The following is a 133,487-nucleotide window of genomic DNA, read 5'->3' on the forward strand; positions in this document are numbered from 1 at the left end:
AGTTGAGGAGCAGCAATTATGAAGGAGAGAGTTTAGTTGCATTTTGCCAGCCTGCCATAACTGTGAATGTGAAAGGCTAACATAAACCATCAGCAAAACAATCTTTCCTTCTCATGTTTTGAAATGGAAGAGGTCTATGAGCCTGAACAGTCTTTTAGGATATTAGTGGCAGTGTATGCAAATGAGTTAAACTCCAAACTTCAGAAAAAAAGAAACATGTTTTTGCTCAAATACTGTCATCAACACACCCTAATTTAGTAAACCTTCAAAATGCATGGACAACAATTACAAAACATATGATAAATAGTTGTCCCTGTCACCACCGACAGGAAATTACACTTCAGTAAAATGATTGAAATTGGTACCTTGACAACAGCTGCATTATAATCCCTTAATACCATAGGAATAAATCAAACCCAGTGTCAAATTAACTAGTCTCCTTTTTTATTTTACATAAGAAGGCAATCTTGTGACCATCAGTATATTTTAGAGGGAATATGTAGCCCAACCCCAGATGATTTTTTTGTTGCTATTGTTGTTGTAAATTATACCACAGTAAGCTTGGACATCTATAGTTTCCAAACTGGTCAGTATGGGTTCTCAACTGCCATGATTTATGTTTCATGGCAATGTACACACACACACACACACACACACACACACACACACACACACACACACACACACACACACACACACACACACACACACACACACACACACACACACACACACACACACACACACACACACACACACACACACACACACACACACACACACACACACACACACACACACACACACACACACACACACACACACACACACACACACACACACACACACACACACACACACACACACACACACACACACACACACACACACACACACACACACACACACACACAGGGACACACAGACAGTAACATGCAAATAAGCTAACGCTCCAACATGTACGGACACATATATCCATTCAGACACATCTACTCTAAAGGTGTGTTTGTGTGTATGTGTTTCTTTCGTAGGCCTTTCGGTAGTGTTCAACACATAAATCAGTATTTTAGGAAAGCATACATTTAGAGGCCTGTAGTTAGGATCCATCCAGTAGATCAATATCAAACTACTAAGCCTTAAGGCCACCATCTTTTTTTTCTTTTAGAATAACAGAAAAAAACAAAAAAAAGATTTTTTTTTTGGGAAACTTAATGTGCCAGTGTCTATACTCATTACTCTTCATACCTCAAAATAAGAAAAGGAAAATCTAGTGCCATTTTATTTGTCATTCTTTTTTAAAGAAGTTTATCTATTAGTACTTATCCATCGGAGACATGCATTCGCATGTGGTCATTGAAGTGCTCCATTTGGTCGAACTTGGCAGGGCAGACGGAGCACACGTAGGTGGTCCCTTCTTGGCAGCTGGCTTCTGCCGCTACACCCACTCCTGTTCCAACCCCAGACCCAACTCCAGCACCTGCGCTCACCGGCATGGCGAGGGCCATCACTCCTGCCCCCAGCTCAGGGACCACCAGAGGCATGGGGATGGAGACGGGCCCCGGGGTGCTTACGGCCCCTGACATGATGGCGCTGCCTGTGCTGTGCAGGGCCATGTGGCGCTCCAGCAGGGTCTTGTGTGAGAACTTCTTCTTGCAGATGTAGCACTCATAGGACTTCTCTCCACGGTGCAGCCGCATGTGGACGTTGAGAGAGCTCTTCTGGGTGAAGCGCTTGCTGCAGATGCTGCACTGGTAGGCCCGCACCCCTGTGTGTGTCACCATGTGTTTGATTAAGTAATCCTTCAGGGAGAACGAGCGCCAGCAGATGCTGCACTGATGAGGCTTCTCACCTGGATGTACATGCAAGACAAGGCATTTAGGGGAAAAAGAAGAGACATATTTTGAGGATTAGGTTTACAAAATATGGAACACTTGATGCCTGAAGCCTCCACTGTTACTTTTCCAGTACAGGAACATACCTCAGGCTAGAATTATTTAAACTAGCATTAACATTGTTATGTTGGTGCTTCCACTATGTGTTGTATGCTACAGCTTTGTGAGGAAAGGGTTCCTATAATGAAGCTCTGATGCAGTTATTTGCAACATGTACGCATTTATATTTAGGGAAAGTAAAAAATGATGCAATGACTTTACAGAAACAGCAAGATAAAGTTAAGAGGAGGAATTTGAAAGCACAGAATAATGTTCATTCCAATTTGAGAGAAAATTATTTCTCCATCTATTTGGTATTTTTGTCAATTTGTTCAGGCGTAGGCTCATATTTGTAAAATATTAACATTTGAATAATTAGGTAAACCTAACAGGTAGAGGAAGAGACTGATAAAACTGTGAATAGGCAATTTGTATCATGCAAGTTAATGAAGTCCTGTGAATCTACTGTTTGCTGCGGCACTGAGTGAATTAATGTACCTACTTGTTTCAATTTAATGAAGCCAATGATTGATACTCTTACTTTTCTACTTTTTAACTGAAATAAAATCAATTGATGTTGTATTAAATACTAAATAGTTTATTCTAGAGACAGCCATACAATATTATGGTTAATCATACAGACGTTGTGTTCCTTTTTGAAAAATATTTGTTATAAGATAGAGTAAAGGTAATTATCTTTTGATTACCATGAGACATTCAGATTATTCTCTGCTCTGCACAACTGTGTGAGTCAAACTGGGACATTTTGTTTGAAATAGCCGTCAAAGGCTCTGGACAAGCAATGGTTTCTAATGAATAATAATGGCTTTTTGAGCAGGCAATTTTTCTGAGATATTCTAATTATATGACATCTAATTATTGCTATGTGGGATGATGATTTCTATGGTTTATGATGGATAAGGCTGTCAGTGCAGGAGTGCACAGTGTAATGATGTGCTGAATGAGCAATCTACTGGCACTGGAAATGAGATCAAAATGTTAACAAAGTCAACAGTTTTGGTACTTTTCCAGTATGGAATCACAGCTAACATACCTACTATACAATGTGTTTTAATAGTATACACTAGGTATTCATTTAGTGTGATCGAGTACAAGCCTCGGTACACACATCATATTTACTGTGTTAAAATGACAGCCCTATTGCAAAAAACAAATCGAAATCAAATCCTTTTTCTCTAAAATAGTTTTGTATTATGATTAGGAAACATTATATCTTTCACAATCAGAGTATTTGAATCAGTTTTTACCTCTGATATGTCTATTTTTCAAGTATTTCTGCAACTACATTAATAATGGATAACACAAACATTAAATTAGCCTATTAACATTGAAAAAAGCATTGCTACAAATAAGACTGTTGGACTCACCAGTATGGACAAACATGTGTTTGACGAAGTTCTGTTTGGCAGTAAAGGTTTTACTGCAGAGACTGCATTCATAGGGCCTCTTTTCCCCCGGACCTCCTGCGACCTGTTGCTGCTGACTTGGCGAATGCTGTACCGACATGGGGTGTGGGAATGATGGCATTGTAGGAGGCGGCACGGCCACAAACTGGGATTGCTGCTGGCCGGGAAGGTAAAGGAAAGGCTTGTTGTCTCTCGGCGGCTGTGTAGGAAAGAGTGTGGGCAGGAAGGAGTTTCCAGCGGGGCCCATCACTTGGGAATTGCTGGTCACGGTGAGCGGCATCCTCATGTTGCTGGTGTGTGATTCTGCCGTGCGCATGTATTGCGGAGCACCTGTCAGGGGCATGACTGAGTTTGGCAGGGGCTGCATCATGCTACTGTCACTAGTGCTGTGGGATGTGTCTCCGTCCTCCGGGTCTTGCACCTGCTCCGGGGACGAGTCGTTGACCTCTATATGCATCGGACCCCCCTCACCTTGGTGGCCGTCCCCAACCCCTTCTCGGGTGAAGCCCAGGTATGGCTGCTGCTCCATAGCATCTGGCTCAGTGCTGATGGAGGAGCTCACCCCTGAGTCAAAACTTTCAACCTTGGATTCACTCTCCACACCCTCAGTATGATCAGTGTCGTCGTGGCAGTCCGCCAAAGTGTCGTAGCAGCTGTACTCGTCGTCGGCCTCCTGCTTTATGTGCACCCCTCCTGTTTGAATGCGTACCGGTCGGGGCTGCTTGCGGCAGTGGGTGGACTCGGCTGTGGAGATGAAGCGTCCCACCTGCTGAGATCTCTCCTGGATGCGGTTCATCCAGGGCGGGTCTTGAGATTGCTGGTTCTTCTGAGTGCTGAGGGTCGGATCGTAGTTTGTCGACATGGGGTTAATGTACAGGGAGCGCTCGCGTTTGCCGTTCTGCTGAGTGAGGACGGGGTAGGAGTACAGTGATGTGTATGCACGGTCCATGCTTTGTGATGTTGCTTGCATATAACCTGACTCTGCATCGCTGCTGGGCCCAGAGGTGCCAGACTCTGGCGTGCCACGGGGTGTTTCCTGACCAGAGTCTCCCGGTATGATGGGGAACCCCCCCGGCCCAGCCAGGCCCACATTCTGGGACACGATGCGAGTGCACTCATCGATGACGGTCTTGATCTGTAGGATGCTGGCCGCAGTGAGGATCTGCAGGGCCTCTGACTGAGACACCCGCAGGATCCCACTGTACATAAAGTCAATCAGCTTCTGGATCGACTGCACTGAGACCACCGAAGGGATCTCAATGTCGCTGTAGCCCAAGAGCAGCTTGTCCTGAAAGAAGGGGCTTCCAGCAGCCAGCACGCACCGGTGAGCTCGCAGCATACTTCCATGGATCCGAACAGTCACGTCACAGAAGTGCCCACGGTTGCGCTGCTCATTGAGGGTCTCAAGTACAGAATTGCTGAAGTTGTGGAGATTGATGTTATGAATGCGCTCGGTCATCCCCTTGCAACTGATGTCACCTGCAGGTGGGAAGCAACACACCGGACTTAAAAACTCTGACACACACTTAAATCATTATTCACTGCATTACACACACTGGTATTCCTATCATGAGGTTTTTACAAAAATATTCTTTTGCTTCATGTATTATAACAATATATTTACATATTTGGGTTCAAGTAAGACAAATATATGAGAAATAGAATTGTGTAGTAAAGTTAAATTCACACTATGTGAGAGAACAGAATGTTCATAAGTACAAATAAAAAAGGGTTGTATTTTAGAAAACAACCATGGGTACTATAGTACTATTAACTCATTAATTACCAAACATTATGTGTTGATTAAATATATGATATGTTTTATTGATGTGTATTTTTACAGAGATAAAAGTAAAAACATGATACAAGTATTATACTTATTTTATTTGAATATGTGTTTCACTCCATTTAATAATTTAGGGATGAGAGTCAAATCATTTCAACATGTGAGCTAAATGTGTCTCTTGAATCGTGATTTGAACATTAGCCACTGAAAGGGCGAAAGACAATTAAGATGGTTCCCGTGTAATTATTTCCAGTTTCTCTGTCTGTGTATTCCTGAATTTCCTCCAACCGCCACTAGGTGGTGCACGGGGCTTAGCTGAGGACAGGCCTCTTTTGTTAGCCATGTGTTCACTGTGATGGCGCTTCCTAACTATCCTAGGAATACAGTAGATGTGACCCGGCTGATCAGTGTGTAAGATAACGCAAGATTTTCCCTCCAGTTAGATGTGAAAAGAAATGAAAATCTAAATCTAAATTACAGAGGTAGTAAGTGTAGGAATTATGTGAATTGTGGGTTCTATAATTAATGTAAAATTAATTTATTCTGCATTTAAACATGCTTGACTTTAATTTAATTAAAGCGGTTGACCTTATTTGAATGATTATTAAACACAGCCCTTTTCTTGAATGTCCTCATAATGATCTTGGAAACTGTACTTATACATGTTAATAAGACGTTATGGATGCTTTTTACACTATTTCAGTAAGTAACACATATATTTATGAAAATATATTGATGATGAAATGTCAGGATCTACACATAACTATTGTATAAATGGAATACAAACTTGGACATGAAAGATGCCTAATCATTTTGAAACTGTTTTATAATGTGTAGAAATCAATTGAATGATGGTATTAACAATAAAACCCTGCTTTAGAGTAACAGATGTGTCCATCCAAATGAAAAGGAGTTTACCTCAAATGAACTGCATAAGCAGTGTTATAGCTTTAGCACAGAGTATTAATGCTTGTTCCCAGCTTAGTTATTTATAACATACATGTAAAGGGAAAAACAAAAGCTGTAGCCTTCCAGTACTCACAGTTAGATGACGTTTGGTTCCAAAGATGCTTGTGGCTGGTGATGAAGTGCGGGTCGAGCTTCAGTTTGCTGGTGGAGATGGCTGATCAGAGGCCGGGCGCTAGGCAAGGCTGTCAGTCCTCTCTGTCCAAATCCTGCCACAGTGTTTGGAGGGGGGGAGAGAAAAAAGACAAAGACAAATCTTAATGCCACATACTGCCTCGTCGATATTGCCACTCCCTTAATGAACCGGGAGCCGAAGTAACACAAATATCTTCCACAGACACGCTGCAACAGATGTGTGAAGACTTTTCAAAGCAAGGCGAATGGACGTTCCTGTGAGCACATGGCCGCCAATTTCAAATTGAGGTTGCAAATCATTTTGGTATTACAGCCAGTCGGTTTCTCAGCAGTTATCTGAGCCGCCGGGCAACAGAACCACACCCTTCCAAAGAAAAAACTAAATCTAAATTCCAACATGTTGCCAGATTAAATATTTCAGAAAAGGTCTCAGCCACACTCAGAGTGTTTGTGAGTGTGTGTGTGTGTGTGTGTGTGTGTGTGTGTGTGTGCGTGTGTGTGTGTGTGTGTGTGTGTGTGTGTGTGTGTGTGTGAGAGTGTGTGTTCTTTGTCAATTTCAGATCCACATATTACTAAACAAGACAATGTCTAATACAGACGTAGAGCAGACGTTAGAAGCTGTAATAATAGTAGAATATGTCAGATATTAAACACACAAAGGCCCTCATTCACAAACACAAGACAGGCATTCAACAACGTTTCTCATGTGATGAGTGTATCATAAAATATTATGCCAAGGTTTGACCTCAAAAGCAGAAACAAAAATGTTGTAAAACCGACCAAATTAAAGCCACAAACACTGATATAATTTAGGTTCAGGAAAGCTATACGAATTAAATACATTGAACCCATGAAAAATGCCCCTACAATTCTCATTAGTCTCACGCTCGTTAAAGTGCCTTCCAATATTTCAACCCCATAGCTTTTAAAGTATGTTGAAATTACTCAGTGTATCAGGAGGTGGGAATGTATCACTCATTGGCGTTTGTATCGTAATCACAATTGCGATCTGAACTCTCTTTTTTTTGGGTGAAAAATGTTACATAGATGTCACGCTGGCTACAACAGGGACATCAAGTGCTCTCTGTGAAATGCCAAAAACAACAGTGTGTTGCTGAATGAACAGAACAGGGCTAAGGATTGACCAGACCTCCATCATGTTGACACATTATTCTTTTACAAGAGTGCTTTCAAACACACCTCCCGCTTTGAGACACTGAGGTGAAATCTACAAATGCAAAGCTTGTGATTTTAAGCAAGTGACCTCTGGGTTTTTCCCACAGAGGTATGAAGGTATCAAAAAGGTGAAATAATACGAGGATTTGTATCCTTAGTTATGGACGGAAGAGCAGAATATTTGAAAGAAAAAAACAAATCTGAGGGGTTAGAGTTTCAAATCGGAAACGGCTGTCCACAGGCCCCACTTTGAGAAGTGCTGCGGCCAGAGAGATGTGTTCGTGTTTTCTTGAAATACCCTCGTTAAATCTGATGATTAGATATAGACAAGTAGTAGCTTGTTTCACAGGGAGATCACTCGATACTGAGTTGGACTATTCTCTGGCACTAACACACACACACACACTGGTTAGTTTTTCCGTCTCTGTAAGGACAGAAAATATATTTTACAGTGAAACCCTTAACCGCTAAATCTAAATGTTAACTTTGTTCTAACCTTAGCTCTAAATGGTAACTGTAACCTCTAGCCCTTTTACACAAACTAACCGTTCTAATACCTAACTTAAAAACTCGATCAGCCAAAAGCATAAACCCTTCTGTAGGAGTAACCCTTTCCTTCACCCAACCGACATATTTAAAAATGTACTTAGACAACCGTAAAACCCACAACAAATATCAGGTAAGTCTTGCTCTTTAGAGAAGAGCACACATACACACGAGCCAAAAGGCTTGAATCCATAACGTGAGCAAATGTGACCTTTAGTATTTTTAGCAGTGGTTAGCTTGAGATGTAACTGTATTTCTGATGCCACAGGCCTTTTTTTATGTGTGTTCTCTTGCAATGCAAACATGTATGTGGCTTCCCTGGGCCATCCGGACATGTAAATCCACCTGCTTGAGAGGTAAAGTGAGGTGAATGCTGGTAACAAAGGAGTAGGCCCAGGGAAGCAGGCTTCAGTTGCCCAGACTGCCACTCACAACAGTGATTCCATTTTAGCCGTGACACAGTGGGTGAGCAGCAGCCAGCGCCTACCTGCAGTGAATTCTAATCAGCCCAGGGGTCTGTCTGTCTCCCCTCCCTCCCCCCCCTTCCTACCGCCCTCCCTCCTGTACCCTGCCTTGGACTAAAGGGGCTGATGATCCTTCAAAATTAATTAGATCCTTGTAGGAGGCAGCCATTTTCTTTCACTTCCTAACGCTCCAGCACAAGACTCATTTTCACGTTCAACTAAATGTGGGGTGTGTGTTTTCCCTCCTGGTATCGATCTCTTTCTCTGTGTGCCTCTACCTGTTTCCTGTTTCATCACGTTGAAACTCTCTCGCCCCGTCTTTTCTTCCATCTGTCTGTCTCTCTGTCTGTGCCCCCTCCTCTCGCTCCCGTATGAACCTTCCCCAAACACCCTCCGCCCCTCTCTGGCTGCCTCTCCATGCTCCCAGCTCTGTGTCTGCCTCTGCGGAGTTTGCTGTCAATAAATCCCCAGAGGTCAGTTTGTCTGCTGGAAATCAGACACAATGCTTCAGACCGCCAGTGCAATGCATGCTCTGCTGCTGCCGCCACAACAAAGACTGAAAAGGGGTGGAGGCTGGGGAAGAGGGGGGCAACAACAAAAAAAAGAAAAGAGGAGGAGGAGGAGAGAAAGAAAAAAAAAGAAGAAGACGGGGAGATGAGGGTTGCAACTTCCCCAGCCAGACTCCAGGTTAATCAGCTGCCTGTATTAGGTGACAAGCGCATGAAATACGCTGCATCGAATTGGACATTAGTTAATCAAGGGGGGGTGTGGGGGGGGATACAATTGTGAGGATGGGGGATGGGTTGAGAACAGACATAAGAGGCGTGCTTATGAAAGGAACAGTATCCTCCATGTGAATAATATACATCCTTAATATGCAAATGCTGCTTACAATACACAATACAGGCATATATTCAAGGCCCTTGATACATTTAAATCTGGAGACAAAAGGGCCACAGGGCATTGTGCAAAAGCTCGTGTCCATGCATGTGCATATACAGTACCGACTTGAATGTGATGCAGAGCTGCACTTATCAACAGTGTTTTGTGCCCCACCTAATTAATAGTAATTTATGAGTTTGTTTGAAACCTCTGCTTAACGCTGTCCAACATTGTAATTATTAATTTCAATCATCCATTGAGTCCATATGCATTAGCATATAAACTACCAGAAATTATGCTTTAATAGTATGGTCTGGATATGTGATTTCATGTCATTTAGTCGATCCTTTTCAAATGTAGCGAGCACACTGGGAGATTTTAATTGTTCAAGTGTCGTTCTAACAAGTGATAATTCAAGGTGTGTTCAACAGACACCGGATGTTCATTTCACTCTTCTGACAGAACAATTTACAACTCAATGTATTCTGTCAGCATCTCAAACTTTTCGGAAAAAATACATTTAATTAAATATCAGCTAATGCTGTTGTGTGTGTTGGCTCATTTTGATCGGCACGATTAAAAAATAATCTTTTAGGTAACTGAATATTCATCTCCGCCCAACAATGTGTTGGATGATTAAATCAGAGTCATTTAGAGTGCCGTCGTGTCTCTTATTACAGTCGAGTTTACGTCTATAATGTTAGGAAGCAATTAACAGGTAGGTAACTAATCACACACACACTTCGGCAGAAAACACCTCACAGGCTCAACATGTAATTGATTTGCCTTTATAGCAGTAACAACAAATCTCAATAAGCACGTAGGCCGTTGACAAGTTCAGCCAAGATTCTTTACATCTTTTTCTTCCTTTGACTGAAATTGTATGGTGGAACAAAACATCCCCAATGAAATATTTTTTTAATGTGTCTAAATCTCCGACGATAATTATAACACGTCTGAATTACATTAGAACAGGGTGTTGTCCTAACAAATTTCAACATGAAATATCTTCCTGTACTTTGAACCGGCTCTTCACCTACAACGCAGAACAGGCCAATGTTTCTCCCCTCATGACCAAATATCCAATATAACCAGCGAGAACAGTTTAAACTATGCAAACGCTTGAAAAAATATCCCAATCATTGATTTTCTTTTGTTTCAAATGCTCTCGTACACGGTGAAAGCATTTTGAAGTACAGTTATTACAGAGTTCCAGGGTAATGTTATGGTCTTGACTATGGAAATTGAATAACTTTATAATAACTTATTATTTTGCACTCTGCATTAACTCGAACTGTTGCTTAATGCTTTATAGTCCCCATAAATGTAATCTAATGTTTCACATTTAGTTCCACTGCCACTGAAATGTCTCAAATAGCACAGCAGATCAATGTGATAACACATGCAGTCCAAATGAATCTCTGTGTGACAGGATGTACGGCTTTCAAATTAATTCCTCCAGCAAACAAAAAACAACACACACTACAACGACATTACACAAGTAAAGACAGTTTAAACAGTTTTTGACAGGACAGCTTGTTCAACTTCGTCATTTACTGTAAAAAAAACACCCACCGCCACCCGTTATCCATAGCAGAACCTTTGTTTATTTACAGATGGGAGGATAATCTACTTCTAATATACTTTATTCAGGCGCACAAACATTCAGGAATTAGTGCTATCAGTGAATGTTCCACACTGTGTTTCATGAAGTTTCCAAAAAAGAGCAAAGAGGACAAAAAAACAAACAGCCACTGTTGGCTTTAGGCCATAGAAATGATAAAGACTGTATTTCACTTTGGTGAGCTTTCAAGAAAAATCTCAGAGCTGGCAAATGGCTGTGCTTTTGTTAATGAGCATTTGACCAAAAAGAACCATCTGACTACTCATATGATAGTTTCCAAAACACCTCCAACCCCCGAAGCAGATAATGCTAAATTCAAGAGTTATCAATTAGGCACAAGTGTCCACAGCAACTGCCTCTCTACACCTACTAGACACGTCGAGAACATTTTGCCTCTCCAAAAAAGGACCTCCCGGGCCATCGAGAGGTCTTCATGAGGCAAAGATTCATCATGCTCTATTACTAGTATTTCATGATAAAGGGAAGTTAATTCAATATGTCTGGAAGAAGAAAACTCTTATCAGGTCCATATGGCTATGCCTGCACGGTGCACATGCAAGCAAAGTAAGTATACACGTCAATGTGTAGTATTGAGAGGAGGTATACTTTTGTATCTCTTACAAGAACAAAGTGTCTTGTGATTTTATGTCCTTGGGAGATAAAAAAAAAGGACAAAGATACTTTGTGTTGAATTATGAGACGATAGTGTGGGATCGGTCCTTCAAGCAATACAGTTCACACAGAGTATAGCACAGCTTTCAGATATGTTGAGTTTAAGTGTGTCACTATGACGTGTATACTGTAGCATATTTAACCTGAATATCTTTGGACAAAACCAGACGATTAGAGAAATCACAATGGACTCTGATCGTCTGTGATGGACTTATTTAACTATTTTCCAACAATTTATAGACAAAAGATGAATCAAGAAAATAATAGACGGATTAATCAATCATTAAAATAATAGTTAGTTGCTATGAGGAGCTACAGATACGAAACAGAGTACACAATCTCACAGGTACAGTATTTAGAAGTTGTTCAGGAAACCAAAGAAAATGGTGTTTGCACACAAGCTATATGTCAGACTGAGTTTCATAAACAACACTTAGAGGGCTATCATAAAGGTGTTCTCACACAGTGTGTATACATATATATGGGTGTGCCTGAGAGTGTGTGTGTTAGGGTTAGGTAAAATGTGGCAAGGTGGTTAGGTGACATTCACTCTTATGAAATGTTCTATATGGGTGATGGTAATAATAATAAAAAAAGATTTACACACATTTGACAATATGGTTTGTACTGCTGCCTTACAAAATTGGACATGAGTCAGATTCGCATTTAAAAAATCGGATTAATACTTTCCCATTTGTGAATGTGATTGTGAAGAAAACTATACTTTAACAAAATGCACAACGGTGCTTTAAGCAGTTCAGCGCAGCCCAGCACTATTAGTTAGCCAATCTGTGCTTCAAAGGTCAGCAAGCCAACCTCTCTCCAAAAATCTCACCTTTTAAACAGGTTCATCAGCCACATGTTAATGTGACGACATGTTAACAGGAAGACCCGCTGCCAAATTGTTACCAGGCGGCTTGTTAACGATGCATAAGCAAAGAAAACTGTGAAAATGGACTTTGAAAAAAGGTTTTATGATGAATTCTTCCGCCTGTAGCTACGGCAACAACAATACACATGCCATCAGGCTGACATAAAAGTGAGTCAATATTCAGATAACGATATTTCTAACATACTGTGTCTTCAACTACACATTTTGCTCATTATGCAAACAAGATATACAATCCAGATGACTTTTTACCAAACATGCCCTGCTTATTTTCAGCCTTATGGGTTACAAGCACTTGTTAGGGTATTTATAGTTTGGCAAGCTGTTGTGTTAGAAATACAGATTATATATGTCTTGTCAGGTCATTTGACATATGAGCCATCTAAAAGTGTAATGCTGACAGAGTGAAACACAATCAAACCACATGAGTGGCCTATACACTCTGTCACTAAGCACCGCTGGTCCAGTGGCAGTGCAAGTTAGTTATAATGACTTAAACATACAGCACTGCAGTTGGAAATTAACACATGTTGGCACAAAGCTAAGGTATTCTGTTAATCCTATGGGGAGTGGGTGCAATATAACTACATTAGGAAACGTTATACAACAATACTGTGTTGCAAGACAAACCTGTGTTGCAAGCCAACCTAAGAATTTCCCAAGAAATGAGGGAAAGGCCAAGAACTCAAGATTTCACCCTGCTTAGTAACGTGCCATCAGCCTTGACAACATCAAAAAAAGGAAGAATAGAGATGACCTCTAGAAATCTTATCTGATTGAAATGTTTTCAATGTACAGTACAAGGCACTGAACACCCCATGAAGAAAAACATGTTGCAACAAGAACAATAAGGACAGTAAAGTATCAGCTAACATAGGCATTCATAACAGGTTAGCTCTATAAACAATACTGGAGCTGTTACTCACTACAGGTAAAGCATTAATGTACTATTTTACCAACAAGCAGCCATAAATGTAAAAGTTAGATTATAAAGTTGCAATGAATAATCCATGATTATGAGCTTCATCTGAGCCATATTTATGAATATTGAGTTGTTCATTAACAGTATTTATTGCGTGCTGTAACACTGAACAAAAAAAAAGCGAAATGGTTCGTTGACATTTTAGCAATATTTCAAAATGACACCGTCTGATTTTTAATATTATTTAAGAGTATGCTTGGTTGTGTAAAATCCTGTGATTAATATGTTTTGCAGGCAGGTTGTGTCATGGGCACACCTCTTTATACTAGCCACTGATCCCCGGAATGACTGTGGGGGGAAACTATGTTGCTGTGTGGTTACACTACTTCTATAGCAAGTTGGAACCACACATTTTCATTGATCTGTTGTCCTTTTCTCTGTTGCAAAGTCATACACTGTGCTATTAAAGTGACGCATGCAGTATATTTATCATGGAAGCTACTACTTGCTCTTTTTTTCAGAAGTTTTCACACTTCCTGATATGATTAGATGTTGGTGTGGTAAAGGGTGTCCTCTCTGATGTGTGTACGGAAAGCAGAGTCACTATAGAGTCAACTACCAGGCAGCACAAAGCAGATAGATAACACCGCCGTTTATGATAATCATCTGGCCTTTTGGCCTTGATAATGCACATGACTTGCTGGTCAGGGTGGGCTCTTTGAATGCAGCAGAATTACTATCTGTGATGGTAACAATCTATAGCCCATAAGCCCTAGAGTGAAACCTAAGCTCATCAGCTGTTTCTGGTAACATTGCTATAAAAATCATGCCACATGGCTGCTGTGCTACTTCTCTGTCATTAATAGTGTCATTGTTAGTCCAAGAGCTGAAGGACGGTTTTTTGCAACAGGGGTTTTAACGTTGAGTAAAGGTTTTGAATTACTACCTCCTGTTACCTCTTTGAGTGTGTGTGTGTGTGTGTGTGTGTGTGTGTGTGTGTGTGTGTGTGTGTGTGTGTGTGTGTGTGTGTGTGTGTGTGTGTGTGTGTGTGTGTGTGTGTGTGTGTGTGTGTGTGTGTCCTGCCCACAGTATGCCCTGCCTTCCCCTAAATGCATGTTGGGATACATTCAAATAACCCTAAGAATTGAATAATATTCAGCTAATTAATCATCGTTGAAATACTAGCCAGGTGCCGCCTGCAGTGAAAGACCACAAAAGACATGTTATCTAAAAAAGCATTCATGTCAGTTTATCTATTCAAATACATTATAAAAGAAAATAGGCTCAAGTTTACATAGCAACTGCCACAAGGTATTTTTCTCTCGGTTTTATTCTGAATGCCATCGATGCCCACTACTTCAACATTGATGTACTAACCATTCAAACATGACACATGGAGTTCGTTTGTAGTGAAAACGTTTTGCATGTGTTCCGAGCCAGATGATTTCACCAGAACAAACTGAATCCATTTTAAACTTGTTGTGAAACCGGAAATTTGTTTTGCCAATTGTTTGTTGTTGAACAGGTTGAACGCTGTGCACTGTGTCACGTACAGTAACTGTTGTAAATCAACCATAACCCAAAACACTCATTTATTCCTAATAAGCGGTTAGTACAAATGAATTAAGATTTCCAGTATGATGGAGCTTTCAGGGTAATAAACAAGGTGGACAGTATCAGAGGAGAATTGTTTTTATCTTTTTTATAATACAAATGTACATTTAAACAGAAAATAAATAAGAAAACAAACGTTTGTTAAAACTATTTCTTTCAAAATACTAAATTCCAGTTATGTTTTGCTGCCAGGTTAAATAAACAACAATGAATAATTTAAATAAACAAATAACTAACCTGACACTAATACAAATATTATTGAGTAAATAAGTTTCCCCATTGCACACTGCATGCCGATGTACCATGAGAGCAACTTGTTGGCTGCTGTTGGTGCTGTTTACTGGCAAGAGGCTGATAAAGTCTTCAGGAAGCCAAGATTAAGGCAGAGAATACATGGCACTCATTCTGTGTAAAATAGGTTAAAACAGCTACGAAAGACCCTGTGACTTTTCTTATATTCTTAAACACTCTTAAGATCCTCCCCCCCCTTCATCTAGGCAGTGATCTCACCGTGACTTGTAGGAAACCATATGGGTAGCAGGGTGAGCTGAGGACACACATGCAGCTTGGCAAACATACAACTTGGCTATTAAAATCCAGGATACATTTTTCGCATCAGTTGAATGCCTGGGCCTGCGTGTGTGTTTAAAGAGAGGGAATACAAATTAAGTTTTAAACGCTTCTGTCATGGTTAAAAAAAAGAAGAAGGTGTAAATAGGATTAAAAAATACATTGTGAAAACATGTTGCATACATCTAAAAAATAAAAAAACACTTTTGTACGTGTTGTCTTGAAGTTTTCAATTATATGTGGTTTCATGCCTTTTAATGACATTTTTAAAACCAGCTGGGTAAATACAAAAGAGTCTGTTGCAATTTTAGCAAAGGGTATGGTAACACATGCTTGCACCCACAACTGGATTGTGTTTGTACTGTATGTACAACATTTTATTATATTTTTTTGAGTCCATTAAGTCTGGTGCTGCACCAAATGTATGCGTAAACATAAAAGTAAAACACAAAAGGCTTATCCTGGGGCAAGTATGTATTGAACTCCTCCGTGTGGGATGTTCATTTTGTATTAATATATACAATATGTTGAAAATATCAAACACTCAATCCTAAACTAAGTTGCATTTGCCATGAATCCTTAAGCAAAGGTTATTAAATGTGTTTGGCAAGTCTTTCTAAGGTTTTAAAGCCGAACAAAAGCTTCCTGACAACAGCATTGCACATTCGCACATACTAATTCAGTATCAATGTGTGCTTTCACCAAGCATTCCTGTGATACTTGCAGGGAGGGGAGATTTCAAACAAAAGTCCTTGAAAACGGAAAGACATGCCTTAAAGTTTTACGGTATTCTGCACACTGCATGCTCTGAAAGGGATTAGGTACCGAGTGTTGTTTTATAAAAGTAATTTTCCATGGCCAGTCTTTCAGAATCTTTCTGCCAATTTGTAAAAAAAACAGGGTGTCTGTAAATAAATCATGATCAATGCTTACAATTTAAGCAATTGTGTACAAAAGTGTCCTATAGCTGTCATTAAAGTATTTTTTTTATTTAATGTATGCATTAAATATAAATGACCTAGTTTATTCAAAAATCTTTTTATCTGAAAATTGATCATGAATAAACAAGATATATTTTCCGTCCCCTAAAACAAGGCACATGATTTTCCAGCCTTGCCTTATAGCTGGAAGGAATCACCATAACTCCTGGTAACAGCATTTCTGTGTTGCATAACGCAGCTGAAGGGGAAATTATCTCCTTAATTACAAAGGCAAAGGATTCTCAATAGGTTTTGCAATTGTGTTATTAGTATTTTCAGGAATAAGAAAATTATAATAATGTGAAGGGAAGCGTGTTATGTGTGAAAAAGGTGCTTTGTGGGTAGACGGATGTAAGCCAGTTAGCCAGGAGGCAGCTAGCCTGCCAAATCATTTCTAGTTCGCAAAATATCCACCAAGGTGGAGTTAATTATTTTCTATTTCACTGTTATCAAAAAGATTCAGGAACATGAATACACTATCATTATAATAAGATATAAGTTTTCCGGAGCTTCGTGTTTTTTAGGGTTGTCATGGTAACCAGGGACTCAAATGGAGTTGTAAAGCTCCAGTTGCTGTAAAACAGAAGTCTTTACAATCAACATGAGGTGAGAAACTGTATACGTTCTTCATAAATAAAAGGTGAATCTTTACCATTAAAGTCTGTAAAGGGCTACTCTGAAGGCAATTATAAGACTTCACATGAACACATTGCACCTGAAAACAGTCTCAGTTGGCAATCACATCAAAGATTAGTTTGGCTCCATGGGGGAACCAGAATTATACAGGAAGTAAAAAGGGAGGGAAAAGGATAAACACCGCCTGAGACAAAAAGGCCAAGCAGTTAACAAGCACTGTGACATTCTGGATGCAATCCACAAAGTGGCTCGTTATATCGATGGATCTCTACTGCATTCCCAAAATGGCTGCCAAATATGTTCAACTGGGCTAGACAAAGTGCCAGGATGGACTCAAGTGCATATTTCTTTTTTACTCTCTTGGTATACCGTGGTGAAATAACCTACTTAGAATTATGAATTGCAATATTATTTCTGTAAAGGCACAATAAGTTATATTATTACATATTTAGCCAGTTAATGCACTTTTTTTTCAAATGTACATTTAAATTACACTTAATTTGAATAATATATAAAAAAATGTAGATGCAACAAACAAAAGAAACATAGAATTAAAAATAATTATTTTATTGACCACTTTGAATAGCTCAGTCTTGTCCTTTCCACTACATACTGTGTAATGGACAACCAACGGCCCAACATCTTTTCAAGAGAGTTGCATCAAAAAGAACATAATGAACACATATTTGTACATTTCAATATGTAGGTTATGGGCTGCCAGGATTGCCAGGTAAAAGCCTGGTGAAGCAATAACCAGAAATGTGGCGGTGCAGAGAGCTTCAGAGAGATGTCTCATCTTGCCTATTTGGGCAACAGTTCCTTTGCTGAGCTTAAAAAAATATTTGGAATACTGACCCGCCATCTGTGTGCGTTTACAGTACAAGATAATTGTTATATATCTCTTCCAAATGAGAACTCGTTACATTAGTACAGAATAATGGTTTCTTTACAAATGTTCACTTGAGAAAACCCAAATGATCAGGTGGGAGAAATGTGTGAAAGATTGACTGAATCAGCTGGAAACACAGGGCAACATTGAATGCTGCAGACACATTTGGTGAGTGTGTTGGTCAATAAGAAATGGCTGAATGTGAAGGGAGGGTGACAAGCTACAGAGGACAAGTGAAGGAGGGTGAAGCCAAAAGAAAATTGGGATTGATTGCTGAGTGTGGATTAACTGAACACCCCCTCCCCTGCCTCCATCTGAGGAGGTCTACAGCGTATCTGCTGGGTCTCCTTCATATAATAATGAGTTTCCTTGGTCTGCAGACATGCTCTTAAATATTCATTAGTCATGGGTGGGTTTTAGCCGTGACACAGAAAGCTGGCAAATGGCGATGGCTCAAACACTGTGAATATTAATGTACATGTGGAATATATACATATAAATACTCATTAGTGACTTAACTGAGATGAAACTGAGCACCTGATACTCTGCACTACAAACACTCCCAACGCACATAATGGCTGTCTCTCCTTCAGCAGCTACTGCACACCTCTGTGCACGTAAAACGAGAGTTTTTTACATCAAGCCTTGGTGAGAGCTCACTTGCACATAGGACAAGTACCCTCCAATTTATCAAACCATAACATGTCCAAAAAAAAGAGGCATTAAGTGTATGTGATGATGAAGGATATTCCATCCAGTTTGTGACAATATCATTTCACCCACATGCACACTGTCAATCAATATGCTCCAGTTCATTGGACAGGTTTATAATCACACCCAGCTGAAAGCTTACATTAAAGTGACATGTTGGGTTTCTGCTACACCGGGCTGCACGCACAGCTCCTCTACAAATGTGTCCATTCAGAAAACAAACGATCCAGTGCAGACATCAATTACATAACCGAGCCTATAGGAGTGCAGCCCGTTTACGTTGTGGACACATATTGTGAATGAAGGCGGAGAGAGGAAGTGATCACAACAAAAGTGAGAAGGGATGAACGTACAATAATGTGGTTAAAAAACAGACACCTACACACACAGGTGCACATCCACACACTCTACTCCCGCGGGCAGCCTCCCCTGTGCTACGCTGACCGGCCTTCCTGTGTGTGTGTCTCACGTGCACACCTGCAGTGACCACACCAGCCTTTGACATGATCACTGTGTGGACGCAGAGCTGCGCACAACTCCTGCTGTACATCAACCTGAGCCTATATTCATCGTTTAGCGTACGGGTTGTATTGTACGAGCATCAGTGGTGCTTATAATAGACGCAGGAACACGCTGTATTACTCTCTTTATCTGACAAAGCCAAGCGCTTTGGGACAACATCTGTTTGCCACACACACGCACGCACATACACACGCTCTCTGCCCCCTTTTCAGTCACACACATGCACACACTACCGCAGACGCGCACGGATATGGAGCTCAAAAGAACAAGACTGACATGTTGCTCCGGATCAACTCCCCGTGGCCCGTTCAGCGAATTTTAGGCAGCCAGTGCTCCATTTTAAATTGTATTGTTCCACAAACGCTGAACCTATACACACATTTTAACTTTATCCAAAGCGTGCACTGCTTCTACACTGCCATAATAAGCAAGAGCAAAGGAATCACGAGTTGCCCATGCATATTTTGCAACAAAATGTCCCAAAAGGCATACGGAAAGCGTCTCTTGCAACTTTAATTACACCAGAGCATGGTCCCATATCTAGGCCACCCTTTACCAAAACATCGCAAACATTTTCTCAAACTGTAAGCCAATAATAAAAGCGGATTGGGACAATAAAAGAGATCGGTCGTTTTGGGGGAAACATGGCACCAAAAATCCAGACCACAGTCCCTCTGGAATTGGGATCTTTGTGATTTATCCAAGAAACTGAACCTGCAGTATTGTTTTACCTGCAGACACAATGTTAGCCAGCCTTCCCTCGGCCGGCCAAGCATATCTTAATGTAACTCCATCTCATGAATGCCACGCCGTATTGATATTAATTTATTAAAAAAAAAATGTAGGCTAGACATCTGTCTGAGTTTAAGAACCGCCGCTATAATAATGTATTCCACACATCGAAAGCATCTTTCCGACAAGTTTAACAAAGTGGAAATGTATTTAAGAAATAGATTTCTAGTGAGAGTGTGTTGTTCATCGCAATAAGGAAACGCGTTTCCTCTGATTCAAATAACTGACCTAAAAGCCAAATGCGCACGTCGGCTGCCACAGTTGTTCCGGGCTCTCAGAGAGTAAAATGTGAACGAGCAGCCTGCGAACATCGCTGGGGCTTCGCTGACTGATAGAAACAGACCTGGGAACACACTTTGCCCACAGTATTGTTCTCAAGTGTCCCCAGCTCGGCTCAGGGGCAAATCCGAAAGTAAAGGGCTAAAGGTAAAGGGGCATGTTGAGAATAATGACAGATGGGGAAACTTGCGTCATGCCAGGGCAGCGCGTTTTCCTACTCGAACATAAACGAACAACAAAACAGCCAAAACTGAGCCGCGAACATGAGAGACTCGTTGCACTTCATTTGCTACGCTGGCGTCACATTTATTGAATGTCTGAGATCCTCTAAAGAATGAAGTTTCCGATTATGTGGAGCTTAATATTTCGTTGAAGCTAGCCACAACTACATGGAAGTCAGTGGTATTTCATGCACATCACCCTAAAGTAATCGAGCATGTTTTAATCTCTCACACAGGACCTTTCTCTAATTTATCCACTGTAATAAAAGCGATATACATATTGTAGAAGACCCATCCCTTTTCCTACTTTTCCCAATTTCTTACCTGCACTTCGAAGCTCGTTTAAAAAGTGGCGACAGCGTTTCCACAGCTCCCCCTGTTTCCCCCGACGAAGCGCGTATAGTTTGTTTTTAATATGTTCCTTTACTTTGTTTCATTTCTCACTTCCATCTTCTTTTCATCTCATCAATAAACACACGCTGCAGCCTACCTTCATAGAGCAGCTCGGTTCAAGTGTGCCCTCCCATTTTTTAACTATACATCGAGCACTTTGAGGGGTGGCTGTGGAGGAGGAGGAGGAGGGGGGGGGCAGGCAGGCACGCCTTTTCACTTAAAGCTGCTATTGGAAGAACAGTGCACTGTCTTGGGTTGGATCAGAAATCCGTCAACATTAGTGTGCCCCAATCACAGGGATCACCGTGGGACGGTGGACCCGGCTACATTATGGCTCTCTGGAAAGTAGTGGGAGTTATAGTAATAGTAGTTGTAGTAATAGTAGTTTTCCTCCCCTATTTCGAGGTGAGGTTTGCTGCTGCCTGAGCTACAACGAGGCAGTTTCATAAATGAAAGTCATGATACATAATGAAACCTGTGATGGATGCGGTTTACAGGGCTGTTGCACCACAGACAGATTGTACCTATAAACCTCACCATTTTATGCTATATCTGTCTTTTAAGTTACTGTGCTGGCTCCAACGCTTGCTGCTCTCGGATATCATCGTTCACAATTGTGAATGAATTCAAATCTCTCCCCTGTGTGGTTCAGAGGACAGGGGAATTGTCAGTTATGTGTCCATCATGCTTCTGAACTTTGCATTGGTCGCTGCCTCTGCCAGTACAGTGAGCCAGCTGCGCCGCGGCTTCCTATTGGACAGTGGCGCCGTCAATCATTTCCGCCACCAACAAGCTAGATTGTCTGCTGTGTCTTCTACTTTCTACGCATTTCTATTTTCTCATTTATTTATTTTTTAACGTCCCGAGCTGACCTCGAGTTTGCAAGCAGGGAAAACAATTCGTGTCGGTTCAGCCGGCCAATCAGATTTAGTGGAGCGATTGCTTTTTTCTCTTGTTGTTGTTGTTGTTTTTGTCGTTATCCAGCGCCTTGAGATATATTCTGGTTGGCATAGAATAAAGCAGTAATGGGTCATGTGGGATCCCCCCGCACCACCGCCTTAATGCCCCCTCCCTGTCTAGACAGTGACAGGTGTGCGTGTGTGCGCACACGCTTGTCTGTAGTTCAGATCAGAATAATGAACCACGCTGAGGGTAATGTCTAATAGATACTTTCAATATATTATTCATGTGTGTGATTCTTGTATAGGCTACAGGGCGGAGGAGGTTCAGTGTGCGCAGCTGTACGTCTTGAAAATCAGGCTTTACTGACAAAGAGGTCAAATAAGGTTAGGCTCGAGCAGCCTACAGTTAAACCCTCCTGCTTCCTGTACGCTGCGCGGGAAGCCTGTGAAAAACTCGCTTTTAGGAGAAACTCCACTCTTGAACTTTGCTTTCACAGCCCCTCCAGCTGCACGGAGGAGACAGAGGTGTTGCTTCAGACAATCGCCATCTCTCAAGCTGGGTATGCTCCACACGGATATTGTTGTGTGAGCACCGTGGTGAGCACCCAGGGCACTCAGTTGACTGTGCGCGCCATCTGCAGGACTGCGATGTGGATTAATACCGCGGGTTCAGCGGAGGACACCCTTCCGTCACTGCTTTGACCTACATTAACCAGAAACAGCGTAAGAACACCACCGCAGGCCTTAATGCGCTGCTTTGAGAGCTGACAACGAGGCACGTTTTTGGAACATGCTTTTAATAATCATTAAAAGTCAGAATCATGTTTTTAGAGGACGATAAACGGACGGTCCCGGAACGGCAGACCGTGGTGCCCGCCCTCCCGGAACAGCATACACCTCTCCTTTAACAGAGAACATTGTGTTACAGTGGCCACTAATGCCTGCAGATTCACTGGACTGGCCTCCATGGTAGCGTGTCGTTCCCACCATGACGACCAATCTAATCCAAAATATGTTTAGGTTTTTTGTTTTTATAGGATTAATACAAAATAGACAGGATTACACTAGAAGAATATGGTAATTGTCACTGTTTTTATTTAAAACATGTAGGGCTAAACAAAAACGCCTCAAATAGTAATGTTATTTATATTATACACCCATGTTATCTATTTGTACCATATTAAAACAAATGAAATAATAATATGGAGACATTTAAAAATAGGCTACAAAAATAAAATATGCATAATATGATTTATATTAAATAATCATATATTTATCCTTTTAGCTTCTCAGGTAGTTCCCACATCTCAAAGCCTTTATGTACAAATACATAAGAAAATACTAAGACTGGTTTGCAAGGCCTTCCCTTAGGAAAGCCTGAGACAACATTTCTTATTTCAAGATAATAATAGATAAAAGATAATAAATATATATTCTGTTTTTATATATATAAATACATTAAAGACTAAATGTAGCAACACTGTTAATGCTGAGCCTATGAATCAGACCTGAAAATGACTTTAAACACCTTGCTCACCTATAAACCTAGATAGTTTGTATTTGAAATCCACATTTGTTCTGTATCAACAGATCAGTAGAAAAAACAAATAAAATGACGCTTTAGATGTTTTGAGATCTGCAATATCGTTTTTTTTTTGGAATATGATTGCAGCTTTTACTTTGTGTCTTAAAAATAAATATGGTATTTTTACAGTACTGACACATTCTCATTAATCTCCCCATTGATAGATACAAAATAAAAACTAGATGCGATGAAAAGATGCATTGTTAAGAGAGAAAATATATTTGCAACCCAAAGACAGAATTGTTTACATGATATCTAAATTCTTCCTGCCACAGCTAACATGTTCTTTGTGGTAAAGAGGAACAGACTCATTTCATTTTGGCAGGTCAAGTCATGTCTCGCTCAGATTTGAATGTAACCAACAGAGGGCAGCAACATGACTTCTCTTTGTTAACTTTAAAAAAAAAAAAATCCTTTCATTCATTAATTCTGCTTTTCTGCCCTCATCCTATTCGAATTTAGTGCATGCCTTAGATTTAAAAATGATCTGGGCTGTACCAGAGGTGTCTTATATTTCACTTATTTGTAGCTGGATGATGAAGACGGCGCTCACATTAGTTCCTTAGCAGAAATATATTAACACACAGACACACAAAAAAGGTTTTACCCTAATGGACGTTTGCAAGCCACCATTTATGGCTGAAAATTAGACAATTTATTACACTCAACTTAGAAATAAATCATTCTGTAATATCTAAAATATTATAAAACATGTCCCCTCATAGGGCTTGTCCTTGCTCTGTTTTAATATATTCCACAGAGTGAATGGCCCACAGGTTATTCATTTGACAGACAGTCTAGACAACTCATTACTGCTTGGATGGCAAGTGACGTGCAAACTGGATTAGGACGAGTGGAATTAGTTTTCATTGAATTTGCAGGGCAATTAAAAATGTGTTGTACCCTCCTAACCCGGCCTTGTTTTAAACTCACATAGTGCAAAGCTGTTATCGTGTGCGAAGGAACTGGCTTTTTCTCAGAATGTCTCAATGTATTCCTCCACATTGTTCTCAAGGTGCTGCACAGCCAACAGCTTGTATGCTTTTAAGACTTGAACTTGAAAAATACTTTTGGTCAAGGTTTTATTTTTTGGTTAAATTTTCGGTGTAAACACTCGGGGTGTGGATCTTTCTGTATCTCGTGATTGAAAATAATTCCTGATAAATTCTCAATTCGGCACATTGTGTAATTTCAGGATCTCTTCCATTCTGCTTTGTGTTATTTTAGGTAATAGGCATAATTATGGAATGAAGGCAAAGTAAATTGTGTATCAAATTATACCGTTTTTTTTTTTTAAATCATCAGTCAATCAGTTTTCAGTGACTTCAAGACATATAAATTAAATTATAAAATAAATAAAAATGCTGACCATCACATAAATAAAATGTATTGTTGGATGTATTTTTATTTAAAAAGAGTTTTTGCCAAAGATAAAAATATAGCGCTGCAGTATTTTGTGTATTTTTTCTTTAACTAATCTCTAAATATTGCCCAACACAAGACAAACTTGTGTGTAGGATACTGTCTGTGACCGTGTCCATTAGTAGAGGTATTTATAAAAAAAAAAGAAAAAGATTTTTGAAAGTTGTGGATTAATTCCACATTTTTTATAAATGTTTTCTCCTGCACAGAGGTGTTGCAATATCACAAACATGACCTTAAGTATGTGCAGTCCACTAGTTCAGTGAGGTGAATCAATCTGGTGTTAAGCTCTGAGATAAATGTGTGGCAGTGTGGTATAGAAACTAATCCGCTTTAGTGTCAAGCATACTTTACTGTAACAGGTCTCCATGCTTGTTAAACCAGTCAGCTAGATAATGCCAAACTCCACCACCATTTTCCCACAAAGAGCCCCAGCCCGTCGGTGGATTCCTGTCTACTCATAAATCAATCGTGCCACACCTTCATTGATACTCTGTTGATGATGACTCACTCATATTGTTAGTTACATGTTTAATATTACCGTCAGAATGATTTTTAAATCACACCTATGTAATAACCAATTATAAGTTCATTTTTAAGTACGTTGAAGTGGACTGGGAGCAGCCAACAGCTACAAACATCTTTCTACTTCCTCATACTCCACTTACAAAGAACCAACAGCAAACACAACATCTAGGTCTTGTTCCTTGTCAGGTTTTATGTTTGTGAAAGATAAAATGAATGGCCATTACAATTAAAATTGCTAACATTTTTGCAACATTTTGTAATGCACAGCCAGTTTGCCATGCAGAGAGCTCCTCGCCTCTCATCTTCAAAACTGGCTGCATGCAGAGAGTTGACAAGTACAGACAATAACACTGCTTTGTAAGTTGTTCGTCTCTTTCTCGGTTGTTTGGTCTTTGGTCTTAATTTGACAATTATTGGGCCAAAAATAACTTTATTTTTGTGTCTGTGCAGTATGTCAGTGACAACATTAGTATTACATGTTTCACTGAAACTCTCAAGAAATGATCACAGACGAGGCAGATGTGACAGAAAATAGGCCTCTTCATATTCTGACATGTGTTTTTGTTTCTTTTGGGTTGGGACTCCTCTGTTTCTACCAAGGTGGTAATAGACTCTGGAGAAACTGCAAAGCTCCACTTATTTTATCAAGGTTTTGTTACCTATGTGAAGAAAAATACCGTTGCCTTTTGCAATTTACAGAATTGCACCAACTGCTCCATGAATCATGAACCACCTGGGAGGTATACAAATAACAAAACAAACATGAATGTGTAAATTAGCTGCTTGTTGTCAGGTTTAATTTGTCACTAGTTTGATTTACTTTGACACCGGAATGCTGCTTATACTTTAACCTTCTTCAGAGCAAGAGCGCCAAAGTAAGTAAGGCGAGGAATAATTTGCATACTGGCAGCACACATGCACGCACATGCACGAAGCTGGCATGCTGTACAACACAATGCTGCGTGAGAAGATGTTTTGATAGAAATTAAGCTATAACTGAAAACACACAGGGCCTAACTGACCCAGATCATCATAGTTTTCCAAAACAATCATTCTTTGGAAACTTAAAGATAGGGTATTGTTAAACTCAACGCCAACATAACTAACATATTTTACATTCTGTGTCTGATTTACATTTATCTTTTGTTAAATGGATTGCAGTGACATCTTAAGACTCAACCTGCTATAGTCTCAAACAAGAAAAATGAGGAGCAGACTAACCAAACACTGTCTTGTTCTTGTCCCTTTTAGGAAGACAACTGAGGTAACATGAATGAGTTATCGCAATGCTGTCTTTTTGGGAACACGGACCATGTGGTATAAATGATTAATACGCTTCTTTGCTTGTCTTTCAGCTCACAAGGACACCTCTCTGTATCACCCATTGCATATGAGATACAAGAACACACAACAATTCCTCCTCAAATTCAGAGTTCTAAAAAATGACTTCTCTCCCCTGATTAGAATTAAACTTGAAAGTTTTAGTTAAATCTTTTTTTTTCATGTCGTCTATTATTGGAGGCACTTATCATTTAACTCGTATTTACCTAAAACATAATGACTTGATGTTTGGTGCTTTGAAAGAGGCTAATTATGTTTAATTTAACTACATTCAAAGATGTTAACCTGAAGTCAAGTAAGTTGTTGGCAACTCGTTTCTAGGACTTGATGAAGTTATAGTACATGCAGAGGATTTTTCGACAGGAGACAGCGGTTAAATAATAGTCTTCAGCCTCTCCTTCAAAATGTAAATGATTTCATAAAGTGGAACGCCATAAGTCCTCTTGACCGCCCCCTCCCCCCCCCCCCTCTTTCGAGCTTTCATGGATGACCTCATGATAAGTGACACGTTGCAGCAGGAAGCACATCAGCTGGACATGGCTGTTCTTCAAGTGTTCCAAGTGTTGGCAGGAATAAATGTCTGAGCAATTTTGCCTCTCCCTAGATGGCACTGACATTCATCCTTGAATGACACCTCTATTAGAAGCTTGGCCAAGACCTTGAATGACCGCACAGGTGAGGGTTGGCAGTCAGAGCCGTGGCAGGTGGCAGGTGGCACGAGAGGATGTCAAAAACCCAGGCTTTGAATTGCTCTGTCATTAATGGCTTTGAGAGTAGGGCTGCTTTCTATTTCTGCACATGGCCAGATCTCCAACAAAACCTGATCCCAATTGTCTTATATGGGTATAGTTGTGGATTCATGTCCACATTATCATCTTGAAACGACTCAATGGCTTAATTGAATTAGGACAATGGAGATGCTTTCTGGAAGAGGGAGTGTAACGTTTGGAAAGATACCAGCATATCTTTCACCACTGTGGTTTTAACTTCATATTCTTACATTAACATACCTCAGTGTCACGAGTGTGTTGGAGGTGTTCTCTACATTTGAGTGCTTTGTTGAGCCGCCCTATTCCACCTCTTGTACGAGTTGACGGCCTGAAGCTTGTCACTCATCTTCAGCTTTAAATGGCACCTTGCCTGTAGCCTGCGGCAGTGTCATGCTGGCGTCTGTGACACCACGGCAGGTGTTGAACATGCAGAGCTAACAGACGCTCAACAGTTAAACACAACAAAACTGAGTGCCTTAAAACAGGCCGTCTCTGCAGTGCACATGTTCCCTTTCATTGTTCTTTCTTTCTCACTGAGTATCTTTCAGTAGATTTGTTATAAGTTCCAGACACTGTAGCCACAAGCCTTTCTTTTATAGGCCCCGTCCTGATCACTGCTGGCAGCGCCCATCTGACACGCATCAAGACACGATATACACAGCAGAACACATCCAAAACATGGCTGGTTTTTAGTTTGACTTGTTTATAGATCCACAATGTCCCTTTTGTGCAAATAGGCAATTTTCACAGCACTCATTTTTGACCCGTCATGGTAGGGAAAGCACAGGCGCCACTTGTGTTAGCAATGGATCTTTTCTATTCAAGTGTCCCTGTAAAACCTGACAGCATGCATATTACCAGGATCCTGAAGCAGGGATGTGGAACTCAGCCATCACTCGTTTAATTATTTACACTTGTGCGTTTCCTGTTGTGACACATCGAAATATATTTTCCGTGATACTCACATTGAGAGCAAAGTGATGCCACCATCAAACGTACAGTAAATGTTCCTCCTGAAATGTAGCGTTGTGTTGCCAACATGTGTTTAGATTTGGAATAAAAGACAATACGAAAATAAGTCATACATTTTGCTTTGTGCACATTTCTTGCAGGACAGTATTTAACCTGGAGATGGCGCTCAACACAATAAAATAAGTCACCATTTTCTTTTTTTATATCAACCATAGCACCATGATACTAGGTAACATCTTAAAGTGTCTTTTTATCACTGTCAATTTGAGTATCAAGTTTAAGAAGATAAACAATGAATACCATTTTGATAAACTAGTATCATTATATCACGTTGTGGATAAAACCTTAATGAGATTCTACTTGAACTAAGTACAAAGCAGAAAGATTTCAAAACTAAATCATTATCTTTATTTGATACAGAAGAAAAAGATTGAACAGTAGGCCTAAATATAAATCATTTGGATTTTAAATCTATTTGAACATTGAAAGACTTAGATGGTTAACATTCCTAAATTATTCCTTAAAAAAAATTAAAGATCTGGTTGAACTAATCATGGTCTTATTGAGCTTTTGATTACACTGAAATTTAAAGAAATTAAAACGAAATATAGCCTACATGAATGCAATTAAGTGAAACAATAAGATTAGTATTCATTTTTTACAATATAGCTTTTCCTTTTTTAAGATATAAACTAAAAGCAATTAGGATTAACAGCTCTTTGACAAAATGGTGAGAGTAACATTTTCTCTTTGGCTGAGGAGAGGAGAAGGCAAACTGCCACATGGTGTGTGGTTGGCTAGGTGAGGATTGTTAGCACACTGCTGGCAGCCTTGGAGGAGGAGGCGCTGCCTTACAGTCAACACTCAGGGTGTACAAGGCACATGTCCTAAGAAAACATAATCTGAATTGCTTACAGTATGTGTAGAAGTATAACCCAATATCTGACACATTTTCGAAATTTTTCAGAAACGGTCTGTCCGTCTGTATTTTAGCATTAAACATGAGGTATTTTCAAGATGGAAATGTTTCATTGGAACTAACATTATGGGAAATATATGGAAATAAACTATGAATTTGCCTAATAAATCCTGTCATCTAGACATCTGTAGAATGCATACAATGTGAAATGTGAGGAGTTAGATTGTTAGAAGTTAACTAATGGGGGAAAGTGGGCTGGAGTTTAGAGTGAACAACTAACTTTAAATGGAAATAGTTTAAATTAAAGTCTGTGTTTAGCATGCTCAATTAAGCTGCATCCCACATGGTAAACTATAGCAAAAACCTAGCTGAGGGTGTTAACAAGTTACAAAATGTGTACTTTGTCTTAGACTACCATCTGCTGGCTCACTAAAATATCATAAAATATTTAAAATGCAGTCACTCCAGTAAAATCAAACATTACATGAGAGCATGTATTTTCAGACGCAATGCGAGCAGTCATTTCATTGAATTCCCTGAATGTCCTCTTAGGGGAATACTTAACCAAAACATGCAAAAAGACCTTGTATTGCTCTTTTATTCTTATCCTTTCAAACAAATTCACTACTAAAAGGTACGTTTTAGGTAAGTAAGTATGCATGTAAGTTCAAATAATGCAAAAAATGAACTTTAAAGCTTTCCAGTGCAACATCTTCCACACCAATTTAAATTATAAACCCACACAATATTAGATAATCCCATTTATATTTATATATAATTACTATAATTCAAATGTTAAGGGCTATAGAATCAGGAAAACATCTCCACTGCTACCACCAGCTCACATTTATATGCCTTGAGGATGACTGTGAGCTGTATCATTACATGCTGCAGTGGACAAGCGAATGTATTAGCAGACTTGGAATCCCCCAGCTGCCTGTTAATTAGCAAGCTGTGGGTTGGTGGGAATAATCAGCAGGGACAGGTCACTGCAATGTAGCGAGCTAGGCTAGTGTTAGTCAGGGAAGTACCTTGTTCACCGCCTCTTTATCAGTGTGCCAAATGCCATTTCACCAAGCTGTCGGCATGCACTGACGAGTGGAAGTGAGGAGGGTAATCATACAGTGTGAGGTAGCTAAAATGTGCAGTCTGTTTGCTGAGCTGTCCATCTAACTGCAAATGTTGAATAACTGTATAATTGTTTTGGTCCTTTTTCAGTTTGTATTTGATGGATTTGACACCTACTGTAGACGTAATGAGCAAGGGACTTAAAACCCAAATGATCCTTTGAGTGATTTTAAGCATGTATTAGTCATGGTTCTGGCATTTGTATAACACCCACAACACTTTTGCAGTGTTCTTTGTAGCAGCTTGGTTTGCTTCCACCATCCGCTGACGTTTCAAGGTCTACAGGGAGGGTTTGAGTTTCTTTCTCTCTCCGCCTGCTGATATCAGAGCCACAGTCTGATTCCAGAGCAGCATCTCCAACGGCCAGACATCTTCACAGTGTGTCAGAGGAAGACATTATGGGATATTTACATTGTACAACATGTTGCCAGAGTCAAAGCAGTGGATCAACAGCTGAGGAAATAGAAACAAAGAGGAGATAGGGCTCAAACCGCCACTTGTGCCCACTTGGCAGCAGAGGCATTGCCAGGCTAGCCATGGTGATGAAGACTTACTCTTTAGTCCAGTGGTCCTCAAACTTTTTCTGTCAGGCCCCCCCCCTTTGGAGAAAAAAAAAAGGTCGGGGCCCCCCCCCCAACACAAATAATCACGAAATGGGCTAAGTTAAAGATGGGGTAGGTAAGTTTGAGAAACCGGCTCGAGATACAATTTGTGTTATATTCCATGGAATGCTCTTAACATCCCGATAGCAATGAATATCTTAAGTGCTTTGACAAAAAAATCCATAAAAAAAAGTCATCTGTGGAAGCCGTAGTACTGTAAAAAGCAGTTATTTTAGCCGGGCCGGCTAAAATGATTGGTCGTGCTTTTTGGATGCCCTTTTGGATGGCCTACCTGCCTGTCAGCCTTCCATCTGTGCACAAACTTATCTCGTGCCCTCATTGGTCATGTGCGCGTTCGTGTGTGTTGGAGGAGGGGCTCTGTAAGGAAGTGGCAGATTTTCTCCGGTTGTGTATTTTCAAATTCTAGCGCACTCGAGCTGGTTTCTCCGAAAAAAGTGTGTCTTAGCATTAGTGGCTGCAATGAGCCAGTTTTGCACGGCACATTTCTTCAAAACGGGGTTGCAGGCTCAGTGGCGGCGCCAGAGATTTTCTTTTGGGGGTGCTGTGGGGTAGCTTGACGTTTCATAGAGGGTGCTCAAATATGTAGGGTTTCCCATTAATGTACCGGTCGCTACAGTTGAATTTTCTACTGCAACAATCCCCACACGCACACAGTACACCCGCAACAGTTACAATGAAGGCTCGATAATCAGCTCACGGCATAAAGGTGTAAGCAGGGGTAAAGTGCTATTTTTATAAGTGGGGAGTGGACCTAACATAGGGGGGTCCGGGCGCATGGTCCCCCGGGAAGATTTCTTTTAAATATTGAAGATCTATGGACACATCTCTCAACACCCATATGAAACAGAACTGTAAGCAGATGTTCTTTGTCTTTATGGATATTTTACAAATCACTCCCCTTTTAAACTTTATTCTTTTTTTACTGTCATATCAGTGTTTCCGCCAGACCAGGGCTGAGAGGGCGTCCACGGTCCACCCGAGAGCGCGGGGAGGTGCTTGAATTTTGACTTGAGCCGTCCCTTATACAGTAGGTAGCCTACTGTCTTTTTACGTTAGTGAGCTGGATGATTTGGCTCGGCTCTCTTAAAGCGCCGTCTGTTTCGGCTCCCAAACGGCTCTTCATGTTACCACAGTTTACCACGGAGCCTCAGTTTCGCCGCTGCAAGGCTCTGGTGCTCGCAGCTCACGCGCGTGCTCAACTAGCACCGCTCATCGTGTCCAAATCACGTTCCGTGTTGTCCTGTAGCAGGCACCGCCAATGTCGGGGAAACGATCGTCAATACTAGAATTAAATCCCACCAGACTCCTTTGCGCCTCCAACAGAGGGATGTCCTTGTCCTTTTTCCTTTTTGTTATTTCAAGCGATAAAAGCTCTCGGTCTTCTCTCGAATTATTAATATTTTTGGACGCCCTCAGCTCGAGTTCAGGGCGTCCCGAGCTGAATAAGGGCGTCAAATGAAGGCAAGGCGCCCCCCTGGCGGAAACGCTGCGTCATATAGTATTTCATATCTGTTTTTCATTTATTCTCTTCTTTTATAACTATAATGATCATATAAACGTGTGCCTCGGAAATAATCGTTTACATTAATCGTGACCAAAACCACTAGCTCGCTAAAACCAGAAGCTAACAACAACAATCTCCGGTACGCGCGCGCACGCGCACGCACACGCGCGCACACACACACACACACACACACACACACACACACACACACACACACACACACACACACACACACACACACACACACACACACACACACACACACACACACACACACACACACACACACACACACACACACACACACACACACACACACACACACACACACACACACACACACACACACACACACACACACACACACACACACACACACACACACACACACACACACACACACACACACACACACACACACACACACACACACACACACACACACACACACACACACACACACGAATGAAACACAGAGACACTTTTTAAACCATTTTTCCTCCTGGTCTCTCCCTGTCATGCCTCTGCGCCCCCCACTTTGAGAAACACTGCTTTAGTCAGAGTCTAACTTATTTTACAGGATGACAATGAAGTGGCTTTTCACAATCGTAGCTCAGCACGTGATTGGATGATTGTGTTCCCACACATATCAGCAGCCCTTGAGATATTTCCTGATTAATGGTGAGCAAAGTTAAAAGCTCTCCTTATCTTCTTATCACCAAAAGACTTTTCCAAAATAATTGGATTATTCACATCTGACTCATCAGTGATGTGCTAAACATGCTGATACATGTAGGCAGTGTGCAGTTACCCTCTATAGACTGCAAAGACTAGTGGCACAGTTGATACACCATCCACATAACTAGAATATTGCCAGGCTGTAACAAGTCAAATCTGATCAGCACATCCCAAGTCGTGATGAACGAAATTCTATTTGGTGTAAACTCTTAATACTGTTTATGCCAAGTAAAATAAGTCAGTAATGAGTGTCTCTTTTATGTTTGAGAGAAATAACAAGTACGTTTGGAACCATTATGAGGCTTCAACAAAAGTCTCAAAGCTGGGTGATTCATCCTTCACAATTAAATTGCCTTTTTCAAAATGTCAAAAGCATCATACAAAGAAATAAGGGTATATTATGTTTTTAAAGAACCACAAGTATAGTTAGCATAATCAGACAAAAATGCCCAGCTGTATGGTTCCTGTGAGTGCCTGATTATATACTTAGGCTATCTTTCTCACCTCCTATTGAAGATAAGCAGGTGTACAGCTCCCCTACTAGACTCTAATGGCGCTTTTCCACTGCAGGGCTGAGTACGGTATGGCTATAGGCCTCGTTAGGCCTTGTTAGGACAGGCTCACTTTATGCTGCGTTTCCATTACAGTTTAGGAACTGGGGTAATAACTATAGTAACGCAGTGTAGGCGGAGCCGTGACGTCATCTTCAATGGGAAAAAGAAAACCAACATCAGCCGTTAGCTGTTAGCACTCAGAGCTCCTCATATCTGTTCAGAAACTAGACAAAAGTTAAACAAGTACAAACCACAGAGTGTCTGTGTCATGGTGAATACAGTCGCTGGTTTATTTATGTCTGTAGGCCGTTGTTCTGAGTGTGGACGGTCGGAGCATATACTGCGTTAGCTTAGCCGATCTCCATTCAGAAAACACGCATTTTAAAAGGTTTTCCGCCTGCCGTCTTGACTGCAGACTTGTCAAAGCATTAATTCATGGTTTTTACTAACCGGTATCAGTATGTTGTTACTTCGGCATCATTTTGAAACGTGTATTACAATTAAATCACGGTAAAATATGTTCATTTTGTTGTAGTTGCCAGCGATTCTCTCACTAGTTTAGCATACTCAGCCCGGTTGTTGGCTCGGAAAGAACCTCGATTTTGGAGAGCCAAGAAAAAGTACCCGCTAGCCGGAACTACGCCTAGTGGAAACGCAACCAAAAATGGGCCGGGCACGGCACGCTTAAACCGCGCTGTAGTGGAAATGCGCCATAACACACCCCAAAGCCTGCTTCAACACACAGCACGGTGAGATATTTCATTAATGTCGCTCAGAAACAAAGGAGAGATATATCAGTGAAATCAGAGAACATCTGCCTTGGGACACACAACAATCCAAGAATGCAAGCTAATCGTGATCATATCACACATGGCATTGATCACCTGCACTAGGTATAGTCTACTTGTGGAAAGCTGCAGTGACGTCCATGCCGGAAAACTGGAAATAAGATTCAGGTCTGCCAAAAACTTCCTCAGTTAGTCAATGATTCCCCCCAAAAAGTGACACTTCGTCGGGTAAATGTGCAGACACCTATGAGTGTCTCTCTGCTTTGACAACTCCGATACAGTTCCTCGCTTTTTATGCCAGCGGAATATTTTTTGACTCGGGAAAGGATATTTTTACTAGACGCTATCAAGACGAGAAATTGTTTTATATCGGCAACCTAAAGCAATGCATTGTGGATGCCTGCAAGATAGTGTTATTGATTAAAATGTTTCACTTCTTTCAGTATGTATCATTTCATGACCATTTGAAATGTTATAGGCCATACATAATATGGTGATTTGATTGAGGCAGTTCTAATGAATGTTCCCTGCTGAAGATATCTTGCTTTTTAGTCAGCAGCCCCATGATCTGGATATTCTGCTTGAGTTTAGCCTGTTTAGATGACCAACATTTGTCCTTGGCCTACTTTAGCTCAGAGGCATACCAAAGGGGGACAATACTTTAGTGTTAAAGCACAGCAGCATGGAGGAAACATATTTATGGGTGAGTGCTCTTCAAATCTTAGAAGGAATTATCATAATAGAGGTTTGTGAATGTACATCAACGAAAATGCTCTCAGCGTTCGAGCTTGTCCACGGGGAGAGGATGTTCTCTTTGCTACTTCTAGCATGATGTATTTTTAACAGAATGTGTAAGTGTGTGTCTGTGTGTGGGTGTTGTAAGGGCGATGCAAGGTTTGTGTGTTTTAGATACTTTTGACATCAACATTATGCATTTTTCTCATTTCTTTTGACAGTGTTTAAAGCTCATAGTGCGCAGCAGAGGTATCATAACTTTGAGAATGTGAGAAGACTCTTTAAGCTTTGGCAAAGGAAATGTGAGCGCAGAGCTCGTTGCTCACTTGAGAGCGGAATTATATAATCTTGTATACAGGTCAGCCATATTAGGATTCTCTTCTGAGAGAAGCTAGTCTACGGCCCATAAATCAAACAATCTTTTTCATACGCATAAAAACTCATATTTACCACTTCTACTCTGAAATGTCCATACACAGCTGCCATAGTAACAGCATAACCTTACACATATTCCTGACATACTTACATTAATTACTTATGCATTCCCATAAATATGATTTGCTCCCAGTTTTCCACTCAATTATTTATTTACACAGGCATAAAATGTTTTTTCTAAAACGAGAAAATGGTTCACCTTCATATACAGTCAGGACGCTCTTGCTCACAGCTCTGTTAACATTTTGCTTTGTTTGTTTTATGTGAGAAATTGTAGTTTTAAGAGGAAGCTGTAAACGCTTTCAAAAATAAGTGAATGCTGAGGGCACATCGAGTGCTGCAGTACAAAGGAACAATGAAATAAAAAAAAGCCTCACGTCATCACAGATGTTATAAGTGGACATACTTCATTATTTGTGACATTTTTTATCCCATTTATGCTGGCACACCATTTAAGTAGTGTTTATTTATTTTATAGAAACCTATAATGACCTACTACTATACTGTTATAAAGGATGTATTGACATTACATCCAGTCTGATTTGTTAGGGTTAAGGTTTATAGAAATTACAGCTTATTTATACAAAGGTTTGCTTCTTGTTATCATTCCTACTGCCATGTATGGATTCATTCTTTCATAGTTAATGATGGAGGACAAAAATACACTCCATATGACCACGTGAAACTCAGTTAGCGGCCCATATGGATTGTGCGGAGGACCGGGGTTCGAATCCAGCCTGGGACCTTTTGCCACGAGTGTCATCTCCTCTGTCTCCCCCTTTCAACACAGTCACTACACTCTAAAGTCTACAGGAAGTTCATTCTAGGCTTTAGCAGTTTGAGTTACATATCTCTTATTTTAAGTATACAATTCCCTTTTAATATTACTATTATTCCACAGCAGCCCAGCACAAAACACTCTCTGCAGAAAGCAACGAGAGATTTTTGTACAAAAAAATAGTACATATACTATAAATATATACTGTATATACACAACTACTAGGTTCGGAAAAAATGTCATTTGATGATCTCAGACTGCTAAAGCCACTATTTGGGGAACAAGTGAAAAAAAACTGCTTTGTTTTCTTTCTGTTCATAAGTGAAGAACAGAAACTAAGATCAATCGAATCAGAAATAATTGAGGTAAAGTCAGTTTCTTCTTGAAAATGCATAATGAATGCCGTTGTCAGAAGGTCTAAAAGGGCTGGTTGGAGTTATTACATGTTGAATGGAGACCGTGAAATATTGCTTTAACAAACTCCACAGGAATTCCCGCAGGATATCTCAGTAAAGTATAAGCTGTCTAACTTCTATTCCAAGTGAAGTTAGTGGTTAACCAGCTCGGAGTCAGTAACAGCCAGAGAAAAGGTAATCTGCGTGTAGATGTAATTGAGTGGAAGAGGAGTAATTAAGGTTTCTGGAGCCTGACACTTGTGAAAGCACGACTGCGAGTGTATATATAACCGCGGCCATCTGAAGGATGTGGCCATCTGTGGATGTGACTCCCTGTTTGCTGTATTGCTGTACATTTCGATCGCGCCTGTACTCCTCTCCCCGGGGAATAACTGTGTGTTCATCACTTAGAATTGCTTTATTGCTGCACCATCGCTCCGGCATTGTGGGGAGCTGGAAAGTGGGGATGAGGCGGGGTGAGGGGTTGGTTTGTGCAATTATAAAACTGATGATGCAAAGGCACTGAAGCAGTCATTCCCCCCGTACACAACCCTGATGGTACGGCCCACAGTCTTAAAGGTAGAGTTTACAACTGAGTGCAGCAGGCACTTTTACACCATTTTATTTAAGCTAAATGTAATAGTTAACATGATGAGAAAGCATGCTAAAAATCATTCTAATTAATAGAAATGTATTTCTGGGGAGTGTTTAAGTTTTATTATGGCTTGAATCATGTTGATATGCAGTGCTAAAACTATTTCAGGTGATTACTTTATTTTTTTTAAATATGACCATTCTTCATGGTTCCCTACTCAATATAAGAAGATTAGTGGACACACACGTAAACACCAGTCTATGGTAAACACACATACTGTACACACACGCAGAGGTTTTGATGCACTACAACAGTGACCATATGACAACAAGCCTCCCTATTGCCATGGCAACAACTGCACCATTGCTAAGGCAACAGCTGCAGAGTGCTACAACAAGCAGAAAAACCTTTGTGCATTCCCAATCTCATTGTGACTTCCACTGAATGCTATTCGTTGGTGTTATTTGGCATCTTTAAGTCGCTCTTGCTTCATGTTTTCTTTTTCTGCGATGCATTTGTAATTCACACTCTCCTCCTCACCACATTTTCTTTCCGTCTAATTCCTTCTGTCTTCACACACACACACACGCACTCACCCACTCTCCCTTTCCTTTTCTCTCTCCTTCACTGTCCCCTCCCTCAGTTCTTCCTCCATCCTCTGCTGTTTTGCTGTCTTATTCTCTGTTTCTCTTTTTCCCTTTCTTTCCACAGTGTGAACCTCCCCCCCCTCTTTTTTTCTTTAATCCCCACCACCTCTGCTTTCCATCTCCATCTCCCCTTCTTCCATCTCTTTCATATTCACCCCATCTTTTCTCTTTCTTTTCCGCCTCTTCTCTCTGACCACGGAAAAAGAAAAAAACATTGGATACATTCTCACCTTCCCTTTTCTCCTGTCTTTCTCTCTCTCATACTCAATTCTCGAGACCAACCTCTCTCCTCTCCTCTCTCTTTCTTCGCTCACTCTCTCTATTTCCCTGTGGCCCTCCCCCTCCCTTTTCATGTTTCCCCCTCCCTCCATCCTCTCTTTCCCTCGCTGGTTCAGTTAGTCAAAGAACAGATTCACGGAAGGAGAGAAAAGGGGGGAAAGGCAGGACGAGAGTGAGAGAGCAGGAGTGGGGCAGGCTGGGGAGAGGGGTGTGGGGTCTCAGCCCTCTGTCGTGGGGGGTTGGGGGGGTTGAGATACACCCCAATATTTTCTTCTAAGTACCATGGACTGCCTCTGCATTGTGACTACAAAGGTAAGCCTATCTGTTCCTCACTTCAGCTGTGTGTGTGTGTGTGTGTGTGTGTGTGTGTGTGTGTGTGTGTGTGTGTGTGTGTGTGTGTGTGTGTGTGTGTGTGTGTGTGTGTGTGTGTGTGTGTGTGTGTGTGTGTGTGTGAGAGAGATGCCACAACTGCACGTGAAGAAGAAGAAGGAAGCACTCATCTTTGTGTCATCTCTCAATTAGAAAAGTATTCAGTAGGACACAAAATGTTTCTGTGATATTGTTTTGTAAATGACAGAAAATGCCAGGTTTAGCTGGGATACCTGAGTGCAGCAAAGAAGGAATACTATTTGATATGTCCCTCTCTGGATGACCCCCTCTCCCCCTCTCTGCATCCCCTACTCAGTGTCATGCTTAGTGAGTGTATAAACCCGGCTGGCTGACCTGTGTGGATGTAGTAAAAGAGGGAGAGAACCAGGAGCTGTGCGGGGCTTTGTGTCATGATGCCGGAGCTGCAGAAAATGTCAGGGAGAGACCATGGGAGGGCATCCTGCATGCTAATCTGCTAATTTCTACTGCTGCTTTCCTTTAACCTCCACTGTACAGTTAGCCGCCATGCATCTGCACATGAGCGACGTGTTGTTTCACACACATGTGCACAGTGACAGTGCTCAGCATGCAGCTCAATGGAGGCACTTCTGCTCAGGACATTGGCTCATAAAATGACAAATGAAAGCTCTTTAATGTAGTCTGACACTCTGAGGTCAGATCCCGTTTGTTCAGATGGTTTCCAATCTGCTTTAGACCTCTGGTGGACTCGCAGATTCAAAAACAGGTGACCAATAAACGGTAGCAGCTGCACCTGAATGCAGTTTCTGGCAGGAAGTGATGACAAAAAGTGGGAAATGGACAAACACACACACACAGCAACTCCTACAGCTGTGTGAAGGTGGGGATGCAGTCTAACTTGAGTGTGTACAGACAAGCTTTCAGATGTATTATGTAAATGTGTGTTTAAGTGTGGCACATTACATTCATTTTCTTATCAATCTCTCAGTTTCCCTGGCAACAGAGATTATTGGTCAGTTAAACATAGATATGTAGGAGCAGTAAGGTGAGCCATCATTCAAAACTGTGGAGGTTTACATTAAATAACATGAAATAAACATCTGTTGGTGTATAGCCTTTGTAAGAGATACAATCAAAAACTATTTCACATCTTCCTCTAACGAGCTAACTTCCAAGCGCTTGTTGAAGCCTATTTTTGTTACCCAACACTATGCAGTGTGACAAATGCTTCGTGAGATGAAATGACATGTCGAGGTGTCTCTTTAAGATGCACGAGGGACTGATGTTCCAGTCTTTATTTGCCTCGAGTATGACTCACTGTAAGTGAAAGACTACAGTTGGTGTAACAGTGGATATTTCAGTAAACCCGATCCAAAATCCTGCGTCGCTTTCAAAGTGCGAAAAGACTTACCGTAAAGCTGGCAAAGAAATCCCAACTTCTGCCAAGCGATTGTGAGACAGATGGTCAGTCTATAAAAGAGAAAGTTAGTGCACACGATTACGTAAAGGAATAAGAAGTAGATGTTTGATCAACCAATGCAATGCTTGGTTTTAGTCATTGCAGTGGCTGCATTGCATACTAAATTTCACTTCTGGTATCCCACATTACTACGTCAATATAAACTGGATATTCCCAAGAGAATTGGAGAGTCACTTTTCTTACCAGCATGCACATTTGATCATGGATGGGATTTGCCAACAAAACACCCTTTAAAGTGGTATTCAACTTGAATGGGGGCTGGCTGCATTGCAGGTGAGCAGTGTGGCTTCATAGCAGATGATGGGTGAGCGGCTGCCTAACACCCACATACTGTAGAGCAGGTTATCTGAACAGTGCTGCTTCCTGGCCTGTGCAACCAAGTTATCTGTGTGGGTGGAGCCACAGCAGGCCAGTGAGTGACACCGATCTGATACCAGCACACCAAGTTAAAGCCCCGCTGTGCCCAACGCTGCGTTAAGTATGAAGACTAGCAGCGCTACGGTAGCAACAAACACTCAATTGAAATGGCATCTCTGGTGTGCCACTGTGTTTCTGTTGGGGGAATTCACCTAAACCTTGAATTTCCATTACGGTAGTAATAAATGGAAACCTTTTCATTGGCAGAATAAGCACAATTCTGTGAGGAAAAAGAACACTCAAAGGAGGACAATTTGTGCTAGAGAACAATTATTTGATGGAGTTTGTTTGTGAGGCAATAACATAGACAAGTATTTATTTTTCCTTTTACAGTGCTGGTATCATCTTAAAAAGTGTTTACCTCTGACAAGTTAGGCTTGGATACAGTTCCAAGATGTCCTTCCATCTCCCAAAGCCTCAGAGACATGTTATGTGGGACATAATAAAGTGTCTGTATGTTATAATTACATCAATCCTAAATGCTAAAAGAGAAATGAATTCAAACACTCCAACACATATTGATGAGGTAGTCTGATCTTACATTTCATTGAATGTATATAAGAGGCACAAACACTCAATTCCTTTCCGGTGACATATCTACAGTGGGGCAAAAAAGTATTTAGTCAGCCACCAATTGTGCAAGTTCTCCCACTTAAAAAGATGAGAGGCCTGTAATTTTCATCCTAGGTACACTTCAACTATGAGAGACAGAATGGGGGGAAAGAATCCAGGAAATCACATTGTAGGATTTTTAATGAATTAATTGGTAAATTCCTCGGTAAAATAAGTATTTGGTCACCTACAAACTCCACTATGGCCAAGACCAAAGAGCTGTCAAAGGACACCAGACACAAAATGGTAGACCTGCACCAGGCTGGGAAGACTAAATCTGCAATAGGTAAGCAGCTTGGTGTGAATAAATCAACTGTGGGAACAATTATTAGAAAATGGAAGACATACAAGACCACTGATAATCTCCCTCGATCTGGGGCTCCACGCAAGATCTCACCCCATGGGGTCAAAATGACAAGAACGGTGAGCAAAAATCCCAGAACCACACGGGGGGACCTAGTCAATGACCTGCAGAGAGCTGGGACCAAAGTAACAAAGGCTACCATCAGTAACACACTACGCCGCCAGGGACTCAAATCCTGCAGTGCCAGACGTGTCCCCCTGCTTAAGCCAGTACATGTCCAGGCCCGTCTGAAGTTTGCTAGAGAGCATTTAGATGATCCAGAAGAGGATTGGGAGAATGTCATATGGTCAGATGAAACCAAAATAGAACTTTTTGGTAAAAACTCAACTGGACGTGTTTGGAGGAGAAAGAATGCTGAGTTGCATCCAAAGAACACCATACCTACTGTGAAACATGGGGGTGGAAACATCATGCTTTGGGGCTGTTTTTCTGCAAAGGGACCAAGACGACTGATCCGTGTAAAGGAAAGAATGAATGGGGCCATGTATCGTGAGATTTTGAGTGACAACCTCCTTCCATCAGCAAGGGCATTGAAGATTAAACGTGGCTGGGTCTTTCAGCATGACAATGATCCCAAACACACCGCCCGGGCAACGAAGGAGTGGCTTCGTAAGAAGCATTTCAAGGTCCTGGAGTGGCCTAGCCAGTCTCCAGATCTCAACCCCAACCCCCAATCTTTGGAGGGAGTTGAAAGTCCGTGTTGCCCAGCGACAGCCCCAAAACATCACTGCTCTAGAGGAGATCTGCATGGAGGAATGGGCCAAAATACCAGCAACAGTGTGTGAAAACCTTGTGAAGACTTACAGAAAACGTTTGACCTCTGTCATTGCCAACAAAGGGTATATAACAAAGTATTGAGATGAACTTTTGTTATTGACCAAATACTTATTTTCCACCATAATTTGCAAATAAATTCTTTAAAAATCAGACAATGTGATTTTCTGGATCTTTTTTTCTCATTTTGTCTCTCATAGTTGAGGTATACCTAGGATGAAAATTACAGGCCTCTCTCATCTTTTTAAGTGGGAGAACTTGCACAATTGGTGGCTGACTAAATACTTTTTTGCCCCACTGTATATGTGTGTCTCACGGGTGTAGAATTAGAATGATGTAATCCTCTGCTGGTTCCTACACTGAAATCTCAAAGAGAAAAATAAATAAATAGTGTCATGGGATATGATGGCACTGCATCATGCACTTTCCATTACATAACATTAAAAACCAGGATATTAGAGCATGAGAGCCCAAGGAGACGTCACAGGATTTATATTTGGTTTGGAGCATGACAATACCTTTGACTCTCCCTCCCTGCGTGGCACTGAGTCACAGAAGGACGGTTTGATGTTTGAGAGGTGAGAACAAAGATGGCGTACACAGTGAAAAAGATTTAAGCTTTAAAAGCAACTTCTCTGAAAGCTATCTCAATGTCTGATAGAAAAATGATTGTAATAAAGAATCAATGATGTGTGGAAAGAAGGACACACAGAGAGTAACTGTGTGTCCTCCTGCTTTGCATGCAGTGCTTTGGTTATCACTCGCTCCATGTTGTCAGTCACCTTCGTTCCACTTCTCTGCTCTCACATTTGCAATTCCACCATTTCTTGTCCCCTCTGCCTCCTTCACCTCTGTAATCCCTCACTCAGTCCTCTCCTGCAGCTTCCTCTTCCCTTTATCTCCTTCTACCTCCTTCCCCCTTCTGCCTGCTCTCCACTCTAGCTTACCCCCTGCCCTCCTCTCAGTGCTTTCAAGGCTTCCCTAGTTAGTGCTCCTTCAAATAAATAATACATTGGACAAGATGCAGTCAAAGTCAGCAGCTCTGTGTGCATATTATTGGCACCAAGACATGGAAAGGTTCCTTCTTGAATGTGTTTTAGCACTCACATTTGTATTTATAATGTGCTGCAAGTTTCAACATATATGAATATGTATATCCTGTGAATGTATGTGTGCATATGAAGAGGAGACGCTTATGGCGGCTGCATCTTGAGTCTCTAAAATGGAGCTTCTGCTCACAGTGCCTCTTCAACGTTCATTCAGCCCGTCTGCATTTCTGCTCATCTAAACAAGTGTCCATTCACTGTTCCCTGGGATGCGTGTGTGTGTGTGTGTGTGTGTGTGTGTGTGTGTGTGTGTGTGTGTGTGTGTGTGTGTGTGTGTGTGTGTGTGTGTGTGTGTGTGTGTGTGTGTGTGTGTGTGTGTGTGTGTGTGTGTGTGTGTGTGTGTGTGTGTGTGTGTGTGTGTGTGACATGCAGTACAGTGGGCTGTTGGTTAGGATTAGTGATCCAGTGGAGGGCTCATATGATCTCTGCTCAAGGGCACAAGCTTCCACGAGGCCTTTTGTATGCAGCCACAGAGACACAGATCCTGCCAACTTGCTCCCAGGGCACAGAGAGCGACGCAGGGCTTGCCCCGGAGAAAGTCTGACGCCACCAGAGCACACAAAGAGGGTCCTCAACTGGTCGATAAAAAAACAGCAGAATGGAAGTCATCGCAGAGATGTAATCATATACAATTAGATGTTTTTTTATGTCTCTGTCATCATCTCTGCTCAAAAGATAGCATGAGTTGGTGGTGGGGGAGAAATAGTGCAGATATCTTTGCTCATTCAAGGATTTTCATTATCTTTTAAAGGGGCAGTGCGTATATTTGAGTGGCATCCGGCGTATGCAGATTGTAAAAAACGTAATACCTCTCTGCTCACACCTCCATTTATTGTCAGAGAACTTACGGCGGCCTATCTAGAGTTTGGTTTGTCTCTTCTGGGCTACTGTAAAACATGGCGGAGTGGCAGACCATGTTTAGATATTTAGCTGCTCATTCTTATCCAACAAAAAACGCATTACCAGTTTCAGGAGATTATACAAAAATAAAAAAAATGTACATTACAGTATATTCCATTTGTCTTTTAAGTACATATTGCACCACTCACCCACACATTCAAGCACATTCCCAAAAGAAAGCCACACACCTACATGATCACAGACATCTCACACTCACAGCAGAGCTTCCCTTCAGCTCCAGCGTCTCCTGCACTGTGAATGGTTCACTGCAGCCTTGATCGAGCTGAGAAACTGGTGCAAGTGCACGTCTTAGAAAACTTGTCAGGTTCAATTAAACGGGCGGTAGACGCCTGCTGTATGATGCTAATTCTCACTGCAGGTGCTACATTCAAGTCACTGCAACAGTGAATGGTGTAGTTGCAGAAATTAAACATCGGATCATTTGCAACAAAGTGGTCTCGACTCAGAACATCTCATCGCTTCACATTTTTCTCCAACATATATGCTCATCAACCTCCTTGTTTCACCTTCTTTAGCTTGCAGCGTTGACTTCATATTCAAGCTCATCCGTCTCTTTCTGTGATAATATGTTGCCAATGCAATGCTAAACTCTAGTCTCTCAACTACTTCATAAAGCCCACCACCCCCACCCAAGGCCTCAGCCAGAAAGAAAGCTGTTAAGAGCTTCTCTTAGTCAAATGCACACAACACAATCTGTGCAGTCTTTTGCTTTGCCCGGCCCTCCAGTCTCATCCAGTGAGAGGGTGAGTAATGCTTCATCATTTCTTTTGAATCTCACCTTGAATGTTTGGATAGTATTATTGGATATTTCAGTATACCACACTGTGATAAAGCCACAGGCTCAGTCTGCCTCTTCATTCCTCTTTAGTGTTTTATGGATCTTTCTATCTGAGAAATGAAAAAGGCCCAATTATTTTTCATTGTGCCCGGCTGTAACACCAGTATCTTTTGTGCAACTGATTGCATAATAATTATGTTGATTTGACATCAAATGGATGTAACATGACAGATGTGAATGGTAAAGATCAGAGAGCCTATAGCAGCCTCTCTAGTAAAAGCACCAATGAAAAAAAAAACTGTCATTTGAGACTTAATTCTATAAAAAGAAGCAGCCCACTTGCGGTCCACCAGCAGACCCCCCCCCCCTCATAGGCTGTGCTGCTTCATTTCAGTGTTTTGGCTGTCAGTATGGCTGTGTGTCCTGAAACTGTCCATATGACAGGTGACAGATTAGATCCATCATGGGCCGTTAGGGCTGGACACTTTGTCGTTTCACATTGAGTAAGGAGGCGAAACATGAGAAGCTATGGTGAACAGGGAGGAGGACTGAGCTACTCGCTCCCACACTGTAGTAATAGTATGAAAGAACAAATTGTGAGGGTAACTCTGTAAATAAGATTAAATTAACTAAATTGTTGTTACTATAATTAAAGGTGTGGGTGGATTGAAAAGAAGTCTTGTGGGTCTCATTACGTAGAGTCAAGGTCAAACAGGGTCAACTTCTCACCAAGGCTGCTGTAATCAAACTGATTGCCAACACTGTGGGCATTTCATTTCAAAGAGTCCACTAACTAGCAGGTGTTGTGTAATTAGAGTGTGTTTGTCAATGAGTACTGCTTGTGGGACTGGGATGTGCAGAAAAGTGGAAGGCAGAAGAAAAACGCCGGAAAGGAAAAAGACGAGGATGGCAGTGTTGATATCATCGATATGAATAGCGATTGCATTAGCCTTGCAAAGGGGATCAGGTTTTCTCACAGTGCTGTGGTCATATCTTTCAATAGAGCACAGGAGGACACCTTGTGGCACATTGTTTAACTACAGCACAGGAGTCACTGGCAAGCTGGCTCAGGGGTGCCGTCTTTTTCTTTCTTTTTTTAGGTGTATGTGTCCATGGAAGCAGCTGGATGCTCATATGTAATACATCATAGTCTTACATTTACTTAGATTTGAAGCCTTGCATTTTCCCTCATAATTAATACCATTTGCTGGACCGTGAATCCGTTATTCATGAGCAGTCATGTCACAACCCTCCTTAACGTTCTCATCTGAAATGCAGGCCATCGATTCAGAGGGTGTTGAACTCCTGCTTGGCAAAGAGCTGAACACTGCCACGAGTGTCGGCCCCATTTGAATTACAGTATATGCTTTCCAACTCGAATGATACACCTTGCCGCCTACGTGTGTGGCTTCAGCACGGGATATAAATAAATGAATGAAAACCATGAACGAATGACAGGGAGACAGTTGGAACACGACGCTCTCACTCGTAATGCAGGGCTACATGCTCACACATTTCGTGTGATCCGTTTGTCTCTGGCTTTTTGTATCTTCATGTTCCTCTTATAGGTGATGTCAGTTGCCTAGCAACCGAGCAATCAGGGCCCGATTGTTGCCATGACAACATGGCAGGGGTATCATCATGGAGAGGATAGAGATGAAAGGAGGATGGGAGTGAGGGAGGAGAAGAGAGAGAGAGAGAGCCCTGCCATTGAAGGGTGTTGATAATGTGAAGCCCACAGTGAGCAGGTAGGAGGATGACCTCTGTGTAGGCGGCTCAGCACGCTCATGAATGCGGAGAATAGAAAATGAATGCCTGGTCCTATGCGGCTGGATGTGCGGGTTGCACAGTGTTTGACGGTTGTCGCGGTGCGGGCTTCACTCCAGATGGAAATGTCACGATGTGCTCTAGTTGTCTTTAGTCACAGCCGGGGGGGGGGGGCGGTGCAGGAGCCACAGCTCAGTGCTGAGGTCCAGAGGGCTTTGGGCCTAACCTCCGCAGGTGTCAGAACCCATCCATTACCCGACTGCAGGCCACTGTAAAGCAGCCCTATGGGGTCATGGTGCATTTACTCTGTTTATTCCCTCGCTCAACTCTGCTTCACCCTTAATACAGCTGTCTAGCAGAAGGCCTGGGAGGGTAGGAACAGGACACACACTAACACCCCCAATATGATGCCAATTACACCCTGAATGAGTGGACACAGAATCACATTTAGTGTTGTTATATTGACAACATTGATTCAATTAACAACGGACATGTTATTATTGTAAAGACTGATGATGTGTCTTTAACCCAACTAACCCACTTTCAGAATAGTGAAAAAGGACATCTGTAACAACAAGCGCACTTTAAGAGAAGCTATGATGTATCAACTGTTATAGAAAGTGTACTCAAATTAGGCCGACTAGTTGCAAGAACACTGACGTTTGTTCTACCAAGGTTGTGTCTGCTTTTACAGATTCGACTATACTACAATATACAAAATATATTGTATCTCTTATAATGATAAGCACATTTCATAAGATACTTGACAGTTCACTACTGTGTAATACTACTTTTACCTTTGTGGTACAACTTTCTGACGCCCAGGTCTGAAATGCATTTAATATACTTATAATGAAGTTAATAATCTGCTTATAGCACTGTCAATTACACTTTTAAGCACTAACAAATATCCATAATGATGTATGAAAAAGAATCATAACACATTATAAAGTATTCAGTTAAACATATCATCTGAATGTGTTATATGATTATTATTCATTTGTTGTCATTACAAACATATTGTATATGTATTACTTTGGAAATGATCATTCACAAAAACGTGCAAACAGAGAGGGACCAGCTATCATAAAGTATTATTAAATACTTTATACAGCATATTTATGAGTTTTTAACTATTAATATACAGTGCTACAGGCAGATTTAAATGCATCATATGTATTTATAAGATGCATTGAATACATGGGCGTCAGAGTGTTAAAATTGGCATCAAAATTCAATGGTAAAATTGACTTTGGCGGTCCATTCAGGGACTACTTTGTTTGGCTGCAGGGGCATATTGGATTGATTTGACTCCTCTGGCTAAAGAGTTACCATATCTGATAAATGCCTGGTCTAAAGTCACTGCTCTGACCGCACACAGGGACTCTGTGACCCCACAGGGACTCTGTGACCCCAAAGGGTTAGAAGACTTTATTCAGGAGTACTGTCTTCTGAATAACTTGATCAGTGAGTTGAATCAAAAAAGTTCCTCATAATTGTTGTAAAAAATAGATACACCATGTTTTAAGTGGTCCCATGCTTAGTCAGTTAAGAAATACCCTTTGATATTCATTTAATTCATAGACTAAATGCCATGAATAGATCATTATTAACATAATGAGTAAACATGATAGATTCAATTGTGGATCCTTAAAAAGAGTTAAAACAAGAAACAAATATGCCTGCCTTTTCAAAATGTATTGTAACACCTGTTGCTTTTATCTAGAGAATGATATATGACATGATATTTGTTGGATTGATTTTAACTGGTAATATCAGAAAGTACCCCAAGATATGAAATCTGAACTTTACATATCTGTACGATACGTTTAACAGTTTCACAGTAAACAGGAAGCTCAATTCATCACTGCTAAAACTAGAATGGTTACGGGGCAAACTTCAAATACAGTCAATGTCATTAGCCTGGTATGTAGCCGTCATTTAGGGGACACAACTAAAGCCAAAAACCCTGACTCCTTTTCAACTTACTTGGTCGGGCAAAAACATTCCTTGTTAACATTTGTAAATGATTTAACAAGTGTATAGCTAAGGTATACAAAACTGAGAAAAGAAGGCGAAACATTCCTTTTTAAAGCCTGACGTTGGCTTAATAAGTGACAACCAACAATTAATATTAACTACTGACTAATCAACAAAAGAATTGTGTCTTTTGGGCACAGAGTTGTCAGAATCTGCACATCACCTTGGTAATCACTGAGCATCTTTACTAAGCATGGCTTATCGTTTGCGTTCACAGTCTTGAAATGTCCGAACGGCCATACTGTAATCGCAATGACGTGAATGTTCCCCTTGAAAATGAACATATAGGCTACAGTTAAAGCACAAGCCGCAAAGGCATACATATGTAATTATGTAATGGTTGCATAACTGAGATATGTGTCAAAAATGTTGCATCGTAACGGATAATCTGCGAGTGTGACAGGGTGTCACAGAGGGAGCAGAGAGCAGCGTGGATGGCAGCCTACCGTCTTGTGGACTTCATAAAGGGAGAAGAAAAAGAATATAGCAGGTTTACTCTGAGAGTCTCCTTCTCTCCCCTCCCTCACCCAGCAGCAGTGACAAACATCTTGTATGAGTCACGGATGGAGCAGGCTGCCAGTCCTCTCTTTCAGACCCCTGCCTTTAACATCAAGATATATCCAACACCAACAACTCTGGCTTCCAGGAAAACTCTCTCTCCTCGTCTGCTACGACTGCCCCCCTTCCCCTTCCCCCTCCCTCTTTTTTATTTCCCCATACCCTTCCCCAGCCTCCCATCTCTCTCTCTCTTTCTCCCCATCCCTCTCCTCCTCTACTGCGGGTGTCTGGGAGGCTGTTTTTCCTCTGTGTCTTGCTCATGAAGGGCCGCACTAAGCTACCTTCCCTCTGCCCGTGTGTGGTAGGTAAATTCACCTCTCCGTTCGTGTCGTTCTTCTCCTTCCATCTCTCTGTGGCTGCCTCTGTGTTTGCATGTTAGCTTGAAAGTCTGCTTGTGTTCTGGCAGGCTTTTGGGAGGTCTGCGCTTACATCTGTGCGTATTGCATCGAACATGCTCGCAATCTCCTCCACCGTCTTAGATTTGTGAGAAATATGTGTCTGAGGAATGTTTTGCTCCCCATGTACGTGTGCTCCGGGTAGGTTTATTCCCGTACTTCGAGTATTACGTATGAACGTGGCCTGGCACATGTGGGTGTGTATGTGCCAGTGGGCATGTTTAGTCACGCAGTAGGAGTAAAACTCCAGCGGACTTGTTGATCGAAGCATTATAGATTCATTTATTCTCCTTTTGGTTAGGTTTTGGCTGTGTATACTTGAATATAATTCATATTGTTGTGCTTCTCTGTCCTTCTGAGGACCCTAGGACATGAGTCTGGTGCTTAAGGACAACAGACAAAAAATTGGCGTCACATTGTGGTCATTAGAATTTAGAGTTAGGATCACTGCAGGGTTAGAGACAGAGGTGAGAGAATGGGTTTAAGACGAGGTAGGGCAAGTATCATGAGGTTAAATAAAGTTTCTATACTGCTAGTATATAAATGTATGTGTGTGTTGTGACAATGAAAACACAGAGCAGCCAGCTGTAGTCCAGAGCGAGTCCAGCCTTCATTGTCTGAGGAGACTTGAGGAGCTTGTAATGGCTCAATGTATCTTTTATAAAACACTTTGAATTGGTTCACACCAAAAGAATCATGCTTATTTTTTCCTTATTTAAGTCAACTTCTTACATGCAAACAGTCCAATTAAACGTCTTCAGCAACAAGCCATCTAGGTCAGGTTTAGGCAACAACAACAGAAAAAGAAAAGTACGGAAAAATAGGGAAGTCACACGGGAAGAACGTAAGAGTAATAAGTAAGGAAGTGACTTTAAGAGCATGGACCTGTCTTTGTGGACCCATGCATAACCCGACCTCCTTCATTATGCACACTTTTCACTGTTATACATCCTGGTTGACTGAAATATGTCAAACACAAACTGATTTGAAGGATAGGTATGAATTGCAGTGAATACATTGTCGTCTTATGACAACAGCCTGACTAGGTGGTGGAGTGCAAACATGCTCCAGCGTTTATGTGTGGTTCTAAGACGTTAGAGTTGTAATTGCAAATGGGAACATAAGCTTTCAGTGTCACTTGTTTGAATTGCAGTTCATTGTGCAACAGATTTATATTGTAAGTGGCTCTGATTAAAGGAGAATTCTTATTTTGTATTGACTTCATGATTGGATTACGATGCAGTGAAAACGTAAAGGATATTGATTAAACATTGTGTTTGCATTTCATTTTTACTGCAGCAGCATGTTGGGTTTTGAAAGAAAACGACTGAAGTTGAACTCTTGACCCTGTGCTTTACTGTGTGTTTGTATTCACATTAGATACAGAATGTAGCAAAGACCCCTACATGTTAGCTTACTCATGGTTTAAAGATCTGGAGTTGATTATAAAAACAAAACAGAAGAATCGGGCGTGTAGCCAAAGCGTTAGAATGTCAAAATCAACAGTTAAATGTGCCTTGTGGAGTCGTCTTGTATAAAAGAGTAGAAGTTGTATTACAATTCAGTTTTACTTCACTTAAACAGTGAGTGTATCCTTCAGGCCAAACAAACTGTTGGCGTGCATTGACTTGCACATAAAACATTCGGCTGTTATTGTCAAGTATTTTAAAATCGTACACATTTGACATCCTGTTTCTTTGCTACTTTACCATCACCGTTAGATCAGCGGAATAGTGTGACGTGGTTGTTACAGTAGGACTGTGGATTACGTGAAAAGAGATAGAAAAGCATATAGCACTAGTGGAAGTCAAAACTACAGAGGGAACCTTGGTAATGCACTTTTGACCTCGGAAATAGTTTGCAACCTAATGAATAAGGGAAGACCAATATATTGGATGATTTAAAAAAAACAATGGAAGTTTAAAGACCAAACCCTTGGAGCTGGTCAACAGATAGGAAACACTCAGGTTCACCACAAGACACAAACCTCACAACGGCCAAGTTACACTTAGAGCAGCATGCAGGAGACCTGTAGAGCAAAGACTGACTAATGCGAGAGGATTGGAAAGAAAGTACAAACAGCTCATAATCCAAAGCAAGCCACGTCATTTGTCAAACCAAGAGGAAGTGTGTCATGGTCTGGGTCCATGTGGAGTCCTCTCACGTTAGTTCATTGATAATATCCCTGCTGACGGCAGCAGCCAGATGAGTGTGGAAGAATACAGAAAAGTACTTTGATCCAAATTAAGATATCAGAAGAACTCATCGAACAAAGCCTTAGCAGCAGGACAATGATCTTTAACATGCATCCAAAGCAACAAAGAGATATTAAGGAGCACATAGTCAAATGTCCTTGATAAGCTGAGTCCATCACCAGACCGTAAGTCCAACTGAGCGTGTGTGTCATTTGCCGAGGACCGTACCCAAGGGAAAAACAAACCCCAATCAAAGCGGGAAGTGAAAATGGCTGCTTTTCAGGACCTTCAGGGCGTCACTAGGGAGAACACCAAGTGTCTGCTGTGCTCTTTGGGTCATACACTTCAACCAGTCATTGACTTCCATTCTTTTGTGTGGGAGCACTACCTGGACTTGGGGTGCTCTTTTATTAAGGATACATGTGGACAGAAAACTCATAAGAAAACACACCTTCTTGTTAAAAATTATAATTATTGTATAGTAATGACAGTCATGTTTTTTATTGTTTTATTTACTTTTATTGTCATTATTACACAGGTATTAGTAACAAAACGGTTTCTCTGCATTTGACCCATCCTAGTGTTAGGAGCAGTGGGCTGCCATTATTATTACCTAGAGACTAATGTTTTGTATCAAGCCTTTATCAGGTGGGACTGAAAATCAATGGCCATTTTTTGCTACAAATACGATTTTATATATATTTGTCAAAAATGTTGAGGTCACTGAAGGCCGTAGTTCCTACACAGTTTATCTGATGTTTATGTAGACCTCCTGCTTTGACAGCTGAGGGTCAGCAATGACCTCATAGTGATTTAAAGGAAACATTATCCTCCAAAGACTAGTCTGAGTCCTTGTGTCACAACTCTATACTACAACATTTCATTTGTGCCATATTTATGGAGCCATTGCCACTTCTGTGTCCTCTTTCTTTCCAGAAGCTGATTCAAAGTGATGTTTCAACATTTTGCTACTCTTTTTGCCATTCAAAGCTTTTTATTGAGTTTTGTGGAGCATGTGATTGTCTGATTGGCTACCCTATCACCGCCTGTTAGCTAAAATGAACTGGAATGGGAGGTCAGAGTCTTATTGAGTCCATTTCTCTGCTCTGACAAGAGGATGTCATCTATATTGTTATGAATCACGCTTCATGGAAAATCATAACTTTGACATGACAAAGTATTCATCAGATCTGATATAGATTAAGACAACATTACAAAATAAGATCCTAGATAGAAATGTGTTATATCCTTTGATAAACCAGGTAAAAGGTCGAAGTTAGATTAAAATCTTCTTTCCAAGACTGACCGGGCCAAGAGGGAAGCAGTTTAGAAAGAAACAAAGCCTTTTTTTCTGTTTTCTCATCCTCTTTTTGTGTGGTTTTCAACCTATATTCACCCCAACAATGCACTAGTAAGCACACTGGGTAATTATGGTAAGCTGTTGATTACTAGGTGCTCTTAAAGGTGGGGTAGGTAAGTTTGAGAAACCGGATCGAGATCGCTAGAATTTGAAAATACACAACCGGAGAAAATCTGCCACTTCCTCACAGAGCCCCTCCTCCAACACACACGAACGCGCACATGACCAATGAGGGCACGAGATAAGTTTGTGCCCCGATGGAAGGCTGACAGGCAGTTGTACTTTTTACAGTATTACGGCTTCTACAAATGAAATTTTGTTATGGATTTTTTGTCAAAGCACTTAAGATATTCATTGCTATCGGGAAGTTAAGAGCATTACATGGAATATAACAAAAGGTGTATCTCGAGCCGGTTTCTGAAACTTACCTACCCCACCTTTAAGGTACCGCTAGTTGTGTTAACTGAGTAAATGCAGTTATTTCTTCTTTTTGTCACTTGTGTTTCCTCCATTTTCAATACCTCAAATGCCACAACACACACCAATACTTAATTTGCCTAGCAACCAAATGTATGGTGAAGGTTTGTAACCTAATGTTGCAATTCTCTAAAAGAAGTGATTTGGATGTCACATGGGCATAACAATCATATTGCAAATGGCTGTGATATTATTTGAGTTAGTTGAAAAGAGATGATCAGGTCAGGAATAGACTGTTACCTGTTGGCCCTGTTTTGAGCATCTTGGCTGGGATCGATGACCCCCCCCCCAGCTGTGCTCGTCCCCCCCGAGCCAAATCACTGGTGGTCTGAGGCTCTTTGTTGCATTCCTTCAGAGGTGGCTCCAAAGACTTTTACTCTGTCAAAAGGGTGAGGCAGATTCTAAAACTGAGAAGCCACACGCAGTGAGCTGCAGACCAGTATAAGCTTCAATGGGCGTCCATTGTAATTCAAGTTTGAATTAAAAAAAATGTGGCTCCCTTCATTAATAAAGCAATAGATAGTGGCATTTATACTTTTAAGTTTAGTCAGAGCAAATGCAAACACATTCAATGCAAAATACTAGTGAGAGACTCAACATGGGCAAAAGAGAATGACGCGTCTCCTTGCATCGACCTTTGATACATATAGTTGCCCTAATGGAAGAAGCATCAATAGGCGCATTCACACTGCGGTACTTTGCGAACATGCGAACTTAGTTCATGATCGCGTTCACACCAAAAAGAGCGGGTACTAAAATTAGTTCATGCGAACCTTTTATGAGAAAAGAGCTATATTTCTGATTGGCTGGGCGGATTTCAAAACCACGCCCCGTAAAACTCCCAAAAAGTTTTGTGAAGCCGCCATTTTATTATCCTCGCATTAGCATTATTAGCATTAGCCCAGCGCAGAAACGCAGAGAGACTAACTTATGGCAACACAAAATAAAACATGGGAAGCGGTGGAGATGAGGAGGTGTCGGCGTTCTGGCGATTTACTCGGAAGGCTTCAGTAGAAGCTGCTGGGAGTCCCAGCAGCTTCTACTGAAGCCAGTCCCCAACTCCGGGGACTTCCAGTCGGGGACTTTGGGCGGCAGTATACGCCGTGAAGTGGTTTGCGGCCTGCCAGTAAACCCAAAAGCAGAAGAAGAAGAAGTGATGTCAGCGGCTTCATTTGCCTAATCCACCCCCAGGGACTTTTTCCGGGTGTGAACGCGAACTAAAGAGTTCGCATGGAACTAAGTTCGCATTGAACCTTTGTGGGGGAAAAGTACCGCAGTGTGAATGCGCCTAAAAGTGTAATTACAGCCTTCATTTGGGGGCTAGCATCCATGTAACACATACATAGGAAAATATGATTCATGATTAGCAATGTACTGGCCCATTAAGTGTCCTTAGTCCTGGCCGTGTCTTGCTAAAATATACACAATCACACACAGCACAGCAAATGTTTAAAGATAGACTGAGCTGTAGTGATGTCCGAGCCAAAGACAGTTGTGTTAATAGGAAAACCACCATCACCTGCAATCTGAATATTTAAGTGAGTGACCAAGTTGCTACAGAAAACATGGAAAGGCAAAAAATAAACACTACAAAAAATAAGGCATGTGTAATCTGTACCCCAATATCAAAGGTGTGTGTTATTAGGTAGATAAGAGAGCAGATCGAACACATCCATCAGCAATAAGAAAACAGTACTATGATTTGAATGCAAGTAATTAAAATAAAAACACTAAAGCATTTCAAGTATACCATCGATTAGAATGTGGATTCTATCAGTATGAGAATGTGATGGGAAAAAAGAGAAATCCCACCTCTAATCCAAGTTCTGTATTTCAGGGTATATGCAGGAATCCTGAAGTCAAATGTAATACCTATTAAGACCTTTTTTAAGACCCTTCCCATACATTTTAAGACCTCATCGCCACTTTGAGTTTTAACCGGTTACACTTTACCTCACATTCACATATACAGTATTGATTGTCCTTCCTCCTTCTTCTAACCATTTGGACGCAAACTTGCATTTCCCCATAACGATGTTGTTTAACAACCGGCGTAACCTTCGTGCTATCAAGCAGTGAGCGTGCGATGTCCTGTTCAGATGACGTCAAACCCAACGGGATGCCAGAAATAACCTACACAGAATCACACTACCCACCTACGCAGTGATACATCAGGCAGACTGTAGAATACAACCTCTTTGGACCATTTATATACTTATTGAAAACAAGCTACAAAATGTATACCTTGGAAAATGCCGTTTAATACTTTTTAATAGCCTTAATTTTCATTAAATTGATTTATCAACTTTTAATACTTTTTAAGACCCTGTGGACCCCCTGTGTATTAGACATCTTTTTTGTGAGAAAGGATTCATGATTGACTACCGTACTTTTCGGACTATAAAGCGCACCTGCATATAAGCCGCAGCAGCTAAATTGTCCGTCTGGTCTTGCTCTCGTTCTGTCTCTCGGTTCCACTTTTACTTTGGCGCGCTACCTGTCTCACTCTTTTCCGGCCTCCAGCTTTTCCCGCTGGAGCCCGCCGCTTAAAGGTGGCGGGCGCGGACCGGTCATAGAGCCCATAGTGTTAAAGGTGGTTAATTTTACCTGTAAAATCCATAGATTTAGGAGGTTCCCTAGTGGCCGTTAGCTGTACAAAAAAAATGGGGAAAAAAGTCGCGGCTTATAGTCCGAAAAGTAGGGTATATAAATATACAAAAGTGACCTACTTTGAAGACAACTCTGGAGTTATACAGAGAATATAAACGATATCATGGCAATAATGTTATACACAACAGAGGCATTCTCTGATGTGAGAGGCAATGGAGAGGCACATGGGCGCTGCTTCAGCACATTACATGTCACTTGTTAGACGCTTTCATCCAAAGTGACTTACAGACATTCAGTACTGTGGACAATCCCCACAGGAGCAATTTGGGGTGAAGTGTCTTGCCCAGGGACACAACGACATGCTGACTGCAGTGGGGCTCAAACTTGCTATCCTCTGATTCAAAGATCAGCGCACTAATCCACTGAGCCACAGCTTCACCCGAGAGAAAGCATTTTAGCTTGTGGACGTTCTGGTGTAAAATACACAGATTTGAGTACAGGTCGGTGATGGCGCTGGCAGTTGGCAGCGGTCACTCTTCCACATTGTTCCATCATACATGTCTCCGATTGAGGACAGCTGGCAGAGGATGGTGTCAGTAGGACGGCTGCTGTCTTCAGTGTGGGAGGAGGAGCAGCAGACTGTGATGGAGGAAGTGAGGTGATGGCTGGATAGAATTAGATCACCATAGTTGCTGTGAGACCTTCTTCGCCTGTCACAGGAAGAAGATCATCGGTTCGACTTTCATGATTATAGTGTAGACGTTCTCATCCCATTTGGAGGGAGGGGCAGATCATTATCCCCAAGAGCTCAATATAACCGTCTCTAAGCAGCTACCAGAAGAAGGGTGAGTTTAGAGTGTAGCCTGCGTACGTAAAGCGCTGCTCCAGGGCATCGCTGTTGGGGATGAGTCAATGTTACATTTACACAGGTGGGAGGGTTTGGAAGCAGGAACATCAGATGTGAAAATGTACGGTTTGCTTTCGCAGCTGAGCTGAGGCTTTGACCAGGTGTTAGGTGCCACATTATTCTGTTTAATTCACTGTGAATAATTATCCCTGAGCAACTTTAAGGGAATGTTGGAAGGGTTTTAAAGGGGACCATAGTCAAGTCCAACTTTCCCTGGCATTTGAAACATAGAATATATTTATTGCGATGCCTTTTAGTTAACCAACTGAGATCTTTATTTTACTTCTTGCTATTTTTTAAGCCGATTGTTATTTTATTTCATCGTTTATTTGGCAGGGACAATGCACAGTAATGAACACTTAAAACATTCAAATGTGTCAAGCGTAACAGTGCCAGATTTAGCTTTGAGCTCATTTCCCTCCGCAGTCCCTCACATAAAACATTTAAGAAAATGACATTTGACAAACATAGCAAAAACAAAATACAAATTGTGTCCTCTTTGTGTTTTTAACAGGTGCGCTCAGATCCCCAAGCTGAGAGAAATCAGATCCAGCAGACTCCGTGTAGGTGTGAATAGTATAATTCTCACCTTATAGTCGGTGGAGCTAAGGCAGTCTCACAGCCTCAGGAGACTCCCAGTTGTGTTTTCACTTTAATATCACTATTTCAGTGTCAAAGCAGCTCAAATTCAGAGGTTTTAGAAGGCTGAAGGAATCCATGCTTGTTGTGTAAGATCCCAAAATGGGTGGAAGAAATATGGATAACCCAATGTTTGGATAAATATAGATACCCAGTCCCACAAAAAAAACGTGAATCTGAACTTTACATATCTGTACGATACGTTTAACAGTTTCACAGTAAACAGGAAGCTCAATTCATCACTGCTAAAACTAGAATGGTTACGGGGCAAACTTCAAATACAGTCAATGTCATTAGCCTGGTATGTAGCCGTCATTTAGGGGACACAACTAAAGCCAAAAACCCTGACTCCTTTTCAACTTACTTGGTCGGGCAAAAACATTCCTTGTTAACATTTGTAAATGATTTAACAAGTGTATAGCTAAGGTATACAAAACTGAGAAAAGAAGGCGAAACATTCCTTTTTAAAGCCTGACGTTGGCTTAATAAGTGACAACCAACAATTAATATTAACTACTGACTAATCAACAAAAGAATTGTGTCTTTTGGGCACAGAGTTGTCAGAATCTGCACATCACCTTGGTAATCACTGAGCATCTTTACTAAGCATGGCTTATCGTTTGCGTTCACAGTCTTGAAATGTCCGAACGGCCATACTGTAATCGCAATGACGTGAATGTTCCCCTTGAAAATGAACATATAGGCTACAGTTAAAGCACAAGCCGCAAAGGCATACATATGTAATTATGTAATGGTTGCATAACTGAGATATGTGTCAAAAATGTTGCATCGTAACGGATAATCTGCGAGTGTGACAGGGTGTCACAGAGGGAGCAGAGAGCAGCGTGGATGGCAGCCTACCGTCTTGTGGACTTCATAAAGGGAGAAGAAAAAGAATATAGCAGGTTTACTCTGAGAGTCTCCTTCTCTCCCCTCCCTCACCCAGCAGCAGTGACAAACATCTTGTATGAGTCACGGATGGAGCAGGCTGCCAGTCCTCTCTTTCAGACCCCTGCCTTTAACATCAAGATATATCCAACACCAACAACTCTGGCTTCCAGGAAAACTCTCTCTCCTCGTCTGCTACGACTGCCCCCCTTCCCCTTCCCCCTCCCTCTTTTTATTTCCCCATACCCTTCCCCAGCCTCCCATCTCTCTCTCTCTTTCTCCCCATCCCTCTCCTCCTCTACTGCGGGTGTCTGGGAGGCTTTTTTCCTCTGTGTCTTGCTCATGAAGGGCCGCACTAAGCTACCTTCCCTCTGCCCGTGTGTGGTAGGTAAATTCACCTCTCCGTTCGTGTCGTTCTTCTCCTTCCATCTCTCTGTGGCTGCCTCTGTGTTTGCATGTTAGCTTGAAAGTCTGCTTGTGTTCTGGCAGGCTTTTGGGAGGTCTGCGCTTACATCTGTGCGTATTGCATCGAACATGCTCGCAATCTCCTCCACCGTCTTAGATTTGTGAGAAATATGTGTCTGAGGAATGTTTTGCTCCCCATGTACGTGTGCTCCGGGTAGGTTTATTCCCGTACTTCGAGTATTACGTATGAACGTGGCCTGGCACATGTGGGTGTGTATGTGCCAGTGGGCATGTTTAGTCACGCAGTAGGAGTAAAACTCCAGCGGACTTGTTGATCGAAGCATTATAGATTCATTTATTCTCCTTTTGGTTAGGTTTTGGCTGTGTATACTTGAATATAATTCATATTGTTGTGCTTCTCTGTCCTTCTGAGGACCCTAGGACATGAGTCTGGTGCTTAAGGACAACAGACAAAAATTGGCGTCACATTGTGGTCATTAGAATTTAGAGTTAGGATCACTGCAGGGTTAGAGACAGAGGTGAGAGAATGGGTTTAAGACGAGGTAGGGCAAGTATCATGAGGTTAAATAAAGTTTCTATACTGCTAGTATATAAATGTATGTGTGTGTTGTGACAATGAAAACACAGAGCAGCCAGCTGTAGTCCAGAGCGAGTCCAGCCTTCATTGTCTGAGGAGACTTGAGGAGCTTGTAATGGCTCAATGTATCTTTTATAAAACACTTTGAATTGGTTCACACCAAAAGAATCATGCTTATTTTTTCCTTATTTAAGTCAACTTCTTACATGCAAACAGTCCAATTAAACGTCTTCAGCAACAAGCCATCTAGGTCAGGTTTAGGCAACAACAACAGAAAAAGAAAAGTACGGAAAAATAGGGAAGTCACACGGGAAGAACGTAAGAGTAATAAGTAAGGAAGTGACTTTAAGAGCATGGACCTGTCTTTGTGGACCCATGCATAACCCGACCTCCTTCATTATGCACACTTTTCACTGTTATACATCCTGGTTGACTGAAATATGTCAAACACAAACTGATTTGAAGGATAGGTATGAATTGCAGTGAATACATTGTCGTCTTATGACAACAGCCTGACTAGGTGGTGGAGTGCAAACATGCTCCAGCGTTTATGTGTGGTTCTAAGACGTTAGAGTTGTAATTGCAAATGGGAACATAAGCTTTCAGTGTCACTTGTTTGAATTGCAGTTCATTGTGCAACAGATTTATATTGTAAGTGGCTCTGATTAAAGGAGAATTATTATTTTGTATTGACTTCATGATTGGATTACGATGCAGTGAAAACGTAAAGGATATTGATTAAACATTGTGTTTGCATTTCATTTTTACTGCAGCAGCATGTTGGGTTTTGAAAGAAAACGACTGAAGTTGAACTCTTGACCCTGTGCTTTACTGTGTGTTTGTATTCACATTAGATACAGAATGTAGCAAAGACCCCTACATGTTAGCTTACTCATGGTTTAAAGATCTGGAGTTGATTATAAAAACAAAACAGAAGAATCGGGCGTGTAGCCAAAGCGTTAGAATGTCAAAATCAACAGTTAAATGTGCCTTGTGGAGTCGTCTTGTATAAAAGAGTAGAAGTTGTATTACAATTCAGTTTTACTTCACTTAAACAGTGAGTGTATCCTTCAGGCCAAACAAACTGTTGGCGTGCATTGACTTGCACATAAAACATTCGGCTGTTATTGTCAAGTATTTTAAAATCGTACACATTTGACATCCTGTTTCTTTGCTACTTTACCATCACCGTTAGATCAGCGGAATAGTGTGACGTGGTTGTTACAGTAGGACTGTGGATTACGTGAAAAGAGATAGAAAAGCATATAGCACTAGTGGAAGTCAAAACTACAGAGGGAACCTTGGTAATGCACTTTTGACCTCGGAAATAGTTTGCAACCTAATGAATAAGGGAAGACCAATATATTGGATGATTTAAAAAAAACAATGGAAGTTTAAAGACCAAACCCTTGGAGCTGGTCAACAGATAGGAAACACTCAGGTTCACCACAAGACACAAACCTCACAACGGCCAAGTTACACTTAGAGCAGCATGCAGGAGACCTGTAGAGCAAAGACTGACTAATGCGAGAGGATTGGAAAGAAAGTACAAACAGCTCATAATCCAAAGCAAGCCACGTCATTTGTCAAACCAAGAGGAAGTGTGTCATGGTCTGGGTCCATGTGGAGTCCTCTCACGTTAGTTCATTGATAATATCCCTGCTGACGGCAGCAGCCAGATGAGTGTGGAAGAATACAGAAAAGTACTTTGATCCAAATTAAGATATCAGAAGAACTCATCGAACAAAGCCTTAGCAGCAGGACAATGATCTTTAACATGCATCCAAAGCAACAAAGAGATATTAAGGAGCACATAGTCAAATGTCCTTGATAAGCTGAGTCCATCACCAGACCGTAAGTCCAACTGAGCGTGTGTGTCATTTGCCGAGGACCGTACCCAAGGGAAAAACAAACCCCAATCAAAGCGGGAAGTGAAAATGGCTGCTTTTCAGGACCTTCAGGGCGTCACTAGGGAGAACACCAAGTGTCTGCTGTGCTCTTTGGGTCATACACTTCAACCAGTCATTGACTTCCATTCTTTTGTGTGGGAGCACTACCTGGACTTGGGGTGCTCTTTTATTAAGGATACATGTGGACAGAAAACTCATAAGAAAACACACCTTCTTGTTAAAAATTATAATTATTGTATAGTAATGACAGTCATGTTTTTTATTGTTTTATTTACTTTTATTGTCATTATTACACAGGTATTAGTAACAAAACGGTTTCTCTGCATTTGACCCATCCTAGTGTTAGGAGCAGTGGGCTGCCATTATTATTACCTAGAGACTAATGTTTTGTATCAAGCCTTTATCAGGTGGGACTGAAAATCAATGGCCATTTTTTGCTACAAATACGATTTTATATATATTTGTCAAAAATGTTGAGGTCACTGAAGGCCGTAGTTCCTACACAGTTTATCTGATGTTTATGTAGACCTCCTGCTTTGACAGCTGAGGGTCAGCAATGACCTCATAGTGATTTAAAGGAAACATTATCCTCCAAAGACTAGTCTGAGTCCTTGTGTCACAACTCTATACTACAACATTTCATTTGTGCCATATTTATGGAGCCATTGCCACTTCTGTGTCCTCTTTCTTTCCAGAAGCTGATTCAAAGTGATGTTTCAACATTTTGCTACTCTTTTTGCCATTCAAAGCTTTTTATTGAGTTTTGTGGAGCATGTGATTGTCTGATTGGCTACCCTATCACCGCCTGTTAGCTAAAATGAACTGGAATGGGAGGTCAGAGTCTTATTGAGTCCATTTCTCTGCTCTGACAAGAGGATGTCATCTATATTGTTATGAATCACGCTTCATGGAAAATCATAACTTTGACATGACAAAGTATTCATCAGATCTGATATAGATTAAGACAACATTACAAAATAAGATCCTAGATAGAAATGTGTTATATCCTTTGATAAACCAGGTAAAAGTCGAAGTTAGATTAAAATCTTCTTTCCAAGACTGACCGGGCCAAGAGGGAAGCAGTTTAGAAAGAAACAAAGCCTTTTTTCTGTTTCTCATCCTCTTTTTGTGTGGTTTCAACCTATATTCACCCCAACAATGCACTAGTAAGCACACTGGGTAATTATGGTAAGCTGTTGATTACTAGGTGCTCTTAAAGGTGGGGTAGGTAAGTTTGAGAAACCGGATCGAGATCGCTAGAATTTGAAAATACACAACCGGAGAAAATCTGCCACTTCCTCACAGAGCCCCTCCTCCAACACACACGAACGCGCACATGACCAATGAGGGCACGAGATAAGTTTGTGCCCCGATGGAAGGCTGACAGGCAGTTGTACTTTTTACAGTATTACGGCTTCTACAAATGAAATTTTGTTATGGATTTTTTGTCAAAGCACTTAAGATATTCATTGCTATCGGGAAGTTAAGAGCATTACATGGAATATAACAAAAGGTGTATCTCGAGCCGGTTTCTGAAACTTACCTACCCCACCTTTAAGGTACCGCTAGTTGTGTTAACTGAGTAAATGCAGTTATTTTCTTCTTTTTGTCACTTGTGTTTCCTCCATTTTCAATACCTCAAATGCCACACACACACCAATACTTAATTTGCCTAGCAACCAAATGTATGGTGAAGGTTTGTAAACTAATGTTGCAATTCTCTAAAAGAAGTGATTTGGATGTCAACATGGGCATAACAATCATATTGCAAATGGCTGTGATATTATTTGAGTTAGTTGAAAAGAGATGATCAGGTCAGGAATAGACTGTTACCTGTTGGCCCTGTTTTGAGCATCTTGGCTGGGATCGATGACCCCCCCCCCCAGCTGTGCTCGTCCCCCCCGAGCCAAATCACTGGTGGTCTGAGGCTCTTTGTTGCATTCCTTCAGAGGTGGCTCCAAAGACTTTTACTCTGTCAAAAGGGTGAGGCAGATTCTAAAACTGAGAAGCCACACGCAGTGAGCTGCAGACCAGTATAAGCTTCAATGGGCGTCCATTGTAATTCAAGTTTGAATTAAAAAAAATGTGGCTCCCTTCATTAATAAAGCAATAGATAGTGGCATTTATACTTTTAAGTTTAGTCAGAGCAAATGCAAACACATTCAATGCAAATACTAGTGGAGAGACTCAACATGGGCAAAAGAGAATGACGCGTCTCCTTGCATCGACCTTTGATACATATAGTTGCCCTAATGGAAGAAGCATCAATAGGCGCATTCACACTGCGGTACTTTGCGAACATGCGAACTTAGTTCATGATCGCGTTCACACCAAAAAGAGCCGGTACTAAAATTAGTTCATGCGAACCTTTTATGAGAAAAGAGCTATATTTCTGATTGGCTGGGCGGATTTCAAACCACGCCCCGTAAAACTCCCAAAAAGTTTTGTGAAGCCGCCATTTTATTATCCTCGCATTAGCATTATTAGCATTAGCCCAGCGCAGAAACGCAGAGAGACTAACTTATGGCAACACAAAATAAAACATGGGAGCGGTGGAGATGAGGAGGTGTCGGCGTTCTGGCGATTTACTCGGAAGGCTTCAGTAGAAGCTGCTGGGAGTCCCAGCAGCTTCTACTGAAGCCAGTCCCCAACTCCGGGGACTTCCAGTCGGGGACTTTGGGCGGCAGTATACGCCGTGAAGTGGTTTGCGGCCTGCCAGTAAACCCAAAGCAGAAGAAGAAGAAGTGATGTCAGCGGCTTCATTTGCCTAATCCACCCCCAGGGACTTTTTCCGGTGTGAACGCGAACTAAAGAGTTCGCATGAACTAAGTTCGCATGAACCTTTGTGGGAAAAGTACCGCAGTGTGAATGCGCCTAAAAGTGTATTACAGCCTTCATTTGGGGGCTAGCATCCATGTAACACATACATAGGAAAATATGATGTCATGATTAGCAATGTACTGCCCATTAAGTGTCCTTAGTCCTGGCCGTGTCTTGCTAAAATATACACAATCACACACAGCACAGCAAATGTTTAAAGATAGACTGAGCTGTAGTGATGTCCGAGCCAAAGACAGTTGTGTTAATAGGAAAACCACCATCACCTGCAATCTGAATATTTAAGTGAGTGACACAAGTTGCTACAGAAAACATGGAAAGGCAAAAAATAAACACTACAAAAAATAAGGCATGTGTAATCTGTACCCCAATATCAAAGGTGTGTGTTATTAGGTAGATAAGAGAGCAGATCGAACACATCCATCAGCAATAAGAAAACAGTACTATGATTTGAATGCAAGTAATTAAAATAAAAACACTAAAGCATTTCAAAGTATACCATCGATTAGAATGTGGATTCTATCAGTATGAGAATGTGATGGGAAAAAAGAGAAATCCCACCTCTAATCCAAGTTCTGTATTTCAGGGTATATGCAGGAATCCTGAAGTCAAATGTAATACCTATTAAGACCTTTTTTAAGACCCTTCCCATACATTTTAAGACCTCATCGCCACTTTGAGTTTTAACCGGTTACACTTTACCTCACATTCACTATATACAGTATTGATTGTCCTTCCTCCTTATCTTCTAACCATTTGGACGCAAACTTGCATTTCCCCATAACGATGTTGTTTAACAACCGGCGTAAACGGACCTTCGTGCTATCAAGCAGTGAGCGTGCGATGTCCTGTTCAGATGACGTCAAACCCAACGGGATGCCAGAAATAACCTACACAGAATCACACTACCCACCTACGCAGTGATTACATTCAGGCAGACTGTAGAATACAACCTCTTTGGACCATTTATATACTTATTGAAAACAAGCTACAAAATGTAATACCTTGGAAAATGCCGTTTAATACTTTTTAATAGCCTTAATTTTCATTAAATTGATTTATCAACTTTTAATACTTTTTAAGACCCTGTGGACCCCCTGTGTATTAGACATCTTTTTTGTGAGAAAGGATTCATGATTGACTACCGTACTTTTCGGACTATAAAGCGCACCTGCATATAAGCCGCAGCAGCTAAATTGTCCGTCTGTCTTGCTCTCGTTCTGTCTCTCGGTTCCACTTTTACTTTGGCGCGCTACCTGTCTCACTCTTTTCCGGCCTCCAGCTTTTCCCGCTGGAGCCCGCCGCTTAAAGGTGGCGGGCGCGGACCGGTCATAGAGCCCATAGTGTTAAAGGTGGTTAATTTTACCTGTAAAATCCATAGATTTAGGAGGTTCCCTAGTGGCCGTTAGCTGTACAAAAAAAATGGGGAAAAAAGTCGCGGCTTATAGTCCGAAAAGTAGGGTATATAAATATACAAAAGTGACCTACTTTGAAGACAACTCTGGAGTTATACAGAGAATATAAACGATATCATGGCAATAATGTTATACACAACAGAGGCATTCTCTGATGTGAGAGGCAATGGAGAGGCACATGGGCGCTGCTTCAGCACATTACATGTCACTTGTTAGACGCTTTCATCCAAAGTGACTTACAGACATTCAGTACTGTGGACAATCCCCACAGGAGCAATTTGGGGTGAAGTGTCTTGCCCAGGGACACAACGACATGCTGACTGCAGTGGGGCTCAAACTTGCTATCCTCTGATTCAAAGATCAGCGCACTAATCCACTGAGCCACAGCTTCACCCGAGAGAAAGCATTTTAGCTTGTGGACGTTCTGGTGTAAAATACACAGATTTGAGTACAGGTCGGTGATGGCGCTGGCAGTTGGCAGCGGTCACTCTTCCACATTGTTCCATCATACATGTCTCCGATTGAGGACAGCTGGCAGAGGATGGTGTCAGTAGGACGGCTGCTGTCTTCAGTGTGGGAGGAGGAGCAGCAGACTGTGATGGAGGAAGTGAGGTGATGGCTGGATAGAATTAGATCACCATAGTTGCTGTGAGACCTTCTTCGCCTGTCACAGGAAGAAGATCATCGGTTCGACTTTCATGATTATAGTGTAGACGTTCTCATCCCATTTGGAGGGAGGGGCAGATCATTATCCCCAAGAGCTCAATATAACCGTCTCTAAGCAGCTACCAGAAGAAGGGTGAGTTTAGAGTGTAGCCTGCGTACGTAAAGCGCTGCTCCAGGGCATCGCTGTTGGGGATGAGTCAATGTTACATTTACACAGGTGGGAGGGTTTGGAAGCAGGAACATCAGATGTGAAAATGTACGGTTTGCTTTCGCAGCTGAGCTGAGGCTTTGACCAGGTGTTAGGTGCCACATTATTCTGTTTAATTCACTGTGAATAATTATCCCTGAGCAACTTTAAGGGAATGTTGGAAGGGTTTTAAAGGGGACCATAGTCAAGTCCAACTTTCCCTGGCATTTGAAACATAGAATATATTTATTGCGATGCCTTTTAGTTAACCAACTGAGATCTTTATTTTACTTCTTGCTATTTTTTAAGCCGATTGTTATTTTATTTCATCGTTTATTTGGCAGGGACAATGCACAGTAATGAACACTTAAAACATTCAAATGTGTCAAGCGTAACAGTGCCAGATTTAGCTTTGAGCTCATTTCCCTCCGCAGTCCCTCACATAAAACATTTAAGAAAATGACATTTGACAAACATAGCAAAAACAAAATACAAATTGTGTCCTCTTTGTGTTTTTAACAGGTGCGCTCAGATCCCCAAGCTGAGAGAAATCAGATCCAGCAGACTCCGTGTAGGTGTGAATAGTATAATTCTCACCTTATAGTCGGTGGAGCTAAGGCAGTCTCACAGCCTCAGGAGACTCCCAGTTGTGTTTTCACTTTAATATCACTATTTCAGTGTCAAAGCAGCTCAAATTCAGAGGTTTTAGAAGGCTGAAGGAATCCATGCTTGTTGTGTAAGATCCCAAAATGGGTGGAAGAAATATGGATAACCCAATGTTTGGATAAATATAGATACCCAGTCCCACAAAAAAAACGTGAAATATCAACGTTGGTCGACAGGGCAAAACTTAGTATTTTCATAAATAACCCTCTCAAGACGTGACGTGGATACAATATTTGTGTCATATTCGTTTCTAATGACCAGCGCCCATGTCACGTGATTGCAAACTTCCCCAGTGAGAAAAAAAACATGGCGGACACCTGATTTATTTTTTGTGGGAAATCTTAAATTGTAGGATAGTTTGGCCATTAAAAGGCTTTTTGATTACATTCCCAACGAGAAGTTTATATTGTACTTTTAAAATCTACATCCAGTGGATGTGTAGGATCTATAGTTTGATAGATATTACGTAGATTATTTGAGCTCCATGTCTTTTTGTTTTTTTTACAAAATATTGCATCCATGTCACGTCTTGAGCGGGTTATTGGTGAATATACTACGTTTTGCCCTGTCGACCAACGTAGCTATTACACGTTTTTTGTGAGACTGTGTTGTGAATATAACGTCATTCTGTGTAGTTTTGACAATACAGTGTGGGCTTAACTGAATGTAGCGAAAGGACCTGCAAACTACAAACATAGAAGACCATATTTAAGCGAATCTTGAATGTGAAGCGATGAAAACATATTATAGGGTTAAAAAGCATAATTTCTACACTTTTGTAAATAAATTGTTCAGAGACAAAGAGTCCAGATGTAACAAAATACTCTCCTCAAATGACGCAGTCTGTTCTACTTCTGTACTTCTTCCGATGAAGAATAATAATACAAATAATAACACTTTATAAAGCGCTTTTCCTGGTGCTTAAAGACGCTTGATATCTTGTTCATTCTTAAGAGACATTCGAGGGTGTTGAAAAATATGGGCTTTTTGATCAATAAAGATAAAAGGCACAACACAAGTATAGTCGGGAAACAAACGAGTCATATTTGCTGAAACTATAACTATAACCTGACAGTAGTACATAACTAATAATCTTACTCGGACTCCTAATGATATTTGCATTTCACAAGCTTGTGAACTCCAATCAAACCGTCAAACTATGAAGCTCTGATTAAATATAAGTCAAGATGTTGTTACGTCATTGTCTACTTGAGAAACAGTAAAGATAAGGAAATGTGGAGTATGGCACATCTGGCTCAACCTACAGTGTATTAGGCTTAGCAGCGTTTCTGGCATTCTCAGGCTCGCTGGTGAATAATGCCAGCGATAGCAGCTTGCTCTCCGAGTCACAGCGCCTCTTTATATTCTCTGTGAATTGGAGAAAACACTGGCATGTGTCATGACATGTGACGCATGTCGTAGTAGCATGAGGCACTGCCTCTGTGCACAATGAGCCGTGACAGAAGCAGTCATCTTATAGATACGGTGACCGGGATGCTGCTGGGAAGTGGACTATTTATTAGGGATCTGCCACCCCCTGCAGATGTTGTCATGGAAACACCGGCTCTTTTGGGTCTCTCTCTCCCTCACAATGCAGCATTAGGATGTTAATGTTATACTCAACACTGGAACACCACAGTTCAGGTTTGCATGTGACTCCCACGCTTACATAACGCTGTAGTGGAAGGGGGAAGCCATTTACAGCAAATGATCACCATGGAAATGATGCTGCATCTGTGATGAGTATAGATACAGTCACATCCATCTTTGTGTATGGTCCACTGGAAGTGCTGCTTATTATAATAAGACTACTTAGATGTATAAAGACACATCTGTGTCATAGGGTATAATCCAATAGTTTGGTCCTATATACAGGAGGGTCGAGAAAAAAAGCCTTTCTATGTCATGTGTGTAGAAATGGAGTTTCTGTGAAATCACTGAGAGGCAGCCAACATGACTTTCCTGCTGTTCTTACACATGTCAGAGCTCGATGGACTGAGACATGAAAAGCTTTCCGTGCTTTTCCCTCTGTAAACTATTATTTAAAGTCAAAGTAGAAAGTGCTTTGCAAAAGAAATATGTTCAATGTCTGTTAAATCAGATACATATAGCGATTTTAGTAGCAAACAATGGGAAACATTCTTTATTTTCCATTATTTTTCCATTAATCAATTCATCTAATATTAAACATTCTTGATGTCTTTCACTTTAAACTAGTTATTGGGTTAAAACTAACATTTGTTATGAATATCCAAAAATGCATAAAACTCATGAAATGGTAAAAAGAAAATATTGTAATCAGTGTAGCTAACATATTGTTATAGCATCACAAGACACCATTTGTTACTGAACATTCTTTTTAATGAATATTAATCGTAAATAAGGTGTATCAATAAATCAATAAAGGATCAATACATAGTATGTGTTTAGTCTTTTCTTCTTACATCACTATTTACATCATTCACTTGTCATGACAGCAAGCTAGGCAGTCTTTTCTAGTCACTCATATTTATGATGAAACCGATATTGGAAATCGATCACGATCAAATTAGTTTGTATCTATTTAATCATTTTTATGAAGAGTCAGTTACGTTCGCAGTGTAGAGAGGTGTTCAACTGGAATTATGTTACTTCGGTTACAGTCGAGGCCAGTTTCGTTTATTAAAATCCATCCACTGCTGAAACCAGAGAACCAAGTGTCTTTTTTTTAGAAAGAAATATCCATGGAAACTGAAAGATGTTTTTAGAAATAAAGTTAGACCGACTGAGTGAAAACCACGTCATACCACTAGAGTACTAAAAGAAGAATGTGCACAAGGCCATGCGCACGCACGCACACACACACACACACACACACACACACACACACACACACACACACACACACACACACACACACACACACACACACACACACACACACACACACACACACACACACACACACACACACACACACACACACACACACACACACACACACACACACACACACACACACACACACACACACACACACACACACACACACACACACACACACACACACACACACACACACACACACACACACACACACACACACACACACACACACACACACACACACACACACACACACACACACACACACACACACACACACACATCCAGGGCTGTCTTGCTGTATAGATGTTCACATAGTTGTAGTGAAAACCCCATTCTTTGTAAAGGGTGCTTTCTTAAACCTCTCTGTATTGATTGTATTGATCGGCTGATTTATGGACTGTTCCCTCTGCTCTGTGAGTTAACTGTAAAGAATATCATTTTTCCTGAGAAAGTGTCAATTCATGACCTCCCTCTGAGGGCTAGTGATCGACCTGCTGATGTCTGCAGCACATTGCACATTTCCCAGGTCATCCCCACCGCTCAGGGAGGGTGATACGTTTGTCTTTTTTAACTGCACACTGGTGTATTTGGACTAGTCCGTGTGTTCGATGTAACGCTGACGTCACCCGAGAGCGTTGAGCACTGCGCCGCAGTCGGTCCTGAGATGAATGCACAATATTTAAATCTAACGTACCTGGTTCTCTCGCTCCACCCTGTGGGCTCAGCACGTCAGCACAATCACAGAGGAGAGGAATCAAAAACAAAAACAAATAACACATGAGACACCTATCATGTCAAGGAGGAAAAGAATGGAACAATTGTGGCTTTAAAAAAGGAAGTTACCTGCTTTGGTCGTTGCCGTTTATCTTCAGTGCCTATCTTTCAAAATACTGTTTAATCCCTTATTAAATATTTATAAATATATGATTTTTGGCATTGACTTAGTTATTATTTATTTTCAGGGATCGGTCAGATCAACAATATCAGAGGGGAGTTAAGTTGCACTGATTAGTTATTTTAATATCTTTAAATGTTTGATCAGCAAAGAATGAGAAGTATAAGTTATATCAAAAAGCAACTTATCTCATCCAACAAACTGTTTCTACCACATAAACCAATTCAACAAATACATAGGAAATCGTCACACTCGCATGTGGTTCTGTTCTTTCAGAGAAAGATATCAAATTATATTTAGTTTACTTCTAAACATTATGTCAACGTATTGCTTTTAACTGCACCTTGATGGTAAGTGTTTCAACCTTAAAAGCTTGAATCGAACTGCCTCAATACTTTACGCATTCATATATACAAGTAAGAAAATGATAAAAACTGTGATTCTGTACAATACAACAGCATTCAAGTCTATACCTACCAGTTTGAACTAAACCTAATTTACTTTCTGAGTGTGTTAGTTTACATGCAGATCACAACTTTATTTGTTCAAAATGAATTCTGTAATTATGAGAAATAAGGAAAACTTGAGCTAGTTAGGCTCATTAAAAAAAATCTGCACGATGGCAGAGACAAACATCGTCAATAGCCGTGTATCTGTGTGTTGATGTCTGACACTAGTTTTCAGCTCAAAGTTAGCAAACACATATCTAAGACATTGTTTGCTGTGCACGGATTTAAAACCTTTCAGCACATTGGACAGCTCCCTGAGCACTGGACTGAATATCCAACAGGGGGCGCAGTACTCACATTGCGACATGTGGTGTTTTCATGAAGTGGCCATATAACATTTCCCAGCATCCCCCTATTTGACACGACTGTATGTGTGTTTGTTTTCACTTTGATTAATGCTATCAATATAAATCGCATGCTGCCGCCGAGTAAAGAGACGGGTGTACCGTTTCTCTGTGCTTCGCCTTTGCACTGCTCTCCTTAATGATTCCAGCTGCGTGTTAAGTACACACTTTACGGTTAATCACAGAGAGGGGGCGAGAGAGGGGAGACGGAGGAGGGGAGATACTAGTACACATTTTGAGGCTGCTAGTGTTACAAAATATTAACAACATGGCAGTGCTTAGCGACAGACCGACGCTTTAGACGTGTCAAACGGGCACTATCATGAAGTCGCTCAAACACATTGGACCCGGGAAGCCTGCCCGCTGATAGCACCGACCCTCCTCCTCAGCTTCCGCGGCTCTCGTGCAACTGTCTCGTGGCTCTGAGTGAGTGGCGGAAGACCGGCGTGCTCTGTCTGTCTGTCGGTGTGTGTGTGTGTGTGTGTGTGTATATGTGTGTGCGCGCGCGGTGTGAGGCTTTGGACTGATGTCTCTGCCTGTCAGGAATTTAAAGTGTCTCTCGCCGGTCATGTGCCAGTGTAAGCTCATCTGCAGCAACCGGACGCTGTCCCTCATGTTCGGGTGCAAGGTAAGCCTGGGGTGCGATGGGCGAGGATGTTGACTGATGTTTGTGTAAATATGGTATTAAAAAAAGCCCTCTGTAAGAAATGGTAGGGTTGGATTGATCTGTGGCTCATTTGAACCGGGCTTTTTATCGTTACGCGACCACGAGAGTAATTAGTAGTGGTCACACTCACCTATCCATATGCCTTTAGATACAAGCTTATTCACACCACCATATCACCTTTACATCACCGCTGTTATCATGCGGCCGATTTCCATTTACACAGCATCCTTGGCAGGCATGATGGTGTATTTACATTGTGTTTTCTTTCATAAAAATGAGATTTAATGAATGAAACATTGATCACTTTCTGATGTATACTGCTTGTATGCAGGGCAGGTCACGTTAGGACTAGCCATATGCTTCACTCTTGCTCTGCTTCCCACCAAAGCAAACTGCATTGCATGTTTTTGACCTTGGGAAATGCACATTATTGCTCAGGGCCACTTAAATATCAGTCACCATCAGAGAAACTGTACACCACAAAGAGAGGCTTTGCAATCAGGTAACATGAACACTGTCCCTGCTGTTAACCCACGCATGAATCACAGCCAGGCTGCTTATTCTCAGCATAAATACAGACTACTTTTTTTTCTTTGCTGTATGATTTTGTCCTAATTTTGAGTGGGAGATGCTGTGTTTTTCTATCTAAATAGAGAGCATGTTTATTCATTCATTGACTGATTGTCCATCACATCCCTGGTGCCCCTCCCTCACAGCTTCAGGTGTTATGGCAGCCAGCTCAGAGTTTCCCTCCACATGGCACTGGAGTCTGTTGCCTTTTTGAAGCCAAATCTGACTACACGGTCCGCTCTGTCCAGGCTTTGTACCAACGCTTGACAAACGGATGTGGTAAAAAGCTCCAGATTATTTTGTTGTTGGTTCACGTCCGGCATTTTGGTTTGCATTCGGTCTTGTGGCTAGAATCTGAATAACTTCATATATAAAAAGATATGAACTGGTGGACATATTTTTTAAATTGAATTAATCGTGATTATTTTTAGATTTAGTGACCAGAACAATTTCTACATTTCCGAGACACCGCTGGGAAAATGTATATGGCCGTTTGCTTTGTGGGTTCCTGAAAGGTAGATCCTGCTGTGCTCACTGTTCAGTATAACTATAGCACAGATAATCCCATGTGTCTTCCCCCGCCTCGCTCCCTCTTGGCTCATTTCTTCCTCGAGTATCTCATTCTGAGACACCACGTCTTCCCTGTGTTATTAAAATGATCCTCCTACGGACTTACTGTAAGGTGTCTCCACACAGTCATCATGACCAACAGTGTAAAATGTAACTCCACAGCGAGTTTAGAGTCTGTAATAAGAGCAGATTTTCAAATGGGATGAATTAAAAGGCAAGAATCCTTCCTAGCGTCGGAAAATGAAGAATTGTGGAACAGGCGAACAGGTGTGTGTCATTTCCGCCAAAGATTTGGAAATTGGTCCGTGCGCAAAGCATTGTGGGGATTTTAAGACCGCGGAGTCTACACATGTGCAGCCTCGAAATTTCCCACAACGAAGTATGCCGGCCTCGGTAGGATTCCAAGGATCCTGGACATTGGAACAGTCCTTCGGCGGCACTCGATGACGTAGCATCTTTGAAATAGTGGCTCTGGAGCTGCTTTCTTCGACATTGAGAAATACCCTTGGACTTTGAGAAACATGGATGGACATTTTTCACCATCTTTAAAGATTGTATTGACCAAAGATTAATCAAAACAATAATTGGCAGGTGTAAAATAACTTAAAGGGGACCTATCATGCAAAATGCACTTTTGTACGTCTTTTACACATGAATATGTGTCCCCGGTGTGTCAGGGAACTCACCAAGTGTCAAAAAACACAACCCTCTCTCTTTTCCTCCATACCCAAATCTCTAAAAACGGGGCTGCAACGGAGCCGATTATCATTTGAATTGTTCCGACGTCATAAAAGGGGTGTTCCGCCTATATGGGCAACTCTCCACCTATCAGGGGAATGGGAGACCGCTCAAAAGCGCCGGAGACGCTGTAGTACATATGCCAGGCCTGTAGGTGGCGCTGTAGTCTGCCACAAAAGCAGCGAAGAAGACTCACAGAATCAGCCCCCTGCAAAAACAGGGCTGGAATAGAGCAAATAGAGCGAAATGAGGCATGGCTAAAATGCATGATCTGTTTGGTATTTTGAAAAAAAAGGTATGGCCCTACAATGTATGTTTCAAATATAGCATGATAGGTCCACTTTAATAAATAATTTCCAGCCCCAATATTACCAAGCATAAGATCTAGTGTCCCATTAAACATGCCCAAATTACCAATCTGTGGATATTTCCAGCAGGTTCGGTAGTGTCTAAGCAGCTTGCATCGGGTCTGTCGCTCTTTCATGGGGGTTTTAGGTGGGATTTCATTTGGCCAGACCCTCTGGGATGTACAGCTTTAAATCTTTTATTTATTCCTAAAATTCTCTAGAAATGCCGTATGTTTGCTTTACATCCATGTAACAAAAGCTACCATAACTGGTCATTTCCAGCGGTGATGTTCCAAGGTTATTATTTTTTGCATAACCTTTGTTCTTTAACAAAGCCGAGCACAGAACTTCTCACTCATGTTTAATTCAGGATCTCAATGAAAAGGCTCTTTATGTGGTTGGAAGCGTTCAGCAGTGCTTTAATGTGCTCTTTTATGCTTAATGCACATTGATGGCCTCACAACATTTAATCAAGATGGACCGGCTCGATGAAGTTTGTCTTGAAGCTAGGATCCAGGGCAGTGCTTATACCGAAAGCTCCACAATGCAAACCAGCCAGAGGACAGAGTTTAAATGGAAACTGACTTTTAATGTAATGAATGATTTACGACTCAGGGATCAGTGTGCCTTCATCTCAATATCAAGATCGATGATCACCTCACCCCTAGAATCGATTCTCAGACGTCTTTACTGGAAAGTGGACAGGAAAACGACCCGCCTTCACTCATTACCATCCGACCAATCAAATGATCAAGAGTAATGATGTGGAAGATATCAGCAGTAGGTGATATCAAAGCAGAGGTGATTTGCTTTTTTCTGTAGCCTGTGTCCCTGCGTGTGAGTCACTGGTTTTACATTTCCCATCTTACTGTAAGTGTTTTTATAGCTTTGCAAGCACACATTTCCTCCTATGGAATTGACCTATTTTATCCTGCTGTTTGTGCCATCTTCCATTATAAGGAGCAGTGAGCCCGACTGTGAAGCGAGAAGAGATGCGGCAACAATGTGCGGCACTAGATATTTGCTAATGCTGTGTTCAGGTCTAAGATTGAAGCATTTAAGGTCACCCCCTTCACAGCTTATCTGTGATCAAATACTGCAGCTGCTGTTGAGGGAGCAATGGATGTGCAGGGTGTAGGAGAAGGGTCACACCACACGCATGTATAGCCCATTCAGAGGCGCCAAAAACTGCAACATGGAAGAGCTGGCACCAAAAGAGCATCATAGACCCCTATGTTGAAACAGCCAACTTTACAACCGAAAATACAACTTTTACGGCATAAAACACAAAAACGCTTTTGGTCTCTGAAATTAAGTTCCCTATTCACGATAACTATACAGGAAGGAAAGAAAGTTATGCATTATTAGGGTTCGGCCCCACTAATGGTGCCAACATTTTGAGTAGCTGGGGTTAGATGGAGCTGGAGCACCCTACATTGAGATAAACAATGTCTGTTCAGAAACCTATGGGCGACGTTATAAAGAAAATATCAATATGTTATACTGTTATATTATATATATATAACACACACACCACACACACACACACACACACACACACACACACACACACACCACACACACACACACACACACACACACACACACACACACACACACCCACACACACACACACACACACACACACACACACACACACACACATCCACACACACACACACACACACACACACACACACACACACACACACACACACCACACACACACACACACACACACACACACACACACACACACACACACCACACACACACACACACACACACACACACACACACACACACACACACTCTATATATATAATATTATATTATGTCCTAACACCAGAATCGATTCATTATTTCAAGATGGGTTACCTGGTTAAATGCCTTAAAACACACCAAAGCTTTAAAAGTGGTATCGTGGACTTACAAAAAAAGCAGATTTTTAGAGCAAATGTTCATCACTACAATTTATCTTGATTGTTACACAGTTAACATTACATTTCATGTCACTTGTTAGACGCTTTTATCCAAAGCGACTTACATACTCAATACTGTGGACAATCCCCACAGGAGCAATTTGGGGTGAAGTGTCTCAGGGACACAACGACATGCTGACTGCAGTGGGGTTTGAACCTGCTCCCCTGATCCAAACACCAACGCACTAATCCACTGCGCCACACGCCTCCCTGTAACAGACAAGAATAAAACTATATTTCAAAACAACTTCCCTAAGCACCTGGTTAAATGCTTTGTGACTGGATGACTAGAAAGGCGCCATATGAATGGTGAAGTCAATTTACCATGGTCGAACCAAATTCAGCCTCAGTGTCACACAAAGACCGAAAACACCTTCATGACGCTATAGAATTTAAAACAGAAAACTCGAACTAAAAGCAATTATTCTCATCAAATATGATTATTATTATTAGATGTGAGTAGGGTTGCCAGAAACTGACCATGATCAAAATCGATTATTCGGCAGCCCTGGCGAATAATAATCGATTATTCGACCGACCCCTCTTCCCCCCCCCCCCCCCCCCAGCGTGCTGCAGCAGCAGTCTGCTCTGCACGCAGGCTTCCTCCAAGTTTACAGTAAAACAAACTGGTGGTGTGACCAATGACAATTATTAATACTATTACTATTATTAGCATATATATATATTTATATATATTTTGGTTGAAAATAAGCCAGAAAAAAAAAAATATATATATATAAATAAAATCGATTTTTAAAAATAATATTCGATTATGGAGACTGTAGCGAATATTCGAATAATCGAATAATCGCTGGCATCCCTAGATGTGAGATGACTGCATGTTAAGGGGGGCAGATATAAAGTAAAAGACAGGTGGGATGAAAGCTTTATTGAAATTACATTTTATAAGGAATGAGGCACTTTGTAGGGTGTGTGTGTGTGTGTGTGTGTGTGTGTGTGTGTGTGTGTGTGTGTTGTGTGTGTGTGTGTGTGTGTGTGTGTGTGTGTGGTGTGTGTGTGTGTGTGTGTGTGTGTGTGTGTGTGTGTGTGTGTGTGTGTGTGTGTGTGTGTGTGTGTGTGTTGAATGTGGATAGGACAGGGCTGTACTATATGATCTTGTTTTTGCAACCGACGCTGAAGAAGAAATACCCACTGCAGTGCATTATTGGATGTTTGTTCCTCGTGAAGCCATTAACCAGTCTGTGTCAACATGGCCTTCCGTGTGCATGTTTGTGTGTGTGAAGAAAACAGAGGGCTGGGGGAGGTTTAACACCACAATCCCCCGCTACAAGCGCAACATGCATAAAAATGTATGTACTCAGCATAAAATGGTGTGTGCATGCTTCTATGGGCAGAGGGGGAAGGGAACGGAATGATCAAGATGTGAGGAGAATTCATGGGAATAAGTTTCTCCTGACCTGTAAACGGCCGAATGATTTTCTTCATCGTTGTACATTTTTAAAGCTGCATGTAGGAGGCGTACAATCATGTGTGTACTCACTGTTTATGGCACTGCTTTTTCGGCTGATTTGTGCATCCTCAAATTATAGAACGTCATGTTCTTTTGCTACAAACTACATTTTGGCCAATACTTTTAGTTTTTGGTCAGTTTAAAACATTATTTAGAAAGACGACGAGGCCATGGTATTCGCCACAGGCCTGCAAATGATCCTGCTAGTGCTTACCATTTTAATATTGGTTCCGTCATCACGTTCCTGTGAAAACAGGCTCTAGACAGTCAAGACGAGAACCCCCCCCCTCTCTTCTCAGCAGAAACACTGCCAACGCTTGCTATAGCACCATTTACTGTATCTATGACTCTAATTTGATAATTACATTTAAGGATGATACATCTGTGTTGCTCTTACCAATGATGAATCATCTCACAGAAATGAATCTCATTCATTCGGTTGAGATGAGCATGAATTAACGAGTGAACTGAAGGAAGATGAAGTCTTGAGTTTCCAAACCAGTGCAGCCTGTAGTCAGGGAGTTAAGAAACAGTTCTACTAACTAGGGATGTCCCGATCACCTTTTTTTTGCTCCCGATCCGATTCCGATCATTTGATTTTGACAATCTGCCAATACCGATTTTTCCCGATCCGATCTTTATGCAATGCATTAAGAGAAAAAAAAGGTAACAGATAATGGCTGGTCATCCAACGCGATGAATTCAGCTATCTTGGCTGTTATTGTGTTGGCCTTTTTACTGTTCTGGGGCAGTTTCTCTTTCCTTTTAAAAGTCTCTGAAAGTGTCGGTTGTTTCAGTGCCGTTACCTGAGTGGCCGCTGTGTACTCGCCGTGTTGTTGTTGGTGTTTGTTTCTCAGGTAGCGTATTAGATTGGTCGTGTTGAACGTAGCTCTGTTCTTTCCACCACGCGGAACCTCCGCCTTGCAAACATTGCATCTGGCTGTTACACTGCCTTCGCTTTCAATTTTATAATACTTCCAAACTCCTGACATTTTCTCTGTCCCGACTCCCGAGTCACCAGCTGAACGTAGCCTCTCGTTAGCTTACTGCTACTATTAGACACTGCGCCCACTCTGTTGCCAGATTTGAGATAAATAAGCAACTCGGTCTATGAAAACAAGCCCAAAGAAAGCAACACATACATGATGTTGTGTAATTCCCGATCCCCGATTTTTTTCTCCCGATTCCGATCTTTTGAAAATCACGTGATTGGCTCCGATCCCCGATCACGTGATCGGATCGGGACATCTCTACTACTAATATATCTTTTATAACTGTTCCTGTTTCCCTGTAGTAACATGAGCTTTGTGGCGATGAAGAACAGCACTTTGGGATTTTATTTTTAGAAAAACTCTTAAGTTTGTTGGAGCAGTAGTGAGCCTCAAAACATACAGTGAAGTATTTTTCCATGTCTGGACAAAGTTTTAGTTTTTAGACGATTTGAATAGTGCTGCTTGGGGAGTTGGTGCATTATTTAAAAAATACCCTTTTCTGTTCATTTTCAGGTTTATGTTTGTGTTGTTTGCCTCTGCTGTGACAGACAGATAGGTAAATACGTGCTCACATGTGACTAGAGCATTTCCATGGGGACGATGAGAAGCTCTTCCATTTGATTTAGGTTGGATGGGAACATGAACATCCTTGCTGCTGCAGCTGTACGCGCTCTGCCCCGGGCCGTGGTGGATGTGGAGTGTGTTGTTGTTGCAGCATACAGAGCTACAGGAGATACTAACACTTGGCAAGGTGTTGTGCTGAAACACCTTGGAGACTAGTCTGAACTTAGCACCGGCAGAATGTGAATTCCTCTTCTGAGGCGTACATTTATGAACAAAAAACTGTTGTACTGGTAGGTGTGTACTGGCAACCGAAATTGTGATAATGCAAATGAGATGAAAACTGTGTTTGGGGTTTGGCACTTGAGAGGACACTTGAGAGTGAAAATCAACCGAGAAGGCTGGAACAATTACCGGATTGTGATGGGATGTACAGGGAAAGAGAAAGTTTAGTCAAAATGATAATGAGAAATGATTTAGAGGAGCTAATGTGTCAATGTACTCGCATATCATCAGTCTGATATTAAATGTCTTCGGCTTAACTGTTTCATAGGTGCCAGTGGGTTTGCTCTGCTATACCTGCAGGTGTTCTGACCTACTTAATATACTTCACATGTAGGGAGGGTAGTTATATTTCAATCTACGGATACAAATCTTAAACTAGAGATTTAAAAACATTACAAATTAATTAAAACAAATACAAAAACATGTTGTTTCAGTTCTGTATGTGTCTGTGTATTCTGGTTATCATTCAAATACACTGCTGGAGTTAGACCTAAAGGAGAACCTTATAGGCTCTGTGTTACATTTAAATATATCACTCTTTATATAACTTATACAAAGATGGTTTAATCCAAGCACATACACCTGTCTAGATGTACTCCAGTGAGAAGTATTGTACTGCACACAACTAAACTCCAGCTTATAGTTCCTTCTGACAGCGTTGTGGAGCCTCACTGAGACTTAGCACTGAGCTCAAAATCCCTCAGAGTTCATCAAAGCAGAGAATTAAAGAAAATGCAAATAGATGTACTCAGAAGCTTGAATTCTGTGAAGATGCAGTGGGGAGTTGCCGCCTTTAATGTACACCTGCAGAGCCTCTCGTGGTTCCTTCCTGAAACACTTTACACTTCTGAAGCATGTGCAGCTTCTTAGAAATGATAAGCCTGAGAGATGAGGGTATCTTTCAATCCATTACTTAATGCAGACATTTAAAAGCTCAAGCACGGTCCTTGAATTACAAACTGAGATGATAGTTTGACATTTGCTATATATTAAGTAAACTAATTTAACATTAATAGAAGAGCTTAAGTATTAAAGTACAGGAGGGAAAACAACCTTCACTACACCCTTCCAGATGTACTGGATTCTTTCCACTATGATATACTGATACAATAAAGGCAGGAGACCCAGAGGTAGTCTGTTGCAGTGGTACTTTAGGACTATGTGTACAGTTCAAAGTAGAATGTAATTGCTGCAAGTTGTTAAAGCCCCTGCTTGAGAGGAAAGAAGATTTTGAAAAAAAATGTTTTGATCAAATTTACTTTATTAACAGTAGAACCACCAGGGGTCGCTGTATACCTAAAACCGCCAACGGGTCAAATGTACCCGCTATTAGAATGCATTGATTTTCAAGGTACAATGCTCTTTTATTTATCATACTAGAACACAGGGTTAACAGTGAGTTTTGATCACACAGTGATGAAACTTATACCAATAGAATCTGTGGACTCTCAGCTTTTCATATTTGTTCCGCAGTGGGAGTGTATACTATTGGATATTATTTTTATAACATAAGAAAACGATGTGTTCTATTTTCTTTGGCTTTCTACCTATAAATAATGCCAACCTTTTTGACCATCTTGTCACATGTTTAGATGCATCCTATTTTTTAGGATTTGCCTTTTTCAATAGTTTCTTAATACACTCATTACAGTTAAGGCTTTCATCCAGTTATAATAAAACACTTCTATTTGCAATGATATATATGTTTGGGTTTCATTGGACCTTATTAAGATATATTAAAAGATAAGATAATAGAGTGGTGCAGTGACGCGTGCTAAAACCCGGAAGTAAGCTGCACATGGGTTCCCTTGATAAAAAAGCAATGCAATTTCTCCATTGGATTTTGGAAGATAGCTGGAAATAAGGTCTGTGGTCGACACACATTTAAGAGACGGATCACGTTTTGTTCAACCGGATAATCTCCACATGTCTACCCTACTTTTATAATTTTCTAATCGTAAATCTAGTCGCCAGAAGCAAAATGCTAACGTTATGCTATAAACGAACTACAGCAGGGTCGCTGCTGAAGGAGGCAGGTTCTTGCTTTCAAGCAGAACACGGGGAAAACGAACTTAGCGGGAGTGTTTACGTGTTCGGCGTAATGACGTACAACGGCCTCGACAACTTCTGTAGTCCTATTCAGCCACTCGGTAACAACCATAGTTTTTCAGACACGTAAACTCTTCAGAAATCACCAGTGGGGTCACTGCTGATGGATTTAATGTCGTAGAACAAAACGTGATCCGTCTCTTAAATGTGTCTCAACCACAGACCTGATTTCCAGCTATTTTCCAAAATCCTATGGAGAAATTGCGTTGCTTTTTGACGAGGGAACCGGAAGTGGTAAAATGCTAACTTACTTCCGGGTTTTAGGACGAGTCACTGCACCACTCTATAAAGATGTTTATTTGCACAACCTAAAATATTTAAACAGTTAATCAGAGTTGATTGCAGGTGCAGAGGCATGGTATTGTCTTGAACTTATTAGCATAAAACAATAATAAACATTTTCAAATAAGCCACAAAATGAACAAGGGCTAAGGAACAAGAAGTTGACCGGTGCAAAGCTCCTACAGAGGTAAGGTAGAGCAGGGATTTCAAATGTCCTTATTACAATTTAATTGTATTGTTTTTTTTCATATTAGTTCTGACGAGCTCACCTTTCACCTGAGGTGCAATATTACCTTGTAACAAAGAATGATTTGTCTCCCAACACCAGCGCCGCTGCTGCCGGCATGTGTGCTGGATTCAGATGTCTCACGTTTAAGAAAAGCAGCCCCTTTGGAAAGCCTTTAGCTATAACAATCAGATCAATATTTCATGGTGAGGGATTCAGTGTGAAGTTGTGTAGCTTATTGGAACTGCTGCAGGTAAGAATTTGTGTGAAGAATGTATGGTTGGGAAACATAACAGCTGCTGCACTCATGAGAGGGTAAGGTGTAGTTCAGGTAGTCACGGTACTGTATACAAACATAGAATTGGATTGAATAGATAGGCGGCATTCACATCATCTCCATCTAGCTGAGTGTGTGCTTATATGCATCCCTAATGATCAGGGTTGATTGATTTGTATAACACAAGGTGAATATAATGAGTAATAAACCAGCTGGAAAACTGATCCTTCCCAGGAATGAAGTATCCCGTAATTGACGGGCCAGAATTGACCTTTCATTAACGTTTCACGGGAAAGCTCTCCTCGATCTCCCCATTCATCCATTGTATTGTTATGCGTCATTATTCATCTCCTACGTGTACAAGACTGTTAGTCAAACTAGGATTCATCATAAAATACATCTCTGACACATTGTTTGTATTTTATAAATGTACGATGTTGTGCTATTTGTGCTTCACTGGGCAACAATATTAGAATTCAGTGGTGAGAGGAAATGCACCTAGAGCCCTCTCCAGAAGGACACTGTGTAACATAGAAGCTCTGACGGTCACATCCCCCACCAGTGGGACAGAACGCAACATGGCAGCGTGAACGTTGGTCATGCAGGAGAGGGGGAGGCACAGCAGAGCTCAGGGCTGCTCTGAGCTGTGATTCATGTCATTTACAGTCTTTCAGAGTTTTAAGATCAAGTCTTTGGATACAAATCTTACTTTAAAGAGTTTAATGATATAGAGAGGATGGAGATTAGCTAATCACCCAGTTCAGTATTACACACAGTTGGTGGTATAATTGGTATGCTTACATAATATTTAATCTGTTTGCATTAACGCCTCAGCACTGCTTGAAAATAAAACATGTAAATCGACCCTTTTCTGCTTATCGACCTGTAATTATGGAACGGTGCTTTCAGCAATCATCCACTTTCTCTCCGGTCCCCCCCCTCACATTGTTGCTGTTTTTGGTAGACTTTTGTCCTTTTTACTCATCCCCCTCATTTCTCCTTTATCTTCATCTCTATTTCACTCCCTCTCTTTCTTGCTGTCTCAGTGTAATGTGATCCAGGACCGATGCTGGCAGCCCCGACTGTGGCTCTGCAATCTCTGCTCTGCTCTGGTTGCTAGGCAGCCTGTCTGAGACGGGGCTCGGTGATGCACCTCCCTCCCTCTTTGGCCATCAGCCAAAATTCAGATGATCTCCACAAATGCTTCAGAAAGAGTTGCTTCACATCTGCAGTGCAGCCGAGCACAATGTGGGCCTGGGGGCTTCTGGGGGATTTGTGGCAGCAACACAGGCCCTAACCCACAGGACAGTGTGGCCGATCTCCACTGTGATGCTCCCCACCTTCCGATGTGTTTCTGATGGAAAACGCTGTGTGCAGATATTGTGTCATCACGCCTAGAATGAAGCCTACCATGTGTGGCTAACGCAGTGGGCTGCTGCTGGAAGGCCGCCCAGGTGTGGGCTATCGGTGGGGAGTGAAGCTACGAGAAAGAGAGGCATGTTCTGCTAATGTGGAGCCACTATGAGTCACGGTCTGCTCCATGTGGTTGTGGAGGAAGATCACTTTGCTAAGCGCACAATGGCAATATTTGCAAGCCTCTATGATGCCTTGACTTTGCATGTGTGGGCGGCGCACATGCTAAGTGTTAAGTCAGATTTGCCCACATTTTGCTTAAGATGACACTGGTATGGAAATACATCTCCGTGAAGGGAGTTTGATCCCAATTTGATACGGATTTTATTGTGTTGCACTGTTGGAGGAGCCTTTTCAAGATTTCCATCGTCATAACTACACTGTAGCTAGTATGACCAATAAAAGCCTTGAACCTTGAGGATAGCATTGACAACATGTACAAGATAATGATGCTGACATTGGATTCTGTTTATGATTGAAATACTCTCAGCCATTGACGTTTTTACATAAATAAACAAATAGCGTCTAGTTTCCACATTGACAGGTTTTGTGTATCTGTGTTTTGTATCTGCAGAAGTACAGGTACCAGGATGAGGAGACGCCCCCCTTGGAGCACAGTCCAGCACATCTGGCTCCAGGGAAAAGTGCCGAGATGCTTCACATGAGTGACAAGAACCTCGCTGCCATGGAGGCCATACATGGATACACACCGCACACACACATCTCTCCTGTCAAGGTAGGACACACACGATCAGAACTTGGGCATCCGGTGGTTCCCTTTTTTCTAGGAAATGTTTAAATGTATGATGTAGATATTTCCTAACACTTATACACACATGACACTTCTAAAATGTGCAAAATTGTGTTGGTAAAGGGTGATAGAATAACATTTCAAATTAAAGCCAAATGAGACAAAAAAGGATACTCTGAAATACCTATACCTTATACCTATATACCTACTTATATAATATTATATATACTTATACCTACCTATACCTTATAATATACATTATCAGTTTGCTATGAATACAGATGTATAGTTATTGTGATGTGGTTCCTCTCATTATAATGTGCTTCAGAGCCATAACAACTCAAAGCTTATTACATTTGTATTAGGAGTTCCCGTTAGCTGGCGCGCAGTGGTTCATAACAACACATTATCTATTATAACGCTGCACTTAAAACCATGTCATGTCTGTTTTGAAAATGTAATTCTGCAACATAAATACTTTAATGGGAATATAATGAAATGATGAGGAAATGTGGCCTCCTGGCACCTTTTAGTGACAGATCATCTTTACACCTGTATGACTTGCATGTAGGGTAATGTGATATCAGAGCTTAACAGCGTAAAGTCCTTGAGTGGACTCCAGATGCATTCAGTAATCAGATCACCTCCACTTCACTATGCTGTCAGAGATCAACTTACCCTGAGAGATTAGAATATGAAGTTAATCAGATATTGACATCCAATCTTTTTTTGGTCGACAAAAAATTATTTAAAAAAAAGATATCCTATTATAGTTGGTTCTTGTTAAGAAACATTACAGAACGGTATAGCTTGGTTTTAAAATAGATGTTAATACATCTAATGAGATTAAGGGTGGACGATAGGGCTGCTCGATTATGGTAAAAATCATGATCATGATTATTTTGGTCAATAATTTATATCACGATTATTAAATACGATTATTCATTGACTTTGAAAACATCCATTTATTGAACTTTAAAACGAATAATAATTTGAATAGTATCTGTTTAACTGTTGATTACCCTGAACGTATAATTCAACTGAAAAACCAATAGAAAAATGTATTAAATAAATGATACATTTAAATAAATAATATCAAAAATAATAAATACCAAATAAACAAGATCAACAAATATTTTGGAGCGCACTTCCACAAGCTACAAAACATATATAAATATGATAAATAAAAATTAGACTAAAATGAATTAGATCAAATATGTTGCAGTGCACTGTCACAACCGAGCAAAGCAAAATACTTTTTTTTCAATTATGTTGTTTTCGTAATTGTGGCAGGCCAAAATCGTAATTGCGATTAAAATACGATTAATTGCACAGCCCTAGTGGACGATATGATAATGCACATTTTTAACACAGTATTTTATTTCTTTATGTTGTTTCTATATCCAAGTACTACAACATCAACAGGTATACTCCACTCTCAACATGTTTCGACTTGTTTTTCACTCAATCAGCAATTTAAGGGGACTTTTCTAAAAACAAAAGTTATTTTTAACAAAAACAAATGTGTTTATTGGCACAATATAGTAGTCAAATGAAGGTATAGGCTTACATCTGTGATGCTGTGGCAGGAAGAGACCGCTTTTGAAGCATGAACAAAGTTATCCAGAACTTCATAAATAAATAAAAATGTTTGAAGTAGCTCGTAGTACAGACACTGAACTACTTTGAAACACATATCTCATAAATGCAAAGGCTAATGCAGAGGAAGAAAGGTCTAAGAGAGCTCCATGACTCATTGCCACACAGCAGTCAGAAGATACAGCTGACAGCAGTGGGAATACGAGCGGAGTCTTGTTGCAGGGAGTGCATTAATGAAAACATATTGTAGCTACAAAGGCAAGCAGGTGTACGCTGTAATGCTCACTTAATAACGATCCATCTCATAAGCCCACACATGTTATTTAACAGCAGCACTGGCTATTAGGGCTTAAGAGCTCCTGTATGTATTTGCTCTGAGGGGGAAAGTGTTTCTCCATCTCCCACACGGAGTGCACTGATGTCCCTGGGGAGCGGATGTGTCCGTTAAAATGCTCTCTTTTAATGAGCAGGGAGGAGAGGCTGAGTTATTGGGCTTCACCGCTGCCATTTCAAACACACAGAGCTCGATCAGCCCGAGCTGTCGAGGAGGACACGCAGATCTCTCCTTGCACACGGTCAAATCGAGAAGTAATGGCATAGGAGAGGCTTTCACAAACAGATCATCATGACACAATGAGTGTGGCGAAAATCATTTAAGTCAACAATATTCTCTATATTAAAATTAGAAAACAATATAATACAGTCAGTCAAATTGATCTCTAAATGTTTTAGTGTGTTTAAACTCTTTTTAATGACACTCATTTGTGTGGACGGAAAGAGAGAACAGAAAGAAAGATACATTATTCAAGAGGTGCTGGATTATTCACATAACATGATGGTTTTATTATAAAAACGTGTGTGCACAACCTACTCTCTAATAGACAGATGATTAAATGTGCTTCGAAGCATCGCATCATACAAGTCATTAATAAAAATACAGCAGTATAATATAAGATGGGAGGAAACACACTGTGTCAGTAATTAGCAAACGTTTAAGTTAAGTTAGTCCATCTCCATGTCCTTTTATCACTGCTCTCTGTTTATTTGAACATTTGTTAAAGGATCTAAACAAGTGCAGCTTGAACAGAACAGAATGACCTGGCTGCTGACTTTCTAATTGGGATTGTTCAAGTAAGGGATAATGTGCTGCGACGCGGTCATTATGGGGAAAAGAACACCGACAGGCTGATCAGGAGCCCGACGCGAAGCGGAGGGATCTAGATCGGCATGAAGGTGTTCTTTTCCCCATAATGACCAAGTCGCTGCACATTATCCCGCTTATTACATGGCCACATTCTCAACAAAGTAACGTTATGACTCCCAATATTAATTGAAATGCTTTTATGGATTTAGAAAATTATTTTATTGATTTAAAAAATAGTTTTATGTATTGATTTAAATTGACATGCATCCGCGAAGAAAAATAGTCCGATGTTACTGTTTGAACTAACGTAGCAACGGCAGGAACTGCTTCGATAGCGTTTTTGAGGAGCTTTCTGATTACAGATTTGAAAACATCGCTGCTTGCTTTAAAAGTAGCACAATTCATTATGTCAAACCTTGGAAAGTATCTCGATATCCCTGCCCTAATGCCAAAGTAACTGCACACTGTATGTTTTGCCATTTGATGTCTATGTCTGGACCGCTGCGTAAAAAGGAGGGTTTCTGCCCGTTACTTCTCCGCTGTTTTCTTGTCCCTCTTGTCTTTTTCTTTTCTTCACTGGGGACTCATCAGCCACTAACCATTACTCCAAATTACTGTGCTCTCCAAATATATTAAAATGAATGTTAAAATCCTCCATGTTGCTATCACACGCCAGCGGAAAACTAAAGACAATCAGACAGTTTGCTTGCTTTTCAAACTGTTACATTTGAAAAACAGTGAGAGCGTCTCTTGTCAGTTTGAAAAGCCAACGGTAGGAACTGCTTGCGTTTTTGAGGAGCTTTTTGATTACAGATTTTAAAACATCGCTCCTTGCTTTAAAAGTAGCACAATTCATGATGTCAAACCTTGGAAAGTATCTAGATATCCCTGCCCTAATGACAAAGTAACTGGCAAGTGAATATGTGTCGCCGTTTGATGTCTATGTCTGGACCGCTGCGTAAAAAGGAGGGTTTCTGCCCCGTTACTTCTCCGCTGTTTTTCTTGTCCCAGTTCGAAAAGCAAACTGCATGCAGTTTGCTTTTCGGCCCAACTGTATACAGTTAAATCGACCGGACTTCTTTCTGAAGATGTGAGCGTCCTTAACAACGGTCAATAAGTCCTTGACAGCGGTCTGTCTGTTCGGTATTAACAACGTGTCACGTGTTCTGAATTGACCAATCAGAATCGAGTATTCAACTAAGCCATGTAATAATGAACAGTAAACAACAGATAACACAGAGACAAACAAGCTCTGGCTTTAATTTGGTTGTGGGGGTTTTGTTTGTCTCTGTATGTCTTTGACCCTTTGCTGCTTTGTCGAGTCAAAACGGGAATGAATCAAACGGCCACTGTAACTAGTTGGCGACATAAAGGTGGGGATTAGCTTTTCTTCACACTAACATCATGATAAAGAAATAGTAAAATAATGTAAAACCTGAAGTGCTTTGCTTTTTCAAAGGGTAATCAAGCTGTCCTTTGTTGACCTTTCTTGCTGGTTTGATAATCCCCTTTCTCCCACTGGAGTTTATCATCCTGCTCATGCCAAGGGATCTGTCATTATTCACAGTTCATGGGAGCACTGTGTATTACTGTGATGGGGAGGGACACTTTCTCTTCCCCTTGAATTTTAACATTATGAGCTCATTTAAAGTGGACCTATCATGCTATATTTGAATAATATATTGTAGGGCCATACCTATAAAAAACATGTCTGTGAAGTTTTTTCACAGACAAGATCATGCATTTTAGCCATGCCTCATTTGCTCTATTTGCTCTATTCCAGCCCTGTCTTCACAAGGGCTGATGTTGTGGCAAATGAGCTGCAGCTGACCACGCCCCCCTGCAAAGGAGGGGGGCCAGACACGAGCGTCATGTTACCATGTTGTTACCATGTTGTTACCATGCTGTTACCATGCCACGCAACCTCTCATTCCCCTGATAGGTGGAGAGTTGCCCATATAGACGGAGCTCCCCGTTTCTGACGTCAGAACAATTTCAAATCTGTATCAGATCCGTTGCCGTTTTTAGAGATTTGGGTAAGGAGGAAAAGAGAGAGGGTTGTGTTTTCTGACACTTGGTGAGTTCCCTGACACACATTCATGTATAAAAGATGTACAAAAGTGCATTTTGCATGATAGGTCTCCTTTAAGTCTGTTTGAGAGAAAATGTCAAATGTAATATTCGTCCTGCACAAATTCCATAAGTAAGTAAGAAGCTTCTCTGTAATAAGTCTCCAGATAGAGTTCATTTCAATAAAGGGCTGATCATATAATATATTTGATCAACAACAACAATGAATCTACCATACCCTAGCACTAACAAGTAAGTAATGTAACCCAATCCTTACTTGGTGACATAGACATGTATTTGTGTCTGAATGATTGAAACCACCTCAATGAGCTACGTCCTTGCACCAGGTGACATGATAGGAGTCACTGTCAATTCCACATAAACCTCCTGTTGCCATAAATACTTGTTGGGAAAATGGTGACTGTTCCTTCTATATCAGAGTAGCACATGATAACAGAGGCCCTACGTAGCTGTGCACGTAGCCGGATGTATGACTACATGGACTGTCATGTGTATTGCTCACGCAGGCTAATCTTAACTAATGTCAGAATACTGGTTTGAACCGGTATTCTTCCATCTTTTACATTACATTGCATTTAGCTGACGCTTTCATCCAAAGCGACTTACAATAAGTGCATTCGACCAGGAAGACACAAACTTGAAGAAAACAGAATCATATAAGTACATCAGGTTTCATAGAGCCAAGCATTTCAAGTGCTACTCAACTGGCTATAGATAAGCCAGTCCTTTATTAGTATATGCTCTGTTAGCAGTTCTTTGTTAGTCATTCTATCGCTCGAGGTGGAGTCGAAAGAGATGAGTTTTCAGTCTGCGCCGGAAGATGTGCAGGCTTTCTGCTGTCCTGATTTCAATGGGGAGCTCATTCCACCATTTTGGAGCCAGGATAGCAAACCCACGTGTTTTTGCTGATGGGAACTTGGGTCCCCCTCGCAGCGAGGGTGCAGCGAGTCGTTTGGCTGATGCAGAGCGTAGAGCACGCGCTGGGGTGTACGGTTTAACCATGTCCTGGATGTAGGAAGGGCCAGATCCATTCGCAGCATGGTACACAAGTACCAGTGTCTTGAAGTGGATTCTAGCAGTTACTGGAAGCCAGTGGAGGGAGCGGAGGAGCTTGTGACTGTAACACCCTCTCTTGTATATAAGCATGTGAAGGACTCTACTATAGTTACTCTTTTGTCCCATGCAACCGGGGGTGTGTGATGACTACATTCTTGCAAGGATAATAAAGACATGTATGCTGATATTGAAGATCAAGCCGGTGACGAGTGATATTTTTCTAACAATACTCAACAGAGCAATATTGTCCATATCAAATATAGAGTTTGGGTCTTTTAATGGGATTTGAGGATCTGTTAAACATGTTATTTTATTCAAACATGATATTATATTTAAAAGAAGTATAGGCTGCTGCACCCACGCCTCAAACTCTGTTAGTAGCTGGCAAATGCTTTACACAAGGACCTTCATCAGAGTATATCATTTTCTCAAGGGATGAGAGTACCAGGATGTATATGTCACAACTTCACACAGCTCAATTACTTTACTGGCTCTTTTTACACCATACTTTAGTTCTTACGAGTCTTGACCATCACTTTCTTGACATCATTGAAATCAGGGGACAAAGTGCGTTTTGTTGGATGGTAAATGTTAAAAAGGACTATATTTATATAGCGCTATATCCAGTCTTTACAACTCCTTAAAGCGCTTGACAATTACAAGTCATCTTTTACCTATTCACACTGCATTCAAACATTCAAGAAAGCATTCATACACCGTTGGTCCTGCCATTGGGAGCAACTCAAGTATCTTGCCCAAGGACACACAGACATGTAGGACGGCTGGGATCAAACCCACAACCTTAAGATCGAGAGGCCGTACTCACAGCCACAGTCGCCCTCAACGGATGGCTGGTTTGTAAAAGCCATCTTTGATGAAGGCAGGGGCAGAAGCACCACAAAGCCAGACATCTGAACATGTTGTAACTCCACTTGTTTAGCTGCTCATCATCATCCGTCACTTCTGTTTGTACAGTGTGAGGTTATACCCTCAATTAGCTCCATCTTATTCACAGGTTCTTAGCATGCTTCTCTTGGGCATATGAGCTTTCTCAAGTCTTGATGTACTTGTATCCATCTATCAAGAAAAGGTAATTAAAGAAGAAGAAAAAGGAACCATTCCATGATTCTATCACAATATATTTAGAACTGAATGTGTTGAGTGGGCTGAGGGTGTTTCATGCGTCATCATGTAATGTGTACTGTCCTGTTCTCGATGTAGTTTCTTGACACCATGTGCCTGGAGATAAATCAGCCCTTTGTTCAGCCTGCAAAATGAGTCAAATGATTACAGAGAATTCCCAACATGACCTTAAACAGTGCAGTGTTAATCCACTTAACACTTATGTCTATGTTATTTCTTATATTTGGAAACAACCCTGTTTCTGTTGCAGCTGGATCTTTTGTTGAATGTCATTTTATGTTTTATAACACTATGTAACTAGAGTCTAAAGCACTCGTTCACAAACGGATCAATACGCCAAGTGAAACTAAGTTGGAACATCTTTGACAGTGACGGATCAGTCAAGTATGGTTGATTCCTCGCTTGTCCCTTTTATTATTCTACAAAAGCACTTCTGTCTGGAGCAATGTTTAGTTAAAACTAGGCCAGCTTTAGTCCCATCAGATATAACCGCTCCAGGTTATACTTGAGTAAAGCGTCACTATTTATGAGCCTATATCATACTCATCACTCCTGACACTGACATTCTGGTATCCGCAGATACAACTCAATCAAAACTTTAGTGTTGAATACAAAACTGTCTTGTACAACATTGACATGCAAGTATGTTAAATGGTGGGGAATGGAAACTTAAATGGGAAACATAGCAATAGTAATAACATTGTTATTAAGACAGCTACACTTGGGAACGAGGATTGGCCCCGTTTCTATTTCTGGAATACTGACATTATTTATGAAGTCTTGTGTTTCTCTTCAGGGAGAAGTGCTGTGAAGTGTAAAAGTCCGGGCTAGCGCTAGTTAAAAGTGAATTGTTTGCATCGTTTTATGGGCTGCATCCATAAATAGGTATAAAAAAGACAAAGATAAATAAAAGTGTGTCTATCCCAGGCTGATGGATGGCTGTAGACGAAACCGTTTGAGCCTCAGGCCGGTAGTTAGCAGCATAATATAAGTGTAATAGATGATTCTATCTAATGTGATCAAGACATTGTTTTGTTTTGCTTTGAGAGAAAGGCTGATGATGACGCTGGTTTGTCTGCACTCTGTGTAACCACTTGACCGAGTATTGCTTCCTGACACAGTGCCATGTTTTGGTTTTGTGACCCAGAGTGTGATATAATATGACGAGTCATTTTAGTGAATCGCCTAAATAAATCCCTTTTTTTCAAGTTTTTCCTTCACATTTTTTGTAAGTTGTAATCTTCTCCTTTTCTTTCTCAAATCACACCACCCCCCCTTCCTTCAGTTTGAACCTATACACCTGCCCAGGGAAGTCTTCACGGGGGCTGTGTGATTAAATAAAGTAGTGCGTGTTATATACTCTTTACGACTGTTCAAAACAACTGCTGGTGTGCAATTGTGCGAGGCACTTGTGTCCAGTGGAGCCATTCAAAGAAGGCCATGTCTATATTGGGAAGGGAAGGTGGCGTATGTAAACATCGGGATCAGCGGGAATCCACCACCCAGGTATCCTACTTGGATCAGCAGACATTCACACTTTAATGACGAGCTCTGCAGCGATGTGAAACTCCTCCAGTGGGAGGAGAGCGTCTCCTGACATGTGCAATTGCTGCACTGCTGCTGCTGCTTGTCAAATGCATAAGCACAGGGTGCATTGTTTAGAGAAGCAGCAGCTGCTGTAAGATCTATTCAGTTTAACACACGTAACGATCCCACTGCCGTTTCATTGTTAACCGATTCTGAATAAGCTGTTTTGATTTGCCAATCAATAAGTTATCAATGACTCGGGGGGGGGGGGGGGTGCTGTTGCCGTGTCATTAAGCATGTGGATTGTTGTATTTTCCCTTTTCTTTTCTATAAATAGAAATGGTTTTGTATTTGTGGTATACAATGTATCAGTGTGCGTTATCATCAGATACGGACATAAAACGGGGTCATTCCTGAACAATATCTATAACACTGATATATGTTGTCAAACTGCAGCACAGTGTTTATTTGAGCTGCTTTTCTACAGATGTTATGCGTCACAGTACTAGGGCTTTCCTCGACTTAAGAAATTCTTAGTCAACTATCACCAACATGGCCAAATAGCTGACTAAGAGTGGGCAGCCCTATTGTGTACCGTTTGCTTTCTATAAGGCACACTGCTCCGCATGATGACCCTTTTCTTTGATGTTGTTTTGCAGCCTGTGTTGATGTCTTCGGGACACACTCCAATGTACACCTCCGCTGTCTCCACACTGGTAAGAACAAAGCAACCCGAGTTCGCTCCATCACCCTGAAATATCAGTTTCATCATCAGTCATCCTCGTCAGTTTTATATATGTCCTCATTTCCTGTCTTTGCTGGATTTAGTTTCACTCGAAGTTTACCGTGTAAAGGGTGACCTGTGCAACCTAATTGTATCTGTTCTGCCAGAGTATGAGGTCATGTGTTTTTGTTTGTTCAAACGCATTGCCATTCAAATCTCCTTCGTCTAGAGATGTGTTACGCTTGTACTCAGTGACTATTTTTGGGCCTGATATCACATTATCGGATCTGAAATGTTTCCAAATGATGTTTGTGTATCAAATATTGAATTCCAGTGTTATATTCACATTGTTACTTTAGATTCAGCTTCTCGGATGCATTTTTGCACAAAAGCTATCCTGGAATGTGTAAAAGAATGAAAGTACCCACAATGCAGTTAGAAGGATGCTAAAGCTCCAGTGGCATACAGTAGCATGAGGTTCTGAGAGACAGATGGATGTTATCTGTTTGCAGGACACACCGAAACCTGTAGGTGTCAGTGTTCGACTGTGCAGTGACTTTCATAACCTTGAAGAGATGGCTTTCTCAATAAAACATTATTTTATTAGCCTCACGCTCCTTGAATAGCTCAAAAGATTTAGTCTGTCTTTCAAGGCAGAAAGGGTTGTGCACTGGCATTGAAGGGACTCTTATTAAAAGGGCCGGTACGTATTGCTTTCTACCTTGAGAGACAAGAAGCGAATTATCACATAGAAACGTAGGTATTCAAAAGGAAACCTAGTTAGACCTGTTCTTGAATACGTTTGAAAAGTGCAAAGATGGGATCATTTGAACGGGTGGCATATAGTCTCTATGTCTCAGTTGAACAAGTGGTTACTCATGTACATCCATTCATGTCTTTGTCTGCCTGGCCTGACCTTGAACGCACCATGTCTTGAAGGGCCTGCTTATAATTAAACGGTTTAACATATGAGGCATTCTGCTCAACCTTGCAGCATAAAGACATCAGTAAGAAACATGTGTTCACATACATCCCCTCACACATTCACAGACGTACTTCATCCATGTTCTGTACTGTAAGGTGACATGCGTTCCTACATGCAGTGCAGTGTGTGTGTGTCCGTGTGTGTGTGTCCGTGCGTGCGTGTAGTGCTGTGTGCTTGTCATTGATGTGTGGGTGGTGTCGTCAGTCTGTCTCTTTATTGCTTTAATGGTGTGGGGCTTGCCAGCTCCACTCCAGGCCCCATTGATTTATGGGTAGGATTGTCTCTGGAAGCACTGCAACGGTTTGGCAAAGTAAGACGAGGTCTATGGGTTATGTACATGATTTAGCGAAGAGGTGCTTTCGTTTCAAATGACATCCTTTTTTTTTTTTTCTCGGGGGAATAATGTAATTAGAAATGATTATTTTTTTCGCACCGCACGCAGAACTTTTGATATTGATCTATGCTCATATTAATGGATATCCTTACCCCTTCTACTTTATATGACTATGAGTCTGCTGTACCATGTCCTACTTTTATTATGGGGCTACATCAATTGTTGTGGTGGCCGTTTTTCAGACTGCTGTGATTACATTAGAAGTTCTATGTTCTAACAGCGAATGCAAGCCCCAAATAATTGCTTTTTATGTATCACAAATGTAAGACAATAAAGCATCAAAATAATTCTAAAGAGGGAGGCAAACTATGTGCTCTCACCTGCTTGAAAAATATAAAGAAAAGGGTTGTTTTGAAAGTGTACGGCTGAACTAATGAGCAGTGAAGCTTCGGTGTTGCAGAAAGGGTATTTCCCAAAGGAATCTAGGCATTGAGCAAAACTTGGCCAGCATTTATTATGTCTTCAAACTTCCCCTAATGACATACAAAAACATCCCTGAGCATGTGTACATCCGTAGAAGCAGGAAATGTACCAGAGTTACCCAAATACCAAACTTCCTATGTATTTGAGATAACCATCCAGTCCTTGCTCCTCGTCTCTTTCCATAACAATCGACCTGCACTTACAGAGATCACTCTCAAAAGAAGTGTTTTTCTAAAGCAGTAAACATTAAACAACACATTTGAGATTTATCCTTCAACTGAAAAGCGGGAGTGAAAACCAGCAGGCATGAAGTGCTTTCTAAATACCCCCACCTCTCAGTTTATATTACACTGTCTCTTCTAATGAAAAGGGATCCATGTCAGTGTCTCTCCTCTAACCACAGAACTGTTCCTACACAATACTTTGTTCACACAAATGCTCCAGACTACACAGCTAACCCGTCTAAGACGTGTTTGACACTCATTTTGTATGTAAAGATTCAATTACTGTTTTCTTTAGTGTTTCCCCAAGAGCCCCCCGTTATACCCTCCCCTTTCAGCTCGGCACTCATGTCTAGTTGGTATCTGGTTTCTATCTTCATTCTCTCCGTCCTCCTTACTTTTCTTTAATAAATGTTTAAATATGTCCCTGCAGCTTCGGTGTAATTACAGTGCAGCAGCAGCAGCAGCAGCAGCTCAGGTCCTTTGGGAAGGCGAGAGAGAGAGAGAGAGAGAGAGAGAGAGGAGAGAGAGAGAGAGAGAGAGAGAGAGAGAGAGAGAGAGAGAGAGAGAGAGAGAGAGAGAGAGAGAGAGAGAGAGAGAGAGAGAGAGAAGAGAGAGAGAGAGAGAGAGAGAGAGAGAGAGAGAGCAAATATGCACACAGGAAGACGAGGAGTGAGCTGTTCGTGCTGTCTGGCAGAGTGAGACGGAGAGAAGGCCTCACAACTGAAAGAGTGAGAGAGAGGTAGACAGAGGAATTGTATTTGGCAAAATGGGAACGTCAGCCGACAGCTTGTCCTTCAGCATGTCCTTACATAAGAATGTTAAGTGTGTGCATGCCTCCACACACACACGCACACACACCATGTATACATCACTTCAGGGGACATTACATTGACTTACATGCATTTCCTAGAGACTTATCCTAACCTTAACCATAACCACCACATGCCTAACCCTTACCCTAACCAAGTCTTCACCCTAAAATTAATGATCCCCCTTATGGGGACCTCCAATGTGTCCCCACACGTGACTATGTAAACAGATGTAGGTCCCCACAAGTATAGTAATGCTAGTCCACACACACACACACACACACACACACACACACACACACCACACACACACACACACACACACACACACACACACACACACACACACACACACACACACACACACACACACACACACACACACACACACACACACACACACACACACACACACACACACACACAAAACACCTCTCAAACCATCTGTCTTCTTAAAAAGAGAGCACAAGCGATTTGTTTGAAAGAATCTGGATCCAAATAGGAATTGTACTCGTTTAAATGGTCAATGATGAGCCTTTCGTGGCAATATCCACCATTTCCTAATGCGATGAATAAAATGGCAGCTCTGCACGTTATTTCCTAATCAAAGATCCTTTTATATTTGTGCGCGCTCCTCCGGGGTTTTGCTGTCCATGGTGCTGAATGCATGGCAGGGCCGAAGCACACACAGTTTGTGATGATGTTAAAGAAGAGGAACATTATGTTGTTCATATCAAAGCAGAATAGGAGTAAGTAGCATTTCGGAATTTCTGTGACAAAAATATTTGCATAGATTAAAGATCGTCACTAAAAATTCAAACAGAAAAAGCAACTAAAGCAAAGGGAGAAACTAGAATGATCTCGTGTCAAGCTGTTTCCATCCCCCTGGCTGCCACTACTATGTTTACGTTTCACTTCTCTGACTGTAGAAGCGGGCCTCCAGCCTCCTCTCAGTTTCAAGTGCTCCCTCATAGGCGTCAGGCCAGCTTGAGCGGCCTGTCCTAAGTTCAGCCAGAGTATAATACCTCCCCCTCTCACATCACCAGCGTCGACAGTATACAGAGAGACAGCTAAGTAATTGCCATCAAACTTTCCTGCTCGCTCCTCGTTCTCTGAGCAGCAGGGATGGGAGGGGTACGGTACAGTAGAGGCAGGACATATGAACTGCATTCTCTCCGAGCACAGAGCAGCAGCAGCAGGGAGGGAGGCTCCGCGATCGCACCACAAGACCGGGAGGATCTGTTAGCAAATGATTATTTTCACTCCGGATGGGTGATTTCTGAAGACAGGACGATTGTGTCTCGGATAATAACGAGCCTCATCAGCGAGGAGTCATTTTTAGAACTGGAGCGTTGGGTTGGAGGCTGTCATTGCGCTTCCTCAAATGAAGACTCAGCAAGAGGAGGATGCTAATGGGCTGTGCTTTTCTGCAATTTTGGATTTTAAATTGTATAACAGCTGCATCCTTTTTTTTGCAGCTATCCTTGGTGTTCCGTTCTATTCAGGTCGAATGGAAAGCAATGCTGAAAGTGGGTGTTTAGATATTCCTGACGCCACGTGGACGCTTCATAGTGTCTGATATACTGTAATGGCAGGGCCCACAACTAATGGCTTGCTTGGCAATCGAGCTCTGGTGGCAACGTTCAAAGCAGACATTTTTAGAGCGCACTCGAAATCTTACAGCCGCGCTCTTGGAGTCTGTTGTTTTTGGCGGTGAGCAGCAGGTCGGCACCACGATTTACGCTACATTTCGACACTGAAGCAAAATGTTCATGTCCGTGTGGTACGCCAAAAAGATGGGTAGTCGTTTCCTCGACAATGTACGGAAATCCAAGAAACAGCGGCATCATAGGATGGTATGCATGTTTTAAACATGTTTACTTATTATATTTGTGAAAAATGAAAATGCAATTTTGCTTGGTGGCTTGGAGGCGGTGCTTGAAGCTTGGGTGTTTGATTATGTTATTATGATGATACCAAGGCTTGGTTTTGGTTGACTGCACGGATAGGAAACTCAAGGCGATGGCTGCACTAAAGGCCCACGATAGATAGATTGTAATCACAGTGAGCCTGAGTAATGACATGTGGTGTAATAATTACATTCTGTTCAGGCTGTGCGTGGGAATAAATGAGTCCTATGCTTTGAAGGTGATGTTTCTTTCATTCAAAATCCCAAGTCGTAGGTCCCCATCAAACCCACAACCCCATTACTCACGCACACACACCTCACGCACACACACCTCACGCACACACACACACCTTTCCCTGCTCATATAAACGTTGGATTTAATGAGCAGCAATGTGCATCATCTAATGTCCAAATGACCCACATCCTGCACCACAACCCACACACAAGCACAGAGGCAGCACCTTCACCAGCCATCCAAGCTGACACCCCAACTCAAACTCAAACTCACAGCTACGCTACGAAAGCCCTCACACTCCCTTAACAGCCTTGCACAGCCCTAAGGTAAGGCTCAATCTGGAGTCTCTTTCAAACAGAACAGCAGCACTTTCCACACTTTGCACCGTGCAATACCAATTATGCTCGCCTGCTTATTCATCAAAACGCCCTTTGTCTTTGTCAAACACATGCCAATTCATAACTTGACATTGCGTAATTAAATAGAGGTCATTGTCTTGCTTATTGACAGGATAGCTCTTAAGGTTTAAAGGCTTTCCAGCAGCAGCAGCAGCAGCAGCAAGGTGTGCAGGACATGCAGCGTTAGAGCCTCTCCAGCCTCATGCCTCTCTGATGGTATTGAACAACAGGAAGAAAGACAGCAGTTGGTGTTTTAAATACCCTTAGGCTTAAGCCAGCAGGTGGATGTCATTAGTATTGGCGTTATTTGACCTCATTCCACTAAAACTGTCCATCAGACAGAAAGCGACTAGAGGTGTGAGCGTGCAGAGAATGGGTTATGAGCCAAACGTGCACGTATGCAGGCAGGCACACGTGCACAGAGCAGCTGGAGTCAGACCAGATCACAGGAATGTCTTGCGAGGGAGGACAGGGAGAGAGTGGAGCTACATCTTTAGACATCGGCAGAGTCTATATATTCAGCTCTTAGTGGAAAAAAGACTGACACTGCTTCACTGTTCTGCTGCTCTGCCTCTTGCCTCAGCACGGTGCCTGCTACAACATTGATGTATGAACTCTAATTTAGGGAATGCTTAAAGCACATGTCACACAAAACACTATCAAATCTGATAAGAAGAAAAGTCTAAATAAATCAGTTGTATTTGTCTTTGAAAATGCATATTGTGGCACTTAGCTTTCTGCACATCAATCCATCAGGAAGCAAAGGGTTGGATGAGAATGGATGGTGGCATGTACACACGTGGCAGAGGACGGGCTAGCTGAAAAGCTGGGGCTACAATAATAGGTGGGCAAGAGCCGCCAAACACTGTAAATCCTAACAACCGCGACGTGGAACGACTTGACGGAGCAGAGAGGGCTCTGTCAAAAGCCCTGCAGGGAAACTGCCTGCACTGGGCTTACATTTCTGCTGGCTATACTCATTATTTCTGTCTCCAGATAAGGATGAATTGGACGTAATGTTCAGCAGCACGGCCCGCTGGACAGGGCTACGCGGTGAAGCTCTGCACGGGCACTGTTATAATCGAACAGTGTGCGGTTAAAGCCGCGCTGTGGCGTTTTGTGGACACAGTGTTATGTCTTTACCTCATGTGGATGAGTATTAACTCTTCATAAAGGCAGCTATTTTTAGCATCATTCAACTTGATTAGTAATGAGCCAAGAGGCTTGGAGCAGTGGGTGGTGAAGTTGTGTAAAGGACGGGCTATTAACAGTGCGTAATGACATGTTTTGAATACCCTTATTGATATAAAATAATGAACACAATAATGGGAACATCGGTCAGTGTAATGCAATACAGTTCAACTGCAACACAAGCATACAGTTAAATAAGCACCGACATAAAACATATTTGATGCTAGGATTATTGCAAGACTGTTCCATTAGACTATATTACTTTGAGCAGTATTACATAAATAACAATCTGTGAACAACAAGCGTTTCTTCCTTGGATTCTACAACTTAAATATCGTATAGAGTTACAGGCCGAGTGTAGAAACAACGTCCAATCTCATCCCAAAAAGAAAGCACTGGGTGAGATTGTTTGTTTCCTGAAAGCTGAGAAAGAGTGTGACGTTGTGTGCGTGTGTGTGTGTGTGTGTGTGTGTGTGTGTGTGTGTGTGTGTGTGTGTGTGTGTGTGTGTGTGTGTGTGTGTGTGTGTGTGTGTGTGTGTGTGTGTGTGTGTGTGTGTGTGTGTGTGTGTGTGTGTGTGTGTGTGTGTGTGTGTGTGTGTGTGTGTGTGTGTGTGTGTGTGTGTGTGTGTGTGTGTGTGTGTGTGTGTGTGTGTGTGTGTGTGTGTGTGTGTGTGTGTGTGTGTGTGTGTGTGTGTGTGTGTGTGTGTGTGTGTGTGGGAGCTGTCAGGCCTGTGAAGGTCAGCGAGCTGCGTTGTGCTGCTCGGTGCTGTTCTGTGAGCACTTCGGATGCACACCGCGTCTCCCATGCTAATCAGGGAGCTACAGAACAATGACAAACACAAACACAGGAGCTTATAAAGAGAGGCAGATTGTGTGCTCTAGAGAGAGAGTACTGTACTCATTGTGGTATTTACATATTCTAACATCAGATACTTTGAAGAGAGCTATTCCTTGATAACACAATGAAAGAGTAGACTGAGGAAATGTCGCTGTGTTGAGGTTAGACGTCATGCTTTAGATGAGCTGACAGAGAAGCGTCTCAGCAAGTTAACTCAAACTGCATCAATAGCAGAAAATCCTCTCTTCTCATTGGCTCGCTGTCTTAAGAGGTTTGTTTTGAAACGACAGGCAGACAGTATTCAATAGATAGCCATGTATTTAACAAATATACATCAATAGCAGAACATCCTCTCCTCTCATTGGCTCGCTGTCTTAAGAGGTTTGTTTTGAAACGACAGGCAGACAGTATTCAATAGATAGCCATGTATTTAACAAATATACATCAATAGCAGAACATCTGAAAAGACTGATGGACAGTATTTACTGTGCAGATGCAGAAATGTGTGTCATTCTGCAATATTGTACTGTTAGCTACTCTCAGGTAGTCTCGTGGTTCTTGTTTGATCACGCCATATTGCGATCTGACAAACAGCCGCATGGCAAAGTATCCTTATTTGGGCAGACGTGTAAGAAGAGGGCGACATTAGAAAATCAGGATGAGATAGATATTTGGTGTTGTGATTTCCAGCCGTTTTGCGAATTTCTCACAGTATTCGTCAGCTTTTTTAAATGAAAGCAAAACCTGCAGGAAAAGTCCATTTTATTTGTTGCTATAATGTGATGTAACAATGTAGTTATTTTTTTTAATTGCTTTATCTTGTTTGGTTGAGTTATTTTAAACCATATATTCATTTAATTTACAGAACAGTTACAATACTGTTAGCGTGATATAACATTATATAAGAAGATTGTGTCCATATGTCCCACCCTAACCAAGGGGGCTCGCGTGAATTAAGTCCGTGTCCATCGAGGTTGTAAGACATGGCTCTCCTCTCGATCCTTCAGAGTGACATCCCTGAAATTAGAAAAGTGCCATTTTAACTCCAAACTATCACAGCTTGGAGTTAAAATGGCCATCAGCGGTTCAGGGATATACTGAGAGCTGATCTTGGAGCTGCCTCATCTTTAAGTCGCTGCCATTATTTCTTAACATCATGTCTTCTCTCTGCCTCCAGGGAAATACTCCTCCGGTGGTGGTGAACACTGACACTCTTGATGGCTCCCCATATGTAAGGATTATGTTTAATCTTCTCTTTAATGTATTGTTATGTTATCTCAGGTGCCTTCACATTCAGTCTGTATTATGTGTAATTCCATTCATGTCCAGCATCCAGGTAGGTCTCTGCACATTGATTTAATCTGAATAATATACTAATTCATTTGACCTCCCTTTAATTAAAATCTCTGTCTGATATACATTAGCCCGTATGGAATGACATAATAATGTATTTTCTAAAATGAAAGAAATAAAATACCTCGAAGTGCGTACTGACATGAAATGGGTAGGAATACGTGAATGAGGCTTCTCAGAGGAAGAACACCAGACCAGTATTATTATCGCACCACGACAGCGCTGAGACAAGTGTGGTTTTCTAGGTCGGATACCAGAACAGTGAACTTCTTTAAATTCCCTCTCCTTCTGGGACTCGCTTGATTGCAGAGGTGAAGCCAAGTTGATCAGCCAGACGGCGATATCAACTATAAGAATAGTGTTGCTATTCTCATCTAGGTACAACACTAGTCCACACATACAGTATGCCGAAGAGGAGCAGGGTTGTTCTTAATAGAATGGAGTCGACAGAACTCCTGATATAGTCAGATGTTAGCGCTGATGGTGCTATGTTCAGGAGCTGATGGTAAATCCCGTAAAGCCCGACTTCCGATTCTGTGGATGAATATATGACAAAAGCCCATATAATGCTGAATCAACATTAGCTGACGAGGAATCAAACCGTTTTTCCCTTATAAATGATTAGTAGAAACAGTTAGTGACCGTGTGTGGCAGCACAGATCTGCAGTCACATAACTGTCCAATCTGAGAACACTAACATCCCTTTCTTACAGGTAAACGGGACAGAAGGAGAAATTGAATATGAGGAGATCACACTGGAAAGAGTGAGTCTGATACAATGATTTTTGAAGCAGATGTTTAAACAAATGTACATGTAAACAACATAGTGCAGATGTTTCACTCCTAGCTCGAAGGCCACAGTGAAATGCCCCTGATGGGAATAGTCATTGTTTTTTATTTTGTGTTTGTTTCTGCAGGGTAACTCCGGCCTGGGCTTCAGCATAGCAGGAGGAACAGACAACCCTCATGTGGGCGACGACCCGAGCATCTTCATCACCAAAATCATACCTGGAGGGGCCGCGGCTCAGGATGGACGGCTGAGGTAAACAAACACACACACACACACACACACACACACACAATGAACACAAAGCCAGCCTTCAGGATCCCACTAAATCCACTGATATAAAATCCAACAATCAGAAAAGGCCAATGGGCCCATTAGGCAGACTCCAGATAAAAGAAATGTGCACTGCTGACCTGTTTACCCTGCACGTGTTCTTTTGAATTCACTGATTCTGACATGCAGTCCCCTTTCTACGAGCAAACACACTTAAAGAAACATCCCATGTGTTCCTCACCTCTTCACTTAAAGTCTAGAGTATTGTACCACAGAAATGCAGCCTATTGTCTGTCCAGCATGCTCAGCATCAACGTGACATCATAGAAGGCCTGCCTGTTTAACTCAAGATCTAAATGCCTCTGCTGTATACTACTACTACTACTACTACTACTACCACATACTGTTGTCATTTGGTCTAAAAATAACCATAAAGTATCTAGTCATAGTACTGTTGCTTTTCGGTTTTTTAGGAGATTCAAAAAATGATGTTGTACATTTAGATGAAAAATAGATCCCATTTGAAGCCAGTGATATGGAAAGGTTAGAAGATATCAACAGCAACTGCAGTAAATGAGCCATGTACAGTACAGAGGATCTTCCCTGCATTTCCAGCTGACCTATAAACATCCATCTGGAATGACTTGTTCAGAGAGCAGAGCCGGCCTGCAGAGAACGCTATATTTGCCTGAATGCAATGCGTTGTATTGGCTCCGAGCAACATATCTCATATCTTGAGGAAAAAACATTTAGCATTATACTCCCGATATCTCAAAAACGGAATTCTTACAAAACCTGCGATTTGTGGGTGTATCATTTGTTGCATTCAGTTGAAGTCTCTATTTGATGATTCAAACCCTGAAACATGTATTTGTCTTTCATATCGAGTGACTCCGTAGCTCTTGAATCATTATAAATATTAGATGTGAGATTAATAGTGCCTCTTTGGGACTGTTAATACACTGTGAGCTAGGGCTGCTCGATTATGGCAAAAATCATAATCTGGATTATTTGAGTCAATAATTGATTTCACGATTATTAAAAACGATTATCCATTTGCTTATTGGAGAAAATAAATGTGAACAGTATGTTTTAAACAGTTGATTACCCTGAACTCTAAGTATAATTCAACTGAAAAACCAATACAAAAAAAAAATTGAAAATAATAATACAAAAATAATCGTTTTATTTCGATTACGTTGTTTTCGTAATCGTTGCAAGCCATAATCGTAATTGCGATTAAAATACGATTAATTGAGCAGCCCTACTGTGAACATAGGTTGTTCTTTATAGCTTTAATAAAGGCTGTATGTAAATCTATGAGCACAGAATTACAGAGAACACTAAATGATGCTCTGTGGGGCAGTTGCTCTGAAATTGCCAATATAAAATAAATATGTTGCCGTTTGCTAAAAATCTCTCCTCTACATGCCAGAAAGTATTTCACATTGTCTTAACAATATGCAGCTCTGACTCTCAGTGTAAAAGCATTTGCATGAGATGTCAGCAGCCATTGGAGTTCGCTTTCGTGATGCGTCTCAATTCAATCAGATGGATAATTAATAGTGAAATTAAGAAAATGTGGACAAAGTGTGCTCAAAGGAAAAGTTGAGGAAATATGTCGGAGGCAATTAGAAGCCATCTAGTGTCATTATTTAAAAAAGGGGTGGTCCTGCCATTAGCTGTACAGAAATATTCCCTAAAAGGAACGTTTTAGAAGTTTGACAGCCACATTAATGATTGGCTCAAGGTGATTGTGGCAACATCTGATTGGATGGACTCAAGAGACTCAACTTATTGAGTAAGGAGCGGGAGAACAAAGAAAGAGAGATGAGGATGTAAGTAAATAAAGCGAGCATGAAGACAGTGTTCCTGATTGAACTTTGGCTAAGCTTCATTTGTCTTGCAGCCCTCAAGAATTATTTCAGTCTTACAAAATGTTACACCCTAAAATGTTCATGGCCGTAAAAATCCATTTTAAACACATGAATGGAATTGTGATAAGTAGAGTTGTTGGGCCCTTGGAGGAACAGTGTATGAAAATAGCTATTTCATCAAAATCGTCTCTTCTGCACACACAGGCTGCCGTCACTTCACATTTCCACTCTTCATTACTTTCAGGAACAGCTAAAGCAAAGAGAAATATCCTGCAGCTACCTTTGGGCTCGGTCAACTAACAGATCGATAGCATTCGGGTTTCTGTCCTTATTAATATTTGATATAAGAGATGCACAATTTGGGATTTTTGTCACAACTCATTTTGGCCAAATGGCTAATGTGGACACACGCTGAGATATTTTATCTAATTCAACAAGGTTGCATTTTTAACAGGCCATATTTGTTTTTATGAGGCATGTGAAGACAGAACGGTACATACATTTTGTCCATGGAGGATTTTAAATTATTTATTTGTGCATACCGACGACTGCTGATGTCATGCTGCATCGCTATTGGATACTGACAGTTGGGGCACAAAAGGCCAGATGTCTGTTGTGAAACTGGATCCCCAGCACAGCTATGGTTGGGGATTGACGGATCCTGACCTCGTCTGGTGGAGGATTACACCAAGTTCCTTCCAAAACAAAAACTAATTATGCATTTTCTTTCTCCCTCCAATTGTTTCTCTTTCCTCTCTCTATCTCCCTTTCCCTGTGGCTTAGTGTGAATGACTGCATCCTATTTGTGAATGATGTTGACGTGAGGGAGGTGACACACAGCCAAGCTGTGGAGGCCCTTAAGGAGGCAGGTGCTATCGTGCGTCTCTACGTTCTCCGCAGAAAACCAGCAGCAGAGAAAGTCACTGAAATCAAACTCATCAAAGGGCCTAAAGGTGTGTTGAAGTAGACTGACGCTGTTGTGCGGGTTTAAGGACACTTTATACCCGGCTAAGCTTTGCCCTCTGGATTTAGAAAATCTGCTCTGTGTTAACCCACACCTCCTTTGCTAACTCTCTACCTCTCTCATCACTCCCTTTCTCAGGATTAGGTTTCAGCATTGCTGGAGGGGTGGGAAACCAGCACATACCAGGAGATAACAGTATCTATGTCACCAAGATCATTGAAGGCGGAGCGGCTCATAAAGACTGTCGCCTGCAGATCGGGGACAAGATCTTAGCGGTTGGTCCTTCTTATGGAATAACTAGCATGCAGAGATATACAAGCCCACACATATACAGTACAGGTCACTGATAGCCTCACACTCTCACCTCTTAAGCACACTGAAACACACTCACATTTGTGTGTACACAAGCAGCATGGATGAATCAAGAGCCAAGATAAATGTCAGCCGTAATTTTCATGGCCGGGAATTACTTTCATTAATATGGTAATGGCTGTGTAGGATGGGATAAATGTTTAACTGGAGTGCTGCCACAAAGAGTCTCACGCAGCACTGCTGCCCTCTGCTGGAGAACAGAGAGACTGGAGTGCAGCAGCCGATGGAGAACACCAGCAACATCAAAATGGTGCTGGGTTTCTGCTAAATGGTGTCTGAGCACATGCTTTACCTCTAAATGCCCTGGGACACGGCTACATGCTACTGCTCATCATGAATCTGTTCAAATATACATTTAAAACCAATGGCTTCATTACTTTGAATGTAATAATGCTCTATTTTGTAATATTAACACACCTAGTTTAGAGATGGACATTTGCATATTACCTATAAGGGCAGCTAATCCAGAAGCTTTCTTTGTAGCTTTGCTCATCTTCACCCATTTAATCTGACTCATATTTAGCCATTTATAGAGCAACGATTACAGTAAGGGTGAGCACTTTCAATACATGCAGCATTTCATTTGACCTTGTGTGTGATTTAAATCGATGTCCCTGCTTTTACAAATCAGTCTTATTGTTCAAGTATTTTAAAAAAGAGGGAGACGCACAGATACTGATATTTACATCAAGTATGTCTCCTGTACTGACTCAAAAAGCTGGATTGTCCAATTGACTGCCAATCTGGCCTTGGATACCATTATATTAATAAATAATCATTTATTCCTTTGTATTTATAGCTAGCATTTTCCTTTACAAAGGTTACACAAGCTTAATAAAGAAAAGCCTGATGTTGCCTTACACATAATATAATGAACCCAGTCACCTCCACCCAGTGAGTCATAGAGTATTGATTAACTGGAATGGGATGAGTATCATTACTGAAAAATAAGTGCAAATTTAGTGATCAAATTTCACATTAGTCACTTAAGTGGTGCTATTTAGAAAATAAATAAGACAATTAGATTGACATATCGCTTCTTAATGTGTGTCTAAATGTGATATGTTGGTGTTTCCTGACCATAAATGTCACTCTTATTAGCTGCAGAGTGACTCTAGATGTGTCAGTGGGACGGGGATCAGGTGTCCTCTCTGATCGCTCTTACATACTGAGCCTCGCAGTGTGCAGCTGTGATCCTGATTGTGTTTCTTTGCTTGTCGTGAACGATCAGGTGAACAACGTGTGTCTGGAGGATGTGATGCATGAAGATGCGGTGGGGGCTCTGAAGAACACAGCCGAGGTGGTGTACCTCAGGGTGGCCAAGCCCAACAACCTGTTCCTGGCCAACTCCTACAACCCACCAGACCTCACCAGCAGTAAGCCCCTCTCGGTTTGAAAGTCTCCAGTCTGTGTGTTGTAGAATGGCAGTAGCGACAAATCACACCAGAAAACATGTCTTTTATCTATTTCCAAGAATGTACACCTACGACAATGATGGCCTTTTCTGCAGACTTGAAACAGCAATCAAAAGAAGGATAGAGATAATGACTTGTAACATACAGAAAAGATGACTGTGGGTGTTCAAAGCTGAGGTGTAAAGCAGGGTTTTTCTCCTCATAGAAACACAGGAAATGTCCTTCACTTGAACTCGCCTTTTGACAGCCCTCGTAATAAAAGAATCTGAGCATGGCAACACTCTTTTTGCAGTAGGTTTCATGACTGATAACAGCATTTTCTTTTCAAACGAAACATTACCAAAGTATCACATTGAAGTGCATTTACGCAGTGGGAAAGCCATTTCTTATACATCTTTGTATGTATGTATTTTCTTTCAGCATATTCCCATATGGACACTGAACTCAGCCACCCCGGCTATCTTGGATCAGATTACCCACAAGCCCTCACTCCCACCTCGCCTAGTCGGTTTTCTCCTGTTCTGCATGGCATGATGGGAGATGATGACATCCCGAGGTGAGCAATGATCCTTCAGCCTAATGTGCTACGGTTTTATGTGCAGGGGCGCCGTAAGGGGGTGAAAAGTTAGGACCATTCTAAGGGCCTGTGACTGACAGGGGCCCAAACTATTTTAGAACATTAAGAAAAAAATGTTTAAGTAACCAATGTGATTATCTTTTCATGGGGCCCAAAATCCCTGGCGGCGCCCCTGGTTATGTGCAGTAGTAGGGTTAGCAGTGTTATGTTAGAAGAACTGATTATATTTGGTTTGTTTTGTGCTAGTTTTGTTAGCATGTCTACTTTCCCCTCTCCTCCCTCTGTCAGGGAGCCTCGCAGAGTTTTGATCCACCGAGGCTCCACTGGTCTGGGATTCAACATCGTCGGAGGGGAGGACGGAGAGGGAATCTTTATCTCCTTCATCCTGGCGGGGGGGCCAGCTGACCTCAGTGGAGAGCTGCACAAGGGCGATCAGATCCTCAGTGTAAGGACACTTTAATCTTTATGAAGTTGTCAAACACTAACATTAACCTACAGTTGCACAAAGTTTTTAAAAGTCATTCTGTGTGTGTGTCAGGTGAACGGTGTCGACCTGCGTATGGCCACACACGAACAGGCGGCTGCTGCCCTGAAGAACGCCGGCCAGACGGTGACCATCATCTCTCAGTACAGACCCGACGGTAAAGCCACAACACTCATTCATAACAAAGATTTATCGTTTCTAAAATAAAATACTGGCATATCTTAAAGATGGTGAGATATTTCGTAATGAAAAAAACATTAGATTGGGGCCTCCCTATCACTTAAAAATAAGTGCATGTCAACAAGTTGATATGTTTGTATTTCTCCGTTTCAGAGTACAGTCGTTTCGAGGCTAAGATCCATGACCTGAGGGAACAGCTGATGAACAGCAGTATGGGCTCTGGGACCACAACGCTAAGGAGCAACCCAAAGAGAGGCTTCTACATCAGGTCTCTCACAGACACACACAATTATGCAACTATGTGCACTGTAGCTAACATTATATTACGAATATTTAGGCAAAACAAACTTAACTGATATGCGTTGATACCCAGTTGTAGTTCTCCTGGTCAAGATTACGTTATATGTGACATTATGGGATTGCCTTGTAATTAGAAAACCATGATTGTGTCATATATTTGGCTTGAGAAAAGCATATCATCCTCAAAAGCACTGATATGGTGCTAAATAATGTTATTCAAATGTATGAAGTTACTACAAAGCCTTAATAGAGCTGAAATTGTGAGTTTTGAAAGAGATATGATGAGTCATCACTGTCATCCAAGGGAATTTGATTATTAGAAAGAGATGATTTACCGTAGACACAGCAGGCAATTCTACAATCAGAGTTAGTCTCCAAAGTTGTGAGTGTGATCCAGAACAGAGAAATAAAATGACAATACAAGGCACTATGAACAAGAAATATCAAAAAGCAATATGATGAGATGAGCAGTTCATTCCCTCTTAAGAGCTAATATGGTCAATATTACACATTTTACTTTTTTTAGTAAGGTCAAGATGTATGTCTTATCTTATGCTGGCTAATGGCTAACAACCTTTAATATAGGGATTTTTCTAGGGACAATTAATGGAACATTTACTATATCAATCGCAGGCTGTATAGTTATTTTTATAACAAGTCAAGTTAGGGAAAACCCCAGCACAGGCCTGGATAACACATGATTATGTGTGCAATTTAAAATGACACAAATTGTAAGAAAAAATAAACATAAATACATGATATTGTAAGTATAAGCACTAAAGCTACAGTCCAACAAAAGATAGGACGCCATGTACCACATTATGACTCAATGTGGATTTACTTGTGTCTTGCAAATGCAAGACATTCACTGCCCATACTAGTAGATTTACTGCAAATACTAGTATAATTCCATTGCATTGCTTTGTTAACTACAATTCATACCAACAAATAACCAATTCTACACGGTGTATGGTTAATACAGTGAGATAAACCACCAACCAATCAAACCAACCAACCAGCGACACATGTTATCATGACTAACCAACGCGTCATGAAGAAATTACCCAAATAAAAATATGTTTATATAATCATCATCACAATCTCTGCAGTCTGCAACCAGTTCAAATAGAAAACCCTGTCACAATAAGCAACATTCCGAGTAAAAACAGCATTTGGATCTTACCTTTAGATTAACTTCTTACTCTGGAATCTGGTGATTAAGTCCTCTCCAGGTCCAGGTGTGTCGATAACCGCAGCAGTCTCCTCTGGCCCTGGGTATCGATATATTAGTTCTGGATGTCTCGTTACACATAATGTCGGTTTTAATATCCATTGGTACGGACAGCTCCCATAGGTTCTCCCCATTGTTCAGAATTTGTGGAAGAAATGTGATTTGAAATCCAGTTTACCTCAAAAACGATGGTCTCCCAGCGAGGCTAGCTTAAATGTTTTGCCGTCGAACAGAGCCGTTAGCTCGGCTTCAGTTGAGGAAACATGCCGTTGGCCAATGTCCAGGCGCTGTTTGTGCGCGAGCGTGTTTCAAACCGGTTAACAGTTACCGTTAAACTGTACGTGTTCTGTCAAACCTTATGGTCAGCGACGGCTGTCTGACAGAAACTCCCATTACAACTATTTCTTGCTAGACAGTAAGTTGTTTATCTGATGAAGGGTTGGAATTAAACCACTGGAGGGTGGGGGGACTTCTCTGCAACATTTCAGCAGAATTCATGGCAGTGTCAGGGGTATGTAAAATAACAAAATCACGACTTGTGGCAATGGAAACATGGCACAAACACATCATAACTTCTTCTTCGCTCTGTGACTGCAGCCCTGCACAAATTACAGCACCTAGTGCTGCCACTAGTGACCGGAAATAATATTATAATATCATAATAATGTAGCAGGATTAGCCTTTTTTTTAAATAGTCTGTTAATCAAAGAAAAATATTTTTTTCATCTCTATGAAAAGCTTAACAATTGTGATAAAGGAAATGTACAAATAAAGCGACTCAAGCTAAAATATAGGAATACTGTTAATAATGGTTCGTGTTCAATCAGAATCAAAATAAGAAACAAGTTTATTGTTAAGTAGGTTAACACATACAAGGAATAGTGGTTGAATAGACTTGAAAATATATTTTTAAATAACATGTCTGATTTTGAATTATTCCATCCCTCAGGGCTCTTTTTGACTATGACAAGACTGCAGACTGTGGCTTCCTCAGTCAGGCTCTGGGCTTCAGGTTTGGGGATGTGCTGCATGTGTTGGACTGTGGAGACGAGGAGTGGTGGCAGGCCCGTAAGGTCAGCCCCCAGAACGAGGCTGAGGAAGTCGGCTTCATCCCTAGCAAGCACAGGTCAGACTTTTTCCTGTGAGTGAGTGTGGGACCTCTTACATTTCTTCTTCTTATTTTCGAAAAACACCTAATTTTCTAACTTGATTGTTCTGTCTCAAAAATGCACTGTTTTTATTCTTCCTCCTCTCCTTCACAGGGTGGAAAGAAAAGACTGGTCTCGTGGTAACACCAAAGAGAGGGTAAGTGTGTTCACCAGAGCATTTTGAATGAGTTGTGACTCTCAATCAGCCTTTTAGTGCGTAAATCTCTGCTTTGGTTTCTGTTGCAGGACCATGGTCGAGACAGCCTGGGCACTCTAGGTAATTAGTATTTAGCATAAAGGTTTCTGTATTGACACTGCAAGCTACACTTTACACATGTTACGGACTCTAGCAGACTACAGTTAACACGAAGAAAGGGGCAGCAACACAAGAACATGATTTTCTGACACAGAGAAACAATATGTTCCTGGTTTTATTTAATATATATATTAAATGTAAATGGTACATATGAAAAAATTGGAAATTAAACACCCTGTAATATCAATGACCAGAGTAATAACTCTATTAAAGGTGCACGTATTGCATTGTCTCCTGAAAATGTGTTAATAACTGCAGCGGAGAATAACTGGAGACTCTTTTAGGGTTGAACAATCCATCTGATTTTATTGAAATTGCTATATGGATTAGTGCAATTACTGACATTTGGCTCGCAAAGAAACTGTGATGTATTGGCTTCAACATTTGAAAACACATTCAGTACACACAAATACGGGCACACACACACATGCAAAAGGCAATTTCTTTTGGTTTAAAGAAATGCTTCTATGTTTTTTCACCAGGGAGAGATAAAACCTCACAAAGTTATGAGACTGTCACCCAAGTGGAAGGTAAGGTCCTACAGATTTATATTATTTAAAGCTTTTATATTACACTTTGTCCCTATATCCCTTTTCTGAATGTTTCTACACTCTTTCTCTTTCTGCTAGTTCATTATGCGAGGCCCATCATCATCCTGGGCCCTGTGAAAGACAGGATAAACGATGACCTATTGTCTGAATTCCCTGATAAGTTTGGATCTTGTGTTCCACGTGAGTAATTAACCTGTCAGTCATGAAGACCGACAGGCTCTCAGTTTTTTTATTTTCATGTCACTGCTGCCACCTGCAGCCATTTCAGGGTGATGTCTGCATAATGAGAAGTAATTGCCTACATGTTAAGATTCAAAGTGTATTGTTTTGTTTCTCCCACGACAGACACCACACGGCCCAAGAGGGAGTATGAGGTGGATGGGCGGGACTATCACTTTGTGTCGTCACGGGAACAGATGGAGAAGGACATCCAGAGCCATCGGTTCATCGAGGCGGGCCAGTACAACAGTCACCTGTACGGCACCAGCGTGCAGAGCGTCCGCGAGGTGGCTGAGCAGGTACGCAGCAACACGGTGCACCAGGAAATGAGAATAAATACCTTTTTTTTTTAAGCAATCATCCTACTTGTTGTCATTTAAATATGTTTTTTATTGTGTGATGAAAATGTTCTGATAGCCTTGGAGAAAAGTTGAACCAAAGAGACACATTCTCTCCTGGTTTGTTGTCCAATTAACTGGCAGTTTAAAAGTCGTCATTCTCGTTTGTATTGACTGTATTTTATTTTGTTATTTAAACCTGGCTCAGCCAAACATACAATAATGACAAAGCCAACTGGTTTTGATCCACCCCTATGACATTAGGAATTCTGCTTGTTTGAAATGTACAAAAACCTGCCAGTACTTTGTGTTTTCATACAACAGATATTCTTTTTTAACTTAAGTTCCTTTTCGTAATTCTACAAAAATGTGACATGATGTAATATTTCTGAGCTCACTCTACCTGGTATGAATCTTTCTGCCTTCAAATAAAATGTTAACCTATTAATTTATCTGTGCGCGTGCAGCAGGGGAAGCACTGCATTCTGGATGTATCGGCGAACGCTGTGCGCAGACTACAAGCCGCTCAGCTTCATCCCATCGCCATCTTTGTCCGACCCAAGTCACTGGAGAATGTCTTGTACGTACTTCGAAAGCTCTCTAAACATTTAAATAATCTGCACATCATGAAGGTATCTCTTATAATGAAAATGTGTGTGTGTGTGATGTGAACAGAGAGATCAACACTCGCCTGACTGAGGAACAGGCCAGGAAAGGAATGGACCGAGCCCTCAAACTAGAGCAAGACTTCATAGAGTGTTTCTCGGGTAAGAGCGGAGCGTTTGTGTGTCTATATGATATCAACACACAGAAATGATGTGTACTCACTGAGCATGGGATTTCTAAATAGCCAATTGAGCACATGTACACTGTTTGTGGATTTCGGTTTGGATTATGGCAGCACCAGATGGTAAACGTGAGTTAATACACTCGTGTGTTTGCACTCTGCTGTGCGTTAAGCTATTTAATGTGAAGTGGTGGTAAAAAAACATACATCTTATGATAACAACATTTTTGAAACAACAGATTGTCCATATTTTCGGTGATTGCCGGCGCTCATGTTCACACATCAGAGGGTTAAAATGTTTGCTTTTCACTATGCTTTTTCTCCTTTTTTTAATTGTTATATGCCAACAAATGCAAATGATAAAACAAGCCTCCTGCGCAAAGATGAACTTTACTTGTTCATGTTCTTCCCGGCAGAGCTGAAAGAGTTAAATGAGAAACACTCTGCTTCTGGGGGGGGGGGGCATTTTAACATTTAAGGGACACATTTAGGGCAAATCACAGCAGTCGACAGAATATGACTGATGGGTGTCCTCACAAATCTGGTGCTGTCTGCAATTTATAACGAATCACGAACAGCTGTCGGATGTGACATTTTATCATAATGAAACAATACGTGTGAGACTGAATAAATATGTGGGAGACTTTGTAGACATACATACATGATGTAAATGTTGTTTAACATTTGGATTTAACTTGATATTTACAATTTCACACATACATACTTGATTATTCCTCTCATCGCATTCTGAAACACATCCTTTGTCTATCTCTCTGTTTACTCCCTTGTGATTTTATTTCCATGCTCTCTCTTTTGTCTTTTCTCACAATTTTCTTCTCGTCACTGTTTTCCCTCACATATCCTCCTGCAGCTGTCGTGGAGGGGGACAGCTTTGAAGAGGTTTATCACAAAGTAAAGACAGTGATCGAGGAGCAATCGGGGCCTTACATCTGGATCCCCACCCGGGAGAGGCTGTGATGCTGCACCCCTCCAAAATCCACCCCTTTTATCACAACCACCGACGACACCACCCTCCACCCTCACGGCCAGCCTCGCCTGCCTGTCTGTCCTCCAGCAAAGTCAGTGCTTTAGGCGTCACTGAGAATGACACAGAGAGACAAATGCATACCAAGACCAACACAGAGACTGAGACAAACACAGGAAGTGACACAGCGAGGCAAAGAGCGACCAAAAAAGAGACTCTGAGACAGATGTGAGCACAGCGATGTGTAATTAGACTGAAAATACTTAATCAGTATTCCACTCTTATGAGGCAGAACTGAGTATTGAGGCTCTGTTAACACTCGGCATCAAAATGCATCTTGGACAGCTTTAAATATAGCTGTGTCTGCAGCGGAAAACTGGGCAAGCAAATGTCCTGTTGATTACGTGCTGCCAAACAACTCTGTGTGTACGCAGTTGCAGTTAAAAAGCAAAAAGGAAGCAAAATATAATCGACTTCCAGGAGAGATTTCAGATGCATTCTGATGCCAGGTGTGAACTGCAGTCTGAATTTATCTGGACATTAGGTCTGAACAGGGCTTGACAGAGAGCAGAGGGGGACCCAGCAGGGCGGGTAGTATTAACACAACCTCACCCTCCCCACCCCTCTTAAGTCTCTGCCACCATAAACACCATCACACGCCTATGTCTGAGATGGAGGTGCTCAAAAAAATCTACTTTTTGTATCATCTCCTGGCTTTCTCTGCTCCTCCTCCTGTCGGCTCCGCCTTGTTTCGGGACAGGGAACGGGGAACACTGCGAACATCCTGCTGAGTCCCTCTAGACAACGTGTCTTTTTCTCGACAAAGAGTCCCCTTTTCTCGTGAATCTCCTCTTGGCTCTGAGCGTGAATTCCGAATAACACCTCAGTGACCGAGCCTGACACTTGCTCAATCACCCATGTTGAATATTGCGAGGCATTATTTAAAGGCAGTTCAAATTATTATAATGATTAAAAACTCATATGCTGAATTTGTGCATGCATCCTCAAAGACAATGGACACAAAAACAATGGTAAAAAAAATCTGACATAAAAAAATAAGAAAAAAAATGATGAAAGCGAATGTAGGGTGTGTTCTCTTTCTCCACCTCCTTATTGTGGAGGACTTTTTTAGCATGTCTCATGAAGGTAGAAGAGAAGAGAGACACGGTGATGAGTTAGGGAGGGCGTAGATGCTCCGACATGCAGTTTGCCTCTGCTCTCTTACGCACACACACTCACGCAAACACACCCATGCACCAACACAAACACATGTGTAGAGATGTAACCTCAGCTGTAGCCAAGCACACTCCTCTACAACTGGCTGCTCTGACCTGCTAGTCAGAACCCAGGATGAATGTTATCTCTCTAGGCACAAACAGCAGAGCTCCATCGCACCACAGCCGACTCACCCACCATTCTTCCAAAAGAACCCCTCAGCCGCAGACGTACACACTGTTTCCAGTGGCCGCAGTAAAAAGCCATGGCATGTGTGTGTGTGTCTGTGTGTGTCTGCATGTGCGCGTGGGTCTCTGTGTGTGCACATTCATGTGTGGAAAGCTCCTGGGAGGAATAGGTCTTCTTTTATTATCTCTCTTCCACTTTTTCTCTGCTTCTTTTCCCTCTTGTGTCCACACAGATTAAAGATAAGTCATGTTTAACAAATAAATGGCCTATATATATAAATACAAGTATAAATATGAATATAAATATATATATATATATATATATCTTTTTTATGGCAATTTCTAACGGGACTAAGTCTGTACAAATCAACATCTCCAAACAATATTCCATTGATTCCTTTGGGTAATATTGCAGTTTGGTTGTTGAATTTACTCACACTCCCATTTTATTGTTGTAAAACGCAGCAAAAAGCAGAAATAACTGAACCGTTCAACGTAAAGTAGACCTCACACCAGAGCTTGAACTGACACATTTGACACGCTCTTGTGTGCGTTGAAAACCAATGGCAACACATGTAGAATGCAGCTGTGTGTGTCTGACTGTGTGCGCGTGCATCTGTGTGTTTGCAGCTTGTGTGTGTGTGCGGGTGACAAGAAAGCGTGTGTCGTGTATAAACTATAAATGATACTATATGAGAATATCTATCCTTTATAACATCCACTGGTGGTTATAATGTATAATACATTAATGGGTGGTGTGCGTATGTGTGTGCGCCCGAGCGAGAGTGAGACATGCACATGACGATGTTGTGCAATACTGCTATGATGTTATGCAATGAAGATGGTTTTACGTGTCTAAGATTTTAAAAAAGTATTTATAAAGTTTGCACTGACGGCATTATATGCTACAGGTATCAGCGAGAAAAAACGATAGTGGACTCAAGGGTTTTATGAGCATGTGTTTGTATTTACTTATAATTTGTTCTGAATTATAAGAGTGAAGGTGGAAGTGTTGATGGAAGTGACCATTCATATTTATTGTTTGTTTCTTTTTGCTCACTTGCTTCTCACAGCTCAGGGCTGAAGCCTGTGAAAGACAAGTATGAAGTTTTATGATTTCTTATTTATTTAAGACTGTCACAGGTTCCATCTCAAGTCTGTATTTTTTTGTCCACATTGAGAGTGCTTTTGGGTCTCGGGCAGAGATGCTGTAAATATATTGGAGATGTTGGAGTGCTGTGGCTTTATATTTAGCCGTGCACACTGCTGAATTGACATGAGTACGGGATCCATCAGAGCCACAGCCCAGTTAAACTGCTCAAACACAGAAAACACATCTGCACACACACACACACACACACACACACACACACACACACACACACACACACACACACACACACATATTTCCGCACATGCATCAACATTTAGACATTGAGAGAATCACAGAAACACATGACAACACATCTATGAATGGAATAATATGTTTTCAATTTCTTTATTTGAGGGTTCAATGTATTTCTTAATATCTCTCTCAGCCATCCGTATCATAGTGTGATATTCCTTATAAAAATATATGAATTTTTACAGAAAAGACTGAATACAAAGTTACAACAAAGTCAACTGATGCAGAAAAATATATTTAACGATGATAATATCAAGCAAAATAAAATGTTCCAGTTCAGTGAAGCGCTTGTTGTAAATTAGCTATAAAATAATAAAATGAATTTAAAAATGCTTTCTGAAATTGGACTCTGCAGCCTTGTTTTTGTGTTTGCGTGTGTTAATGATTTGATGAGTAGTTCCACAGGTAAATGCTGCAGGAAGGCAACAGTGCCACCAGGGGAGGGCACTCATTCTCCGTTTTCAGCTGCTAATACTAGCCCTCTCAGCCGCATTTGCGCACACTAGCTGTGGCTCCTGTTAGCCGGGAGCTCCACCACCAACCCCTCTCATCAGGGGAACCATTTTCTCTTTAGAAAAGCACACAATGAGAATCCTTCCGTTTGATTGTGTGTGTGTGTGTGTGTGTGTGTGTGTGTGTGTGTGTGTGTGTGTGTGTGTGTGTGTGTGTGTGTGTGTGTGTGTGTGTGTGTGTGTGTGTGTGTGTGTGTGTGTGTGTGTGTGTGTGTGTGTGTGTGTGTGTGTGTGTGTGTGTGTGTGTGTGTGTGTGTGTGTGTGTGTGTGTGTGTGTGTGTGTGTGTGTGTGTGTGTGTGTGTAAACAGGCAGAGATTGACACTGATGTGTGGGTGCAATGATCATATTCCCTGTGCTACCCTCAGGCTTGCGGCATGTTTCTATCATCCATACAGTTTTTTAAAGGCATGATCTGTGATTTAAGTATAAAGAAAATTCAACCAGTCCACTAACAAAACATTAAACCTTAGATTAGACCTTATTGTTGCGGACACTGCTAATTTGACCAATTAGTTTTACATCATTTTTATGTTTTAGTAAGAATAAAACACACGTTAATTAGGAAGTTTGATTTAGAGTATAGATTCAACGTTATTGTCATCTCTCAAGTGCTTAAAGGTGGGGTAAGTTTGAGAAACCGGCTCGAGATACACTTTTTGTTATATTCCATGGAATGCTCTTAACATCCCGATAGCAATGAATATCGTGCTTTGACAAAAAATCCATTAAAAAAATGTCATCTGTGGAAGCCGTAGTACTATAAAAAGCACGGCTAAAATAACTGGATGCAGGGCCGGCCCTGACCAATTTGCTGCCCTAGGCAAGATTTTAGCTGCCCACCCCCCAAATGCAGACACTCACTATGACTCGCGCATGCATGCACGGTTGTGGCATGACCACCAAAACAGAACGATATGGACAAGATGTGTGCAAATATATTTAGTATTCTATCCATTTGAACATGACTTAAGTGGGGGGTGGACCTAACCTCCTCTTGGGGGGTCCAGGGACATGCTCTGGTGCACTTTGAGAGCAACATTAAGAGATCTATGGATACATCTCTCAACACCCATTTGAAACAGAACTGTAAGCAGATTTTCTTTTTATGGATATTTTACAAATCACTCCCCTTTTAAACTGTATTCTTGTTTATTTTTACTGTCATATAGTATTTTATTCTATAATAGAATAGATGAAAATCTATTCTCTTTTTTTATAACTATAATGATCATAATACAAAATTAAAACCTATAATTGCACACTAAAACCATTATTTCAAAAAAAGAACTATTTCACATAAACCTCTGGTTTTTACTGGGGCTGGGGCGGTTCAACTTGATTTTGGGGGGGGGTGCACCATAGGTTATGGACGCTGTACGCAATATAGGCGTAGTTCTTAGTAAGATAATAAGATGCATTTTGTTGATCCAAAATTGGGAAATTGTGTTGTTATGAAATAAAAGAAAAATATATATTTTTTTAATTTCTAACTTCTTTTTTTTCCGGCGCCCCCCATTGATTGATGTGCCCTTAGCATTCGCCTATACTGCCTATGCCAAGGGCCGGCCCTGACTGGATGGCCTACCTGCCTGTCAGCCTTCCATCTGTGCACAAACTTATCTCGTGCCCTCATTGGTCATGTGCGCATACGTGTGTGTTGGAGGAGGGGCTCTGTAAGGAAGTGGCAGATTTGTTCCGGCTGTGTATTTTCAAATTCTAGCGCACTCGAGCCGGTTTCTCCAAAATTACCTACCCCACCTTTAAGACAACAAATTGCAGTTAGCATTATAACCAGAAGTGCAAAACAGCAGAAAGTGCAGAGTTGTTCAAGTATAATATAAATATATATATATATATAACAGAAATTCCAAAAGGAGTCATAGGTTAACATTTTCTCCTTTAAAATTCTACTTTAACAATAGGCCCTTGAGAAAAATCCACCAGGCTGTTTAAACAGTTTGACACTGTGGGTTACAGGCTGTTTAAACTCTCTTGATGATTTTTTTGGGGCTGTGAATAAAATGTGGCACAATAAGACCGTCTGAGTTATATATACCTCATATTGCTTTAAACTGAGACAGTGTGGAATAAGATAATTTCTCCACCCTTAAAATTGGAAATGTGTATGTTAAGTGCTGCAGTAAAATACTGTATCCATTCTCTCAACCACCTGTTTAAGTTGTGAGGGAGGCGGAGGTATTTCAATCCTGAAAGTCATAACATAAATCACCTGGTTGACCACAGGAAGGCCTCTGATTTGACAGAGAGGGGGGAGAACATCCATCAAAGGTCATAAAGAGGATTTAAACCTGGAAACTGGTATGTATCTAAGGCCTTCAAATCCTTCAGGTTACTCCCATCCACATGTTTCTGCTCTCCTCTCTGCCTTTAACAGGTGTCAGCTCCCCACAGGGCAGGCCATGCATCTACCCACAATCTGCTGGGAGAAGGCAGTTGGATCCTAAAGCAAGACAGATGCCTCACAGATGGATTATTGAAAAATGTGCCAAAGTAATGTGGTTACTCCAAATGCAGAAGTTGATATTTCCTTCTAATTAAGTAACTTACTCAAACTCTCTTTCCAATCATTAAAGTGATTCATGTTTGGGGAAATCTTGAAACCCTGTATGTCACAGATGTACGCACAATCCAATGCCAGCATCCTGTTTTTTACTGCTAGGGAGGACAATCATTTCTAAAGTAAGGAGGAATTAGAAATGAATGCCTCCTAATGGTATAATCAAATCGAGCAAGGGATTAGAATCTAATTTAACTCCAAACACAATAAAGTGAGGAAGCTGGAAGAGTGAACTTAACGGGATAATTGGCAAATTGTTCAACTCCTGAAACTCTTATAGGGATCAAGGTGAAAGTCATTATGCATTGGTTCTATTTGTGTAATGATTTGCAACCTGACTCCCAAAAAGCTGATACTGAGCAGCTTCTGTTTGCTGCTGAGTCCAGAGCTGCAGGGCTGGATCTGGATGAAAGAGCAGCTGATGTGTGTCACTGAGTGTTGGAAAGAAGAATTATCCATCTCTTCAGAGCAACCTCAAAATTATAGATATGCTCCTGCAAAAGAAAGCATTGTATTTCACTAGCTATCACACACCTAGATGGTGTCACAATAGGTATGGACCATTGCTGTGATATTTACACAAATGATAATATCACATGCTTCAAATCATATCAGCCCATTAAATGGCCATCATCAATGGGTCATTGATAAAGGAAGGGGTCTGTACATCTACAAGTAATAATAATAATAATAAATAATAATAATACATTACATTTATATAGCGCTTTTCCTGGTGCTCAAAGCACTTTACAAGCAAGTAAAGAAGAAAAATAACAACAAAATTAAAAAGTGCTAAACTAGGTGGAATAAGGGCGAGGGGTTAGTGGATTAGGAGTTGAAGAGTGAAAAGGTGAGTTTTGAGGGATTGTTTGAATGATGTGAAAGTGTTGGCAGATCGGACGTGGCTGGGGAGGGAGTTCCAGAGTGAGGGGGAGGCTGCTGCGAAGGTCCTGTCGGTAGGTTCAGATAGCAGCTTATCATCCATTGACATGGTTCCTCACCAATGCGAATACAGTAATGCAGATCTTTGTTGGCTGTGAAAATGATGAAGAGACCAAAGTAGTCTCATGTGTGTCCCATGTGAAATTAAAAGTCAATGTTGAGTCATTTTAATTGATGTAGGCTTCATAAGGAAGAGGCAAACATACATTATTTTCTGTACCACTTTACAGTAAGACTACCCTTATAAAGGGTTTACTGATAGTTTGTATTTCATTTATTAAATAGGTTGTGAACACTTTATAAATCATTAATAAGCTTTTATAAGACATGAGATAAACATGGCACCTGTGACCGGTTGCTTGCCAAATAATGAGCCCACTTTTATCTGTACTGATCAGTCTTATATTGGCTTAGCTTACTTCGTCTTCTTCATCAGCCAGCATCCTTGGTATCTGTTGGTCACTGAGTTGATTTGACCCCCCCCCTTCCATCTTGATGTTTTTTGGCATCTGTTATGACCATTTATGAATGAGTTACTACCATAATTGGTAAAAAAGGGAGCCTTATTGTAAAGTGTGAAACACATCACCATTTATTGATGAGTCACTAACATTTACTGAAAGGGTGCGTTGTTTTTAAGTTTAATACACATGTCCATTTATGAATGAGTTATAACATTCACGCTTACCTAATACACATTGTTCACATGAAATGCAAAGTAAGAGGCAAAAGAGCCAAGCAAAACATTTTATTCACACATGAAGAAAGTTAGGACTCAAAGTAGTGACTGTTTAGTATACACATATTTAAACATAAAAGCTTTTCTCAGACATAAATAAAAGACTTGGTAAGATATAATGGTACTCAGACTGGAAAGGCTTTGTGTATATTCTTGAACAAGCGTCCAAGCAGTCCATCAGGGTGAGCAGAGCCAAGCCAAGATGATCATTCAAGAACCTTGAGGTGTTCCTCCAACACACTCTACGGTTTCCTCTCAGTCTACGGACATGTCCTTTGACGGCCGACCAAGCTCTTTCTATATGTTGGATATGATTGCCGTCTGGGGGTTCACACACCACCTACTGTGGTTTATGGTGTAGTGGTTGTACCCCTACTCAGCACTCTCCTGTATGCCCTCCACTCATCACTAATAATGCTACTTCCTGACTTAACATGCCGTCTAATCAGCAGGACAAGGTGGCATCGTTTATCCACTAGTTTCAACACTAGTCTCCGCCTTTTGTCTTTAACTCCCATCAATCCGAAGACACATTTCTTCCTTCTCCAGGTATGTCCAAAGCGCCCACGTGCATACTAACAAAAAATAAATCATGACATCATCTTAGTTAACAACAAAATGCACACAAGTTACAGTAAAAATGGTTAAGGTTAAGGATAATTATACAGTGATGGTCCATATTGATTGAAAACATTTTTTTGAATTCTCTTGTACAAGAAAGCCCATCTCTAACTGCCGAAGATAGGAATACTCAAATAAAATAGTTTACTTTATCAGCATTGGTGTTACTAATGCTTGCTATTTATTTGATACCAATTTGGTAATACAATTAATAAAAAGAACAAGGTTTGGGTTCGTTCGTCAGATATGACTGTGACGTTAACGTGTAACCTCAATAATGAACTCCAGCTCAACAAACCATATTGTAATATCTGTAATCATCTTGAAATATGACATTAATATTTGTAATATACACACATCTTATTGTGAGGTTAATTTCACATACACTACGCCGCTCTTCAACACTTTGACGTTAGCTTGTCTACATAATCGATCATAGCAAATTTAAATGAACCTTATTAATGCATAAAGTTACCTACCTAATAAAAAAAAACCCACAGCAACACAGAAAAGATGGTCTTAACATGAACCAGCGGTCTAGTAGTTAATAAAAAAACAATAATATCAAAACAAAATATGACAACTAACTTTATTGTGAAATTAAAACAGAACGGTAAAAGAATAGTTTCCGGTCTATTCTGAGCCCGATCTCTGTAGATAAATAAAGAACTACGACAGATGTGTAATATTTAATGCAGCCAAACCATTTATTACAATGCATTCATGTGCTGACTTTCAAAGAGTAAAGCAAGCACTGCTGAATAAAGTATGATTTTCTCTTTTACGAAACCTTTTTTTTTATATGGAATGCAGTTGGAGGTCAACCAATCAAAGAGCTTGAGGACTGATCACGGGGTTTGTCAAGCTAAGCACATGGTGTAGTCCCAAACGATAGCTGAGGATTCTGGGTAGTGTAGTGTCTTCTGCCATCCAAAATCTCCAAAAAAATCTTTGTTTCTCCGAATTGAAGGGGGAAAATACAAAAGCATTGTACACAATTCAAACCAATCAATGTTGTGTAATTAACAAGGATAATCTGGTGTTTTTTAGTCGATGAGTAGTTCAGATATCACTGTAAAATCAATCGTCAGTAAGGAGAAAACTTACTTCCGATTGTAAAATTCTCCATTATCCAATGGGAATGGACGCTCGTAATACAATAGGGGACATGATCATTATCTTTTAAATAACCTTAACTAAAGGGAACAATCTATTTGACACAGCTGAAGCTCTGGCCTTCCTTAAAAACTAACTAATTTAATAAAAATCACAGTTGCATTACACACAATGCACTGTTTTTTGAGAACACAAATTTGTAACTAATGTAATTTTTACATTCTGACGAAACATTTAAATTATTATGAATACAAATAAAATAAAAGAAGCCTCCCGTGAGTTACTACAAGCTATAAAGTAGATTTAAAAAAACGTTTTATAGAATAAAAGCTCACTGCGGGACGTTGTAGAAATGCGTGTGTGCACCACGACAAAGGAGCCTCATTCACTTTACATTGGGGTTGTTTGCGTGGTGCAGACACGTAAATGTAACAAAGTTCGTGACTCCACCACGCATTGTGGTGTTAAGAAGTCGTGGTGGAGTCACGCATTCTGGTGAGATCAGGTTGTACTGATCATACAGTCAATAACTTTGTTGTTATTAGCATCTGGTTAGCTAGCTATGCTAACCAGGGGCGTCGCCTGGACCTGGAAACATTCGGGGCTTAGCCCACAGTGGCGTCGCTACAGTCGAATTTTCTACTGCAAGACTCCCCACACGCACATACACAATTGCGCCATCTGGTGTCACAAACGTGTGCCTGCATTAGCTTTGTTACGGCAATGGATTGTGGGAGATTCTCATAGCACGTGAGGATCTCTTGAGGGTAAGGTGCCTGTATTATCTCGGTGGACAAAATGTATGTTTTTATTTTATAAGGACAATAACGTACTGTTGTGTTTGTTTAGTTTAATGTTAATTGTTTAATGCTCACAGTCACAGCAACATGTTTTTTGTGTGATTGGCTATTTGTTTTATACAGGGTTCATACACTGATTTTCAATGACTTTTCCATGACTTCTCAATGACCTTTACCTAATTTTCCATGACCAAAAAAAATTACCACTGAAAAATGTTTATTTTAACATGGAACAGGAAAATAAGGTCTGCATATGAAACATGTAGTGCCTAAAACAAATCAAATAGTAGGCTTACTAGCTTCTACACGCTAAATCAACTGTAGTCAGGGATGCAAACTCATCAGGTATGAAAACGGTGACAAGGATCCGAGCCCCCCGACCCCACGGAATATCGGCTTTAAAATGAGGAATAACAGAGGATTTTAGCAGTCAGAGCAACTAAAGGAGCAGGTAATAATAACAGAAACGCTAAAGAGTCACATCTAATAGAAATATAAAAAAGCATTTATTTTAATTGTAGCAGTCAGTTTATCATTTTGGCTGTTGAGCATTTTGAAAATGTATTTTCATGCCTCTGTGCAAGGCTTAACTAAGTAACTAAGATCATAAACTCAAGTACTATACTTAGGTACAATTTTGAGATACTTGTACTTTATTAAGTATTTCAATGTTTTGCTACTGTGTACCTCTACTCCTCTTCAGTTCAGAGGTAAATGGTGTACTTCTACTCCACTACATGTATTTAATACCTTTAGTTACTTTACAGATGTGAAATATAATCAAGTGTTGAATCAAACTTTAGTTCCACCTGGAGTAAATCCACAAGCTACCCTGCAGTATACAAAGTCATTCAAACTAGCTGCACCTTTACCAGCTTTGAGAACACTTTCATGATCAATCATTATAAAACATATCATATATATTATTCTGAAATGGACCAATCTGCACAATGACTACTTTTACTGTCGCTACTTTAACTATATTTTGATGATAATACTTTTCTACTTTTACTTGAGGAACATTTTGAATGCAGGACTTTTACTGTAGCCTATGAAAAAAACTATTAGAAAACGAAGACTAACGTTAGCTAGATAGATAGATAGTGACAATGTATGCTAGCTAGCTAGCTAGCTCAACGATTCGTTAAAATGATATTGCGACAGAAAAACGTTTTAGTTCACATCACACTCTGCTCTGAACTCCTGAACGGCCCGTTCTGACAGCTGTTCAGCAGTGGCTCAGTCTGTGCCACAGTGACTCCGCACAGTTAACGAACACACCGTAGATAATGTAGCTGACCCTCACCCCGGAGCAGCAGAGTTCAGCCGGCCCGACAGGCAGGAAGACTCGAGCACACAGCTCGCGCTTCATATATTAAAAAATAACACCATGCGCGTCATGATGGCACATAACAGCTCGCGACCGCAGATTATTTAGGCGATTAGATAAAATGTAAATTATATTTGACGCAACGTTAGTTACATTTCCATGACTTTTTCAAAACTCTGGGGAAAATATTGTTTTCCATAACTTTTCCAGGGCCTGAAATTTGCATTTTGAATTTCCATGACTTTTCGAGGTTTTCAATGACCGTAAGTAGTTATACAAATGCCACTTTCATCACATTAGTATGCATGGCATGTGACAGCTCGCCCCGCCCCCTTTTTGACATTTTGACCGGAAGTCCCGCCCATTTTGACCAGAAGTCCCGCCCCGCTTGACCGGAAGTCCCGCCCCTTTTCACCGGAAGTCCCGCCCCATTCGACCGGAAGTCCCGCCCCCACTTCCGGCGGATGTCCCGCCCCACTTCCGGTTTACAAAATAAAATTAAAATACAATTAAAATTAAACAAATGAGAAAAATAAAATGCCGTTGTTTCAATCAATTAGTATGCATAGGATATATGTCCCGCCTCCTAACCACTTCCTGTGCCCCTAATCCTGTATACAGTATTGAATGTAACTTACAAATACTTGCAAATAACATGAAATTAATCAAAGTAAAGCATCTAAAAAAACATATATTTTAAAAAAGTCAGCCTCTCTGTTTTTGCGAACATTCTGAGACAAGTCAAAACATGAGGGGGAAACCATATGGTTGCCGAGGGGAGGGGGAACACACACACACACACACACACACACACACACACACACACACACACACACACACACACACACACACACACACACACACACACACACACACACACACACACACACACACACACACACACACACACACACACACACACACACACACACACACACACACTTTCCCCACCCCTCTCCCGTTAGAGGTTGTTTAAATAAAAAGCCAGCGTCTTTTGGTCACTCTTCAATATTTTTCAAGTCGAGAGAAAATGGCCAAGAGACGTCTTGATATGAGTTTAATCAGCGAGACACCGGTGACAACTTACAGCCATCCGTTGGGTGCTCCAATCAAGAAACGAATGCAGTTTGTATGCCGGGTTCAGACGCCTACAGCCGAAGAACTTCACGAAGAATGGATTCTGAAAAATGGCGATGTTTGGGGTTATATATTCAACTATATGGCTAATGAACTGCATTTCTACAATCTGAAGAATGGAGAAACGTATGGACCCCGTAGTGTTAAAGCGACACTGACCTCAACAGATTGGGCTGTGTTAACTCTGGTGTCTTCCCGAGATCTACACGCAACCATTGTATCGGAAGAAGTAGTGCATCAAGAAACCATCGTGGAACCAGAGGTGTACAAGATATTTGCAAAGAAAAGCAAAGAAACACAAACAGCATGCGAGATTAAAGAAGAGTTTGCATCGTTACCCCTCAATGTGAAGGAAGAAGAAGGAGATATTCCCACACAGCCAGAAGGGAGAAGAGTCCTGACAAGCACCGTCTGGGAAACTAAAAGCGGACCCTCTGGGCGTTGGTATTACCGCTCAAACCGTTTGGTGACGTTGGGTAAGGACTCCTCTGATGATTTTGTTTTGGAGTATTTTAATTCTACATGCGGGATATTTCAAACGTCCTTGAGGGTGCCTCTGACTGCATGGCTGGAAATGATTGATGGAAAAGCTACAAAGCTTAAAGAACTTTTTAAACAGAGTCAGACATCGATGGAAAACTGGTGAAAAAGACCCTCACGTTTACAGAGGACTCCGCCCCCCAATCAACATAACAAGTCCCACCCACCTCAGCAGATCAGTTTAAAAGTAAGGACCCCGCAAGGACATTTTTAGAGAGCAGCAACCATGGATCTGAGAAAAACCAAGTCTCTCCCCATGATCTGCAGCCTGGATCAAACGCCTACAGGACCGCCATCCTCACCAACAATTTGGACACCAGATCTCGACAACTATATGGCGGGTATTGATATCACGGGGTGGCTGGATATGCCTCAACCTCCATCTACTCCACCCGAGTCTCCAGAGGAATCAACAGCAGTAGGCATTGATTCGCCATGCTTTCCTTGTGCTCCCGAGGGTGATGCTACAGAACGTGTTAGGACATCGGCATTCCTGAATACGGTAAAAGCAGTTGTAGTTCATCTGTTGGATAGAGTCGTGTACCTCTACAGAAAGGAAACATGTAACGGATGTCAAGTCGATCACCCCAGTCAGATGCAGCACGAGTGTTTATTCCCTACCGGTGAATACTATCTGGATCGAAACTATGATGAAGTGGTAAAGAGACTATGGACCGTTCGTTTCATTCCAGCCATTCGGGACGCTCTGCACCAGAACCACCTTCATGTGTCGGAGAGGAGAGTCTTTGGAGCTAACGAGGCGATTCTGTACAACCTCAGAAACACCAGACTCTTTGAGGCTAAAATCGAGAAGCTATACGAACAGCTTGTAGAGAACGACGAGACCCAACTGAAGATTACAAGAGCAGCTTGGGCCTGCTGGCAGCATTAGGAAGAGTTTTTATTTATTTTTGATACTTTTTCGTTAAAGTATGTTTTATTTTAATTAAATAAATATATTATTTTTGTTACAGCATCGGGCTGTAACAGGAAAAATGTCTGAGAAACGTGTTATGCATAGGGTGTATTACACTCCATCTAATCCAGGGAGTTTAGGAGGTGTGGATAAACTCCATAGAGCTGTACAGAATGAAATGGGTAAACAAATAAATGTAGAGATTTCAGACAGCAGTGTAGGTGCCATTGACTGCTTGGCTGAAAATGATTGATGGAAAAGCTACAAAGCTTAAAGAACTTTTTTAACAGAGTCAGACATCGATGGACATTATACTGGTGAAAAAGAATCTCACCTTTACAGAGGACTCTGCCTCCCACTCAACATAACAAGTCACACCCTCCTCACCAGATCATTTTAAACTAAGGACCCCTCAAAGAAAAACATTGTGTATTCTACCTATGTAAAAAGAATGTCGGGGTTGTCTCTGTATCAAGAAGATGTGTTTAAAAAAGAATTTTGTGAAAAATACCAACTGTGTGAGAGACGTCATAAAGACACTCATTTTAACCACAGTGTTTGTTCTCTACAAATGTTTTAAGATTGTTACAAAATGTAAAAAATAAAAGGTATGGAGACAAAATTAATTCAGGTGACTCTGGCTTTATTAGGAAAACAAACATATAATACAAATGGGTTAGGGGTTAAATATAACCATCGTGGACTTAATAGTCTAACAAAATACTTTTATCTGAATACATTTGTTCTTTTTAAGAGCACTTTTTGAAATTATTTATTTATTATTTCAGTGGAACAATCCAGTTTTTTGTTAACATTAACGCTTTCTTCTCTTTTTCTTGTGTTACTAAGATACTTTTAGACACACTTTGGTGTATGCAACACTTGTTCAGATAAACAAGGTTTTTTCTTTTCTGATAAACTTACATATTTTAGTTATTTTATGTTACCAAGATACTTTGAGATACACCCTGATGTACGCAACACTTAACAAAGGGTATAATATGAAGTAGTTGGTAAGGAAGGGGTTTTTCTTTAAGGGTGCAAAACTTTAGAACAGGGTAAAATATTCATTAATTTGTATTGAATTGAGTTTTCTTTTTTTGATTTTCAACATACTATATGACTTTTACATATTTCTGACGTACTATACTTTTTTGACTTTTTTCTGTAGAATCTTGACAAAACTATTACTTGTTCTTAAATGATGACCTATTGCTGGAGATGAGATGAAAAAGCTACAACGCTTAAAGAACTTTTTTCTAAAAACTCTCAATTCTATAATTGACTACCACCATTCAACGCAATAAGCCCCACCCTCCGCTCAGCAAATCATCTAAAACGAAGGACCTCGCTAAGACGACCGTTGTAAACTACCCGAATCTTGCAATACTACTGCTGCTGATTTTGCTCCTTGGGCCAAAACGTCTATGTTTATGGACACAGTGAAAGCGGTGTTGGTTGATATTGTGGAGAGGGTGATACATCGGTACAGAGAAGAAATATGCAACGGGTGCCGAGTCAGTCACCCTGGCCAGAGGCAACACGATTTTCTGAATGACATGTCCGATTTTTACTTCAGAAACAATTACAACGCGTTAATGAAAAGACTCTGGCTCACCGACTTCATTACTGAGATCGACCAGACTCTTAATGATAAAGACATTTTCACGGATGATTGGAGGATCCAAGGCGCTTCGGAGGTTTTTCTTCACAATCTCAAAAATTGCAGACGCCTCAAGGAGAGACTTGAAAAGATCCATGCCGAGTTGGATGGAGAAGAAGAAGACTAACAACCAGCAGTTGGATGGAGAAGCCAGGGACTTGTTCGATTACATTGACTTTTTTCTTTTAAGTAAAATAAAAATGGGAAACTACTATGCAAAACGCTCTGTATATATTGATCATAATGTAGTCATTACCCTTTTAATAAGTGTGGTGATTGGGACGATTGAAAACAGAACGAGTAGTGACCCCCGTGTAAAAAGAATTTTTGGATATCGTTCGTTCTGGCAGGACTATTCCGGGTCATTGGGAAATGATTGTAAACGAAACATTTAAAGTGGTCCTGGAATCTTCATTTTCCGAAACATTCTATAACATTATCTCATAAATGAAACAAACATCAAAAGTGTATCATGTGCTCTCATTGTATGCTCTGTTTGTAGATGTAATGCATCTTTGCGTCGAAAACAGCATACACGTGAATATTTTGACTGAAGTGAAAAAACTCCATCACGATATCTCCAGTAATATGGGGAATTCTAAGCTGGAGACTGTCCTGGGGATGCTACAATCAGTATAACTATTGATTTTGTGTGTGAAAAAAATAAAAAAGTGTTTTTTTACATCTAAAAACTGTTGTCATCATTATAGCAAGGGGAGCGTGTCTGATACATGTGTATTACAGTCCTTCTTGTTGTGTTTTTCAGTGTTTTCTGTGTGTCTGTACACACAAAGCACACTTCATTATCTACTTTTCAGCTTTTTTAAAAAGAAAAAGCTGAAAAGTAGATAATGAAGTGTGCTTCATTGAAGTGTGCTTCTCTAGGGCTCTGGGGTGACGTAGTTGATTTTGAATCTTCGCCGAACTGCATTGTGGGGAGCGGAGCGTGGCTTTGCAAGCATCGCGAGCATCAAAAGTTGAGCAATGTTCAACTTTTGAGGCTCGATGCTTGGCATCAGCCAATCAAATCATGCGTATGCAAATCTGACAGTACAAGCGCTAGCCAATCAAACCGCGTGTATGCTGGGAGAGTA

At 41.1% G+C, this 133,487-nt stretch overlaps 2 protein-coding genes across 9 annotated transcripts; one reads left to right on the forward strand and one right to left on the reverse strand.

Annotated features, from left to right (window-relative positions):
• Positions 1-840: 840 nt before the first annotated feature.
• On the reverse strand, positions 841-112,842 carry zbtb20 (zinc finger and BTB domain containing 20). 2 transcript variants are annotated; one of them, XM_034098541.2, is made up of 5 exons: positions 112,525-112,842; positions 112,299-112,386; positions 6,187-6,319; positions 3,320-4,837; positions 841-1,849 (listed from the first exon to the last, which is right to left on the reverse strand). In XM_034098541.2, exons 4-5 carry the CDS (start codon positions 4,815-4,817, stop codon positions 1,320-1,322), a joined length of 2,028 nt encoding a protein of 675 aa, XP_033954432.1. In that variant the 5' UTR covers positions 4,818-4,837; positions 6,187-6,319; positions 112,299-112,386; positions 112,525-112,842; the 3' UTR covers positions 841-1,319. The 2 variants fall into 2 exon arrangements, with proteins under 2 accessions (XP_033954432.1, XP_033954431.1); XM_034098540.2 differs by lacking the exons at positions 112,299-112,386; positions 112,525-112,842 and adding an exon at positions 20,959-21,183.
• Positions 35,448-120,110, forward strand: LOC117458213 (disks large homolog 4). 7 transcript variants are annotated; one of them, XM_034098537.2, is made up of 22 exons: positions 35,448-35,504; positions 85,667-85,828; positions 95,063-95,119; positions 103,711-103,764; positions 104,600-104,650; positions 104,804-104,928; positions 107,607-107,776; positions 107,926-108,062; positions 109,391-109,535; positions 109,995-110,130; positions 110,440-110,596; positions 110,690-110,792; positions 110,969-111,083; positions 113,296-113,487; positions 113,609-113,651; positions 113,741-113,771; positions 114,293-114,340; positions 114,440-114,541; positions 114,707-114,879; positions 115,386-115,498; positions 115,594-115,685; positions 116,577-120,110. In XM_034098537.2, the coding sequence occupies exons 1-22, from the start codon at positions 35,484-35,486 to the stop codon at positions 116,681-116,683; spliced, it is 2,334 nt and encodes a 777-aa protein (XP_033954428.1). In that variant the 5' UTR covers positions 35,448-35,483; the 3' UTR covers positions 116,684-120,110. The 7 variants fall into 7 exon arrangements, with proteins under 7 accessions (XP_033954428.1, XP_033954426.1, XP_033954425.1 ...); XM_034098535.2 differs by lacking the exon at positions 35,448-35,504 and adding an exon at positions 38,897-38,977 and having other exon boundaries at positions 116,577-120,109; XM_034098534.2 differs by lacking the exon at positions 35,448-35,504 and adding an exon at positions 59,596-59,685.
• Positions 120,111-133,487: the final 13,377 nt, after the last annotated feature.

The sequence above is a fragment of the Pseudochaenichthys georgianus genome, chromosome 14, assembly GCF_902827115.2.
Source record: "Pseudochaenichthys georgianus chromosome 14, fPseGeo1.2, whole genome shotgun sequence".
Taxonomy (NCBI): domain Eukaryota; kingdom Metazoa; phylum Chordata; class Actinopteri; order Perciformes; family Channichthyidae; genus Pseudochaenichthys; species Pseudochaenichthys georgianus.

Coding starts and splice junctions, on each gene's coding strand:
- LOC117458213 (XM_034098532.2), top strand. CDS start 73,129: ATGTCTCTGCCTGTCAGGAATTTAAAGTGTCTCTCGCCGGTCATGTGC. Junction 103,765..104,599: donor CTCTTGATGGCTCCCCATAT/GTAAGGATTATG, acceptor CCTTTCTTACAG/GTAAACGGGACAGAAGGAGA. Junction 113,652..113,740: donor GTGGTAACACCAAAGAGAGG/GTAAGTGTGTTC, acceptor TTTCTGTTGCAG/GACCATGGTCGAGACAGCCT.
- zbtb20 (XM_034098541.2), bottom strand. CDS start 4,817: ATGACCGAGCGCATTCATAACATCAATCTCCACAACTTCAGCAATTCT. Junction 1,850..3,319: donor ACACATGTTTGTCCATACTG/GTGAGTCCAACA, acceptor ATGTACATCCAG/GTGAGAAGCCTCATCAGTGC.